Source organism: Vipera berus (assembly GCF_964194415.1).
Source record: "Vipera berus genome assembly, chromosome: Z".
Taxonomy (NCBI): domain Eukaryota; kingdom Metazoa; phylum Chordata; class Lepidosauria; order Squamata; family Viperidae; genus Vipera; species Vipera berus.
The window spans coordinates 35,772,546-35,895,736 of NC_138205.1; the positions used below are offsets into that span (position 1 = coordinate 35,772,546).

The following is a 123,191-nucleotide window of genomic DNA, read 5'->3' on the forward strand; positions in this document are numbered from 1 at the left end:
TTACTCTCTAGCTAAGAAAAATGGTTTTACAATGACTGATGAAAATTTGATAAAGCAAGTTAGAAATCAGGGACCAGCACATATTAAACGGATATATCTTGCATTGATAGAGATTGACTCAGAGACAGAGCTTGTTAAGGATTGTATGATAAAATGGGCCCAAAACATTCAGGAAGTTATCACAATGGACATGTGGGAAAAGATTTGGGTGAGGAACGTAAAATTTACTCAAGCTCAAAATCTAAGAGAGAACTTTTACAAAATGTTTTATAGATGGCATTTAGATCCTAAAAAGCTTGCAAGTATGTATCCTTTGGTGGCCAGGCCTAGACAAGGACATTGAGGCACAGGTACATGGATGTTATACATGCCAGCAATCAAGGCCTGGAATGCCACACGCTCCAGTTCACAGGTGGGAGGAGATGCACACTCCCTGGTCTAGAATTCACATAGACTATGCTGGGCCCTTTCAGGGGCAGCTCTTCCTCATAGCTGGCCTGGCCTGATGGGATGGGGTTGGGTTTTTATTACTTTTAAATGTGTTTTAACCTATTGTAAGAGTTGTGGGCATTTTGTTTAATCTTTTTAAATTTTTTTATTCTGTCTTTTTAACATGTATTAATTATCCTGTTCATCGCCCTGAGTCCTTCGGGAGAAGGGCGGTATACAAATAAAATTAATATAAATATAATATATAGTAGTAGACAGCCACTCCAATTGGCTTGAAGTAATCCCAGTTGCAAACATGACTACTGCTAGGACCATCCAGGTGCTGAGAAAACTCTTTGCCACACATGGGTTGCCAGATGTCATAGTTTCAGACAATGGGGCACAATTCACTGCTGCTGAATTTCAGGCCTTCCTTAGAGCAAATCTCATCAGACATGCAACATCTGCACCCTTTCATCTGTCTTCTAATGGTCAAGCTGAACGCATGGTGAGGACAACGAAGGAATCACTCAAGCGCATTGTCACAGGTGACTGGCATCACAGATTGGCAGATTTTCTACTCTGCCAGTATTCTACACCCTGCACTTCTACAGGCAAAAGTCCTGCAGAACTTCATTGGGGGAGGTGACTGACCACTAAACTGAACAGGTTGCATCCAGACAGAGTGGCAGCAGAAGCCTTTCGACCAAAACCCCCAAGGGGCTGCAAGTGGGCGATTGGGTATGGGCCAGAAACTATAGACATGGGAATCTGTGGGTTCCTGGTAAAATTATCAAATCATCTGGTCCCCTCTCATCAGACGCCACATTGATCAACTCAGAAAATGGTTTCCAGAACCGCCACTAAGCGAGGACTGCGTCATAAGTCCCTCCCAAAGTTCCCAAACTTGCAGCCAAGCCAGCCCACACATGGACTATCAAGACTCTTCCTTCATAAGCAATGAGGAATTGGGCGTAGAGGAGGGGAGTCCAGAAGTGCAACATGGATCCCCTGACGGAGCAAGCCAACCAAATTTTAACAACTGCTGTGCTAACTCTGCTGAACAATCTGACTGTGGGGTGGGCATCTAATTCCTTTGACTCAAGTGCATCAAGTAACATTGGTCTGCCTGGCCCGATGGGTAAGCTGGTAGACCAGAAAGTGACTGGAACCCTGAGGCATTCCACAAGGGCATGTAAGCCTCCTACTTATCTAGCAGATTATGTTGTAAAATAAAGGAACTATAATGTTGTCTGTACTATTGACTTGTTCCTGTACTGAAACAATAATGGAACTATGATGTTGTTAACTGTCTAGTGTGCTGTTAATGGAAGCCTATTCATTCTGGAGTTAAAATTGTGTAACTTGCCTAACTGTTGCTATGATGTTAAATCATGTAACTTGTATTGTTTTGCTAATTGTTGCTATGATGTTGTCTGTTCTAAGAGGGGAGGTGTGTTATGTATTGGTTTCAATTGTAACACCATGTGGTAAGCTGGAGCTAGCTAACTGCTCTCCAGCAACTCAGACTCCCCGTCTCCAGTGCTGCTATTGGCTGCCCCTAGGCAGCAATGGGTTGCTTTAAACCTATTGGCTGCCGCCTAGGGACCAGGCTATAAATTGCTGCAGGCTGCAGCCCAGTTCTCAGTTCAGATCCTGCAAGCAAATAAACATGACCATTGCTGAACTCACTTGCCTCGTCTCCATTCCTGTGCAACGAACTCACTACACAACAATAACCTTAGTTTTCTTTGCCATTTTAAATTATTTTGTTTTGAGAAAAGTGGAGTTTATGGAAAATAAATATATAAATACAGAGAGCATGCTAGGTAAACTTTAAACTACGTGAGGTGTGATTGCATTCATAGCAGACATTTGAATCTACAAACACGTTCAGGGAAATAAAAAATACTGCTGAGTTAAACTGAGCTCTACCTACAAGGTGAGCATATGAGAAGACATGTGTATCTGCATATGAACATGTCTATGGATCCTAACAAACCACACTATTAAAAAGCAGAATTTTCATGCTTAATGAAATTTCACATACATTTCAATTTAGAAATTTTATCATAAATATAATTGATTCGTAAACAAGTCTTGCTGTGGGTTCTATCCTCTTTTCAAAATTTGGAATCAGTTTCTGTCAAGGCCTCTTAGCCACAACCTCTTCAAAAGCTGGGTTATCTCTTTCACACCATCTGGCCAAAGTTTTGTGGAGGTATTGTTTTGTTTTGTTTTTGCTCTACATACCACAAAAGTTCTTCAGAATCAGGTTTTGCAAAGGAACTCTTATAGGACAAAATAAGCTGTTAAATAAGTTTGGAAAGTTTTCAGATTGAATGGCATATAAACCAGAATAAATTAAAAGTTGTATAGTGTTCTGTATGTTCTTTATGAATTTATGAGTCTTTACCAAATTCCCAACTGATTTGGCAAATGCTACTATAGAAGAGACACAAGAAGACAAACTACGTATTACATTTAGAGGCAGCTAATAAACTTTTAATGGATACCACCAGCAGCAGCAGCGGCGGCGGCAGTGGCGGTGGTGGGGACATGAAAGTCACTCTTCAGACTGAAATGTGGTACTCATCTCAGTTTTGATGATCAAAACTACACATTGCCACACCTAACCTTCTTCAATATAGCCTTGATAACATGTCCCGATATATGAAGGCTGCAAGGATCAGAATGGGAGCAAAATAGGCTGAAATTGAAACCAAAATGAGAAGGCCTAAGATTTGGGACGCGGTGGCTCAGTGGGCTAGGACGCTGAGCTTGTCGATCAGAAGGTCGGCAGTTTGGCGGGTTGAATCCCGAGTGCTGCATAACAGAGTGAGCGCCTGTTACTCGTCCCAGCTTCTGCCAACCTAGCAGTTCGAAAGCACATAAAAATGCAAGTAGAAAAATAGGGACCACTACGGTAGGAAGGTAACAGTATTCCGTGCGCCTTTGGCGTCTAGTCATTCCAGCCACATGACCACAGAGACGTCCTCAGACAAGCACTGGCTCTTCGACTTTGAAACGGAGATGAGCACTGGCCCCTAGAGTCAGAAACGACTAGCACGCATGTGTGGGGGAACCTTTACCTTTACATTTTAAGATTTGGAGGTATTTCTTCATGGCAACTTCTGCTATATGGAACCACATTCTGGCTAACATTAGATCTGTGATCTTTATTCAGGGGATACTGAACAAAGAGATCTTTTGAACCACATTCATTGATCAAGTAGATGCCAGATATTAAATGCTAGATATTAAACTTTGTTGTTTAAAATTGCTGGTATCATTATTATTTCCTACATACCTTATCATGGAAGTTTTATTTTGTTATTTTTTCTTCCTGTGGATATTTTAATCCTCTGTAATTTGTTGTTGATCATTTTAAATCCTTGCAGGGTATGGTGGAATCCAATCTTGAATGATATTTAAATAAAGACAAATTTTTATTCTGTCTCAATAGTCACTCTGTCTAGGAATAAAGCAGGATTCACTGATTCAATTCAGTTAAATAAATGGCTCTGGGTTTTTTTTTCCAGGAGGAGACACAAATGTAAAGTAAAACATTGCAAAATAAATGGAGCTGTATGCAGGTTTCATTTTTGTGAAGTAAATGTATTAGTAGTTGTAGAGCGCAATTCACTGTTTACTAAGGAAAAATAGAAAAGGCTAAATATGCAATACTGGAGAAGAAAACAACAAAGAGGGATGTCTGATTTCTCTTATTTTTTTCTACATAGAAGGATGGGAGTTGTTGAATGACAAATCCCTCTTTCTAAGGATCTGAGAGGGAATAATAGGGATTCTCAGAGCCTCAACAAACTACACTTCCCAAGATTCTCTAGTGGAAGCCATGCAAGTAATTGTAAGATGATAAGCTTGGAGCCCAAAGAGACAACATAGGAATGCTGATCTAGATACTCCCCAGCTTTAAAAATAACTTTAGGGGGCAAATTCCATCTCTAATGCAGTGCTACCCTACTATTTTGTAAATCCATTGTAGGTGTAAAATCAGTTCTTAAATAACAAATGAATACTTTGCCTAAGTCACCTTGAGAAGCTCTCTTGTTTAACTCAAAGTGGGTCAGTTACACTAAGCAGTAATAAGCAAAGTTGAACAGCAGAGCTTTTGTGAAGGGAAAGCAAGGAAGAGGTGTTACCTTCTCTACCTCAAAGAAGGAAGAGCTTATTAACACCTTCCCCACATTCCTAATAATGAAACAGGCCTCTGTATTGTGTGGGTTAGGGTGGTATGTTTCTCCCCCACAATGCACATGAAGCATCAGCCTCCAATTAAGATCTAATTATCTGAGGCAAGTTGATTTCCATTAACACATCTGATTCAGAAGCAGGTGTATGATGCCTTAGCCTTAAAGCCGACTTCATTAGCACTACTCCACATCTGTTTTTGGAAGATAGGGGAAGTTAGGGGAAGTCATCTTGTGAACCATCACAGATGGAAGTTTAAACAGCCAAGTGCTTTTATACCTAGCCCCCAGACTAAAAGGGTAATCTATGAAGGGGTGGTTTATTGCAGATGTTTGTAAGAAAGAGAGGACGACTTTTTAATTGTTCAGGAGAGGATTAAAAGCACTACAGGTGGTCCTCAACTTATGACCATTCATTTAGTGACCATTTGAAGTCACAGCAGAGAAGAAGTGATTTACAATCAGTTCTTACCCTTATAACCATCCCACCATCCCCATGGTCACAGAATCAAAAATTTGAGCATTGTCAACTAGCATTTATTTATCATGATTGCAATGTCCCAAAGTCATGTGAGTACCATTTATGACTTTCCCATCCAGCTTCTGACAAGCAAAGTCAATGGAAAAAGCCAAATTTGCTTTAACAACCACATGATTCATTTAACAACTGCAATGATTCACTTATCAACCATGGCAGAAAATGTAACATTGGGTGCAAATCATTTAACAATTTAGCAACAGATATTCTGGTCCCCATTATGCTTGTAAATCAAGGACTATCTGTAATGTGGATGTTGTCTCTTCAAATATTGTGTATTGGCTTGCTAGACTATATATATTTAACAGCACAACTGATTGCTGCATCAAATGCAGAAACTATTTGGAAAGTTAGTAAAGATCTATCCAGAGTAATTAAACCGATAGTCTAGTGTTCTATGTTGTTCTGAATTACTTTTGTTCTTTTTGTGGGCAGGTAAGAACAGGTCTCATAAAGTACAGCCGTTCACTATTTTTATTTTCTAAGAAATGCATTGGAGCGTATTAAAATAAACACATACCAGAGGCTAATGCTCTATACTGAAGCATGCCAACTTTTTAATTTTTTCAATTATTTTTTCCTGAAGACACAAATGTAGCGTGTTAAAGGATCTTTATAGATGCCAGTGGAGGTGGTTTCATGCTCAATTTGAAATTGTTATTTTGCATTTGAAACAGTTATTTTTGCTGCTTGAGAAGTGTTTTAGGTAGTATGTACTTTAAAATTTATCAAAAGAGGCTGTTTCAAATGCAAAACTGCCGTTTCAAAAATAAAGCAACTGTTTCATATATAAAGGGATGCAGTGGCTCAGTGGGTTAGGATGCTGAGCTTGTCGATCAGAAGGTCAGCAGTTTGGCGGGTCGAATTCCGAGTGCCGCGTAACAGAGCACCTGTTACTCGTCCCAGCTTCTGCCAACCTAGCAGTTTGAAAGCACGTAAAAATGCAAGTAGAAAAATAGGGACCACTACAGTGGGAATGTAACAGCGTTCCATGCATCTAGTCATGCCGGCCACATGACCACGGAGACGTCCTTGGACAAGCGCTGGCTCTTCGGCTTTGAAACGGAGATGAGCACCGGCCCCTAGAGTCGGAAACGACTAGCATGCATGTGCGGGGGAACCTTTACCTTTACCTTTTACCTTCATATATAAAATGGAGCATTTCAAATTTGAAAATTATCATATGAGTGCGAATGCTTTTATAATCTATGATCATAAGATTAATCTATGTAAAGTGTGAGCATTTATAAAACATTATACATATTTTAAAAACTGTTTCTTTGTGTATTTATCTGGAAATATGTCTTAAGAACCACAGCAGACCTGTTTTTAACATTTCTAAACAATAATGGTCATGCTGGTGTGGTATCAAACTCAAGAAATTATGCTTTGTTTCATATAATAAAATAATATACTCTGCTTTTGAATCTTTACTACTGACATATTGAGTTATAATTAGTATTTGAGGGGCTGTCACAAAGAAGAGGGGGTCAACTTATTTTCCAAAGCACCAAAAGGCAAAAGAAGAAATAATGGATGGAAACTAATCCAGGAGAGAAGCAACCTGGAATTAAGGAGAAGCTTCTAACAGTGAGGATACTGGAACAGCTTACTTTCAGAAGTTGTAGATCATGGGTGTCAAACTGCGAGCCCGTGGGCTGGTTTCATCATACTGAAACTGCGCCTACCCCATTGCTAGCAATGCAAAAAGTCATGATAAGTCATGGTACATCACTTGACGTGGCGAGTTTGACACCCATGTTGTAGGTGCTTCGTCACTGGAGATTTTTAAGAAAAGACTGGACAGCCAACTGTCTGAAATAATGGTATAGAATCTTCTGCTTGACCAGGGGGTTGGACTTTTAGACCTCTAAGATCGCTTCCAGCTCTATTCTGATTGATTGCATAATCTCAGTATTTTTGTTCTTTATAGATATCTTTTTTGTAAATGTATCTGTTTTAAGTACTGTTGATACACTTCTGTAAAGAAGGACTGAATATATGTTTCTGTTTAGCCACACTTGTATATCTGTTCACATTGTATTTCATGAACATCATTTATTTATTTATTTTAATTCCATTTATACCCCGCCCTTCTCCGAAGACTCAGGGCGGCTTACAAGCTTAGCAGTAGCCTTCATTCTATGTATATGCCTGCTTATTAGGGCTTTCACACACACCCCTAAGCGGCATTATTACAAAGTCAGCTTAATTGCCCCCAACAATCTGGGTCCTCATTTTACCTACCTTGGAAGGATGGAAGGCTGAGTCAACCTTGAGCCTGGTGGGATGCGAACCTGCACTAATTGCAGGCAGCTGGTGTTACTTAAGGAGGCATTAGCCCACTGCTCCACCAAGGCTCTTGTGGAGAAACCTACATATGTGATCACTAGAGGTCAAAAAGGATTCAAAGGCACACTGCATTATTATTAAATAACTTTTTAAAGTTATGGTGGAAAATATATATATTGCTACTGCCTGTAGATGGCCTTGGGCTAAGCTAAAACAGGAAATAAGATTTGTCCCGTGTCTGGGACTAAGTCGCTTCATTCTTTCTGGCGCTACTAGTACTAGCCCTCTGCTCTTCCCCAGTAGCATATTGGATGCCTTCTGACCTGAGGGGCTCATCTCCCAGTGTCATATCGTATATATATATATATATATATATATATATATATATATATATATATATATATATATATATATATATATATATATATATATATATATATATATATATATATAGCTGGGACGAGTAACAGGCACTCACTCTGTTACGCGGCACTCGGGATTCAACCCACCAAACTGCCGACCTTCTGATCGACAAGCTCAGCATCCTAACCCACTGAGCCACCGCGCATATATATATATATATGTTGTTGTTGTTAGCTGCGAAGTCGTGTCCGACCCATCGCGACCCTATGGACAACATTCCTCCAGGCCTTCCTGTCCTCTACCATCTTCTGGAGTCCATTTAAGCTCACGCCTACTGCTTCAGTGACTCCATCCAGCCACCTCATTCTCTGTCGTCCCCTTCTTCTATTGCCCTCGATCTTTCCCAGCATTAGGCTCTTCTCCAGTGAGTCCTTCCTTCTCATTAGGTGGCCAAAGTACTTGAGTTTTAGCTTCAGGATCTGGCCTTCTAAAGAGCAGTCAGGATTGATCTCCTCTAGGACTGACCGGTTTGATCGCCTTGCGGTCCAAGGGACTCGCAGGAGTCTTCTCCAGCACCACAGTTCAAAGGCCTCAATTCTTTGGCGCTCAGCCTTTCTTATGGTCCAACTTTCACTGCCATACGTTGCAACTGGGAAGACCATAGCCTTGACTATACGCACTTTTGTTGACAGGGTGATGTCTCTGCTTTTTAGTGTGCTGTCTAGATTTGCCATGGCTTTCCTCCCGAGGAGCAAGCATCTTTTAATTTCTTGGCTACAGTCCCCATCTGCAGTGATCTTGGAGCCCAGGAAAATAAAATCTGTCACTACCTCCATTTCTTCCCCATCTATTTGCCAGGAATTGAGAGGGCCAGATGCCATGATCTTGGTTTTCTTAATGTTAAGTTTCAACCCAAGTTTTGCACTCTCCTTCTTCACCTGCAACAAGAGGCTCTTTAGTTCTTCTTCACACATATATATATATGCGTGTGTGTGTGTGCTTAGATGATTAGGCTGCAGTCCTATATTTTATGTGAGATTAAGCTATTTTAATTCCATTGGATCTAATTTCCAATAATGTGTAGGATTACAGCATTAGTTTATTAACTAGCATATTTCTGAATGGCATGTAAAAGAAAATAAGGGTTTATAGTATACATTATAAAAAGGAGGATATTTTGGGCTAATTTGCATAAAGTATTTCTTATTTTTTAACTGTGTAAAAACCATGATTATATAATTTGAATATTGTATTTTTAATACCTATTTAAGTCTTTGAAGTGGTAACATTCCTATGGTTAAATCTATTTGTTTTACGGTATAATTTGACATATCCTGACACATTTGCAAAATATACCATCTTGTTGTTAAATGTTCCTCCACCAGTAAATGTAAAAATAGAACACAAATTTTACAAAACCACACTGGGGAAAAAAACCTGTACCTTCTTAGCAGCTGTGTGACAGGCAAAAGCATAAAAGTAAATCTCTTCTTGCATGAATTAAGTCTACTTCTATTGATTTCTGTCTGCATAAAGATAACGGACCTTCATCGGGAAAACATTTTTCTTAGATAGCACTTTTAATGTTTGTATATAAAAAACTTGATTTCATGCCTATTTATTAAAAAATGGAACAAGCTTATTGTTTACTAACATTTTAACTCATTCTGGAAACATTTGAAATACCCCAAAGAACAACTTTACATACTGTAGCTTTGGATCATTTGCACTATAGTTGTTGAAACAATAGTAAATTATTTTAATAGCCCAACATTCTAGGGCAGCGGTGTCAAACTGCTGGCCCATGGGGCAGTTGCATCGTATGGAGGCTGCCCACCCCAGCTCAGGCAATGCGAAAAAGGTCGTGATACGTCGCAACATGTCATGTGATGTGGCAAGTTTTACACCTGTGTTCTAGGGCTATGTTGAAAGCTACAGCTTCATAAACCAGTCACACTGCAGCATTGTTGGATACTTTCAACGCAGGTTCCAGACTATCCCCAGGCTTCTTCCAAATTACGTAGCAGCCTAGTCGCAATCCTCCTATTGTTTCCTAAAAGTAAATATGACTTAAATGACCATAACTGAAATCCAAATGTCTTATTGCTGAGCAAGGCAATTTTTAAGTAAGTCATGCACAATTAAACAACCTTTTTTATGGTTATTAAGTGAATCACTGCAGTTGGTAAGTAAATCATGTGGTGGTTAAATAAATCTAGCTTTCCCCATTGACTTTGCTTGTTGGAAGCTGGCTGGAAAAGTCTCAAATGGCAATCAGTGATCCTGGGACGCTGCATTATAAATATATGTTGGTTGCCAAATACCCAGGTTTTGATCATGGAGATCTGCAATGGTCATAAGTGCATGGGTTGTTCATACCTTTTTTCAGTGTTGTTGTATTTTGAAATTGTCACTAAATGAATGGTTGTAAGTCAAGAACTACATATATCCTCCACCCCCTGCCAAATTCAGGGAAGGGTATTGCAAAAGTTGGTGTCAAGAGAAATTGTATTCCAATTGATACTGGGAAAAGAATGTTTCAGCAGCAGTATTGTTGTTTTCCTTGAGTAATGTATTGGCTACCACTTCCTACAAGCATGGAACATGTTTCCATGACACAGACAATCCTTGCTTTCTCCAAGACTGACAAGTGTAGTTTTTGAGGATACATAGGTTTTAAATTTACAAAATTATTCAAAATATAAGTAGAAGACAGAAGTGCTTTTTCTCTTAAAACACTAGAATTCAGGATTATCCAGTTACTATGCATTGTGAGAAACTTTGCCAATGGCAAAAGGAAATACTTCTTTATACAATACATAATTAATTACAGTGCATAATTATCTGGAATCTACTACTCTAAAATATGAAGATGGTAGTAGCTTAAGTGGTTTTTAATCATGTAAGTGAGATTATGTACAATCATGGAAGAATGCTTGGGCATTTCCTCTGTGCACTGAAATTCTGTTGGCCCATCTGGTTAACCATGTGAGAAACAGGATGCTACACTATTTAGGGTTTTGGTCAGACCATCAGGTCAAAACTGCTGAGGTATCCCGGTAAACTGGTGACTGTAATGCCGGAATCAGCTCAAGCTTAGCATTGTTTCAGATTTAGTAAACTAATTTTCATGTGAAAATTAATCTTAGAACTTGTAGTTCAGAGTGTTGTGTGGGGAAGGAAATGAGGATAAAAATACAGGACAGCAAAAAAGGGAAGCAAAACTTGCAGAAGAACCTCGGAAATTCAGTAGGTAGGAAAGAAGAAAAAGGTCTTGGTTTCTCTAGCCCAGTGTTTCTGGGCTGGGGAATTCTGGGAGTTAAAGTCCACACATCTGAAAGCTTCGAAGTTTGAGAAATGCTGCTCTAGCTAGTAATATATCTCCACCATTACTGACAAAAGTTGAGTGTCCAGGATAATGTCTCATTGATCTCATTGGATCAGCATGATCCAGTTTGAAATGCATTTAATTTCCAAGCAACATCTTCCCCCAAACTCCTGACTGCAGTCATCACACACACACACACACACACACACACACACACACACACACACTCTATACAATATTATATATTATAAAGTTTACTGGTTATAGATTTGAAATTAATATTTTCTTTTTCTATAGAATACACATAATTTATTATCTGGCAAAGTGGTACACAGAAAACAAGAAATTCCACATGATTGCATCATTCCTCCCTCCAATATAAATTGAGTAAAATGTAGTCCTTGTTATATTTTATAGTTAAGAAGCAGCTGTAAGAAGTAACTCTCAACTATGGAACTTTGGATATTCAGTGGTGCCCCTATCTCACTGCCTTTCTTTTCAAAGAATGGAAAGAACTTCACTGATGATAAATCTTGCTCATATCTGGGATTTTGTTCCCATATGTTGCTCAGACATCTCCAGGTGCTGTCAAGTAAATTGTAAAGCAGTTTTTCCCTGCTACCTGGTTCTACTACTAGGATTCACTATACCTAAACATGGAGGCTTCAGTTGTAGTATCTCTTTGTCTCTTGGTACAGCTCTTTGCTTTCAAGAGTCTTTAAATCTTTTAAACTCAGCTTCTGAATAATATGAATAGGATTGTAAGGGATTTTTGTTTTTTAAAAAGTAGTCCTCTAAGTTAATAATCCATATTCCCTAACATACAAATAGTTGTGACTTTAAAGTTGAACTTACTTTGCATGATCTTTCCATGCTTACATATCAATAAGAAAATTCATCTTTTTGCAAGGGCAATAATTTTATGAAATTTCATTAGTTAATTCTTATTATGTGAAATTCTTTTTAAGTTGATCTTGAAGCTGAGGCCGGTAGTTTCCATGGCAGTATATATTGCTGCTAAGAATTCTAACTCCCAAGTCTCTACCCCATTCATCTCATTTCCAACAACTTTATTTATGTATTTATTTATTTTACAAAGTTTGAAACTAACAAGGAAGTTTGTGGGTGTACTTATTAATTTGCTAAACCTCAGAACTGCTTTTAATAAGGCTCTATTTTAGTTTTAAAACACTTTTGCCTCAGAAATCAAAAGTCAATCCTGTTTCATTATAGTATTGATGCCATTGCTTTAAATACCACTGCGTCTTAGAATGAGTTGGATTTTTTAAGGTGATTTTACTGGGCCATTCAGGGTAGCACAGTTGGCTACAAATGAATCACATTCATGTAGACCCAATCCATCTTCCTGTACTTTCTGCCAAAAATCAAGCTGCCTAAAAATTTTACAACTTGCTGTTCCAATGTATCTGAAATGTGCCAGGTGAGATAAACAAAAAGGACACACATATATTAATCCGTTACTCTCCTTAGTGTAAAGGGTGCAGAAGAATGCTTGCAAGGAACTCTGTTTAGTGGAAAGATGCCATTTGGATTACCTACTTTGAACAAATATTCATTTAGACTTGAAGGTCCCCTCTTGTTGATCAGTTACCACTTCACAGGAAAATAGTCCTTTAAATGTCACATTTTACTAAATGAGTCATTTTGTTCTTCATAAAATGACCGCTCCACCTGTTGGTTCTGCTATCTGAAGTTAGGCATATGGTAACCAAAGCATGAAGTCCTTTCTAATAATTGCTTCTTTGATATATGTGTAAAAAAGTAAATTTTCCCTCTTTGGGATTTTCTGAATTTTTGCATACTTTTCACCTCTATATCAGTGTATTTTAAAAAATTATGAAGGTCCCTGAAAGAGCTTTTGTTTCCATGATCAAATTTTACTGCATTAAAAATTAAAATGTATGCATTTATAGAATATTTGTTGAGTCACATGAAAATAGCAACATACAATATTTTCATGAAAAAACAATCTGTTTAAGAAATTTAAAAAAAATTAATAAAAGTATCTGTTTTAAACTTTTGTATTTTCAATATCTGGCTTAACAGAAGACAATTGGACTCTCATGTCTGATTCTGTATTTATTGTGTTATGTTGTTTTAGTTGAAGTATATGGAGAAAATCCAGTTTTGTGCAGATATGGATTAAAAATGAAAGAAAAAAGTATTTTGACAGTCTTTTCACATAGTGTATCTTTGATACTACACAAGAATTTTACAAGTAATTTCTCAAAGGTGCTGTGTGAAATTTGGTATCAATTAACTTTTCACGTTCAGCTATATTAAAATCTAGTGGTCAACCTTGAACTTTAAATGGATCTTTTACCCATACATGATTTTGTAATATCATGCTTTGAAAAATATTAGTTCACTAAATATTTGAAATGTTGACACAAAACAGTCCATCCAATCCTGAGCCACACATAGATGGAAGAAGCCATCAAGATAGCAGCTGGGCCACATGGATGACCAATTGGCAACCACTAAGTGCACCTGTTCCCATCATCCACTTGGGCATCTGAGTCCTCCAGTCAGTCAGGATGCCTACTCCCAGGGCCCAAGCTACAGCCACCTTGCCACAGAGAGTTGCAGTTCTATTTCTAGATTGAACCACAGAATGGAGGATAGATAGTATCCTGCAATTCACTCAACTTCTGCCTTGCCTCGTTGCTGCATCTTCAGGGATTGGCTAAACAATGCTGTACCAGAAACAGGTGATTCATAGCCTACCAGGCACCACCGGTATCCCATTGCCTCATTCCACACTATTCTATGCTCCTGATACTGAGACGTACTGTCTGCAGTCAGCTTGCTAATCCACCCCAGCTGCAACATGCATAGGTCCACGTAAAGCTATTTGTCTATTCCTCTGCCACTGTTGCTGCCATTGACACTTCTCAAGGTTGTTTGATTTGATTTTAATATTGTAATCTTTTTCAACACAGCTGGCAAGTAGTTTTGATTTTGCAGACCTTTGGACCACATTTTAAGAAACACTGCTCTAAATGATATCAAATTTTGTATGGGTCTTGCTGATACATAAAGTAAATGTATCAGCAAGACCCATATAAACAATGTCCATGTTTAGTGCTGGTTTCATTTATTCTATGAGCATTCAGGATACCATGCAGTATGAAAAATATAATTTCTTCTCAGATTCAGCAACTGGTTGGACTCCCTCTGGCTATAATAACCACAACCAAACATTTTCTGCAAAATAGAATCTGCCAGAATTAGTGTAAGAAACAAATCACAATCTATTTCTTACATGAATCCTAGTAGATTCTACTTTAACATTCAGTTTAGAAACCTTTTAGTATTTCCCAACAAGAACTGTTTGTTTCAGATCCTACCATATTTTTATGAAGCTTAAATCTTTACTTTGACTTCATTATTCTAGGGCTTTGAATAGGAGAAACTCACTGAAATCCGGAGCCCTCTCAGAATCTGATAATACTGTGTCTTGATGCATTGAGTATCATATCATGTTCCAGTTGTCTTTTCCATGTGGCAGCCAGTTTATCTAGCCATCTAAGTGTCAATGCTGCAAACATTGACATGTTTTTGCACCATGACACTAAGGCTGTTTACATGCAAAAGCCCCGCTCCTTATACTTCCCTTCAAATTTGCTTGTGGACATCTGAGATTACAACCCACAGGTGAAAACTTCTGAAGTGGGCTATTGTGAGCATTTACATTTAATAATTATTAAGATCAGGGCCCAGATAAACATAAAGGCTTTCAAAAATAAGCCCTGGGTACTGTAGATACCGTGTTTCCCTGAAAATAAGACCCACTCTGAAAATAAGCCCTAGCTTGATTTTTACACATGCGCCCAATATAAGCCCTAGCTCTAAAATAAGCCCTAGGACCCTGCCTACTCCATTGCACCTGGTTGCACAAGGTGGGGTGAGATGCATGGATAAAAATCAAGCTAGGGCGGGGATGGGGGATGGAGATGGAGCTGCCCCACGTGACCCACCCCCACTTACCTTAGGATAGTTGTAGCCAGGCCTCCCATACCCCGACACCTGTCTCATCTCACCGGCCCATTTCTTCTGTGTCCACTCAATGCCACTCATGCACGTCGCCCTGGCCTTCATTTTGCTGGCAGAGGGCTTCAGGAAAGGCCTCTGCAGCTGAGAAACAAGCTTCGAACTGATCCGCCCAGTGCCCCCTCAGCCTCTGTTTTGTCGTCATAGGCCTTTACAAAGTGGATGCCAGTGGGTGCTGCACACATCAATCCAGAACTTGTTTCTCAGCTGCAGAGGCCTTTTTCTGAAGGCCTCTGCTGTCGAAACGGAGGCTGGGGGCAACAGCAAGGCACGGGAAGTCTGCCTGCAGCTGTCCTAAGGTAAGCGGGTAAAACATCCCCTGAAAATAACACCTCTTTTAGAGGCAAAAGAAATATAAGACCGGGTCTTCTTTTCAGGGAAACATAGTAGGTTTTGCTACTTGGACAAAGTGTTTCTTAGTGAAGTGTGATTTTTCCAAGCATTATAACATAAACAGATGCCACTGGCCAAAAAAACATCCTAAGCCATGATAAAATCTATTAGTTGGCAACTTTTATTTGAGTTATTCTGTTTCACACAGTACAGAAAGAAAAGGACAACACAGACAGATCATCTCTCTCCCAAATATTTTACTCAAAGTGCTAAGAAAAGGTCCCCCTTGCTTCTTTATATTTAGGTTAAGAAAGCTAGAGAAGAGGGTTAATTTCTGAGAAACAAATAACTAAAAAAAAACCCCTTTCTATTTTCAAAGTGTCCCGGATATCTTCCCATGAATTTTTATGAAACTCTTTGCAAAACTACACAGACTTTCATGAAATTGAGTGAATTTAAAGAATTTTCAGAATACCTTAATCTTTTAATTATATGACTAATAGTAGTGGGTTTTCATTTGCACTAATTTAAACAGTTGCATTCCTGCTCCCAATAGATGAATTCTTTATATTAAACTTGATAATTCTTTAAATTCATCAGCATAAGTATTATCTTTAGGTGTATTTTCCTCCTGATAGTAAGAAAATTTGGCTTACAAATAATTGAAACCAATATTAAATAGCTAAGAAAAAAAATACTAGTCAGAAGACAAGTTCTAATGAAAAATTATAATTGCTTACAAGAGCACAACACAAATTCTTAATATATCTTTCCATCTTTATTTGTTACATAAGCAGCAGTAAAAATGGCAAATGTTGGATAATCTGAACTTTTGAAAATACATTGGAATGGAGTCTACATTAATGTTTGTGAAAATCCTCTGATAGTTAATTAAAAAAAAGATCAGCAGGGAACATAAAGAAAAATATTTTAAACATGCATTTTGAGAAAATGAAATAAGCTATCTGATACTTACCATGCTGGCTGACAATAAGAAAGTTAAGGATTAACTTCATGGCTGAATTCGCCTATTATGCCAAACCAAGATATTTTTATGACGACTTGTTGAATAAGATATAGCCTAGCTCACACATAGTACTAAGCCACAATTGGCAGGTTCATATTGCCCTTACTCAAAAGCAAACCACACTATAGTATGAGATATAAACTTAACATTACATTAATTTATTAGTGTGTCATGACATTAGTTTAGGAACATGTGAGCTGGCCTGCTTCTTCAGAATAAAAATTATATTTATCCAGCACTCTCTTAACTGAGCGAATCATCTGAGGTTTTGGGGAAAAAATCATCGCAATAATTTTGTCGTGACAATAGCTTCTTGTACCAAAAATTGGTATTTAGCAGCATCTTGCCTTTAAAAACATTTCACTTAAGTACTACAGCCAATAGCCATCAATCAACCTAACAATTACCGTACAAATAGTTTTAACTTCCAGCTGACGTCAGAACAGAATTGGTAATTTGTTCAATATATCAGAGTAAAATACTCTAGAATGTACAACTATGGATATGTGGAAACCACATCCCATCTAACTTAAAATTATATGTAGAATCTAATTTATTGTAAATTCCATAGATTCTATGTCAGATATATACACTGAAAAAGTATTAATTTTGCCTAACATAGAAGGAGTATTCTCTCAATCCCATGATTATAGTGGTGAGACTTTTTCCCCAAGGGATTTAGGAGAAATGTCGCCAAGAGAATGGTTATTCATTGAGTTTGTCTAAGCAATATATTGTCATCATGACAAATATAAAATTTAAACTAGGGACTTTGTGCATTACAGGTCACTTGCATTTTATACCAGCTGAAACAAGTGTGAAGAACCTTTGTGGAAACTATGTTTACACCTCCATTTCATGGCTCTCATGCGTCCCTAACATTGCTGACTGCTCCTTGAAATCTTTAAAAAACATTATGAAGCTTCAAAGCAAGGGAAACAATCTATTTGAGCCCTTAGTAGATTATCAACTTTTTAAAAAATAAATTATAAAAACATTCCCATAATTCAAGGCCCACCCTCCCCCCATTCTTGGTTAGTTGATTGGTTGGTTGATTTTTTTTTGCTTGTAATCATTCCTGTTTCTCGTAAACATCGAGGTAGATTTCATGTAATAAAATGGAAGAGAGGCGAAAAGTTGCAAGATACATTTTCAAATGTATACCACTTATGTGGCTCTTTTCCTATTTAAAGAAAACCAAATAGTTGTAGAAATCATGTGATTTATGCAGAAGAAAATTTTCTATTGATAATTTCAGGAGTTACATGATAGAGAATATCATTGCCAATGGAAGGCCTCTTTAAATTGCTTCATTTGATGATATAAACATGGGTTCAAGTTCTGACTGCCTTCCTCAGGAGGGCTTCTTCCATTTTCTTGTAACTTTTGCAGAGATTTAGGAAAACTGTTCAACCCTTGGACTGAGCTACAGCACACCAAGAAAAATTTAAAGTGGACAATTATGTATGGCAGCTATGAGAGGTATAGCAACCATTTGTTATAAAATGTATGAGACCAAGATAGGCTTCAGCAGAAACAGGTCTATCGTGAAGGATAATTAATGGTTCAAGGCTGATATAGGTCCTCATTAAGGGGTGGCAGGCCGGGACAGAGAGAAAGTGGACACAACTGGATGTTCTCCTATGTAAGCCTATATAAATAAAGTTATATAAATCTATAACTTCCATCTATGAGTTCTACCCAGTGGTGAGATTCAGCCAGTTCGCACCACTTCCACAGAACTGATAGCTAATTGTTTTGTTGTCCAGGCCCAGAACGGACTTCCAGAAGTGGAATCCACACAGAGAACCAGTTGTTCACATATCTGAATCCCACCACTGGTTCTACCACATCATACAATACTGGATTTTAAAGGTTTTTCAATAGAGGATGAATTTTCTCCATGGCATCTCAGGAAGCTCTTTGAGCAATCATTAAAAGATTGGATATATTCATCAATTTACCCTGTGAAAGAGATATCATAGCAGTCTCAGATGTCCGAAGGGTTGTTTCTTAAAAGGAGTGGAATTATTATTTTTTATTGTTCAGAGTGAGGACCAGAACCAGTAGGTTAAAACTAAATAAATGGGCTTGTACCATGCATCCAGAAGAATTTCTCATTGTATAGGTTGCTAACCATTGGAATAGATTGGCAAATGAAGTATTGAGTTCATCAAACATGTCCTAGATACCATTTGTCACATATATTCTAGTGCACGGGTCATAAACGTGCCACGTCACGTGACATGTCGCAACGTATCGTGACTCTTTTTGCATTGCTGACAGTGGGGTGGGCGTGGCTTTGGTATGATGAATCCAGCCCACGGGCCGGCGGTTTGACACCCCTGTTCTAGTGGAACAACTATGGAAAAGGGGGTCACATTAGATGTATTCTAAGGCAGAGGTCCCCAACCTTTTGGGCACCAGGGACTGGTTCCATGGAGTTTTTTTGCAGACCGGAGGGGGCTGCCTACATCCTGCAAATGGAGCTTTGCTTGTTTGCATGGACCGGTTTCTGGCATGCCACGGGCTGGTGCCAATCCATGGACCAGGGGTTGGGGACCCTTGTTCTAAGGTCTTTTCCAACTTTATAAAAGGCAGTTTGTAGAATGCTTCCAGGTTTCACTGGGAGGCAGGAAGCATTGTGAACTCAACTTTCCCAATCCCAAAACAAAGGTCAGAGGATATGCTTCCTTGTGCATTTCTCCTGACCACAGGTAAAAAAACCAAAAAAAAAAACCATTTCCTATAGTTGCAGAACAGCTAGAATTTTTGGATACTTGCAGTATTCTATCTCCAAATCTCAGCTGATGAAGAACTGTTATCGCTTAATCTATTTTCTATCCTGCATTAAAGGGCAATATGGATTCAGCATTTTGAGATCATCCCTGCAGCTTGTTCTAGTCACAAGGACAGAAGCATGTCTGTGCACCATCTTAAATACTGGCCTAAAATACATTTCATTTGGTCCTCTTTTAATTTTAGAATTTTTATCCCACCTTTTTATTTTATTTTTCTTTTTATAATCCTGTAGCTGAGCATTTACTGGCTGGATGTCCTTCCTGATGCCTACATGGAATTCACAGCAGATATTTTTTTCTTAGCACCCTAGGAAAGAAGCATCTGCCACTACCTAGGATGGAACTCTCAACCTTCCAAGTGAGAGGCAAGTGTCTTTACCACTAGGCCACCACACCGCTCTTATCCTCTCTTTATTATTTTTATAATAACTTAAGACAACAAACATACCTAATATTCTTTCTTCCTGCTATTGTACCACAACATCGGACCTGTAAGGTGAATTGGACTGAGAAAGCGTGATTGGTCCTAAGTCATCCAACTGGTTAATGCTGGACTAGAACTTTCACTTGGTGTGCAGCTTACTCAAATTAGAGAAAATCAGCTCCAAGTACAGTAAGGACCAATATGGCAATATAAAAAGGGTCATAGGAACTGTTCAGCACTTTATATAAGGGGTCCCCAACTATGGGCCATTCACACCCACTCGTGCTAGCAGCTGCGGACCTGTTTGCGCCTGCGCACCTGAACAAACAGGGCCGCTAGCGCCATGCAGGTTGTGTAGCCCATTTGCGCTTGTGTGCGGGTGATAGCAGCAGCGGCACCTAGCACTTGTATGTGCAGATGGGCTGCTAGCGCCATGTGGGTGTGCGTGGACCTGTACATGTGCAGCCCTGTTTGCACACACACACGCCCACACACACAAATTTCCCAGCTGCTCCCTTTCCCTCCAGGCCACCAGCATGAAAAGGTTGGTGATCTCTGCTTTAGATTTCTGCTGCCAGACATATAAAGAGGTTTCTTTTTATATATGCAAAGTCCTTTCCAAATTACTTTTCTGAAATTTGGATCTTGAACCAAATTAGTCTGAACATAATGTAAGTATTGGAAGCTTCTTTCTGCGTATATATAAATGTTGAATCCACTTGATTTTTTGTATAATATGTGGCCTATTTTTGTTGCTAGAAAGGTATGTTCCACCTCACAGTTGTATTTCTACGGCGTCTGAGATTGAAAAAACAGGTTAGATTAAAAATACCCGACCAAGCATGGTAACTGATGTTTGCAGGAGTTCAGCACCTTTTCTGCTGCCAGCTTTTTTTTATGTAATCCCTGACAGTGGTTTCACAGCAGGGAAGGTTTGAAGACCTGATTCTCCTGCTGTTTAGTTTCTCCCTCAGCATGGGAAGAATTTAAATAAAGGATGGGCATAATATTGACACATATAGAACAGAGAGTTAAAATCTGATTAAAGACAAGGGACAGGGGAATGTGGTGATTTGCAATCTTGACCAGACAAAGACGGGAAGAAAAAAAAGTTAAATTACTGTTGGTCTCCCTTAACCCAGTGCCTCCCCCAGATGCACTGGATTAGTCATTCCTCAGCATCATGGACATTAGGATGATCAGAATGAAATTCAGCACAGATGGAGGTATCTGGCTGGGGGAGGCTGCTTATGTCTTAGAAACACTGATCCCAACTAGTTTTATGTGCCCAAAAAGATGGAGACAGAGACATGCCTATTGCCCATTGGCAGTCTGAGATCTTGGGATAAGGCAAATCTTAAACATATACATTTGTTAATAGAACCTGGAGATAGGAAGAGTTGCCTCAAGAAGAAGGAAAAGAAAATCATGCAACTCTTCTCTCCCTCTCCACTTTTTTTAAAGTAAAGGCCGATGTACAGATAGGCTGTTTCAAGGAGACCATCCTCACAATACAGAGGTACTATATATGTGGAAGCAAGACACCAATCAGTACATGATCCTTATCTTAGATTAGTATAACAAAATATATGTTCAGTAAGGAGAGAGAGAGAGAGAGAGGGAGAGAGAGAGAGAGAGAGAGAGAGAGAGAAATATATAGTGGTGTCAAATATGGGAAGTTGTTTACATTTACACTGTTATCCCAATAATGTTAACATGCTGCCATTGCAAGAGAGTAATGAGGCAAAATGTGCAGCTACAGTTATTATATAAGAGCTATCTAAAGCAAGATGTGAAGTGGTTGTGAAAAATGTGTAAAACAGTCGCCAAAATATGGGAATGCTTTCTGGGCTTCTAGCTAAGTGTGCAGTTTACAAGTCCTCCAGAACGACTCACAAGAAGCCAACACAGACAAAAAGAGGAGTTTCTTTTGTGGAAAAAAAAGCTTATTATTCAGTGCAATAACATAAGAACGTCCATGCTACACTTTTGGAAGTTGGCTCTATTTCTCAGCAGCATTGCTAAAAGTGGACTTTTAATGTAAAAGACCAACACAAAGACACTTGAACCAGCAATTGGAGGCCAAGGCTTTTTACATTTGTTAAACAACCAACCTCCAAATACCCTTTGTAGTAGCATAAGAGGCAGAGAAATCTGACCCACTTGGATATCCCTGTGTAAAACAGGCACAAACAAAACCTCTGTGATTTGTTGTGCCTTCAGTGGGTTGGAGTTCATTAATCTGTTCTCCTACCCCATCCCAAAACACGCAAACTTGGGTTATTTTTTACCCATCCTACCCTGAGATCTTTCAGAGACATCAAAACTGAACCATGTAGATAGAGTCTCGCCATCACCAGAAGCAACCTCAGTTCTGAGCAATCAGATACTGAAGGTGACTGTGCCCTGCTAAGCTTAATTCCAGCATATTTCTCATTCGTTTCCCCACCTTTGTGGCTGGTTGAAGCACTGGAGAAATATTGCAGGTCCTGCCCGTAAAGAGCAGTAAAAGGAGAGGCAACCCACTTTAAAAACCAAGGCAAAGAAGACAAGGGAGAGGCAAAAATGTTCACACTTCAGTCTAATGGAAATTTGGAGGTATTTTAGAGAGAAAGAGCCCCTTGTGGTGCCTCCACTTTTCATGCAGCATCCAAGAAAGGTGCAGTGGGTATGAGGTGGGCAATCTCTTTAAGGAAGCCAGAAGAGGAAGGACGGTGGAACAGACCTCAGATCTTACTGTTCTCCAGGTGTGAATCAATGTGTTTTATCAAAGCATCGTCTGGATAACCGATGGGAAAGGCCACCTGGCAGAGAGGGCAGCTCCGGATGTCAGAATCGACTGTTTCCATCAGCAACTAAGGGATACAGGGAAGGAATGCAGAGTAGAGAAAGGTATCATAAAAGTGAAATTATTAAATCTTTATTTTGTGTTAATTACATTATTTACCAAGTTTCTGAAAGATGGATCTTTTAGATATACTCCCTTAATGGAATGGTGCATAGCCTGTGACTCACTGGGATACATATTAACTACAACTTCCCAGAGATTGCAAAGCCAATGGTGAAGGTTGCTAAGAACTGCAACTCAGCAACACTGGGAGAGCCACAGGTTCTCATTCTTAATGCAATGCTTTAGCTGGTAACAGCTGAAGTTAAAAGGTAAAACCTAATCATATTTAAATAAATTTGGGGCTAAAATGAGAAGTGCCTGTCATAGAAAAATGACCATAGTCATATACAAAGCATATAACTAGATGTGGAAAACTCCAGAGACTCTCTCTCTCTCTCTCTCTCTCTCTCTCTCTCTCTCTCTCTCTCTCTCTCTCTCTCTCTCTCTCTCTCTCTCTCTCTCTCTCTCTCTATATATATATATATATATATATATATATATATATATATATATATATATATATATATATATATATATATATATATATATATATATATATATATACACACACACACACACACACATACATACATACATACATACATACATACATACATACATACATACATACATACATATATATATATATATATATATATATATATATATATATATATATATATATATATATATATATATATATATATATATATATATATTCTGTGAATTATACTTTTTAGGAACCTCATGCTAATACCTGGGCATGAAACAATATAATTAAATAGCATCATCCTATATTTGACATCAACTGTTAGAATAAATAACTTAAGTGATTTTTACATACTACCAAATGTAGCAACTAGAAGGTTTTAGATCTTCCCTATCGCTTTGTCGCACCTAGTGTTCCAAGGGATCCTTGGTGGTCTGCGAATGTGCTTGTTTTCTTGCAGAAGCTTTGTTACCCAAACTAGGCAACATCATCAGTACTAGTGATAATGGACTGGTGATGTTATCTAACTTGGGTAATGAAATGTCTGCAATAAAACAAGCAAGCTCAGAGAGCACCAAGGACCCCTCATTTCAACCCTGAGATACAAATATTCTCCTTCATACAGTGTTCTGTTGTGATCTGACACTAATGTTATCTGCATTTCATTCATCAATGTACTATTACTCTTAACTTCATGAAACATTTATATAAATTACAATTTATCTGTAAGATGCAACTACTTAGCTAGTCTCTCTTTATTTTGGGGAGTGGGGGGTAAATCTTGAAAAATATGCATGCAAACTACATATGTGTATTTAAGAACAGTGATTGGGAGTATTACTGACCAATTTCCAAAAGTAGCTAAACCGGGTCTTCCTGCAACTGATGCCATTCAGATGGGTACAATTTCCTGAATCCAAACCATCATGGCTGGCTGTTCCAAGTGCTAAGTACTCCCAAAAGAACTGGAAGGCATCATATTGGGGCTCAAAGCCAAAGGTTCCTGTTTTTCTCAGGCAATTCTTAATTGTACATAATCTTGATTCCCCTTTTTTTATTTAAGGTATTCTGCAAAATAGGGTCCTCAACCGCCACTGGTCTGCAGAGCTGGAAAAGTTGGGGACTGCTGCTGCAGAAGATATTTTAGGCTCCCTCCCTTAAGCAGCCTTGATATGTCACCTCTTTTAATTTATTTTTAAGCTGATCTTGTTAACATCACCCCCATTCTTAGAAAAAGCCTTTTGTAAAAGGTAAATGAGACCCCTTAACTGATAGCTTTCTTTTAATTGAGGTACATTTTATAGTTTTAATTGATCATTAACATTTTGGGGCCACAGTTAAATTGTCTTCTATTGCCATTCTAGTTAATTCTATTTTATATAAAACTGTAAAAAAATTGGTATGGTACTTTATTGTAAACGCCAGCATGAGAATGCCATTTAAAATAAGCAGTAAAATGAATAACATGGGAAAATAATAATAACTCTCATGAGAATGCCTACAAACATGATACCAGAATATCATTTACATCTTTACTGAAAATAACTGGGCAACTTTAGAATGCAAACTCTAATCAGATGTGGGGAAAATGTTGCAACCCTGTCAAAGGGTTAGGGTTAGCATTTTCTAAAACATCATCAGGAACTACTTGGGTTGGATGTTAATTGCTGAGGTTAGGTACACGATTTGAACAGATTTAAAATTTTTAAAGTTAAATAATCTGCTTGATTTGTACTATTGATCACTGGATCACTGAGGCCTTGTCAATGTATAATTAAAACACTATTATCTTGGGAACATCAGGTGTCACAAATTTTGTCCCTTACTCAAAATATTAAATGTTTGGTCTGTAGTATTAAAATATACACATAAACACTTGGCAGTCTTATAAAATCTTTGTAAGTAAAATAAATTGGGCAATGAAGGGCCATTTACTTAATTGATTCTGAACTGAGTTCAAACTGAAGTGAGGAAAAGGCATAGAATACACATGGCATTGGATGTTGCTTACATTGATTGAGGGCCAGGACTGAGCATGCTCAGCCCTAGAATACGATGCATCAATCCGGTGCATGGAGGTGTCGGGAATGGGGAACCCTGCACAGAAGGAGGCGCAGCGGATACCCCCTACTTCAGGGCTGGGGGGGCTTGGGAGGGCCCAGTCGTCTTCATCCGAGGACTGCTTCTCAAAGCGCAAGTGCTCTTCAAAGGTGTCTCTGCCATAAACCTCGCAGTAGGGACGATGCTTTGGTAAGGTGGATATATCTGGCTGCAGCCAGAGAGAACGGTTCTGTTGATACAGAGCAGCGTCGCTCACCTCCGAATAGCTTCGACGGCCTTGGAAGCTTGCTTTGATGTGGCGACTGGAAGGCTTAGAATATCCTAGATCTATAATGTTTCTGTCAGCCCCTGGAGATCTATGTTGTGAAGTCATGGCAGGCGATGAACAGTTTTGGACTGGTGAGCAGCGCTGCTGGGCAGGAGATTGGCTGGGTGGTGGAGCTGGTGAACGACGCTGGCTAACAGGAGACTGGCAAGGAGGGGGAGCTGGGGAATGACGCTGATGTGCAGGGGACTGACCAGGTGGGCCTGGGGAACGCCTTTGTAGGGCTGGAGATTGGTTTTGAGGAGCAGAAGGCCTTCCTTGTTGAGCTGGAGATGTGCACTGAGGAGCTGGAGAGCCACGTTGCTGGGCAGGAGAATGGCGCTGGGAATGGGGAGAATGCCGCTGACCTGGAACAAGGGAGAAATAATAGATCCTCTGAGGATGCTGAAGGCACCCACAGCAATGGTTGACTAACTTCCAAAAGATGCCTAGACAATTTTGAAAGTTTACATGATCTATATCAGTCAAAGTTTTGGTGCTCATTATATACCTAGCTGGTTCTGCTTGATTCTTAATAGAAAAAAATGTTTTATTTTAAAATATGTTTTATAAGTAAAGGCTAAAGAGGTTTGCAAACTTTCTTTCTTGACTGAAATTTAATTAATTAATTAATTAAAATTAAAATAATCATATTTATCAAAGCAGGTAGGAAGGGGTAAAGTACCATCTGTCTCTGCAACATATAACATCCTTTTCTTTGCTCTTTTACAAGGTAGGTACTCTAAAATCCCATTAAGCTAAGTACCCCTGCTCTGAGCATCTGGGCATATGGAAATAATTCATTATGTGTTATTATAAAGATATTCGGAATAATTGTATCTTAACCATGTATCATCAATAACTAAGAACACTTTAAGTGAATCTATTTCTCTCAGATATGAAACTTTCACCGATACAATAGAGCAGCTAAAATTGGTAATGAGAATGAGTTGACAACTGATGCAAGTCTGAACATTGTTGCTTTCCCTGTTTAATTAATGTGTTTATGTTATTTATTGATTGTTAATCAAAATATTTTTCCCTTTTCTGTCTCTGAGATATGTAAGTCTTTATTGTTGCAAGAAAAAGAGGTGAAGGTGGAAGAGGAGGAAGTTGGAGGAAGGAGAAAGGAAGAGGAGGAGGAAGAGGAGACCATTAACCACCTGTGACCATAGTTTAAGCCTAGTTTGCTGCAGGCTATCTATACATTCTTTTATGCCGAAATTCCACTCACCATTCATGACCTGCTCCTGCATAAGAGTCCGGAGAATCTGACTTTGAAGAGAAGTCAGGTTTCTGAGGCGGCATAGCTCTTCAGTCAGTTCTGTGTAGGCCAAGGCTAGGTTTACTCTAACAAAAGACAAAAATAGGCAAAGCCTGAAAATATGTAAGCAATGAATATTTTGAATACAGAAAGCAATTTCTCCCAGCAATTCTTGTCCTTTTGCTGCAACTTTTCTGGGCCATTGTTGGTGGAAAAAGCTATAACATCTTCCTTTGGAGCTAATTTCTGAAGACTCCAGTCTGTATCATAAGCAAACTACCTTTTCCTCACTAGGTTAGTACACTAAAATCTGAGTCACAGACAAAACTCTTGGCATTATCTCATCCTTTCACTGTACAGATAAGGAAGAAAAAGATCAACCATACAGGTAGAACACTATCTGACCTTGGCATACTTCATACTTTAGGCAGTGAAAATTTCTTAATTCCTTCACAAGAGATTCTGTGCAAGTGGATCTCTAAAAGATTTCTATGCCAAAACAGTTGTGGATGCATAATTTCTTAGATTTTGCCCAATCCTACATAATATGCAGGTAATAAGTTTAAGTTGCAAGTTCAAAGATGCCATGAATTTTAGGGTTTTATATCTAGTGCCACAATATAGCAATAGCAGCACCAGCAATGCTCTGGGCAGCAACGGGTGATGATTTCAGCACTTATATGTGACAAGTGTCAACAGCATTACTAGAAATTAAATAGTTCCAGCTCCAACATTAGAAATAAATTAGAGAGTTCTGGGGCATGTCAATGGAGGCGATTTTCCAAGGATGCTTTATGCCACTAACGTTCCATCACAAAATCAATTGCTCTTATATGCTGATATAGAAACCAGCTTAGTTACATCATTTCAGTAATGCAAAATTAGGAAATTGGCAAGTTTACAATTATATTGTGGCGCTCTGCCTAATTTCATATGCACTCTGCAAAGAAAATGCCCCTCCCAGACAACATCTCTTAGGAAAGAGATAAGAGATGAAAGAAAATGATCTGTCAGGAAAACCTGATATGAGCTTGTGAATTCCCTTTGTAATTTAATTTATCAGGAGTGCTTCACAGTATAAAGTGACTACAGTGATTACTTCCAGTAATCCATTACTTCCATTACTTCTCAAATATCAAATAAAGCAGAAAACTTAGGTGAGGGGGAGATCAGCATAGAGCAGTGGATTTAATTGGCCTAAACCAGGGGTAGGCAACCTCAGCTCTTTTATGACTCATGGACTTCAACTCCCAGAATTCCTGAGCCAGCATGCTGGCTCAGGATTTCTGGGAGTTGAAGTCCATGAATCATAAAAGAGCCAAGGTTGCCTACCTCTGGCCTAAAGTGTATATCTTTCCTTTCCTCAGAGGCCCTAGGAATCACAATGAAATCGAGCAGTAACCCAGTTTGTCATTTATATTCTTCAAATAAAGAATATAAAAATATGGCTCAGATTTTATTTTGCAGGTGTATGGGGCTTCTTCTTCTCAATTGTTGAGAATAAAGCCAGGGATAATCCAAATCTGGTTTATGTCCAAATATATCAGGGCTGTAACTTCCAGAATTGTGGGTCAGTAGGGGAAGCAGGAATTGGTTCTTGGCTCTCAAGATTATTTTAGCACTTCTAAAATGAATCTCAGCAATAGGGATAATTCTCATATCTGGCCTGCTTACTTAATGCTAGAGAGGGAAACAAAAGACTGAAATTTCACTTCAGAAGAGTAACTTTAGCAAGCATAATCAAGGTAAAACCTTATGCCCTTCTACTTAATTTTTACAAGAACAAGACCTTTCATGGGAAAATGGGTGTCTCCCAAGAAATCTATTATGTATCCATTACCTACTTTTAGCAATTATAATAGTATTTATCAGACCAAATGAGTTGCCTACCATTGAGATAAAGGCAAGAACAGCTCTTGATGATCATACATTTTTAATAAATAAATAAATAAATAAATAAATAAATGGATTCTAAAAGAGCACTGCAGGGGTGCCCTTGTCACAATATTCTTAGACAGTTTGCTATTAGGGGTAAGACATTCTAATAACGTTTTGTGTAACCCGGTCAAGACTGAGTGTCTTTACGTACCGTCATCTCGTTTAGTCCAAGAGGTTCCATCTTGGTTATGGGAGGAGAGGTGTTACCTCCCGTTGATAGGGCATGCAAGTTAGGCGTCCTCCTGGATTCACGGCTCAGTTTTGAAGATCATATAGGAGTCGTGGCCAGGGGGGCATTTGCCCAGGTTTGCCTGGTGCGCCAGTTGCGCCCCTATCTGGACCGAGATGCCTTACGTACGGTCACTCACACACTCGTTACCTCCCGTATAGACTACTGCAATGCTCTCTACATGGGGCTGCCCTTGAAGACCACCCAGAGGCTCCAGCTGGTGCAGAATGCAGCCGCGTGGGTAGTGATGGAGCATCCCGATACTCCCATATTACACCCCTTCTGCGTGAGCTGCATTGGTTACCGGTTGTCCTCCGGGTGAGATTTAAGGTGCTGGTACTTACCTTTAAAGCCTTACATGGCCTAGGCCCAGGATATTTGCAGGACCGCCTGCTGCCGGGAACGACATCCCATTGCCCAGTGCGCTCACACAGAGAGGGCCTCCTCAGGGTGCCGTTGGCTAGACAATGTCAGCTGGAGACCCCCAAGGGGAGGGCCTTCTCTGTGGGAGCGCCAGCCCTGTGGAACCAACTTTCCCTTGAGCTTCGGACGGCCCCAGATCTCCAGTCCTTTCACTGCAGCCTTAAAACATTCCTTTTCCATCAGGCTGACCTGGACTGACGATAGGGATTTTAAAAATGTTTTTAAATTTTAATTTATTAATTTTAATTATTTTATTGGGGCTGTTAGTTTAATTCTTTTTAACTTTTGCATTGCTGTATTTTTATTGTTGTTAGCTTCCCTGAGTCCTTCGGGAGATAGGGCGGCATATAAGTCTCAAAAATAAAATAAATAATAAATAAATAAAATGCAGGGTTAGATCCAAAGTTCCCTGTGTGCAAAGAAAGCAGGGCATAGAATCATAGTGTTTGGGGGGAAAAATCTATCTCTTATATAGTTCTCCAATGCTTTTCCATTTGAACATGGATAACATTTTGGGCATCTCAACAGCCATCTTATCAGTGTAGTGGAGGGTTTAAAGAAAGGATTTACTCAATTATGCCAAATTGTTTTTGCTGTTGAAAATATATTGCTCATGAATACCTTCAAACTATAATGGTTTGTCCGATATTCAGTTTTATCTAAAGTTTAAGATGAATGGTAAAATTAAACAGTTGCAAATATTTCATTAAGAATTGAATAACTATTATAGAATGATAAGCAGTGTGTCAGGCCCATAAAACAAAAAATAAATTCCCAATTGGGCTTGACGATGGATCTTATTTCCAAAACTAACACTTTGATTTCTAAGATAGCCCCAAGTCCCAACTAACTTTTGTCCTTATAACAGTTTTTATTAGTCTCATTTTAAATCTGATACTCCTCTTCTTTTATCAGTCCTGAACTCAAGCTCTATTTCTGAATTTAGAACCATTTAACAAAACACCATGTGTGTTAAGCAAACAAGGGTCTACCAATGTACTCATCACTGAAAAGGGGATTTCTTTTATTTACTTGTGTGAAGGCACAGGAACTGGGAAGCCCCCATTCTTTCCAAACTTATAATAAACTGGGGATTTTCCCCCCCTACATCCAAATCATCTTATATGGTGTAATGTATTGGGTTTTGTCTTGTTAAGGGAACACCACGTGGTTTAATCGCTGGAAGGTTGCCTAAGCAGGGAAGCTGGCTAACGGCTCCCAGCTCCTCAGACAACCCGTCTCCAGCACCGCCATTGGCTGCCTCTAGGGCAGTAACAGGTTGCTTTAAACTTATTGGCCGCTGCCTAGAGGCCAGGGTATAAATTGCTGCATTCGCAGCCCTGTTTCTCAGTTCAGATCCTGCAAGCAATAAACAATGATCTTTGCTGAACTCACTCGCCTCGCCTCATCATTGAAGTGACGAACCCAGTATCTAACATATGGTATGAGGGAGGATATTAGTATGGGGGAAATCAGAGATTTCGCAGGATGAGAGAGACTTTTTGGAGCCTGCAAAAAGGAAGATAAATTTCCATCCTGTAGTCCATTTTGGAATGCTAAGAAACAACTTTGGGAGAAGGATTTTTAAATTAGGTCTGCTCCAAAGAAGCAAAATGTTAATCTCTCTTCCCCTACCCTACCTGTTGCAACCTCAGTAATTAGGCTCTCCCTAATCCAGAAAAATGTATAGTACTAGGACTAGGTGAATCTTCCAAGTGGGAGGGGGAGGAGTGAGAAATCTTCAATTTGTTTTTGGGGTCCAGGTGCCCAGAGCAGCCTCAAGGTACTTCTGGTCAATTCTGAGTTTTGCTATAACAAAACGTTGTCCAGCCATGACTTGGTAATGGTCAGACAGATCTGGCATGTATAACCAAGATCAAGCTGGGCAAGGGCAATGAAATCTCCCTATCTACTGTCATCCAGCAGTTTTGTTTAGAGCCCCTAATCCTAACTCCGGCTGCTCTGAACACTTTGCACAGCTCTTCGCCAACAGAGTTACTCAACTTACTTGATTTTTTCAGGAAAATCAGCTCATGGTCCCCCATTTTTAGGCAATGAAAGGTGCTGAGGCTAGAAGGAACTTCTTCTCAATGTTAGCACTAGCCCTTTGGAATGGTCACCCAGCTGAAACAACACGAACTCCCTCCTTAACTGCTTTCCATAGAGAGTTTCAACCACAACTATTTCACAGAAAGATTTTGCTGTCACTCCCTGGCAAACTTTTTGCCTAGTTTATTTGCTGTGGATTTCTTTTTGTTTCAGTTTTGACTACTGCAGCCAACAGTCTGTTTTGACTGTTGACTATTGCAAGATACCTAGTTAACTTCAGCTTGAGTTTTAATTTCTTTAATAATGGCAATTTATTCTGTTTATTTTGTGCATTTATATTTCCTTATTGAAGCAGAAGGTACAGAGAAGTAAGAGGATTAAACACTCTGAGAATTTTGTGGTGCTTGTTAACAACTGATAGTTTGATAAGGGAAATGACAGATAAAACCCAGGTTACAATTTTCTTCACCAAGACATTGTAGCTGATTGTACTATGCAGTCACTTCAGAACCAGGAAACCTATTTAAGAGAAAAGTTATATATATGCAACACACACACACACATATATATATATCATGCAAGTCTGCTGAAATATGGATCCTTTTTCTCCTTCCTCTTTTAATCTCTCTCATTCATCTGCTGTACCCACTTGATATTTTTAAAGATGAGATTTTTTAAAATACACAAATAAGAAGAAAATAAGTTCCTGGTTCTCATGATTACATAGGAAAAATAAACCTTAAATACTTATGCCAAACGTAGAGAGTAGAACTGTTAACAATTGTGGTTTTGTGTCCTCAACTGCAACCACTAGCACAGCTATGTGGTTTAGTTAACATGCTTGGTTAAGTTAAATTTTACCTAAAGACAGATGAAACCACTAAGTTTGCATTTCAAGGCCCCAATCCAGAATATCATTGACATAAAATAGACCATGTGTATGCTATACCAGATCTCTTATAGTCTTTACCAACAGCCCTTTAACAGTATTAATCTTCCCACATTACAGATATGAAAGAAAGATTATGAAGAAACAATTCCCCCAAAGCATTCTTCCACAACCTTCGAATCTGCCAGAGATATGACTTTCTAGTCCTAGAATTCCACAGCCAGCATGCAATTGCAAGGAATTGAAAGTTATATATATGGAGGTCACCCAGTTTGGAAAAAACTATCAAAGTGTGGAATGTGATTTGTAATACACCTAGCTCTTACAGTAATACATTTTCACAAATTATTCAAATAGCAATGGAATAGAGAAAAATATGTAAGCATTTTGTGATTGTACATATTTGAATCCTTGGTGAATGATCTCTGGCGGGCTCGGGACAGGGGTTGCTCCTCTGTCCTAGTCCTACTAGACCTCTCAGCGGCTTTTGATACCATCGACCATGGGGGTTGGGAGTGGGAGGCACGGTCTTGCAGTGGTTCTCCTACCTCCTGGGACGTTCGCAGTCGGTGTTGGCAGGAGGGCAGAGGTTGGCCTCGAGGCCTCTCGTTTGTGGAGTTCCTCAGGGGTCGGTCCTCTCGCCTCTCCTGTTCAACATCTATATGAAGCCATTGGGCGAGATCATTCGTGGTTTTGGGGTTGGGTATCATCAATATGCTGATGATACCCAGCTTTTCATCTCTACCCCAAACCACCCCAGTGATGCCCTCGATGTGATGTCCCGTTGCCTGGAGGCGGTTTGGGCCTGGATGGGGAGGAACAGGCTTCAGCTCAACCCCAACAAGACTGAGTGGTTGTACGTGCCAGCATCTCGGGAAATTCAGATTACTCGATCTCTAATTATGGGGGGTGAGTTATTACCCCCCGTAGATAGGGCTCGCAACTTGGGTGTCCTCCTAGATTCGCAACTCTCCTTGGAAGATCATATAGGAGCTGTGACTAGGGGGGCCTTCATCCAGGTTCGCCTGGTGCGCCAGTTGCTGCCCTATCTGGACCGGGAAGCCTTGCGTACAGTCACTCATGCGCTTGTGACCTCTCGTTTAGACTACTGCAATGCTCTCTACATGGGGCTGCCCTTGAGGACTACTCGGAGGCTTCAGCTGGTGCAGAATGCAGCTGCGCGAGTGGTGGTGGGGGTTTCCCAATACTCCCATGTAACACCTCTACTCCGCGAGCTGCATTGGCTTCCGGTTGCCCTCCGGGTGAGATTCAAGGTGCTGGTGATGGCCTATAAAGCCCTAAATGGCATGGGTCCGGATTACTTACGGGAGCACCTGCTGCCGGCATCAACTTCCCTTTGTCTAGTGTGCTCCCACAGAGAGGGCCTCCTCAGGGTGCCGTCGGTCAGAGAGTGTTGACTGGCGGCCCCCAGGGGGAGGGCGTTCTCTGTGGGCGCGCCAGACCTTTGGAACTGTTTACCAGTTGAGCTCTGGATGGCTCCTGACCTTCGCTCCTTCTGCCGTGACCTAAAAACTTATTTATTTGAACAAGCCGGCCTGGTCTGATGGGTTTGGGGTGTTTTAATATTAATTTTATTAATTTTATTATTTTTACTGTAATTGGGCTACAATGTTTAATTCTTTTTTAACTTTTGTACATTGTATTTCTATTGTATTTATTGCCCTGTACACCGCCCTGAGTCCTTCAGGAGAAGGGCGGCATAGAAATTATATTATTATTATTATTATTATTATTATTATTATTATTATTATTATTATTATTATTATTATTATTATTATTATTATTATTATTATTATTATTATTATTATTAATTATTAATTATTATTATTATTAATGTATATTTGATTTGATGCAGCAGAACTAGTTTTGCTATATTTGTTTTGTAGCTTGGGCATACGTATTCTGGCAAACTCATCAACAAAGAAACATGATAAATAAATAAACTGGAAAAGGGGCTTTACATGGTTTCAAAAAGGTTTATGTGGGGCTCTAAGAGCTGCAACAAATATTGCCCCATAACTGTTAATTTTATTGGGGCAAAAGGAACAATCATTTAACACAGGGAGAAGAGTCAAATAGTTGCATTTAATTTATTTAAATTTCATATACTAATATGAAATGTATAATGTTATATTAATTTAATTTTAATTCTATTTAAAATACTATAAAATGTTTTGTTTAACTCTAGATCTTTTCCCACTCCATATAAATTTTACTGAGTTTATTCCCATTATCTCTGATATTCTGATTGGTGCCATTTGAAATGAATAATTTATTTTGGATAATAAATTATGCTCACCTAAACTATTCCTTGGTGGAGCAGTGGGCTAATGCCTCCTTACGTTACACCAGCTGCCTGCAATTAGTGCAGGTTCGCATCCCACCAGGCTCAAGGTTGACTCAGCCTTCCATCATTCCGAGGTAGGTAAAATGAGGACCCAGATTCTTGGGGGCAATTAAAGCTGACTTTGTAATAATGCCGCTTGGGGTGTGTGTGAAAGCCCTAATAAGCAGGCATATACATAGAATGAAGGCTACTGCTAAGCTTGTAAGCCGCCCTGAGTCTTCGGAGAAGGGCGGGATATAAATGGAATTAAAGAAATAAAAAAAATAAATCAGCAGCCCCCAATCTTTTGGCCACTTGGGACTGGCTCCTTGGAGAGAGGTTTTTCTGCAGCCCAAAGGGGGCGTGGTTTCACGTGCTGCCTGCATCCTGTGGATGGGGCTTCGTTTGTTTGCATGGACTGGTTTCTGGTGCTGGTCCACAGGACCGAGGATTGGGGACTCCTGCTTTAAATAATCTACAGAAATATTTAAAAAATGGTCTCCCATACTCCACTCAAAACTGAAATGCTGGTTTTAATTTGATTTTAACTTTTATTTTATTTTATTATTCATTTATTATTTATTACTATTTTATTTCCCTTGTACTGATTATTGCTAAATTTTATATTTGTATTTTTTAATTGTCATAAGCCATGCCAAGTGTTACTGCAAACAGAAACAGGGGATTATAAATTCAATAAATAAAGAAACAAGCAAGCAGCCTACAACCAAAACAAGTTATAAAAAATCTTACCATAACACAATTAAAAAAAATTTCCCTTGTAAAAAAAATGTGACAATCAATTCCCTTTTAAAACCTAGCCTATGGTCTTTATTAAAATTCCTTCTTATGTTAAATAGTTAAAATAGCAGATGAACTGGATTCTTGTGAAGAGAGGTTATGACAAAATAAACTATTTCATGCAACTGCTTGCTAACCAATTCACAATCCTGTCTGTAAAGATATATTTTAGATTGCCACATTAACTTCCTTTTGCAATACTTCACCATATTGCTTTCAATTAAGAGAAAATCACCCTATTTGAATTTTTAATCCAAAATAGCTCAAAAGGCACATCTTTTAGTTCTTTATCATCAAACCATACCTACTGATATATCTCAAAAATCTACTCATTTGTTTTTTTAATAATGTTATAGTATATTCTCTAGATTCTTTTTTTTTAAATACAAACTCAACAGAGTACAATAAGAATCCATATAAAATATGGAACTTTTAAATTATATTAAAACTTTACACAGCTCAATGATTAATATATTTAACTCCATAATAAAAGTAATTGTCTTTGTTCACACAAAATGTTTAAAGGCAACAGTCGTACTTGCATAGCACACTAAGCCTACTTGATGTTACTCATAGTTAGCATTATGTAGTGAATCCAGTTGAAAAATTGAATTGAACAAGGCTTACTTTGAATGTAAACACAACTGAAGCCTTACTTAACACATATGAACACCTAAGACTTTTTCTTGAATAAATGTACAATGTGTACATATGTTGTGTACAAATATTGTTTCTCTCACTCATAAAAAAGAAAAAAAATGAAAACTACTATGTAGGAATCATCTCTGATCTTCCTTGTCCCTTTTAAACTTCAGCCTGGAGGAACTTTTCTATAATTAAACTAATTAATTGAATAGCCCTTAAGCAATGGTTTTTCAGTGCTTAGTTCATCTATTTATTCTGAACATTTTTCACAAAGATTGACATTATAATCATTATTTTCATTACCCTAATCTCAAGAATTAACAACCTTATGAGGAAATACACATAAAGATCATAATTCAAACAAGAAATGAACATTATCTCTATTTGTATACAAATGAAACCTCAGAATGTAATCAGAAACAAATGTACATTTCATTTTTTTAAAAGTTTCTATCCTTCATGGCCCTAGATAATATATATGAGAGGTTTAGTTCATTAAAAAGGTCTTTGTTGGGTTTTGGTTCATACTCACTGTAGATTAAGGATTGGCATAATTTATGCAATATAGAATGAATGGATGAACACTTTACATGGATTTCTGTATTTAGTAAAGATGGAAAAGGTTCAATGGGTATGATGTATATGAAGTAGAAAATGTATTCCTCATCAAAATATTCATATTGCCTTACTCTGTGGTCCACAGTGAAAAATAAATACAATAAAGCAATATAATATAAACATAAAATATTTAAATCAGTAGCTGCCTTCATTGTTGCCCCATTTGTTTATAGCCAATTTTCGGGACACTTGTGAGATCATTTTCCTTTTACTTAAGGAAGAGTGCTTGAAATAAATAAATCAAAACAAACTAGGATTTGATCCACATAAAATTTACTTATGCCAGCTTCTGTTTATACTTTAATATAGCAATATTGCAAATAACAAATATTAAATAAAAATATTATGCAGTCATCCACATGAGCCAACATTTTCATCAAAACAATGAAAGGAGCTGTATGTACATTATAACACAGTACACATATAAAGGAAGCAGAGTTTGTAGTGTGGTATTGTGCCATGGCATTTTTCATTTGGCCTGCCTTGTCCCCTTCCTGAAGTCACCTCAGATACTAGCTGATTTGTAGTCCTTTTCAGTTTACTATTCAGATCTAATTTACTATCCATTTCAAAACCTTCATTGCCTCTTGACTTTGAATTTGACAGTCTTCAAAGAAAGGTCATTCTTGGCCAACACACTTCTATAATTTTGCCTCTCTTTCTTTTCCTTTATATCCCATATTTTCTACCGAGGACTATCTGTATTCAGTATGAATACTAGATCAAGAGAGGGATAAAAGGAAGCTTTATACCCTGTTCTCTAAATGCATATCACCATGCTTATAGGTAAAAGCTATCCCCTTGTACTCCAATAAATGTCACATAGCCTGATGGAAGGATCATCAAAATAAAATGAACTATCCTGTTTTTAAGCAGGGTACAAAAACAACTATTATCCATCACCATTCCTCCTACTGCAGCTTTCAGGATCAAAACTCACCAAAATATCTTATCAATCACATCATTATTCATTCATTATTCATTGTTCATAAATAATAATAAAAACAATATGTTCCTAGATCAGAAAGAGTAGCTGCCCTTATCCCTTGGGGACCTGATGCCAGAGGAAGAGACATGGAAGCTGTTGCCTGACTTCCATTCTCTTCTTCAGGGCCTTTTCCTCAGAGTTGTTGGTGAAAATGGTACTAGGCACAAAGGAAGGAGAATCACTTCTCTATTGGTTTTCTCCTGCCTTCCTCCCTTTTGGTTCAGGAATCCACTCATTCACCTGAGCAGATGATCATGATGATGATGAGCAAGTCCTGTATGAAGAAGGTGGGGGATATAGCTGGAACAGATTTCAAGAACTGCCTCTCTCTCCTTCTGAGGAAAAACAATCTTCAATAAATACTTTGGAACAACTAGTCAACCACCTTTCCTCCAATGTAGTACCCTCTCAATGCACTAGACTATAATTCCATTTTTTCTTACAATGGTCAAGAAATTGTACTCCAGCACATTTGAGGAACACCAGAATGAGAAAGACTATCTGAAGTTAACTATTTTTCATGTATGTAATTAATTGCTAATAATTACTTGCTTAATGGCCAGTTGGCATCAACAAGAACCTGGAACTTGTCCATTGGATCAGGGATATCTTAATCCAGTATTTTGTTTCTCACAGACATGCCTCCAAGGTGTTCATAAGTAGGAGATGGAGATTTGTTTGTTTCTGTCACTGTGGTTCCTCTGAAACTCATATTTAAAGATACGATGCCCCCACTTTGGAGACAACATGAGTCTCCAACATTAACAGCTCTTGATAGATTTGTCTTCCATGACTTTATCCATTTCCATTTTTAAAAAGTAGCAACATAGTAAAAAATCTTCTTCCAATATTGTTGGATGTCTCCAGGTTCTGCCATTTTGAGAAAAGGGGGAAAAAACCTCCTCTCCATTTTCTCCATGACATGCATGACATAATATAACTCAATCATATCATATCCCCCACCGCTTGGATGATATTGGCCATTCAGGTTAGGGGTACATATATAATTCTGTCTATGGACCATAGAATTCCAGATGACTTGGCAGAAGAGATATTTAAAAGAATACTAACATATAACAGTCAGTATTTAAAGATCCAAGAAAATATAACCAGCAATATTATCAGCAATACATAAATAGGCAATCATTAATAGCAGCAATAAAATGCAAACAGGAAAATGCCACTGAATATTGCCTCTCTTTTTTCTGTGTTCTAAGAACCATAATTGATATCAATCATAGAAAAATCCCCCACACAGAATATGTCAGAACTTAAGAAAGTTCAACATATTGTGTCCATAGGTGAGAAAAAGGCCAGAATTTTGTAACTGGTGAAACAACCAGCTTGGAAATAGGAGTAATCAGTAGAAGTCCTATGGCTCAGAAGTGGAATAGGTTACCTTTTATGTCTAGTAGGCATCTTTGGCGTTACTGCTGCTTCTCAAATGGTTGCCATAGAAACTATGGCAAGCTAAATAACATCTTTAATACAAGGTTGCTCTATGCCATTCACACATATATATAAACATATGTGCACCCAACACAGACACATACTTTTTTCAGCCCAGACTGATGTTTACCTTTTTTTTCTGGACATAGAGCACACTGTCATTTTTATTTTCTAAGCATGCAACTGGAATCCCTATGGGCCTGAGGAAAGACCAAACAATCTATGATACCCCCTTCCCCCAATTTTATATCTCTCTTTCCTAAATCTCCTCCATTCTCCCCAGTTGTGCAGTGGAGCACAAGGGTCTCTTTGTGGCTTCTAGGTGGCTAGAAAAAGTCTCAGTCCTCAGCCACTGCGGAAGGAAAAAAATATACCTCATAAACAAGATCAGGCTATACACAACCAAACAAAAGAGCAGAAACCACAGTGTTATCTGCCAACTCAGGGCGGCTGAATGGGCAGAATATTGTGAGAGAGGAAACAGCAAGGCAGAACTGAAGTACCACCCTTTAAAAAAGAGCCGAGAATGAATGGAGCCACAAAACCTTTATTTATCACATATATTTGGAGTGCTATTTTTAAGCTTTCACACATGTGATATGTTTACCAGGTAATGTTGTCAGTGGGACAATGACCACTGAGATTATATGCGTTCTTATTTTAGAAATGAGGACTACTAAGGACTTTGTTGTATGCTCTTGAAAAACCATGACCAGCAGTACAAGAAAATTTGAAGAATCAGCTTCAAAGCTGTATCTAAATTTCTGTAATTTGAAAGCTTACTGTAGATAACCAACAGAAATATATTAACTCAATCCAAGAAACATGTGTCCAAATCACTTTCAAAAGAAAGTGCTGTGAACAAGAACTACTCTCTCAGTATTCACTTGCAGCCTTGGACATTTTGCACCTTCTAAATTGCGCAATCAAAGAAAGACTCATGTATGATGTCCAGTTGTTTTCAACCATAAATTTGGTTCATCTTATTTCCGTATCAATTTGAAATTTTTTAAAAATGTACTCAAAAATTCTTACATTGAAATTTAGATTACAATTTAAATATTTCAATATTCAACCAAAAAGTATGCATTTTAAATAAATAATATCTCACAAGAGGCATTTATATAACCCTACACCTTTTATTGGACAAATATATTGGGGAAAAATGGGAAAAGACAGATCTTAAGTGTTCATATTAGTTTTATGTAACAAAACCAGGCAAATCTATATAAAATGTGATCAGAATAAAAATTCTCTGTATAATCCCAGATCTCAGCTGCTGCTTCAGAAAGATTACTTTGAGTTCTCCGCTTATGTTATGAGCTCTGTTTTCCTTGACCTTCCTTTCCTGATGCTATCCCTAGACATAGCTGAGTACTCTGAACCTAAAAATGTATGTTTAAAAGCCAGGTAACATAATAAGCCACTGTACTTTAGGAATGAAACCAAAACTTGATATTGAAATGGTGTAGAAAACAGGGCAGAAAAAAAATACCCATCCAAAAAATATTGTGCCTCTTTTCTTTTCAAAGGAGCACATTTATGTTGGTGAACTAGACCCTTGGTGGAGCAGTGGGCTAATGCCTCCCTAAGTAACACCAGCTGCCTGCAATTAGTGCAGGTTCGAGTCCCACCAGGCTCAAGGTTGACTCAGCCTTCCATCCTTCTGAGGTAGGTAAAATGAGGACCCAGATTGTTGGGGGCAATAAGCTGACTTTGTAAAAATGCCGCTTGGGGGGCCCGAAATCCCTAATAAGCAGGCATATACATAAAACGAAGGCTATTGCTAAGCACATTGATTTGTACTTCTTAGATTGTAAGCCGCCCTGAGTCTTCGGAGAAGGGCGGGATATAAATGGGATTAAAAAAACAACAACTCATAACAGAAAAAGAGAATTGCAAAATGAAAACAAGTTTTGGTGAAAAAAAATCCCAGAGATGCAATCATGTGTGTGTTACAATCAACACACATATACCATGTGCATTACAATAAACACACATATAACATGGAACCATAAGCTTGATATACTGGAACACATTTTTTGTATAATATATATATATATACTCTATTAAAACCAAAGCTTACCATTATTTCTTTGCCATAGCTGTGATATTATATGCCATGCAGAAACATTTCATGATGAAAAACACTTTACTCGAGGGAATTAGCAAATATTTTGCTAATCTTTAAAATTATTTTTTTCTTGTTAGTTTTGTTCAGCAAAGTAACAAAATAACTTGAGTTCAACCAATCTGTACAGAATAGACTGAAGAAAGATAGGAGGAAAAATATTTCTGCAAAGCAGATATGCTATAATTTGCAGAGCACAATTCAACAGGCCGATCCTGGAAACAATGTAAATCCTATGTCCTGTGCCACTTTCAAAAGACCAGTTCTTCCTCAAAGTAGTTTATCTTGGAATTGTATGTGATTTTGCAAGTACCTTGCAAAATTCTTCTTGCACACTGTGGAAATTGAATTCAGGGTTTGACATATCTTTTAGAACATAAATGAGAAATCTGCAGTTTTCCAGAAGTTGTTAGCTATACTTGTCATTAAATGGTTTTTTACAGCTACCTAGAGTGAGGAACCTGTGGCTACCAAAAGCAGGAAAAAAAATACTTCCTTGAATTTACATCTCTGCATCAGGACAGGATTGCAACTGAGTGCAAGATGAAAACTCCCCCAGATGTTTTCACCAATGGATTCGTACTTTCCTTGGGCCCAAAGCCCAAAAGAAAATGAAAGAGGAAATATTTGTGAGTCAAGTCTCCTTTTATTGCATTTCTGTGGGTTGCAAAGCCCCAGGAAATTTTTTAGACAAAAACCCCGTAAAAATGAACAATGTTTCTTTGTACAGTCTCCATTTATTTTAAAGAAAATTCTGCAGATTTCTTTTTCTGACTATCATGTCCCATAGTGATTAGAAGGAGGAGGAAGAGGAGGTGGTAGAAAAAAAATGTCATTTGGGCTTTCAGGTATCAAACCAATCTTCGAAATCTGGTGCTCTTCAAATGTATTGGGGCTGCATAGGCATTCCATATTTGGGCTGCAAATATCCAGATAATCACTAAGGAGTAGTCATACAGTGGTCACCTATTATTCATTTATGGAATGCCTCAGTGTAATTTCCAGAAGTTTAGATATGTGTAATTGCATACTGCAAACATTATTACTTTTATTTATTTCTATTCCATGTTTTAGCGCAGCCTCCTTTACAGGATGACTTAAAAATATATTGAACATAAATTAAAATGAACATTTATAAAACTTGTACACTGCCCACCCACTCTGCTCCAAAAGAGGAAAATTGTAATTTCTGTGTTGCTTGATAATGTGCTAAATTGATTGGTATATCTTTCAAATTTATGGACCTTTCAAGAGGTGATCTTACAATACTTTTGTTTTTAAATATGCATAGACAAATCAATTAAATGCCACTACAGAGGATAACTAGGTTTCATTTTTATTTTTTTTTAAATTGTAAGTTTTTGTTTAATGTGTTCCTATTTATCGTAAGGTAATATAATCAGTGGTGGGATTCAGCCAGTTCACACCACTTCAGCAGAACCGGTAGCTAATTTTTTTGTTGCCCAGGCCCAGAACGGACTTCCAGAAGTGGCATCCACACAGAGAACCGATTGTTCACATATTTAAATCCCACCACTGAATATAATAAATAAATATAGATATAAAATCAAATCTCTATTGTAGTTTAACATTGCTAGAGCTCTAAAAAGAGAGCTTGTATATTGCTGGGTTTTATTCATAGAAATAGCCCTATTGCTTTACTATATCAATCTCTTACAGCAGTGTTGCCAAGTATTACAGTAAATTTTTAGAGAGATTAGAATTGGAAGTCTTCAGTTAAATTATAGTCTCAGTTCTAATGGAATATCAAAAGCTGTCTTACATTTCTGTTACTCCACCAACATATTTCTTATGCTTTTAGTTATTATGCTTTATGCTTTGGAGTTGTTTGCCATTTTCTACAATTTAAAAACGGTTTTAAAAGCTACATACTTTACTTGTATTTCAGTTATTTCTTTTCTTAAATTATTGCCCTTTCAGTATAATGTCCAAACTTCAACGTAAATAAATATATAGATTTTTATGCCACACTCAGCCATTTTGGATTAAACCTGCTGCCACATGCACAGATGCATGCTAAATGGCATCAACATATTAAGAACAGGTATAAATTAAGGTCCTTTAAGTTACCAAACATCCAAGATTTCTAGAATTGCACTTCACACTGTAAAGGCTAATTGAAGTCAACTTCAGTTTTTGATGACTATGGATGCATCTATGGACCTTTTGTGGCAAGAGCATAAAAGTTATTTGCCTTCTTATGGAATGGATTTTCAATTTTCTAAGTCAGCATGAAAGCCTGACTTTTTCTGGTGCTGCCCCCTCCAAATATTAACAAGTTCTGAACTTGCTCAGACTTTCTTCTATATCGGCCAAGGATTTAACATAAGTATGATTTTCTCCTTCACCTTGCTTCATTTTACATGTTTAGTTTATGGAATTCATTGCATATTGGGGGTTTTTGCTATAGAATTTGGCAAATGCAGATTTAAAACTAATCCCTTTTTCTTGTTGAAAGATCTTGGAAACTTTTGCACTCACTCAGTCTTGATATATCAAATGGGAGTAATAATGAATCTGCAGTAACCTTTTGAATAGTTACTTCTGAAAAATCTATGAAAAATTATATTTAGATTTAAATTATATTTAAAAGCTAACAATTTAACCATGGCATAAGGCTTATCTTCCCTATACAAAAACTATTTCATCAAGTTACAGAGCAAACAAACAGCACAAGATCCAATATATAAAGCCCAGAAATTATTATTTCTTGTGCTTCAATTAGCAAAAAAAGGGAGATTTATCTAGATTTCTATCAGTAATAAACTCAATGCTACAACATACATCTCATTTATTTGGAATATCCAAATAATGGAAATGCAATCCATATGGGATCTGTCCAGTTTTCTCCTTCCATTCATGCTACTGTCAAATAAGAACTTAGGTTTTGGAAAGTATTTCAAATCACTGATGATATTTTCATTCACTAACTTTGTTTCTCTTTTTTTCTTTTTAATACAATATTTTAAGAGCATTTTTATGCTCACTTACTTGAAAATAAGATGAGTGTGATCAATAGAATTTACTTTTACTTACAGAATTGCAATCTTTATGTGCACAATTTAATGATAGTTTGACATTCTATACTGTTTTAGAATAGTAATTGTATTAAAAATAGCCTAAATAAAACTAAATGGAAATTTAATATTTCCACTCACATGTAAAGAACCAGAACGGATGTATTTGTTTCAAGCTGGCACTTGCAGCATCATCAGTTCACCCCCAGTATGCTCAGTAAGAGTTCCTCCCTCCCTCCCAACTTTGCATTTTTATTTTCCAAAAGAGAAATGAAAGGAAGAAAAAGAAAATGAATAAGGAGAACATGATTAAAACCAATAATTCTCTCCGCCTCTTTGTGGTAAGATTTGGGAGTGAAGTGACTAGTTCAAGAAGTTCAAAAGACCAAAATGAAAGAAATTGGCACCTAAAAAAAATAATACATTCTACTGCCAAGCAATGAAAAAACATAATTGACAAGAAACGGAACTGCAGTTACAAGAACACCGATTACAAGAAAGCCAAAAAGGCTGTTTCTTCTTCTCAAGGACTGGCATAGTTTAGTGTGTGTGTTTTTGTTCTTTCCCACTTCACCCTCTTGAGTTCAGAAAATTTATTCAGAATTAAACCTTTTTATTTCATCAAGGTCTATTTGTACATTTATATTAGGTGACCAAATTAATTCAGAACATGCTAATATCACAGGACAACACTATCAACTTTTCACTGCCATGTATGAATGAGCTATCATGACACTTTTACAGATACAATTTCATAGCACCCTGCGCTACCAGGCTGTCAGCAAATTTAACAGAGAGAAATTCAGACAGAACAAAGTATTTCTGAACAGACAACACCCTTCTTCATCCCTTTTGGCTACAGCTTTTGGTGGGAGGTCAATGGCTGCCTTAAAGAATTGCCAACATGTATTCTATGTATGTCTCTCTGTGCTCTGAAGCAGTTTTTAAAAATCAAATCTGATAAACAATCATAGATATAGGAAAGCTGAGACAATTATATTTGTTGACAATATATCTGTTATGTACTGGGCTCATGAGTAATACCACGTGGGTTGCTGGAGCAGCTAATGGCTCTCCAGCAACCCAGACTACAAGTCTCCAGCGCTATAATTGGCTATCCCTAGGTGGCAATGGTTGCTTCAAACCTATTGGCTGCCGCCTAGGGGCTAGACTATATATTGCGGCTAGTTGCAGCCATTTGCCAGTACAGATTCTGCACGAAATAAAATATGAGTTCCCCTGTAATCAGCTACCTCGTCTTCATTCCTGCGCCAAAGAACCCGCTATTTAACATTGGCGACGAGGATGGGATCCTGCTTCACTGAAAAAAAGAGTTGAAGTCTATGAGGGGAAGGCAGCACACGCCGGAGGGAAAAGGCATTTTCTCCCCCCCTCTCTCAAGGTCGGCTAGCAAACTACGCTAGCGAGCCCGTGCTCAGTGGACTCATTCCCTGAGCCTGGAAGCAGGATTCGGAAGGAAACGCAGGAACCAGCAAAGAAAGAATGCCAAAGGTTGGGAAACTTCGAGAATTCGATGTGAAGCACCCGGAAGAATAGACATCCTATCTGTCCCAAGTAGAGAACTACTTCAGGGCAAATCAGATCGCGGAAGAAGGGAAAGTGTAGTATTGGGGTTCCTTCAACAGAATTCTTGGGATTCAGAATTGATGCTAACGGCATTCACCCTGCTGAATCTAAAGTGAAGGCCATTAAAATGGCTCCTAGGCTGAGAGCTACAAGCATTCTTGGGCCTCCTAAACTTCTACCACATACAGTACTTCCACCTCATAAGGCCGCACTAGCAGAGCCCCTCCACAGGCTTCTAGATAAGAAAGCTCCATGGAAATGGACTAACTTACATGAAAAAAGTTTCCAGGTATTAAAAGCACTATTGTCAGAAAAGTCCACTGTAACTCACTACAAAACCAGTATGTATTGCATGTGATGCATCTCCCTATGGGGTGGGGGCAGTTCTAAGCCACATAGAAAAAAATGGAACACAGGTTCCTATAGCATTTTACTCAAGGACATTTTATTTATTTATTTTATTTTATTAAATTTATATATCACCCTATTTCCGGAGGACTCAGGGCGGTGTACAGGGAGGATTAAAACAAACATACAAAAATTAAAATCAGATTAAGACAATTAATTAAATGAAGTCCTCGAAATTTAAAACTAAAACCCAATAAAAATTAAAACCCCTCAGCCTGGGCCAGACAGCTCAAAGAGCCAAGTTTTCAGGTCCCTGCGGAATGAGCGAAGGTCAGGGGCAGTCCTAAGTTCCATGGGGAGTTGGTTCTATAGGGCTGGCGCGCCCACAGAGAACGCTCTTCCCCTGGGAATAACCCGCCAGCATTCTTTAACTGGCGGTATCCTGAGAAGGCCCTCCCTGTGGGACCGCACGGGACGAAGGGAGCTTGATGCCGGCAGCAGGTGTTCCCTCAGACAACCCGGACCCAAGCCATTTAGGGCTTTATAGGTCATCACCAGCACCTTGAATCTCACCCGGGATTGTCCTCTGCTGAGCGCAACTATGCTCAGATTGACCAAGAGGCCCTAGCCATCGTTGCTGGAATAAAAAAATTCCATGACTATATGGCAGGGACTTCACGGTCTTTACAGACCACAAACCTCTGTTGCGCCTTTTCACAACAGACAAACAAACCCCCCACATACTTTCTCCAAGAATGCTGAAATGGTCTATTTTTCTATCTGCATACACTTTTAAATTGATTCACAAACCGGGCAAAGAAATGGGCCATGCTGATGGCCTCAGCAGACTATCACTGCCACTAATGGAACCAGATCCGGCTCCAGCTGCTAGAATACTGTCCATACAGGACATATCTGAATTTTCCCTCCATGCGGGGGACATTGCTGCTGAAGCTGCCACAGATAAAATACTTAGTAGAGTATTGTCATGGGTATACATGGGCTGGTTGGATAAAAGCCCAGATTCTGAATTTCAAAACTATTTTGTCAGAAGGCATGAGTTATCTGCCCACAAGGGGTGCATTCTATGGGGAAACAGTCATAATTCCCACTTCCCTAAGAGACAGGGTTTTACAGTCATTACATGAAGGCCATCCAGGCATTGTCAGAATGAAAGCTTTAGCTAGAAGCTACCTTTGGTGGCCTGGCCTTGATAAGGACATTGAGGCACAAGTCCATGGTTGTTATACATGCCAGCAATCTAAGCCTGAAATGCCACAGGCTCCAATTCACAGGTGGGAGGAAACGCACACTCCCTGGTCTAGGATTCACATAGACTATGCTGGGCCCTTTCAGGGACAGCTCTTCCTTATAGTAGGAATGGCTGGAAGTAATTCCAGTTCCTAACATGACTACTGCTAGGACCATCCAGGTGCTGAGAAAACTCTTTGCCACACATGGGTTGCCAGATGTCTTAGTTTCAGACAATGGGGCACAATTCACTGCTGCTGAATTTCAGGCCTTCCTTAGAGCTAATCTCCTCAGACATGCAACGTCTGCGCCTTTTCATCCATCTTCTAATGGTCAAGCTGAATGCATGGTGAGGACAACGAAGAATCACTCAAGTGCATTGTCACAGGTGACTGGCATCACAGATTGGCAGATTTTCTACTCTGCCAGCATTCTACGTCCTGCACTGCTACAGGCAAAAGTCCTGCAGAACTACATTGGGGGAGGCGATTGATCACTAAACTGGACAGGTTGCATCCAGATAGAGTGGCAGCAGAAGCCTCTGGACCAAAACCCCCGAGGGGGCTGCACATGGGCGATTGGGTTTGGGCCAGGAACTATGATCATGGGAATTTGTGGGTTCCTGGTCAAATTACCAAAGCATTTGGACCCCAATCTTATGAAGTGGGGTTGGAGGAAGGGAAAGTTGTCAGATGACACATTGATCAGCTCAGGAAATAGTTTCTAGAACAGCCACTAAGTGAGGACTGCATCATAAGTCCCTCCCAAGGTCCTCAAACTTGTGGCCAAGCCAGCCCTCACATGGACTCTCTAGACTTTTCCGTCATAACTGAGGTGGAACCAGAGGGAGAAGTGGAGAGTCCTGGAATGCAATATGGATCCCCTGAAGGAGCAAGCCATCCGAACCTCAGCAACCGCTGCGCCTATGCTGCTGATCAATCTGACTCTGGGGTGGGCCAACCTGGAGAGGCCAGCCAGCCAGCATCTAATCCCCTTGACTCAGGAGCACAAAGGGACACAAGTCTACCCAGCCCACTGGGTAAGCTGGTAGACCACAAAGTGAGTGGAACTCCGAGACATTCCACTAGGGCACACAAGCCTCCTTCATATCTCGCTGATTACGTTGTAAAATAAAGAGCTATAATATTGTTGTATTGCTGTATGCCACTATACTACAGAAACTAGTGCTATAACTGTCTAAATGTGCTATCTTTGAAGCCTATCCATTCAGACATTGTTTAATAACGTTGTAACCTATATGGGTTGTTGTTTTTTATTACTTTTATTTAGTGTGTTTTGATAATGAGTCTTGATAATTGCATCGAGACTAATTGTGTTAATATTGTCTAAGAGAAGGAGGGGTGTTATGTACTGGGCTCATAAGTAATACCATGTGGGTTGCTGGAGCAGCTAACGGCTCTCCAGCAACCCAGACTACAAGTCTCCAGTGCTATAATTGGCTATCCCTAGGTGGCAATGGTTGCTTCAAACCTATTGGCTGCCGCCTAGGGGCTAGACTATATATTCCGGCTAGTTGCAGCCATTTGCCAGTACAGATTCTGCACAAAATAAAATATGAGTTCCCCTGTACTCAGCTACCTCGTCTTTATTCCTGCGCCAAAGAACCCACTATTTAACAATATCCATCATAGTAAATAAAACCCTTCATTTCTCAGGGAATCTTCAATCTCTATATATGACATATCACTACGAAATAAGGGACCTAACCATCAATTATGATCTGATAGTGTTTATCTATTGACCTATCTTCATAAGCCACTTGTCACAGTGCTACTGCAACCAGAATGCTAGGCTAAATAGACCTCTAGAATTCTGAACTGGCTCTGTAATTTTTATTTTGTCATTGCTTTGTTTGACTCATCATACCAATATTCAATAAAGTGAAATTAAATATGTGCAAATTATAGGCAACCAATATTTAAAATTGTCCCTCTGGTTACTGATTTGGTTTTTTAATATCAGAAACAGTCCTTTTTTCTTGGTTTGGAGTAAACCAGTCTTTTATTGTTTATTGAATAAACTATGGCTAGTAATCACGGTTTAGAATAATGAACCCAATCACCATAGAATGAGTCAGTGGTGGCTGGTGATGAAAGGCACATTGTGATTTCCACTCCATACAGCATGCATTATGACCTTCTACATGCCTGGGTCAGTCTGACATCCAAAATAAACTTAGAGATACATTATCTTTCAGCTATATCTCTGAAATAACCATTGCACTGGCTGAGTGTTGCTGGAATATAAAGTGCAGTTCTGGAAGTGATTGATTTAATCCTTACCACAGTAATCCTCAACCCCTTTGTGTGTGTGTGTGTGTGTGTGTGTGTGTGTGTGTGTGTGTGTGTGTGTGTGTGTGTGTGTATTAGGCTATAATAACCGTTATTTCCAGCAAGCATGACTATTGGGCCAAATTGGGAAAATTGACTAGGGTTGTAAGCAGTTAAAAGCACTATGGAAAAGTCATCTTGAAATAATACAAACATTAGGAAAATGGTCCACTTCAATCTGAACATACAAGAACCTACATGTGTTTTCCTTTTATAATCTTACATTACACCACTGGATCTCTGTTTGGAAAACAGAGACAAAGGGAAACAAAAATCCTTTCATCCATCTGCAAGCCAACACTTCTTCATTAACTGCTCCCCAGAACCTCATTATCAACCCACCCTTTGTCTCCTTGATTTTTGTTTTGGTACACAGTTGATCCAGCTCGTTTGAACACTGCCTAATGTCAAGGGATGCCTGTTCACACTTCATGAGATATGGGAAAATTATATTTTACATGTTGGCATTAGTAAACAAAATAGAAATCCCAGGCACAGTAATATAAAATGCAGGTTAGTTTGAGTTTAGTTCAGTGAGAAGAATTGGAAAAGAAAGATATTCCTAACTCTTAACATAAATCAATTTAATAAGTTTCTGTTAACTAGGACTGAAACTGCTAAGCAAAGACTGTGTCAAACTGGCACTTATCTGTTTCAAGATCAAGCAATAGTTCTTTCAGTAACTGTCAAATCATAGTCCACAGAATTTATATATTTTTATCTTTCCTTTATTTTTCTTATGAATAACTCAAGGCAGTGAACCTAATATTTCTTCCTCCCCCTATTTTTTCCACAATAACTCTTTGAGGTGATTTGGGCTGACTGAGAATGGCCCAAAGTCATTTTGGGACAAAAACTCACAATTTCCTGGTTCCTAGCCTGGTGTCTCAACCACCTGACTCTTGCCTGAAAAGGAACTAGAACTCATAGTCTCCTGGCTTCTAACTTGGTGCCCTTTTTCTAGTGTTTCTAAAATGACTTTTTTTTTCCTGTGCAACCATACTAAACATTAAGTGAATGGTGAATGTATTACCAGAGAGACTTTTTAAAACAAACCAACAGGTTAAAAAGTTGCGCCTTGTCATTAATCCCAGTACCATAGAAAATACAAAGCAGTATCTGTTTGCTTTTTGGCAAGGCCTCTTCACCAGGGAATACTATAGAATGGAGGAAATTGGATTTTTAATCAAGCTCCTTGCAAAATATTTTGTCAAGCAATAGCAGCAGGGCTTTTTTTGTCATAGAACGCTCAGAATGGAGTTCCGGCACCTTTTTTGGGATGGAACCTTGTAGGGTTGGCAAGGCGGGTTGTATGACATGTGTGAGTTCCGGCAACTTTTTCTTTTACAAAAAAAGCACTGAATAGCAGTAAGAGTTGAAAAGAACAAACAGACCAGCCACTTAAAACAGAACAAAGTGTGCCCTTCCTGAATATATATAGATTGCTTTAGATTATAAATTAGATTTCTATAAACTCAGGTATCCTGAAGAATTTGCCACAGCTGCTCAAAATTAGTCTGCCACAGCCTCAGACACCAAAGGACCTGTAACCTATTTATAAGGTAGCTAAAATGTTTAGATGTTACTTTTTTTGCTAAATATGGGGATGAAAATTGTTATAACAAACTGTTGAATAACTGACACTTTTCCACCTTGTGAAAGACATTTCTATCTAATATTATGCAAATAAATAAATAAATAAATTTGAGAGAACAGAATACATGAAGGCCAGTAAGATAAGAATATGTCCATATGCTTTTTTTAGAACTCAAATATATACAGTTAAATAAGTATGTTTCGAGTTGAAAGTCCCCAATTCAAATCTTCCCCAAGAATTTATTGGGTGTTATAGTACTCCCATTTTCTTTGTTTTTTTTTTCCCCTCTGGCACACTTTGATCGTAAGCGGTAGCAGCTCAATTATTTTGGGGAGAGTGTCAAGGGTAAAATAGGGAATCACTTGAGTATTTACAAAATAGTTATAGAAAGATTAAAATTACTGCATCAAGTTCTGTGAATTTTATATTTACTCGAAAAGAATGAATACGAGCTAAAGGCACCAGTTCACTCTGCTCATCCTTTTACTTCATTTTCTTTCATACTTCCCTGTCCTTTGGTTTTCTTCATGGTTGCCCCATGAAGCTTTGCTTTTTTTTCTGGCTTTCTTATACATATGCAAACACACTTCTACACCCGCATCCATTCTCATTAATTATGTGTGCCTTTCCATCCAACTTCAAGGCCATAGATACCACCTTAAAGAAAACAGCCATTCCAGTTGTTGCTTGGTTTTGAGGGAGGAAGCAAGTCATAGCAGGAACCAAACACCACTGAACAAATGCTCAGGGGGGTTTAGAATTCACGGATTTTTTTTATCTCTAATTGGTGGGCAAAAGTTATCAGTGATGGGCTGGGCTTTAATTGGTAAATGGATTTTGGATATCAAATTGAAACAGCAAGAAAATTATGCATTAACACACTTTTTAATAAGCCAGAGGTTTATCTGTATGAATGTGCCAAGGGTGCCGTATGAATTACTAAGCCTAGATCCAACAAAAGGAAAAAAGTAAAGAGGAAAGGACAGCATGAGTATTTTCAGATCCTAAGTTAATCTCTGAACTAGATTTCAGCTGAGTCAGGCAGATGACTAAGCTATTCTTTTTTATAGGGCTGTGGAAGAACAGAGCCAATCTACTTACAGTTCATTCAAAACTATGGACCTCTGTTCTTCCTTCATGCTTCCAAGCAGAGTTCAGAAATCTATGGCTCAGAGGCCTTTCTTCTCACTCAGCACAAATAAAGAGCAAGGTAGGTGTTACAGCAGCTCTCTTTGACACATTTTAAATTCACACTTCACACCCCTTTTCTGTAATCTTTCCCTCGTCAGACCTTGATTAATTAAAAAGAACATGCAAATCAAGATCTAGATTTTTTTTAAAAAAAGCAAAAGCCTAAAACTCATTTCCCCCAAAGCCTTTACCAAGTTCAACATACTAACAAGTAAAGCAAATCTCAAGATAATACTGACAACAATAGATAGTTAAACATCTTATAACTTTACATGGGAGAGTAATAACTATTAATGATAATAATTACATAATAATCCACATCTGCCTATCTGAGATCCCTGGGAAGGATTTGATAGGTGGACAAAAAAATGCCAAATCCAGTCTGAACATCTGGCTGGTTGTGTGACGAATCATAATTCCATATAGATTTGCAAGACTTTCTAATGAATGTTAATTCAAATTAACATATACCCTTGGAAAGAATCATATTTTAATACCTGTCACATACTTTTAAACACATTGATAAGATACTGAGAAAGCTTCTGTGGGATTTTTCTTGATTCTCAACTGTTAATTGGCTAATATTTTGACCTCTATTTTCTAGTGGAAATTAAGGGATTTAAGTGATTGCCAGTTAAAAAGTTATTATTTGAACCCTGTAATGTATTGGGCCTTTTACTTGAACTTGTTTTCACGTGTCTTTTGAATGCTGCTTGAGATTGCTTAATTAGGGTGTCTGTGTAACGGTCGCTGACTGCCCAGACATGCAGTCTCCAGGATGATCATTGGTTGGCTCTGGGGCAGGAATAGGTTCCTTTAAACCTATTGGCCGCCACCTAGTGGTCAACCATATAAGTAGATGCACAGAAGCCTCTGATTCAGTTCTGTTCCTGTTACTACAATAAAGCAATGTTCCTGTTTGAACCCTCTCGTCTCGCCTCCTGCTTTCCAAGAACCCACTACACAACGCTGGTGATGAGGATGGGATCCTGCTTCTTCGGAAGAGCTGAACGTCACTAGGGGGTGAGTCCAGCAAAGTGCCTGGCAGGGAATGCATTTCCTCCCCTCGGGCGGCCTAGTAAGCCACCCTAGCGACCATCCGCCCTGCGGACCAGTCCCAGAGCCTACAGAAGAAGCAGGAAGAGGCAACGAGAGGCCCAAGCCACGAAGACTTCCCAAAGATGGCGAAAGTTGGAAGACTTGAGGAGTTTGATGTTACTCACCCAGAGAGATGGGCATCCTACATCTCGAGGGTTGAAAACTACCTCCACGCCAACCAAGTCACCGAAGATGGCCTGAAGGCCGCAACACTCCTCTGTGTCTGTGGGCCTGCAACCTTCAATATTGCGGAGAACTTAGTCACACCGGCACAGCTGGAGTCCGTTACTTATGCAGACCTGAAGAAACGGTTCGGCAAACTTTTTCAGCCCAAATTGTCAGTGATAGCATGGAGACACACCTTTGAACAATGAGTTCAACAACCCGGAGAGACAGCAATGGAATTCATTGCAGTGTTGAGACAAGCTTCGCGCCTATGCCAATTTTCGGACTTAGAAGAAAGGCTTCAAGACTGACTCGTATGTAGGCTTTGGAGCCAAGAGCTACAACAGAAACTCTTTTCAAAAGAGACTCTCTCACTCAAGGAAACCTTAAAAGAAATCATGGTGGAGAAAGCAGCCGGCGGAGCCATGAAAGCCATGCAGCCTGCCAAAAGCACTCAGCACGAGGAAGCCATCCACCACGAGGATGCTGAACTTCCAGAAGATGTTGACTTCAACCATGAAGTTGACAAGATCCAACGGCGTCACGACAAGGAACCAAAGACTCCTTACAAGGCAGTTCTTTTCCCTTAGTGTCCAGGCTGTGGTGGCTGCCACCAATGAGCAGACTGAAGATTCTGTACAACCACGTGTCGGGCCTTCAGGAAGACCAGCCACATCACATCAGTCTGTAGAGGTCATCAGAAGGACCGCCAATTGGACGTTCCGATCAGGAGAGGTACTGGGGCCCTGGGGCAGTTTAGTGTAGGGTTTTGCTCCAGCTGTCAAAGTGTTTGCCACACAGGAGCTCGCCGTCCCCTTAAGCCCAAACTGAGACATCAAGTCGAGCTGCAAGGTGTTCCTTGCAGGATGGAACTGGACAGTGGTTCAGCTGTTGTCAATCATTTCCCTCAACACCTTCCATTTCATCTGCAACTGCAGCAAGAGGTGGGCCAAGCTTAGGCCATCCAACATCATCCTGACTAACTTCCAAAACTCCCGAGTTGCTGTCAAAGGCAAGGCCGCTTTGGCCATCAAGTTCAAGGGATTTTCGGGGGCCCTGGATGTGATTGTGGTGGAGGGCCAGAGGACGAGCTTAATAGGGCTTGATTGGTTTGATTCTCTGGGCATCCAAATCACCAGAATCCACTGGACACAAGCGGCAAACTTGGTGTCAGTATGTGAGGAGTTTGCGACTTTTTGTCACAAGCCTGGGAGAGTACAAGGGCCCTCCGATAGCCTTTAAACTATGTGCTTAAACATAAAATTGATGTAGAGCTGGACAAGCTACTTAACCAGGGGGTATTACAGCCCACAGATGGGGGTGAATGGGAAACCCCAATTGTCATGCCACTTAAGGCCAATGGGGAGGTCAGAATTTGTGCTGATTACAAGTGCACCTTAAATAGGGCACTTAAGCAGCATGCATACCCAGTGCCAGTCATTAGTTACATCTTGGCATCGCTGCAAGCGGTACTGTATTTGCAAAATTAGCTTTGGCACAGGCCTATCAGCAGTTACCTGTGGACGAGGCCACAGTGGCTGCACAAACCATTGTTACACACAGGGGGCTTTTAAAGTCAAACATCTCCAATTTGGGGTTAGCATAGCCCCTGGGATTTTTCAAGGAGTCATGGAGCATACACTCAAGGGCATTCTGGGGGTTTGCCCTTATTTTGATGATGTGCTCATCGCCAGGGAGTCCACTGAGGTGCTTGCAAGGAGACTCAAAGCTGTCCTTCAATGGTTCTGCGAAGCGGGCCTTAAACTCAAAAGAAATAAATGTAACACTGGGGTTCCTTCTACTGAGTTCCTGGGATTCTGTATTTATGCTAAAGGCATCCATCCTTTCGATTCCAAGCTGAAGGCCATTCAGCTGGCACCTAGCCCCAGGTCAAATGGAGAACTTCAGGCATTCCTGGGTCTCCTTAATTTTTACAAGGCTTCAGTGGCAGAGCCGTTACACCGGCTCTTAGATAAAAACACCCCATGGAAGGGTCATGAAAACAGCTTTAAGGCAGTAAAGTCACTACTGTCCTCCAATTCAGTGCTTACACACTTTAAAGAATCTATTCCTGTATGCCTTGCGTGTGATGCATCCCCTTATGGGGTGGGGGCTGTTTTAAGCCATTTGGAAAGTGATGGGACTCAAGTCCCAATTGCCTATTATTCAAGGACATTGTCCTCAGCTGAGCGCAATTACGCTCAAATTGACAAGAAGGCCTTGGCCATTGTGGCCAGGGTGAAAAAAATCCATGATTACTTGTACGGCAGGGAATTCATGGACTCTACACTGACCATAAGCCATTGTTGGGGTTATTTACTACAGATAGGCAGACGCCTCAAATACTGTCCCCTAGGATGTTAAGATGGTCCATTTTCATGTCAGCCTACAGCTACAGGCTGGTTCACAAACCCAGCAAAGACACGGGCCACGCAGACAGCCTTAGCAGGTTGCCATTGCCACAGGTAGAGCCAGATCCGGCTCCAGCAGCTCGCATTTTGTCAATTCAGGATTTGCCTGAATTTCCCCTACATGCTGGGGATGTGGCTACAGAAACTGCTGCAAACAAGGTTTTAAGTAGAGTTTTGGCATGGATTCACACTAGGTGACTTGAACATAGCCCTGGACCTGATTTCCAGAGCTACTTCACATGTAGACATGAGCTTTCAGCTCACAAAGGCTGCATTTTATGGGGAAACAGGGTTATTGTCCCCAGTTCACTAAAGAACCGTGTACTTCAGTCTCTGCATGAGGGACATCCAGGCATAGTCCGGATGAAGGCATTGGCACGTAGCTACCTATGGTGGCCAGGGTTAAATAAGGCTATCGAGGCCCAAGTACACAGGTGTTACCTGTGTCAACAGTCCAGACCAGAAATGCCACATGCTCCTGTTCACAGATGGGAGGAAACTCATACACTGTGGCCAAAGATTCACACTGACTTTGCTGGGCCCTTTCGGGGACAGCTCTTTTTGATAGTGGTCAACAGCCACTCTAAATGGCTGGAAGTAATTCCTATTTCAACTATGACTACTGCCAGGACCATCCGGGTGCTTAGAAAGCTTTTTGTAACACACGGGCTACCAGACGTCGTAGTCTCGGACAATGGGGCCCAGTTCACAGTGGCAGAGTTCCAAGCCTTCTTGAGGACTAACCTCATAAGGCATGCAACATCAGCTCCCTTCCACCCTTCGACTAACGGGCAGGCCGAACGCACGGTGCACACAACAAAGGAGTCACTCAAGCACACAGTGACCAGAGATTGGCACCATAGGCTGGCTGATTTCTTGCTTTGCCAGCACACTACGCCTTGTACAGCAACAGGCAAGAGCCTAGCAGAGCTTCGCTGGGGGAGAAGGCTTATCATGAAGCTGGACAGGTTGCACCCTGACTGGGTGGCAGCAAACAACTTACACCCAAAGGCTCCAAGGTGGTTACAAGTGGGTGATGGGGTATGAGCCCGAAACTATGGGCATGGGAACTTGTGGGAGCCGGGTAAAATTGTCCTTAATTTCAGGACCTCTTTCCTACGAGGTGGCTCTGGATGGGGGGGGTGAGTCATTCACCACCATATTGATCAGCTGCAGAAGCGTTTTGCAGAACGGCCACTAAGCGAGGACCTCATGGCAGGTCCGCAAATATAGCATGAAGGGCAGGGCAGTTCACATACTCTGAGGACTCAACAAGTCAGAACAATGGGGAGGTGGTCGTAGATGGACAAAGCCCGGGAGTGCAACATGAGCCCTCTGACGGGGAAAGTCACCTGATCAAGACAGCTGCTGTGCTAACTCTTGCTTCTCCATTGGACTTTGGTCTGGGCCGACCTGGAATGGCCAGCCAAAGGGACTCAAGTCAATCCGACTCTCGTGAACTCATGAGTCCTGGTCTACCCAGCCCGGTGGGCAAGCTGGTAGACTGGGAGTTGCCTGGATCCCCCAAGCAGTCTACAAGGTCGTGTAGACTTTATTCTTAAATAATATTCATAATGTATGTACATTCTAAGGGGGAGGGGTGTAATGTATTGGGCCTTTTACTTGAACTGTTTTCATGTGTCTTTTGAATGCTGCTTGAGATTGCTTAATTAGGGTGTCTGTGTAACAGTCGCTGACTGCCCAGACATGCAGTCTCCAGGATGATCATTGGTTGGCTCTGGGGCAGGAATAGGTTCCTTTAAACCTATTTGCCGCCGCCTAGTGGCCAACCGTATAAGTAGCTGCGCAGAAGCCTCTGATTCAGTCCTGTTCCTGTTACTACAATAAAGCAATGTTCCTGTTTGAACCCTCTCGTCTCGCCTCCTGCTTCCCAAGAACCCACTACACAACAAACCCCTTAGTTTTCTGGCCAGTTTTCTAGTTTGACTAACAGTGAGCTACTTTTTCAGAATTAATGGTTGCAAAGCATAATTGTATGAGATCGGGAAGGTAATTTAAATGTGATTGTTATTTCTATGGGAAATTGCCACAGAATACAACTCTGCAATGGGATATATTAGCATCGTTAGAAATTCATAGATTTTTATTATCTTGATATAGAACATTGCGTAATTCCAGATTCATAATTTTTTATAAACAAATGATGAGTATCACTTTCACATACACATATAACGTAATGTATAGTTTACAGATTTAAGTCAATTGCGAGAAGCTTGAAATAATACTTTGAATAGTCTGTTTTTAACAAATTAGTGGGCTATTTAAAGACTATGAACTTGTGTTGCATTAAGATACAATTCAGCAAAAATTTCCTTCTGCACATTCCAAAAGGCCTGGCTATCATCTTTAGTATCTTCAGAAATGCAATAGCTGTTAAGCGGCCTGCTTGGATGCGAGTAACCGGCGGCACCCCACGGCAGCCTGTAAAGCGGCCGATGATGGGCGGGCTGCAACGCGCAGTTTGCAGCCTTTTCTGGCTCGTTCAGACCGGCAGAGAGCATATACTAGCCGGCAGCTGCCGGTGGGATCTTGCGGCGGCCTCCGAATCAGATGTTAAGCGGCCTGCTTGGATGCGCGGCATGTGGAAGCCTGCAACAGACCTACAACGACCTGATCGATCTCCCTTCGACAGACAAACGGTCCGGTCCTACAGCCACCTGCGGAGGAGCTGTAACGACCTAGGGCTGCCTAGAAAGGTAGCCCGGACGGTGAGGCTCCAGAATTGGTGGCTGCTGCCCCCCATCTGCCCATCTATAAGATCACCGAGCTTCCCCCCCGACGGAGATCTGTGGGATGATGGCCACCGTCTGTAGGCTAGAGCGCCATTTAAAACCCTCCTGTATCTGGTCTGGAGGGCGGAATTCACCAGGGACCACCTGAAGCTTTATTTGGAGGTGGGATGTGCCGAAAGGCCCCCGAGATAGCAGTTATCCTCTCGGGATCATACTTTAAATCCAGATAATCCCTCCTTCATTTTCTCACCGGAGACTGACTACAGCCCCTCGGTCGCGATGACATCTTAGGCATGGAGATAGATGAACTACCACCGATCATCACCGGAGCTACGAAGTTATCCACCAACAGACTATGCTAGCATTCACCGGACTCTCTCTCCTCCTGCGACCTACCCAGGGCTGGATGGTGGCCCCCTGAGATCCTGATCACTGTGAGAGGGTGACCATGTTCTCAGGAGCCACTACTTCAGCTCTGTGGTCTTGATATGCAGTTGTTCCAACCAGCTCGTCCTTTACTCCTATTTCCACCTCTGATGGCTTACACCAAGAAGTGAGCTACTTGCCCTGAGAGCTTCCCCCCTCTCTCAGAGATGGCCATCAGACCTACGCCGCCGTTTCCTTAATGACGGGTCCTGGGACCCCGAGAGGTGGCATGGCGCCAAGAAGAGGCTCTTGGGTTTTCTTTTAAAAATTTTTGAAGGGTTAGGGAGGGGGGAGGGTCAGGCCCAGCAGAATGAGGGGAAGATCCTACCGGACCTGTCTCAGCCTAGGTTGGCCAATGGTCGCGGCAATATGAGGGCCGAGGAGAGTCTTGTAAACCAGGGGGATGGGACAGGGATACCGATCCCCACAGTAATTGGGAATGGCAGCAGATGGAGGAGCAGAGGGCCATATCATAATCTGAGATCACGCCCATGCTATCTTCTTGCTGTGGCGCGCTCTGACCCTCTGGCTCTCGCCTGCTGCCCTGGGGAAGAGGGAGGACTGACTCCTGAGCTCAGGCTGATCTATTTTAATGCCAGGTCTGTTGTGAATAAAGCTCCCCTCATCCATGACTTGATCGAGGAGGAAGACGCAGACCTGGCATGCATCACGGAAACCTGGCTGGGCCCAGAGGGAGGGGTCCCTCTGACTGATTTATCCCCTCCAGGTTTCCGTGTGCTGCATCAACCTCGAGCTCAGGGTAGGGGAGGTGGTGTGGCGGTCGTTATCACAGAGACCCTCCATCCACGGGAGGCCACTGCCCCTCAGATAGACGGATGTGAATCCCTCCTCTTAAGATGGGGTCCTGGTGGTCAGTTGGGCCTACTTCTGGTATACCTCTCTCCAAGCTGCACAGCAACGGTTCTACCCAAGCTACCTGACGCCATCTCAGGATTGGCGGTCGAATTTCCAAAACTTATGGTACTGGGAGACTTTAATCTACCTTCCCTGGGCAGTGCATCAGAAGTGGCCCGAGAGTTCATGGCCTCCATGACGGCCATGGACCTGACTCAAATTTTTACTCAGGACCCAACTCACGAGGGAGGAAACATGCCTGATCTTATTTTTGTCTCTGGGCAGTGGCTAAATGGACTGGGTGGGGTTACTCCAACATCACAACCCCTTTCATGGACAGACCACTACCTCCTGCGGGTGGGCCTCCGTCACGTCACCCCCCCGCTGTCAGGAGGCGGAACCGACCAGGTGGTTCCGCCCCAGGCGCCTGATGGACCCAGATAAATTCCAGATGGCGCTTGGACCGATTCCCACCTCCCTCTCCCACAACCCGGTCGAGTCCTTAGTTAATGCCTGGCAACAGGCTGCTTCGGAGGCACTCGACCGCGTTGTCCCTTTGCGGCCTCTGACCCGGCGCAAGTCCCGACTCGCTCCTTGGTTCTCCAAGGACCTGCAGGAGATGAAGCGCCAGAGAAGGGGCCTAGAGAGCATTTGGAGAACCAGTCGGTCTGAGTCTGACCGAACACAGTTAAGATCCTTTTCTAGATCCTATCTTGTGGCAATGAGGGTGGCAAAGCGCGCCTACTTCACCACCCTCATTGTGTCCGCAGATAATTGCCTGGCCGCCCTATTTAGAGTGGTCCGCTCCCTTTTAAGTCAAGAAATGGGAGAGGACCCCCTACATAGACGGGCTGAGGAATTTAGTAAATATCTGGTGGACAAAATTGCTCAGATTCGGGCTGGTCTGGACTCTGACTGGGCAGTATCTAACGAGAGGAAAACGATGAAGTTGGCCGAGTACATTTGGGAAGAGTTCGATCCTGTGACTCCGGATGAAGTGGACAAGATCATGGGGAAACTAAGTGCCGCCACATGTTTGTTGGACCCGTGTCCCTCCTGGCTAGTCTATGCATCTCGGGAGGTTACATGAGGCTGGCTCCTAGCAGTTATCAATGCCTCACTGAGTGAAGGGTACTTCCCTGCTGCCTTGAAAGAGGCGGTGGTAAGGCCCCTCCTCAAGAAACCGGCACTGGACCCAGCTGTTTTAAACAACTTCCGTCCTGTCTCCAAACTTCACTTCCTTGCGAAGGTCGTTGAGAGCGTGGTGGCACGACAGCTCCCTTTGAACCTGGAGGAAGCTGAATATCTAGATCCGTACCAATCGGGTTTCAGACCAGGGCACAGCACGGAGACGGCATTGGTCGCGCTGGTGAATGATCTCTGGCGGGCCCGAGATAGAGGTTATTCCTCTGTCCTGGTCCTATTAGATCTATCAGCGGCTTTCGATACCATCGACCATGGTATGTTACTGCGTCGTCTTGAGGGGCTGGGAGTGGGAGGCACCGTTCTGCGGTGGTTCTCCTCCTACCTCTCGGACCGTTCGCAGACGGTGTTGGCAGGAGGGCAGAGGTCGAGCCCTAGGCCTCTTAATTGTGGAGTCCCTCAGGGTTCGGTGCTCTCGCCCCTCCTGTTCAACATCTATATGAAGCCGCTGGGAGAGATCATCCGTAGCTTCGGGGTGAAATATCATTAATATGCTGATGATACCCAGCTATTCATCTCCACCCCGAACCAACCCAGTGATGCCCTCGATATGATGTCCCGTTGTCTGGAAGCGGTACAGATTTGGATGGGAGAAAACAGGCTTTGACTCAACCCGGCCAAGACTGAGTGGCTGTACATACCGTCATCTCGTTTAGTCCAAGAGGTTCCATCTCTGACTATAGGAGGAGAGATGTTACCTCCCATTGATAGAGCACGCAATCTGGGCGTCCTCCTAGATTCACGACTCAGTTTTGAAGATCACATTGGAGCCGTGGCTAGGGGGGCATTTGCACAGATTCGTCTTATATACCAATTGCGCCCCTTTTTGGACCGAGATGCCCTACGTACAGTCACCCACGCACTCGTTACCTCCCGTATTGATTACTGTAATGCTCTCTACATGGGGCTGCCCTTGAAGACCACCCGGAGGCTTCAGCTGGTGCAGAATGCAGCTGCACGGGTTGTGATGGGAGCTCCCCGATACTCCCATATTACACCCCTCCTGCGTGAGCTGCATTGGCTACCAGTTGCCCTCCGGGTGAGATTTAAGGTGCTGGTACTTACCTTTAAAGCCCTACATGGCTTAGGTCCGGGATACTTGCAGGACCATCTGCTGCCGGGAACATTTTATTTATTTATTTATTTATTTATATTTATATACCGCCCTATTCCCTGAGGACTCAGGGCGGTTTACAGGGAATTAAAAATCCAAAATACAAAAATTAAGAACCAAATTAAAAAAAAATAAATTAACCCTGTAGTCAGTTAAAAAGAACCCCAAATTAAAAATTCCTCCTCAGTCTGGGCCCGAGAGCTCGAAGAGCCAGGTCTTCAGGCCCAGGCGGAATGATCGAAGGTCGGGGGCAGTTCTCAGCTCCACCGGCAGCTGGTTCCAGAGGGCAGGCGCTCCCACCGAGAAGGCCCTATCCCTGGGTGTCACCCGCCGGCAGTCTCTTACCGGCGGGACCCTGAGCAGACCCTCCCTGTGGGAGCGCACTGGGCGAAGGGCATTTGATGCCGGCAGCAGGTGTTCCCTCAGATATCCCGGACCCAGGCCATGTAGGGCTTTATAGGTGATAACCAGCACCTTGAATTTCACCCAGAGGGCAACCGGAAGCCAATGCAGCTCGCGGAGTAGAGGTGTTACATGGGAGTATCGGGAAACCCCCATTACAACTCGCGCGGCCGCATTCTGCACCAGTTGAAGCCTCCGAGTGGTCTTCAAGGGCAGCCCCATGTAGAGAGCGTTACAGTAGTCCAAACGGGAGGTCACAAGCGCATGAGTAACTGTGCGTAGGGCGTCTCGGTCCAGATAGGGACGCAACTGGCGCACCAGGCGAACCTGGGCAAAAGCCCCCCCTGGTCACAGCTCCTATATGGTCTTCGAAATTGAGCCGTGAATCCAGGAGGACGCCCAAGTTGCGAGCCCTATCGACGGGGGGTAACACCTCACCCCCCATCATTAAAGATGGAATAACTTGGTTAACCCGAGATGCCGATATGCACAGCCACTCAGTCTTGGCGGGATTGAGACGAAGCCTGTTTCTCCCCATCCAGACCTGAACCGCCTCCAGGCACCGGGACATCACGGAGAGGGCATCACTGGGTTGGTTCGGGGTGGAAAGAAAAAGTTGGGTATCATCAGCGTACTGATGATACCCCACCCCAAAACCACGAATGATCTCGCCCAGCGGCTTCATATAGATGTTGAACAGGAGAGGCGAGAGAACCGACCCCTGAGGGACTCCACAAATGAGAGACCTCGGGGCGGATCTCTGCCCTCCTGTCAACACTGACTGCGAGCGGCCCTGGAGGTAGGAGGAGAACCACCGTAAAACGGTGCCTCCCACTCCCAGCCCCCTGAGACGCCGCAGTAAGATACCATGGTCGATGGTATCGAACGCCGCTGAGAGATCTAATAGGACCAGGACAGAGGAGCAACCCCTGTCCCTAGCCCTCCAGAGATCATTCACCAGCGCGACCAATGCCGTCTCCGTGCTGTGTCCGGGCCTGAAGCCCGATTGGTACGGGTCCAGATAATCAGTTTCCTCCAGGAACAGAGGGAGCTGATGCGCCACCACACTCTCAACAACCTTCGCCAGAAAGCGAAGGTTGGAGACTGGACGGTAGTTGTTTAAAACAGCCGGGTCCAAAGCAGGCTTCTTGAGAAGGGGTCTCACCACCGCCTCCTTCAAGGCGGCAGGAAAGACACCCTCCTTCAAGGAAGCAGTTATTACTGCATGGAACCAGCCTCGTGTTCCTTCCCGAGCCGCATAAGCTAGCCAGGAGGGGCACGGATCCAACAAACAGGTGGTGGTGCTCAGTCTCCCCATGATCCTGTCCACATCATCAGGGGAAACAGGGTCGAACTCATTCCAGATAACGTGCTCAAGACCGCCTGATTCCTCCACATTAGACTCTGCCCAGTCAGAGTCCAAGCCGGTCCGGATCCGAGCGATTTTGTCCGCCAGATGATGACTAAACTCCTCGGCTCGTCCCTGCAAGGGATCCTCTCTCACCTCCTGATTAAGGAGGGAGCGAGTCACCCTAAACAGGGCGGCCGGGCGATTATCTGCGGACGCGATAAGGGCGGCAAAGTAGTTAGACTTCGCCGTCCTTATCGCCGCAAGATAAGACCTTATAAAGGTTCTTAACTGCAATCGGTCGGATTCGGATCGGCTGGATCTCCAACCGCTCTCTAGACCTCGTCTCCGCCGCTTCATCTCCCGGAGCTCCACAGAGAACCATGGGGCCCAACGGGATCTGCGTCGGGTCAGAGGTCACATGGGTACAACGCAGTCGAGTGCCCTGGTGGCTGCCGTTTCCCAGGTCTCCACCAGGGCATCGACTGGGCTGTGGGTAAGGGTGATAGGTATAGGCCCAAGCGCCCTCTGGAACCGATCTGGGTCCATTAGGCGCCTGGGGCGGAACCACCTGGTCGGCTCCGCCGCCCAGCGGCGGGGGATGGCATGACGGAAAACTAGCCTCAGGAGGTAATGGTCTGACCATGACAGAGGGGTGATGGACGGAGAACCCCCTCCCAGATCATCCAGCCACTGTCCAGACAGAAACACCAGGTCAAGAGTGTGACCCCCCTCATGAGTCGGGCCCTCAATAACCTGGGTCAGGCCCATGGCTGTCATGGAAGCCATGAACTCCCGAGCTAACTCCGACGACCCTCCCATCGTCCAGTACGCTCACACAGAGAAGGACTCCTCAGGGTACCGTCAGCTAGGCAATGTCGGCTGGCGACCCCCAGGGGGAGGGCCTTCTCTGTGGGAGCGCCAACCCTATGGAATCAGCTCCCCCCTGAGCTTCGGATGGCCCAAAACCTCCAATCCTTTCGCCGCGGCCTCAAAACACACCTGTTCCACCAGGCTGACCTAGACTGACAGGCATTTTAATTAATTTATATTTAGTATTTTTAATTCATTTTTTAAATTCTCTAATTTTAATTTACTGCACTGATGTTCTCAATTTCATTTTTATCTTGATTTCTGTACCTATTATATGTTTTGTTGTTAGCCGCCCTGAGTCCTTCGGGAGATAGGGCGGGATATAAATCCCATCAATAAATAAATAAATAAATAAATAGGGGACAGTGACACAAAAGTGCTGAATTTGTTTCTTAGTTTTCCCATTTTGGCTTAATATACTAAGAGGAAAAAAGATTGAAGATCAAGCACTTTACTAAAGTGCGCTGTACACCAAAAAGTTGATTACATATTGGTTCATGAAAATCTCTGGATTAATCATGTATGAAGTGTAGGCAAAAATATCAGTTTACTTAGATGTAAAGTATCTGCTACCCCAGATTTAAAATCCTAAATTGAAGATAAGTGTTTACTCTCCACATACAGTAGTTGTGCTTTATACTTTCTTTTGTACGTTCAAACAATGTCATTTTTAAGAAATGTGTGCCTGGTTAAAAAAATACAATACAAGGTGCTGGTCTTTTACTGATTAAACATACATCTCTTTTTTCCATTTTACATGAAAATTACTATTGGAAGACATGAAAGATAGCATCAAATGAAACATGATGTAACTAACTGAAATCAGTCAAAATATCTTCAAACTTTCAAACGGTTTGTTGTTGGCTTGCAATAGCAAAACCGTTCAGCCTGTTGCCCCTTAAAGAAACTTATTACAGCATAAGTTTTAATGGAATAAAGTTTGCTTTTCCAGAAAACATTTACCCCACAAAGGATAGTTTATCAGTTAAGGGCATAAGGAGATCTAGTTTTGGTAAATACAGGATGCTGTTTCAACTCTATGAATCTCCAAAGCCAAGAAACTTGCTGTGTTGTTGCTACAACAAAAAGTACAGGTTTTTATGGCCATTTAAAAGATAACACAGTTATTGTGACATTTTTCACCCGCTGCAATTTCATGAAATCCTTGGTATATTATCCCAATCCTGTTAACATTCCCCAAGACACTAACATCTTGGCCATTTTCTAGGTATTTGGGTCTGGGGTTAGGTGAGTTCAGCTACTATTGACAGTGCAATGATTTAACAGTTCATCCTTAGGTGGCAGAGTTTTTGGTGGGTAGATTCGTTTTAATCTTGTAAACAGCCCAGAATCATTTATGTGAAATGGATGACTATATAAATCAAATAGATACATAAATAGAAGAAATAGAATAAATGGGAAGAGGAACTGTTAAAATGATAGGAAAAATGATAGGAAATAATTACTTATGATTTTTTATAACACAGTTGTTGATGATGACACTGATATTCTCACTGATGTGTTGATTAATAGCATATGGAGCATGATAAGAGATTTGGTATCCATTAAATCTATCTAAATCTTAAAATGCCTAAAATTTCAAATCTGCTCTTCTGTTATGAAACTGACCTTTGAATTCCTTAGTTCAAGAGTGATTACCTTGAAGTCCACATCAAAATACTGTGGAAACGTTCCTTGCTGGTTTTCAGATACAGCTTTTTTAAAGTCAGATTTAGACATTGTTCTGCTTAGGGACTACAAAATAATTTATTTAGTATACAGTACAACACTTAGATTGCTCTCAGCTAGCTAGTGAGTGAGATACTGAAAGGATAGATTTCCAAGGACATGAAAGTTCAAATAAGTTGGTTTGTTGCAGAAAAACTAAAGAAGCCATTATGAAAGAATCTTGTCAATTCTTCAAAGATCTATTTATAGAGAAATCAAGAGTTCACATTTTCATAGCTCTTTCTTTACAAAACCATTACAGCATTTTTGAATGAGTTGGTTATCCCATTATGATAAGAATCTCTGTACTTCACCTGTAATAAGAATTTTGTTTTTAAAAGATAATAAAAATCATTTTATTTTTGCTGTGCTGCATTATCTCAATTATCCAGATATTGGGATGAGTTACACCCTTAAGGATCAAAGCAGCTAAAAGCTGCTTTGCTTTGATTGATAACTAGGACATCTTTTGAAAAGCAGTATTTGATGAATTGGCATTTTATAGACCTGTCATTATGTTTGAAGCCTTCATATAGATGTCCAGGGGAATGGAATGGAATTCTTCATTGGCCAACCATGAATGGACACACGAAGAATTTATTTTTTTTTATTATGAGCAATGCTGGAGAGATATTATCAGGTAGAAAGGCAAGATCTAAATGTAAATGCCTTGAATAATTATGTGCACCCACCACCTATACTCACATAAATAACTTTTTGGAATCTTTGTGGCACTTCCAACTCCTGTGATAAGTAACAGAACTATTAACCTCTTAGAATTGGAGCTTTATCACAGTGGACAAGATTATCTTGGTCAATCAAATCTCAATACATCTGATTTCACAAGTTGATAGTTTGGCACTTGAACATGAAGGTAATTCCATCCCACTAAACATGATTATCTACTAATAAGAATGGCACTCACTGGTCATCTCCAACCTTCTTCACCCATGCCATGTCCCTTTGCGACTGACTAGCTGCGAGATCCTAAGAAAAATTAGAGCAAACTTTGTTATAAATATATCCTCATGGTTACACAATCCCCAGTACAACAAGCCAGGGGAACACAGCTAGAGGGAAGCTCTATTTTGTAAATGGAACAAATGAGGTCTTATTTGCACTATTTCAATTTGATTTTTATCCATGTGGTTTCCATTAAAGTTCTTCATTAAAATTTTAATTTGAGTCTGGAATCATTGCAAAAAACATGTCTCACGAATTGCTATTGCCTAGGCATGCTTGTGCAATTTTCTGGGCAACATTTTTAAAAGTGATTCGCCACTGCCTTCTTCCTAGAACTGAAAGACTGATTAACCCAAAGTTGCCCACTTGGGTCTATGTCTAAGGGAGGAGTAGAACTCACAGTATCTGTTTCTAGCCTGGTGAATCATAGTATATATAACATAGAATAACAGAGTTGGAAGGGACCTTCAAGGTCTTCTAGTCTGACCTCCTGCTTAAGCCAGAGACCCTATACCATTTCAGACAAGTGGCTGTCCAGTCTCTTCTGAAAAGCCTCCAGTGATGGGGCACCACAACTTCTGAAGGCAAGGTATTCCACGGGTTAATTGTTCTCACCATTAGAAACTTCTCCTTAGTTCCAGGTTTCCTTGATTAGCTTCCATCCATTGCTTCTCATCTTGCCTTCTGGTGCTTTGGAAAACAGGTTGACCCCCTTATATTTGTGGTCATCCCTCAAATATTATTAGTTGATATACTGATCAATATATTATTAGGAAAGTTAGAGAATTAAATCCTAGCGATCTTATATAAAATAAGAAATATCTATATATTAAAAAAGGGAAACTTATTTAACAAATACAATAAGTATGAGTGATTTTCTGATTTTTAATCAGTAATTCAGTAACTGAGTGCCACAACCTGAAAATGGGACTTAATTTGTTTGACTAAAATAAACGTCCTGCTCTTGTAGGAGAGACAGTGGCAGAACCTGGGGTGGAGTTAAAATAGAGATCAGCATATAATCCCTATGTTGCCACAAATGAACTAAGTTTAACCCTCCTTGAATTCTGTTGACCCTTATCTAATCCCTTTACTATTAGATGAGAAGATTCAGGGCCATAGACATGATTAGCAATAAACTAGTTTAATTGGACTTCCATAATCTTTCATGTCTGAAGCTTTTGCCTATAGTCCTCTGAATTGTCTCTACTATGCTTCCCAAGCCAGCATGGTCAGGACTGAAGAATGCTGGTGGTTGTAAAGTTAACAATATAAGAAAAGGTGAACAACATCCACAGGGGAATACAATTTTCCTTGGAATGAGAAACAAGGTTACATCACAAGTTGCTCTCTTCTGGAGAAAAGTAGACAAGTGATGGGGGTTGTGTTCTGATGCTGCTGGTGTTAGACTGACTCCTCTCGCCCTGTCTGATGTCACTGCTTGGAAAGACTACAGCATCTTCTCTACTTCTTTCTGCTTTAGATGTACAACATTCATTCCAACCAGGACACTAGAAAAATTAAAGCTGTCAAGTAAGATATTACAAATATAGAACAGGAACTTTATATTTCTTAATTTGTACCTGTGAGCTCTGCTACTACATGTTTTTAGAAAAAAAATACACCTTTATTTTATATAAGCAATGTGTTTAACTAATGATTGTGGATTAAATGAGTAGGTGGAAAATATCTGAAGAACTTCAGGCAGATTTTTCAGAAAATCAGGGAATGGTTGAAGAGTTTGGATACAAAAGTCAATAGGCAAAGCTGGCTGGGGAATTCTGGCAAGGCCACATATCTTAAAGTTGCTAAGATTGAGAATGACTGATGCAGGATATTCCCATAGAGTAGGACAAGAGTTTTTGTTTGTTGTATAATGTGGTCTAGTTTCACTGGCTTGAATACAGATGGCCAGGGATGGATATTCCTCATTGAAACCTCTGGGATTATAGCAAATAATAGGAAATTCCTATCTCAGTTACATTTATTTTTTAATTAGCGGGATGAGAATAATTCAATTGCATAGTCTCATACAGCAAACATCTTTACATATAACATATCTAGCTGCAATTATCAGCTAAGACCATGTCTTATCACATTAAATTCTGAAGGTGGGAGGTATGCTAACAGGATTCAGATATTTTCATACCCAGAAGTCACAGAAACCTCAGAAAAATACAACCCTCAGGATTTTCCAAGAGTATTTTAAGTAACCTTCGACACCAAACAGTTTGCACCATGGACATCCCCCAAAATGTTATACTGTTAAAAACTACAGACAGAAAATTCTTTCCAAATTACAGGTTCTCCTCAACTTATGACCACAATTGGGACCAGAATTTAATTGCTAAGCAAGGTGGTTGTTAAGTAAGTCACACCAAATTTTACAACTTTTTCAACATAGCACTGCAATTGTTAAGTGAATCACATAGCCACTAAGCGAATTCAGCTTCCCTCATTGGTTTTGCTTGTTGGAAGCCAGCTTAAAGTTTGCAAACAAATGATCCCAGGATAACGCAACCATTGTAAATACCCATGCTGATTGCCAAGCGCCCAAATTATAATCACATGACTGTGGGAATACTGAGATGGTCATGGGGCAGCCGGTTGTAAGTCACTTTTTCAGTGTCATTGTAACTTTGGCTGATCACTAAACAAATGGTTGTAAGCTGAGGACTACTTGTATTTGCTATTTCTACCAGTTTCATGTTTTGAGAACTCAACTAGAGTTTTTTTTTTACAAATAACATTTTAAACTGCCTTGATTTTTTAATAAAAGTGATTAAATGTCTCAAACAAGATCTCTAAGATATTAAGTAACAGTACAGGGAAATCCTGTTAGAAGTACCTGAGCCCTGGTCTCGTGCAGCTGCTTCACCTCTGCCTGCAACCTTTCACATTCAGCCTTCAATTGTTCTTCCCGGTGCTGACAGTTCTGGACTTCCTGCCTTGACTTCTCAAGCTCCACTTCCAGCCTTTGAACCTCCAAGGCTTCTGCTTGTTCCAGGCTCCGTGGACTTGGCCAGTTTATTGAGCGATCCAGTACTAGGGATGGGGAGGAGTAAAAAAGGTGGGAAGAGAGAGAGAAAATCATTATCAAAGATCGCAGGATGGAAGACAGACTGGCAGGGTTAATTGTTTCTCAAAATGATGAAGGACAGTTATGTTGAGTTCCTCAGAACTGGAATTGCATAGAAATAAGACTCTTTGTACTTTTTTAAAGGACCAATAATTTGTACCAACAATACTGAGGAATAGCTTCCGAAAATAACCCCTGTGTGATAACAATCTTTGTTAGCCACTGTAAACTAGGAGAAGGATCTCCTGACCAGACTTCAAAATATGAAAGCAGACTTGTGGTTAATCTCTAAATCGTAGGGCAGAATTAATGACAGAACACTCACCTTACTGACTTCAATTACTGATTTTAAATATTCATAATGATGAAATTAGGAAGAAAAGGCAGAGAATAAAGAATTATTAATAAGGAGGCATGATCTGTTGCAGATCGTACAATTTGGAAAGTTCTGGACAGTACTGGCTCCCAGATTGAGATGGGCCTAGCAAAAGGCTCTGTTGGAGCCTTTTCTCCATTAGTGAGTCCACCTGGCTGTGCTGGCAGCCTTGAAATTATCACAAGAATGGTACAGCTAACCATCCGGTTAATTTCTACATTGTCTAAGACGATGCCAAAAAAAAAAAGCGGGGGGGGGGAATCAAAAAGAATATATGTGGCACTACTAGGTGCTGGAACCAAAGAAAGAAAGTGATAGAAGGCAAATCTTGAAGTGGGACTATCATACACGAATGAGCTTTCAAGTTTGCTTTCCCTTATCTTTAAATTGGCTTCAGCCAAATTATAACTGTATTCTTACTAAAACAGATCTCAGACCCTAAAGCTTACATAGAGCTTCCTATTCTAAACTGTAAATTTATGGGGTAGTTTATTTTTATTTGAATTTAATTTAAAGATCTTTAATTTTTATCTTTGCCCTACTTGTGGTGAGCATGCCTGCAGCATACATCTCAAAGACCAGTTATGGTCCTTGGTCTGAAATAGATTGGCTATCTCCATTACAGGGATTGACTATGCAATTGCGAAGATCTGTTTGTAATGCAGCACCTATAAATTGAGAAGCTAAGCCTCCATTCTGATATGCCTCTAATAACATAACGCTATATTGTCAGGATCAACAAGCATTTCAGATCTTCTCAGAGATAGACAGCTGCCCTCTATGAAAAAGCAGGAAATCTGCTCCCAAAAATGAGTAGGTAATAGGTAAAACCATCCAGAAAACTGGTCTGTATTTACCGATTAACCATTTTGTCCCTTTCCTGTATTCCTTATGCTTCTCTGATGAATTCAAAGCAAGTAAAGGTCAAAGGGAAGGCACTATTTTGGAAATTACTATCCTGCACACAGCCAAGTTTCAAGGAATCATAGCACCACCTACTGGCTGACAAATATGTGTACCATAATGTGAATAACCTGCATTTACACGTGGGAAACAAATTGGGCTATGCCAGCCTAATATATTAAGTTTTGAATTATCAATATACTTGCTCCATTTTTCCAAGACTTTAAAAACTTAACTGTGGAACTCTTGCTGGTACACGGCATGTTTCATCCTCACAGGATCCCAGAATGAAGAATGTTTTATATTGATAATCAGGTAGAAATCTGGTATCAGGTCCTGGATTGACATGGCCCCAACTACAATTACTGAATTCAATAGAGGAAATACTCGTATAGAAGTCATTGGCCTCATAACTGTGATTTCATAATTCCTCTTCAGTCTGCAACATTTTTATCTGCATACAACATCTCCATTATATTTACAATTTAGTGTAGCTATTCACAAAGCTCTTTGAATAATTGGCATTGCTCTATATTTTTAACTGGATATTAATACTATAGTACACTGGCAGATTTTAAAGCATTTATGTTATATGTTATTAGCTGTGTTGTATGTCTGTAAATTATATTACATTTTTTACTGGATACTTAAGTATTATGGTTTTTAATTCCATTTTAATTGTTTTTTTATTTTAAATGTCAAGATTGTTGCACAATAAAAACGGAAGATACTAATATTATAATTTATTATATATTTTACTTCTATTTATGCATAAATGAACAAATAAATATTGTTGTGAATGTACTATTGGAAGTCTCTAGGTACAGCTTCTGAATAGTAACCTGACCTCACAGTCTGAAAACTACTATCTGACTTCAAAAGACATATTTCACCACAAATCCCTTAATTTATCCAACTTCATCTTCTGCCTCTCTGGAATCTGAGCACTGACCTATTTCTGCTCATATCTCCTTTCACTGACCCTTTGGACATTCAGCTGTTTTTCATGAACTAAGATTACTGCCTACATTTGATGCAACTCAACCATCTGCATTCCTCTTAACCCTGATTAATGCAGCATTCTCCAAACAAGTATCTTCAGATGTGCTGCAACTACAGTTCCCAATATTTCCACCCAGGGTATCTAATTCTGGGATTGGTAGTTCCAAACTTTGGAGGAAATCAATTGAGTAAAGCTGGTTTCAAACCTAACAGTCAATACCTTGTTCTCTGGACTAGAAATTTAAAAAAAAAATCACCATGAGTGCCATGAAGTGATCGGAACTGAACTTCTTGATTTTGAAGTTGAGAGTTGAGTTTTTGGAAAGTGTTGCCATCTCTTTGCCTTAACTGCTGTTCCAGGCTCCGAATGCGATTCAAATGTGTATCAACAAGTGCTCTCTGCAGAAAAGACCAAGATAGAAATAGATGTTGGGATAGAAAGGCTAGTTAATCACCATTAAATCAACAAGCAGAGAAGCCTTCAAATCCAAAGCTGTCCTCCACTTTCCCTCGCCTCCAATCTAAGGCCAACCCTCACTCTCCTGCTCTGAAGTCTTCATGCTGAGTTCACACTGATCCTGATCAACTTTTCCTTCGTTTCAGTTTTCTTTTTTGGTTTCAATTATTTTATTAACTTGCCAAAATATAAAATACCAAAATACAAAGAAAAAAATGAAAAAAATGGAAAATAGGGGAAAGGAAGGGAAAGAGGAAAAAGCATGGGGCAAAGGGGGAAAGAAAGAGAAAAGCACTGACTTTTTGGCACAGTAGAATGGTGTAATAACATACAGCCTTAACTTATACATAATAATATATACTAGCCATTGCTTATAACAACAAACCTATCTAGTCAGCAAAATCCCAAATCAAAATTTCATTTCATTTCATTTGTTTTCATCTCAAGCACAAAGTCCAATAGTGGTTTCTAAGCAGAAACAAAATTCTGATTAAAGCAATCAGTCAATTTCGCCATCTCTGTAACTTTGCAGCCATTTGTTCATGGTGAGTGTTAAAGTATCCTTCCATTCTTGTGCATAGAGTAATTAATAACTCTCCCATTAAAGATTTTATGTTGTACTTAGCTAAAAATCAAATCTATTCAACAATAGCATCTTAATTTTATACAGGGTTCATATATTAAGCAAGAATATAGCTATAACAACAGCAATTTCTGATAATGCTCCAATTGTATTAGGTCTTTTCAATCCATGATCTCAATTTTGCCTCCTTTTAAATGGAGATTAAATATGTCATTATTACATAATGTTTGGCTCAAAGGCAGCATTGCTAAAGGATTATAAAATTTCTCCAAGGAAATAATACAGTTGAATGAAGAACATATGAAGAAAGGTTGCAGGAATTGGGTATGTCTAGTTGAATGAAAGGAAGGATTAGAGGTAACATGACAGCAGTGTTCCAATATCTCAGGGGCTGCCACAATGAAAAGGTGGGTCAACCTATTCTCCAAAGCACCCGAAGGCAGGACAAGAAGCAATGGATAGAAATAATCAAGGAGAAATTTCCTGACAGTGAAAACAATTCATCAGTGGAATGACTTGACTCCAGAAGTGTGGATGTTCTATCACTGGAGGTTTTTAAGAAGAGACTGGACAATCATTTGTCTGAAATAGTATAGGGCTTCCCCTAGTACAGGGGATTATACTAGAAGACCTCCAAGGTCCCTTCCATATCTATTCCTATTCTATTCCTATTCCTATTCTATTCATAGTGGTAAATAGCTAGTAGATAGGAAGGAAAATCGAGTTTCATTAAGTAAACAAAAGAACATACAAAATAATTATAGCATTTTATTCTATTTATATATGTAATAATTCTAAAAATATTCAGTTCACAAATTGCAGGATAAACTCTAAATTAATAGATGATCAGTCAATTAAGAGAAGCTGAAATAGTACATTTTAAACTGGTAAGCTGCATTGAACTCTTTAAAAGTTTTAAAAATTGAATGCATACCAAATAAATATTTATATAAAAAGTTACATATAATTTCCTGCCTTGTGGAACTAAAGTAGGTGTGTTTTGTTATTCTTTAACCATATAAGGATGTCCATAAAAGGTCAGCACATAAGCCTATTACATTGTTAAATCAAATGAAAAAAATATTCACCAAGTTGTTAACCTATAAGCTAAAAATGATTATAAATAATTGTTTCCTAATAAATCTGGATTTATTCCTAAAAGAAACCTAGACAATTAAATTACAGACATGTATTATAGGGTGTTAGTGTGTTATGCAAAACATAATGAAACATTTTATTTCCAAGAGCCATAGTGGCGGAGTGGTTAAAATGCAGTATTGCAAACTAATTCTGCTGACTGCCAATTCCCAGCAGTTTGGCAGTTCCATTCTCAGTGGCTCAAGGTTGACTCAGCTTTCCATCCTTCCAAAGTCAGTAAAATGAGGACCAGATTATTGGGGGCAATATGCTGACTCTGTAAACTGCTTTAGAGAGGGCTATAAAGCACTGTGAAGCAGTATATAAGTGTTACTGTATTGCTACTGCTATTTGCTTTGCTCTGCTTGGATATCTTCCAACTGAAAGGCATACAATATTTCTCCAAACATTATTAGAAATAAAATAGAGATTATCTGCAAGTTACAATGGCAGTTGGGACTGGGATTGCCATTGCTAAGTAATGCATTTATAAAGCATTACATCATTCTTTTTTTTCCTCTACAGTCACATGGAGGACTGAACATTTTGGCTGAACATTTTGTATTCTTGATCGCTGGCTTCTGCAGAGTCACATAGGGGGATGGAATAATGAAAGGAATGATACAGACCGATCCTATTTTGTACAAGTACTGTGATATTGCATGCACATTCAAAAGAGTTGGAGCTTGTGTCACACCGCTCCTTTCATCATTCTAAGAAAAGCAAAAAAAATATCTTATATTCCTGGCTTAAGTCAGGGCAATATTTTTCTTTGTCATTGCTGAGTAGAAAAACTGCAATTTGAATTGCTATTCTTCCTTAATTTGTATTCCTGTTTCAATGTTTCCAGTTCACATTAATTAACTGATTTGTACATGGCATGGAAATCTTTATTTATATAAAATAGTTGTTAAAGGCTTAGACAAAGCATAGAAACAGATTTAGGTACAGCAACCTGAGATATCAGAATTATTATTTTATGCCTTTTTATATGTATATCAAGACAGTGAACGTACCTAATACTCCTGCCTCCTGTTGTTGTTTTCTCTACAACAACCCTGTGAGGTGAACTGGACTGAGTGAGAATGATGGGTCCAAAGTCACCCAACCAGGTTGCATCCCTGGGGGTGGGTTAGGACTCACTGTTCTGTTTCTAGTCAGCACCTTTCCCACTACATCAAACTTTAAAGATAGTAATAAAAAAATTATACTAATTTTATTATTACTTTAATTTAAGATGAGCAACACATATTATTCAGACCTTAAAGCAGGTTTACTGAGTTAGTGCTAGATATTCGGCTTGTAAAGCAATTTCATTTCTCCCTGATATTAAAAGTACTATTCTTTACTATTTTCCCGTAAAACTGTATTATAATACTTATTGTCATCATGCTGAAGGAGTGTAATCAAATCATTATGTATAGCCATTTCTAGTGACAATGTCCATGCAGTTATACATTTGGGTTGGAAGATTTTCAAATAAAATGAAAATATATATATAATATCTTTAATAATTCATTTGATTTGATTTGATTAATTTTTCATCATTTTTTATGACTTGTGGACTTCAACTCCCAGAAATCCTGAGCCAGCCCTGCTGAGGGAAAAGGGAGAGGTTTCCAAGCTGAGCCATGCTGGCTCAGGAATTGTGGGAGTTGAAGTCCACGAGTCATAAAAGAGCCTGCACTAGAGGAGGATATTAAAATTATTTACAGGATTACTTCTTTAGGAACTAAACTTTTAAAATCTAAAACAGCTAATTCAGAAAACCCAACAGGAAAGAACCTCACATTTTTCATCTGCTTCTGTCTTTGGGAAGGTAAAATTAGATAACAAAATAATCTATTTCTTATGTTAACATCTCTGCAATGAAATCAAAGGTAACAGGAAAGAAATGAGAAACATTTTTCTCAATGTAATATGTCTAATTTAGCTGATTCTAGGAAAAAATAGTATCTTTTGTACACTCTTGAAAACTATTTTGAACCTAAACAATTCTTAAGAATGAAATATTCTTAATTTGGACTTTACTTTTACTGTTTGGACTGTTTCCTGTTTTGAAAAATAGATTATTTAGAATCTAGTTATGTTGCACTTCAGTCTTTAAATAATTATCCTAGTATATACATAACAATATATGATGTTTTCCCTGGTGAGCTTAACATCAATAACAACATTTATTAAAAAGGCTAAAATAATTTCTGGGGTATTATCTGTATAGTAAAATTTTGGACAAGCAGTGATCATGTTACATATGTGCATAAGCGTTGTCAGTAGCATATGCCTTTTTAAAAATATCAAACATGCAAAGAAACAAAAATAAGTCCAAAATATCTGTATTACATCCAGAAATGCCAACTTTGCAACCAATATTTCTCATCCATAACTATGGCACCCTAAGGATACCTGCATACATGCAAATGTTTCTCTGGGATCAGTAACGCAACAGGGATTGCTTTTTCCTTCCAGTAACATATACCTAAAACCAGTTTATTGCATTTGGCAATTGTACTAAAAAAATCTCATTCATTTAATTTGAAATCAAGTGAAAAATTGATTAAAATTATTTTATTAAAACAAATTAATGGCAGTTCTTTTATAAAAAGTTGCCTCAAACAAAATGATTTTGACATGCCTGCTCTAGATAGTTGAATGCTCCAAAATAAATTCTAGACCAGGCCTGTACATGCAGCCTACCAAGCACCCTTGGACAGAGCACAGACTTTTTTTTAAAGTAATAAAATCACCACCACTGCCCTGAAAGTCATGTTGCCTAGTGCCTCCATGGCTTACCATGACCACAAGCTCCAACACTGTAGATGCTCCTCTAGTCACCAAATCATTGATTAGCCCACCAGCATTCCTTTGCAGACCACAAAGATTTTTAATTTATCAGTGTGGGCCTTTCCTTTCTACAAGATAATAATAATAATAATAATAATAATAATAATAATAATAATAATAATAATAATAATAATAATAATAATAAGAAGAAGAAGAAGAAGAAGAAGAAGAAGAAGAAGAAGAAGAAGAAGAAGAAGAAGAAGAAGAAGAAGAAGAAGAAGAAGAAGAAGAAGAAGAAGTAGTTGGAAGGGACCTTGGAGGTCATCTAGTCCAACCCCCTGCTCAGGCAGGAAACCCTATACCATTTCAGACAAATGGCTGGCCAGTCTCTTCTTAAAAACTTCCAGTGTTGGAGCATTCACCACTTCTGGAGGCAGGTTGTTCCACTGGTTAGTTGTTCTAACTGTCAGGAAATTTCTCCTTAGTTCTAGGATGCTTCTCTCCTTGACTAGTTTCCATCCGTTGCTTCTTGTCCTGCTTTCAGGTGCTTTGGAGAATAGCTTGACTCCCTCTTCTTTCTGGCAGCCCCTGAGATATTGGAACACTGCTATCATGTCACCCCTCACCCTTCTCTTCATTAAACTACACATACCCAATTCCAGCAACCGTTCCCTATATGTTTTAGCCTCCAGTCCCCCAATCATCTTTGTTGCTCTTCTCTGTACTCTTTCTAGAGACTTGACATCTTTTTTACATCGTGGTGACCAAAACTGGATGCAATAGTCCAGGTGTGGCCTTACCAAGGCATTGTAAAGTGGTATTAGTACTTCACGTGATCTTGATTCTATCTCTGTTAATGCACCCTAGCACTGTGTTGGCTTTTTTGGCAGCTACAGCACACTGCTGGCTCATATTTAAGTGATTGTCCACTAGGACTCCGAGATCTCTCTCACAGTTACTACTATTGAGCAAGGTACCACCTATATTATACCTGTGCATTTTATTTTTCCTGCCTAAATGTAGAACCTTACATTTTTCACCATTGAATTTCATTTTGTTAGATAGTGCCCAGTGTTCGACTCTGTCCAGATCCTCCTGTATCTTAAGCCTATATTCTGGAGTATTGGCTATTCCTGCCAGCTTGGTGTCATCTGCAAATTTGATGAGTTCCCCATCTATCCCCTCATCCAAATCGTTGATGAAGATGTTGAAGAGCTGCACAGACCTCTTCTAGATTTTCCTCTTGCCTTTCTGAGTTAACTCCTTGGTCTGCCATTGAGGAAGAATTGACTTTGTAGGGAAGCATATTATCATTTGATATATATTTAACACATGTTCTACCTTTATTTACCAATTATACTGTATAATATTTGTATGCAATCCATATGGCGAGGTTTGGGGAAACTTACAATAGAAAAAATATATTTTTAAAATCATAAGATTAAAACATCGCCTGGCCCGCACCGCCTCCGCTGCCCACATAAGACTGGATAACAAGAATTGCAAGTTCTATATTATGTCCTAATCTATGCTTCGAGAGGAAGCAAAAGGGATCAGGCCTTGCCAACCTAGTTTTGACTGGCTAAATAATAACCTTATAAGTTTTTATAATTAGTAGGGCAGATTATTGTCGGTGGGGAATAAAAGAAAAGATATGCCATTAAATCCATTAGTCACTGAATTCATGAGAAGTTCTAATTCTGCCATTCAAAACCAACCCCACTGAATGAGACAAATTGCCTCTGTGTGATTCAAAAATGCTTTAAGGGGGGCTTTCCCCCCCCCAAAAAAAAGTCAGGGAAGCAAATGGCATTCCCTATTCACCTAAATTAAGATTAATGATGTTTATGGTCATCCAAGCTATTTTTAAAGATAAAGCAAAAAATCTAAGAAATACCCATACCATCTGAGGCAGAGTTGCAGTCTGTGGCAGCAAAACCTTATTGAAATCTTTAGTGGCAACTCCTAAGGTTGTCAAAAAAATTACTGGTAGACCTTGATTAATATAGGGATTGGAATTTTCTTTGCTAAATGTTGCAGTGCAATATCACCTAACAATTAGCAACAGCAGTCTCAGTATTCTCTATTGCTGTTGTTAAATGAGGATTGCAAATTGTTACATGAGTCCCAGCTGGCTTGCAAGAAACCCAGGAGGCAAATAAGTGTCTGCTGCCAAGTGGGTATCCACAGCAAGATGCAGCACCAGCATGGTTGTACTAGGGGTGGCTGCTGCTGGACAGGAAAGGGTTCCTGGGCAGCTGATGAGATAAAGGGCTATCACGGTGAAGCCAAACATGGCTGCTGCAGGGAGGGGGAGAATGCAAACAACCTACCCAAAGTGACTTGTGACCTTCCTTGTTGGCTTCCCTGTTGCTTTGCTTTGGGAAACCAGCAGGGCAGGTTGCAAATGGAAATCACATATCCATACAATGCTGCAACCATTATAAGTCAAGCCAGTTGCAAATATTGATATCATGTGACTGTGGGAGGTGCTTGAATGGCTGGAACTTCAAGGACCAGTCATAAATACCACTCATTCAGCACCACTGTAACTTTAAAAATCCCTGATTGAGTAGTTGTTAAACAGGATAACCTGTGTAATTTTTAATGTGATAGAAGTTAAAACAATATAGTAAATAGATGAGATATTAAAACTGTCATGTGTTCTATGTTTGGCTCATGTTGTTTTACCCTTTTTACTGATGTTATGTTATTTATGTCTGACATGTTTTTTATAATCTGTGTAATGAATGAATCAAAATTTATTTAAGATCCAAGACCAAACGCAATAAAAGACCCGTAACAACTACAAAAAAATTAAAAGGTGATAAAATCCTAACACAATTAGCAGCTAACAATTAATAGCATGAGGGAGGAACCAGATGGCTTCTACAGCAATAGCTATAAATAAGAATTTTACATCCTTCTTAGAAGAATGGTCACCAAGAAGAAGGGTAATAACTGCTTGGACACAATAGCAATTAGAGTTAACAATTGGAAGTATTCAACGTCACTCTTCCTCAGTGTACAATGGACATTTTAATAGCACATGTGAAATGGATTCTAATCAAGTCTTAACAGAAACAAATTTGGATTTTGGAGGACTTCCAGTTTTGTGCCATAGCACACAGCCAAGGGATTGCGGAGCTCCGCACCCCACAGCTAGTTTCGCCCTGCCAAGGGACTCTAAAGTCGCCCTGGAGAGGTGACGAAGAAAGAGGGGCACCCCGATGATTGCAGAATGACTGCAGTCATCCCGCTCAATCTGGGAGAAGCCCTCTAACCCAACAGGAGAAAGGCTGGGCACGCCTTGGTGACCAGCCCAAGCTACTTGCAGCCAAAGTCCAAAGGCACTAATCAGAACAACAGTGAACAGCGTGCTTGAAACTGGGTGAGGAATTTGATCTTCTCTCTCCTATTTTGTATACGATTTCCTGGAAAAGATTCCCAAGAAGCAAAAATCCTCCCAAAGTGAGAGGAGGATTCCATAGATGGAAGCGACAAATTAAACTCTTATGGGGAACAAAAATATATTGAAATGAGATTAAAAATACTACAGTCTGGATAAATTTGAAAACTAAAAAACTGTTAAAATTCCATATCTGAAAAAGTATTGATGAAATTATAAATAACAACAACAGCAACACTTTGCTTTAAAAGCTGGAAAATGAACAGCTACTGACACCTTGTGGAGGATTAGAGAAAACTATAGTTGCATTGACTCAGAATTTGGCAAGATGCCCAGAAATAGCAAAAAACAGCTGGGAACAAAGCATTGGGCTATCTATTACAGAGTGAAATTATATATGTTTAGAAACTGCTGGCCTTCTAGGATTATAAACAATCTGAGCTGCATTTTTAAGTTTAAGAACTTTTTGCAGAGAAAGAAAAACCTTGGCCTTTGGTTAATCTTCTAAAGGGGAAGTTACCGGAAAGCTTTCAGGTGGTTAAACATCTTGGATTGGAATCTTGGCTGGCTGATAATCATAAGACCCCTGAAAAGAAAAACTGTTACAAAATACTGTTTTCAGTGGTGCTTTGATAATTGGAAACATATTAGATTACAAAAGAACATATATAAAGATAAGAACTACACAAGATTTGGTTGTTTGGATTTTAAGATGGGCTGGTTTGATAAAGCTAATTAAAGATACTATGGCACGGGTGAAAAATTATGTAGAGGAGGGAAACAAAATGGATGTTGTATATTTATCTAAAAGTGACAGAAAACCACACCTAACATCTCCTGCTGAAGACCCCAGCATGGAACATCAGAGATCTGCAGGTGCAATGACTCAAGACAAAGCAAATTCATTCCAGGAGAAAATATATGCAATGCTGTGACAGATTCAAATGACAATTGTCTTAAATCAAGATGAGATTAAAAACAACCTTGATAACATAAATGAACATATTTCTAACCTAAACTTACAATTAAACAATGCTCAAAAATGATGATAAAGAATGAACAAATAAATTAGATAATGAAATACAAATCAGATGAAAATGACTTAAATGTGGAAGCTACAAATGAAGAGAACATCATCTTAATACAAACAAAAGAAAATCTGCAAAATTTTGCTACAACAAAGGGAAAAAAAAGATATTTTACCTTCCAGGACTTCAAAACAAACTTGAAGACAAAAAACAACTTAATAAAATGGATTAGAGAGCTGTCAGGAGAACCATTAAAATATTCTACTTAATTTGTCTTTTTTATCCCAAACAATATCTACAAAAATACAACCTGGCAAGCTAAACCTACTGATAAGGCTACTGCTAAGCTTGTAAGCCGCCCTGAGTCTTCGGAGAAGGGCGGGATATAAATGGAATTAAAATAAAAATAAATAAATAAAATATGGAAAGCAACCTGGCAAAAGAAGATTAGAATTAAATTTAAGAAATGTGATTCAACTTACCAGATGGAATACTATACGACTAAACATGTTTGAATATGGTTATAAAATATGAAGTTTGGATATAAAGGGGCCCTATAGTAAGGTTGCTAGATGGTGTATTATATGATTAAATACTTGTTTGAACATGGTTAAAAGAATAGATAAAGCTTGGACATAAAGGGACCCTATAGTAAGAGGGATAAGATATATAAGTAGTATAATATTTTTATAATATATGAAATGTAAAAATATTGAGATGGTGTATTTGAATGAAAAGTTTGGATATTCAAAACTAATGAATTTTGAGAAAATTGTGACTGATAAGAGTGGTTTCAATACTGAGGGGAAATTAAGCTTAAATAAGAATCTTGAAAACAGGACATAATGACTTAATGATGACTTCTATAAATACAACTGAAACATAAGCTGATTAGAAAAGATGTTATATGTTGATTGTGCTGTTACATCAGCCATAAAGTACTATGCAGTGCATATTGTGCTGCCACCATGAGGTTATTTGGGGAACTACAACATTATGCTAATTTGGGGAACTACAACATTATGTTAATTTGTTCAGCCAACCCCTCCCATTTGTAATGTACTTTCTCCTTCTCATTAAACTCCGTTCTATCACTTCCTGCCACCATCTCACATGCGGTGGTCTCTACATGCTCCTCTCTACATGCTAGGATCATTACTGTCTTTTGACCTTGAAATACCATCCATTTCGTCATCTACCACACCTTGTCTGCTGTAATCTTCTCTACATGCAAATAAAGGTCCTTCTGGATGATTAAAATGTAATTTCATGAGTTCTGCTATCTGGCAAAGGCTGTTAACAGTGATAGTATCCGCTTATACAGGCCAGGCACAGGGGTCTCATCAAGGGGATAAATCATTAAACAACAGTCAGGGTCAGAATAATCAAAAGACAGTAAAATTCCTACAGCCTGCAATCCATATGCATGTGTCATATCTGCAAGCAAGCTCAGTGCAATCTGCCATCTTGTGAGAGCACATGGTCGCACAAGCTTACTGAACATCTCCTGTGTATGCTGAAAACTGTTTCTGTATATTGGACTGTGTTATAAACCCTGTCTAAGCTAGAATTTACCTTCTTAAAGAGACCGTACCCATTTTTGGCAAAACTTAAAAAATGTCTAGACAAGGCTCTGAACATTCTTTTATCGCTGAATCAACGCAGATGCATCATGCTTCTGACCACACAGATGCACAGGCAGCTGATTCTGCTGTAAAATCCAAGTGCACAATAAGACCAACACAGAAACTCAGAGAAAACTATGAGACAATTAGAGATGAATTCTCCAGTAATCTGTCAGACCTATGGGACAGAACTGCACACTGCATGTCAGTTTTGCTGTGATTTAATAACAATCCTGCTGAATTAAGAGACTCTATAGATCGCCTATCTGCAGCCTATGAACGTTACCAGTGGCTGTCTGCAAAATACACAGCCTTCTTAAAGGACTCTAATATAGATGACTCCTCAGCAGAACTAACCAAGACTGATGCACTAAACCACCAAAGAGATCTCCTAGTGCAAGATGCAAGGGATTTAATTTAATTTAATTTAATTTAATTTAATTTAATTTATTAATATTTCTATACCGCCCTTCTCCCGAAGGACTCAGGGCGGTGTACAGGGCAAGAATAAAAACACAGAATTACAAAAGTTAAAAAGTAATTAAATACATGCCCACTAAAAAAACAATTAATACATAATAAAAACCCCACAGTAAAAACCCCACAAATCCCCCCTCAGGCCAGGCCAGCTTGTTCGAACAAGTATGTTTTTAGATCGCGGGGAAAGGAGCGAAGATCGGGCGCCGTCCGGAGCTCAACTGGTAACTGGTTCCATAGTTCCAGGGCGCCCACAGAGAAGGATCTCCCCCTGGGGGCCACCAATCTACATTCTCTGACCGGTGGCACCCTGAGGAGGCCCTCTCTGTGGGAACGCACAGGGCGGAGGGAAGTTGATGCCGGCAGCAGGTGTTCCCTAAGGTACTCCGGACCCCTGCCATGTAGGGCTTTAAACACCATTACTAGTACCTTGAATCTCACCCGGAAGACAACTGGTAACCAATGCAGCTCACGGAGCAGAGGTGTAACATGGGAGTATCAGGAGACTCCCAACACAACTCTCGCGGCTGCATTCTGTACCAGTTGGAGCCTCCGGGTGGTCCTCAAGGGAAGCCCCATGTAGAGAGCGTTGCAGTAGTCTAGACGAGAGGTCACGAGCGCATGAGTGACCGTGCATAAATCATCCCGACTTAGATAGGGCCGCAACTGGCGCACCAGGTGAACCTGGGCGAAAGCCCCCATAGTCACAGCCACTATGTGATCTTCCAAGGTGAGCCGTGAATCTAGGACTCCCATGTTGCGAGCCCTATCTACGGGGGGTAATAGTTCACCCCCCATAGAAAGAGATGGAATATCCGAGTAAACCCGGGATGAAGGTATGCAAAGCCACTCAGTCTTGTCGGGGTTGAGTTGAAGTCTGTTCCTCCCCATCCAGACCCAAACCGCCTCCAGGCAACGGGACATCACGTTGAGGGCATCACTAGGGTGGTTTGGGGTCGAAAGAAAAAGCTGGGTATCATCAGCGTACTGATGATACCCAACTCCAAAGCCACGAATGATCTCACTCAGCGGTTTCATATAGATGTTGAACAGGAGAGGCGAGAGGACCGACCCCTGAGGAACTCCACAAACGAGAGACCTCGCGGTCGACCTCTGCCCTCCTGTCAACACCGACTGCGAACGTCCCTGGAGATAGGAGGAGAACCACTGTAAGACCGTGCCTCCCACTCCCAATCCCCTGAGACGCCGCAGCAGGATACCATGGTCGATGGTATCGAAAGCCGCTGAGAGGTCAAATAGGACTAGAACAGAGGAATGTCCCCTGTCCCGAGCCCTCCAGAGATCATTCACCAGCGCGACCAATGCCGTCTCCGTGCTGTACCCGGGCCTGAAACCCGATTGGTACGGGTCTAGATAATCCGCTTCATCCAGGACCAGAGGGAGCTGATGCGCCACCACACTCTCAACAACCTTCGCAAGGAAGCGAAGGTTGGAGACCGGACGAAAGTTGTTCAATACAGCTGGGTCCAAGGCAGGCTTCTTGAGGAGAGGCCTCACCACCGCCTCTTTCAAGATGGCAGGGAAGCTACCCTCACTCAAAGAAGCCGATATAACTGCCTGGAACCAGCTGCGTGTCCTCTCCCGGGCTGCATAGACCAGCCAGGAAGGGCACGGGTCCAATAAACATGTGGTGGAGCTCAGCCTCCCCATAATCCTGTCCACTTCCTCTGGAGTCACAGAATCAAACTCCTCCCAGGTAATATCGACAAGACCGCCAGTGTCCTGATCGTCAGACTCTGCCCAGTCAGAGTCCAGACCGGTCCGAATCCGAGCGATTTTGTCCGACAGATGTTGGTTAAACTCCTTGGCACGACCCTGCAAGGGTTCCTCCCTCACCTCTTGATTAAGGAGGGAGCGAGTCACCCTAAACAGGGCGGCCGGGCGATTATCTGCGGACGTGATAAGGGTAGCGAAGTGATTAGACCTCGCCACCCTTATCGCAGCGAGATAAGACCTAATATAGGCTCTTAGTCGCAATCGGTCGGATTCGGATCGGCTGGATCTCCAACCGCTCTCTAGGCCCCGTCTCCGACGCTTCATCTCCCAGAGCTCCGCGGAGAACCATGGAGCTCGACGGGATCTGCGCCGGGTCAGGGGCCGCAAGGGTACAATTCGGTCAAGAGCCTCAGTGGCTGCCCTTTCCCAGGCTTCCACTAAGGCATCTGCCGAGCTGTGAGTGAGGGAGGCAGGTGGGGACCCCAGCGCTGCCTGGAACCTCTCGGGATCCATTAAGCGTCTGGGGCGGTACCATCTAATTGGTTCCACACACCCACGGTGGGGGGTAGCAAAACGGAAGACCAGCCGCAGGAGATGATGATCGGTCCATGACAGGGGCATAACAATTGGGGAGCCCCCACCAAGATCATCTAACCACCGTCCAGATAAGAAAACTAGGTCAAGGGTGTGGCCTCCCTCATGAGTCTGTCCTGAAATTACTTGCGTCAGGTCCATGGCCGTCATGGAAGCCATGAACTCCCGAGCCAACTCAGATGATCCTCCCAGAGATGGTAGATTGAAGTCCCCCAAAACTATAAGTTTCGGGAACTCAATCACCAACCCAGAGAGGACATCGAGAAGCTCAGGCAGGGCTGCTGCTGCGTGACTAGGCGAAAGGTACACCAGCAGCAAGCCCAACTGTGCACCAGGGCCGCATCTCAAAAAGAGAGACTCACACCCGACTATCTGAGGAACGGTGGCCTCCCGCGGGCACAAGGTCTCCCTCATAACAACAGCCACTCCCCCACCCCTACCCTGAGCCCGAGGCCGGTGTAGCACCCGGAAACCTGGTGGGCAAAGATCAACCAGAGGAATACCGCCCTCTGGGCCCAACCAAGTCTCCGTGATGCAAGCCAGGTCCGCCTGCTCACACTCGACCAAGTCACGGACGAGAGGAGCTTTGTTAGCAACAGACCTGGCATTCAAGTACACCAGCCGGAGCTCAGGAGGCTGCACATCCTCACTCCCGGGACCTCGGGGCGGAGCCAGAGGGTCGGAGTGCCTCACCGCTTGCAAGCAGCGGAGAGGCCTTCCCTGAGATCGATACGGCCCTCTGTTCCTACACCTGCTGCCATTCCCTAACGTCGTGGGAATGGGTAATCCCACGACTTGCCCTGGAGCCCCGAGGGCAACCGACCCCCGCTCCTCCCCCCCGCGATCAATCCCAGACCTGGCCTGAACAACGGTTGTTGGACTACCCCCCATATCCAAACAACCAAAAGAAGTTCCCACCCCCCTCCCTAACCCCCCAAAAAATTTAGCCAAAAAACTAACCAGGGGCCTCTTAATTGATTTATATCGGAGGCCCCTACCTGTGCCCAGCCATCTCTCAGGGTCCCAACAATCGGGCCCTTCATCAAGAGGAGGTGTAAAGAGTAAGGCAGGTCGCTCCCAGGATGGGGGGCCCCCTGAGGGCGAATAAAACCATGCTAGGATAAGTCAGACGCATGATGATTATTAAACAAGTCCGACAAAAAAGGCAGCAATGCAGACCAGATCGATACGGGAGGATCTCAAAATAAATCGAAGGCGAATGACCAGAGTGCCAGCCCAGCTCCACTGCCACTAGAGCTGGGAAACCCCGGAACAGATCGAATCCCGCCCTCTCACGGCGGTCAGGGCCGGGGGGCAGCCTGGTACATACAACCGGGGGAAGCAATACCGCCCAGAGCTCTCACCTCTGGGAGGCAGCAGATGTAAAATCTCAACCACTCTCCCACAGTGGTTGTAACCCGGACCTTCCAAAATTATAGGGGAGGGGAGGAGAGAGGAGGGAATTAGAGCAAAAGAGTCAGCGAAATACATCAGGGCTGATAAGCCTGTAGAGACACAGAATGGTAGGAGAGCTCCGGTTACACAGTTCAATTTCATGTTGTGGAAGGACCCGATGATAGTCAGCCAGGAAGGGAAACCGAGACCATGGTAGTTCAACAGAACCACAAAACATGGTCTAGTCAGTTTCTGGCGGTGCGGAGGATTAAATTGTGCCTCATTAACGTCCGAGGCATCAGCGTCCGCATTCCCCCACCAGGCCAGGTCACCATACCAGAGAGGCCGCGGTACTCCAACTCTCTTCGCCGCCAGCCATCTCAGACACCAACCAGGCAACATCTCTACCACTTCAACACTTCCACGCCAACGCTGCTCCAAGCCGCGATTCATAGTTAATCAGTCAACACGCGGCTCCCCCAAGCAGCTGAAAGGCGCTCCGGAACACTGCCAAACTCTAGAAAGTTGTCCCGGGCTCCGCAGGCTCCGGGAATGCCACCAGGCTCCGCAGACTCCATCAGGGGCCGACAGTCAGCTGGTCGGCGGAACGCAGGCCTCCGAGATCCTCTGCCCGGCTCCAACGAGTTGTTAATCAGGCTCTCAAAACTCCCCCGGCACCAACGGTCAGCTGGTCGGCGCCGCGTAGAGCAGAGCTCCGCAGAATGTATCTAGGTCTTCCAGGCACTCCAGCAGCCTCCGTTAGAGTTCGCTGAGTCCGCCGAGCCCCCTTGCTCTGACAAACAGCTGGTCGCGCAGCACGGGGCACTGCTCAGCTCCTCTGCATCCTCTAGAGCCTCCAAAAACTCTTCCGGGCTCAGATGGAAAACCTCGGAGACCTCGGAGAGTCCAGGGCTCGCGGGGCCAAAAGATAACAATACGGGCGTTGCCCACAACCACAAAAGCTCACCTCGTCCTCGTCCCCCATCCCAAGTCCTTCACAGAGAGAATATTCCTGTGAGGCTCCCAAGGGTCGCCACATTGCCGGAGCTCCGCACGGAGCTTAGCCGAGCACGTCCGCCATCTTGGGCATGCTCAGAACCAATAAGGCTAAGGCAGAACTCCATATTGCTGAACTGCAGGAGACAGCACGTTCTTCTAGATCCTCTTGCTCCAGGACTTCAGCATTAAGTGATAAGCTGGTAGAGGCCCATGCACGTCTAGAAGCAAAGAAAGTGCAAGTCCCCTTTGCTAGAAAGGAAGCTGAAATAGAGGCCCGCTAAGCAGAGGTGGAATCCCAAATAAAGATTCTGCAAATAGAAAAGGAAGAAGCAGCTGCCCTAGCAATGCTAAGGGTCTTTGAACAAGCAGTGAAGGAAAGCACTGATCCAGATTGTGCCATCCCAACAGAAGTGGAAGATCCAGTGGAATGCACCAGTAAATATGTGCTAAAGCATAATATTTGCAACGATGCAGAGCCATCTTCTGTACTTCCTATGAACAACACTGTCCTGACTCTCAACATAGAAACCCCAAACCTGCAAGGGCCTGAGCCTCTTCAACTCCACAACACAAGTGCATTAGCACTTCAAACTGCATCACCTCCTGCCAATGCCAGCAATAAACAACAGTTTAATCAACAGCCAGCACAAGCCTTAGAGACTAAACCACAGCTGAATCCTCTTGGAACGTCATTCTATCCTGGTACACCTCCCCCTTATTCACCAGAGAACTTTCACACTCAAGGGGTCCCACAAGTTTCTTTGGCACCAAGTGAGGGATCAGACCTCTCTGACTTCGCCAGATACATGATTCGCCGAGACCTCATCAACACTAGCCTCTCAAGGTTTGATGACTGTCCAGAGAACTACAGATCCTGGAGATCAACCTTCAAAGCTGCTATTGCTGATCTCAACCTTACCACCAAGGAGGAACTTGATCTACTCATAAAGTGGCTGGGGCCAGAATCTGCAGATCGTGTTAAAAGACTGAGAACAGTACATGTTGACTCTCCAGATGCAGGTCTTGCTGCTGCATGGGCAAGACTTGAACAAACCTATGGATAAAGCTCAGAAGCAATAGAGAATGCTCTATTCAAAAGACTGCAAAACTTTCCAAAGATAGGCAACAAAGATAATCACAAGCTTCAAGAACTAAGTGATCTCCTCATGGAGATAGAATTGGCAAAAACAGACCCACGTTTACCTGGTCTAAGCTACCTGGACACCTCCCATGGTGTCAATCCAGTGGTGTTAAAACTGCCATACAACCTGCAGGAGAAATGGACACAACAAGGCTCAGAATACAAAAGACGCTACGATGTATCTTTTCCCCCATTCTCATATTTTTGCAGGTTCATCAGCGAACAAGCCTGGACAAGAAATGATCTCAGCTTCAACTTCAGTGAATCCAGTGTGCCTGCTCCACCATCATCATCAAGGTATGATAACACAGCAGCTAAACACAGAGACTCACGTGAAGCTGTGTTTACAAAAAAGACGGACATCTTACCTCCTGTACCATCTCCTGCTCAACGAAGTGGTTCAGACGATGGAGATAAAGATCCTAATCGTCAGTGCCCTATCCACAAAAAACCTCACCCTCTTAGGAAATGTCGTGAGCTTAGAGCAAAGACTATACAAGAGCGGAAAAAAGTTCTCCAAAAACTTGGAATATGCTACAGGTGCTGTGCTTCTTATGACCATTTTGGTAAAGACTGTAAAGCCTTTGTCAAGTGCACAGAATGCAGTAGCGACAAACATGTTACAGCTATGCATCCTGCTCCACTTCCAGGCAATCCACAGCAACCACCTGTATCCAACCCTGCTTCAAATCATGGCAGGGAGCAGCAAAGTCATGCTCCAGTCACAAATGTCTCATCTTCATGTACTGAAGTGTGTGGGAAAGGTTTCAGTCACAAATGCTGTGCCAAGATATGTCTAGTCAAGATATATCCAGAGGGCCAGCCTGAAAAAGCTACCAGGATGTATGCCATAATAGATGAGCAGAGCAACAGATCCCTGGTCAAACCCAAATTCTTTGATATCTTTGGCATACAGGGACATGCAACACCATATACTCTCAACACCTCTTCTGGTCGTGTAGAGACCTCTGGCAGAAGAGCTGATGGGTTCATGATCTCTCATATCAAAGCAAAGAAGGGCATACCATTGCCATCATTGGTTGAGTGTGACCAAATACCAGACAACAGGGAAGAGATTCCCACTCCAGAAGCTGCATATCACCATCCCCACTTAAGGCACCTGGCTACTGAGATTCCTCCAATGGACATGGATGCTGACATCTTAGTCTTGCTGGGAAGAGACATTCTCAGAGTTCATAAAGTACGCCAGCATTGCAATGGACCTGATGATGCCCCATATGCACAAAGACTTGACCTAGGCTGGGTAATAGTGGGAGATATATGCGTAAATAGAACACGCACACCATCAGAGATCAACTCCTTCAAAACTCACGTGTTAAGGAATGGGAATGTATCTCACTTCAGACAATACCCTCACCACCATGAAGAAAAGGAGAAGCCTCTTAACATCATCCAGGTATCTGATGTTATCCCCATCACTTGTGATGATAACTTAGGCAGCACAGTGTCTCATACTACACGTGATGACAACAAAATAGCCATGTCAGTTGAAGACAGAGAATTCATCAACATGATGGACACTGAATTCTCCAAAGATATGTCTAACAGCTGGCTAGCACCACTACCTCTTCATGTCTCAGGAGAAAGCACAGCTGAGGTCTTCAATCTTCAAGATCCTGACAACAATCCAGAGATTCATCCTGAAGTCAAGACCCTTCTCACCAGATCTGAGCAGAGAGCCATCATGGACTGTCAATGCTCTGAACAGTTCTCCAACTGGACAAGGCTTGTACACATCATTGCAAGGTTAGTCCACATTGCACAATGCTATCACACCAAGTCTAGTGACACTGAATGTCAAGGCTGGCACTTATGCCAAAAACCTCTCTCTGCAAAAGACAACTGCTTCTGGAATCGATGGAAGATGGAGTATCTTTCTCTTTTGCAAGGACACAGAAAATGGCAACATCAGAACCCCAATCTCCAAGTTAGAGACCTTGTTCTGCTCAAGGAACAACAAGCCCAAAGAATTGAAAGGCACCATAAAGACTTTCACCAGACCCATCACAGAACTTGTCTTGCCTTTGCCCCTTGGAGACTGAACTCGTCGCCTTTCCTTGTTGGATCCTGACTTCAAGAAGAAAAGTGATTTAAACTTTAATCTAGACTTTGAGGCCTGAAATTGCAGTTGTTATTGTTGCAATATATGCATGTTCCTCCTTTATGTCTTTCAGGTCTTCAAGACAACAAGCAAATCACAAACATTTTTTTGTATTTGCATAACTACCGTTATAGGATTTATAGTGGTATTTAACAATACCAGACGGGGAGTGTGATGTTACATCAGCCATAAAGTACTATGCAGTGCATATTGTGCTGCCACCATGTGGTTATTTGGGGAACTACAACATTATGCTAATTTGGGGAACTACAACATTATGTTAATTTGTTCAGCCAACCCCTCCCATTTGTGATGTACTTTCTCCTTCTCATTAAACTCCGTTCTATCACTTCCTGCCACCATCTCACATGCGGTGGTCTCTACATGCTCCTCTCTACATGCTAGGATCATTACTGTCTTTTGACCTTGAAATACCGTCCATTTCGTCATCTACCACACCTTGTCTGCTGTAATCTTCTCTACATGCAAATAAAGGTCCTTCTGGATGATTAAAATGTAATTTCATGAGTTCTGCTATCTGGCAAAGGCTGTTAACAGTGATAGTATCTGCTTATACAGGCCAGGCACAGGGGTCTCATCAAGGGGATAAATCATTAAACAACAGTCAGGGTCAGAATATTGATGTTATTGTTATATGTACAAATACTAGAAAAATATTTATACCCAACTCTATATGTATTGAAAAGCTTTGCAAATAGCTGAAGAAACAATGGAAATGAAAGGCAAGGGAGAAAGAGAAAGATACACCCAACTGAATACAGAATCTCAGAGACTAGCTAGAAGAGATAAAAATGCCTTCTTAAATGAACAGTGCAAAGAAATAGAAGAAAACAATGGAAAAGGGAGGACCAGAGATCTCTTCAAGAAAATTGGAGATATGAAAGAAACATTTCATGCAAAGATGGGCATGATAAAGGACCAATATGGCAGGGACCTAACAGAGGCAGAAGAGATTAAGAAGAGGTGGCAAAACTACACAGAAGAACTATACAAGAACGAGCTTAACATCCCAGATAACCATGACTGGGTGGTCACTGACCCCAAGCCAAACATCCTAGAATGTGAAGTGAAATGGGTCTTAGGAAATCTGAGCAACAACAAAGCTAGTGGAGGTGACAGTATTCCAACTGAGCTATTCAAAATCTTGAAAGACGATGCAGTAAAAGTGCTACACTCAATTTACCAGCAAATTTGGAAAACTCAACAGTGGCCACAGGATTGGAAAAGATCAGTTTACATTCCAATTCCAAAGAAAGGCAATGCCAAAGAATGTTCAAACTATTGCACCATTGCACTCATTTCACATACTAGTAAAGTTATGCTTTTAATCCTACAAGCTAGACTTCAGCAGTATGTGGATTGAGAACTACCAGAACTACAGGAAGAATTTCGAAGAGGCAGAGGAACTAGAGATCAAATTGCCAATATACGCTGGCTCATGGAGAAAGCTAGGGAGTTCCAGAAAAACATCTACTTCTGCTTCATTGACTATGCTAAAGCCTTTGATTGTGTGGATCACAATAAATTGTGGCAAGTTCTTAAAGAGATGGGAGTACCAGACCATCTTATTTGTCTCTTGAGAAACCTATATGCGGGTCAAGAAACAACAGTGAGGACTGGACACGGAACCACTGATTAGTTCAAAATTGGGAAAGGAGTCCGGCAAGGCTGTATACTGTTGCCCTGCCTTTTTAACTTATTTGCAGAGCACATCATGAGAAAGGCAGGGCTAGATGAATCAAAAGTTGGAATTAAGATTGCCGGGAGAAATATCAACAACCTAAGATATGCAGATGATATCACTCTAATGGCAGAAAGTGAAGAGGAACAAAAGAGCCTCTTGATGCGGGTGAAGAAGGAGAGTGCAAAAGTGGGCTTGAAACTCAACATTAAGAAAACCAAGATCATCCAGCCCTCTCAATTCCTGGCAAATAGATGGGGAAGAAATGGAGGTAATGACAGATTTTATTTTCCTGGGTTCCAAGATCACCGCAGATGGGGACTTCAGCCAAGAAATTAAAAGATGCTTGCTCCTGGGGAGGAAAGCTATGGCAAATCTAGACAGCACACTAAAAAGCAGATACATCACCCTGCCAACAAAAGTGCGTATAGTTAAGGCCATGGTTTTCCCAGTTGCAATGTATGGCAGTGAAAGTTGGACCATAAGAAAGGCTGAGCACCAAAGAATTGAGGCCTTTAAACTATGGTGCTGGAGAAGACTCCTGCGAGTCCCTTGGATTGCAAGGAGATCAAACCAGTCAGTCCTAGAGATCAACCCTGTCTGCTCTTTAGAAGGCCAGATCCTGAAGTTGAAACTCAAATACTTTGGCCACCTAATGAGAAGGAAGAAGCCTAATGCTGGGAAATATTGAGGGCAATAGAAGAAGGGGACGAGAGAGAATGAGGTGGCTGGATAGAGTCACTGAAGCAGTGGGCGTGAGCTTGAATGGACTCCAGAGGATGGTAGAGGACAGGAAGGCCTGGAGGGGCATTGTCCATGGGGTCACGATGGGTCGGACACAACTTCGCAACTAACAACAACAACAAATATGTATTGAAAGTATTAAGAATTATATTTGTTTAATGTAGACAAAAGGAGATTACAGGAAGTAGAGAGGATAAAGGAAATAAATTATCAGCTAACATATTGATCACTTATAGAAATTAATTATTATTGTTTTTAAATATATGAACCCAGATAATACATTGTTCACTAAGCACTAAAGATTGTTATTGTAAAAAATTAATAAAATCTATTTCAAAAAGAAAGAAATTGGATTTCATATGGGTGGTATATAGATCTACTGGTTGTTGTCCTAATAATTAGCGCCCAATTCTGGCCAAAGTAAATGGTCTCTTACCTGAAGAATATAAAATGTGATAGAAATATTTATGGACAGATCTTGGAGGAGGAACAATTGTGCTATAAAGAGTTGGGAGAGTTTGGCTCTATCATAATCTCTGTAAATCACCAAGCCTCTGGATTTCAGCAGGATAGAAATTTGAAAACTAAACCAATACATATAAAAATATTAGTGACTCGGCAGCAAGACTTTTGATAGGTCAATATTGGAAGAAAGAGGAACTGCCGACTATACAAGAGTGGATTTTAAAGGTTTCCGACTTGGCAGAGATGGCGAAGATTTCGGCCTATTTGAAAGATTACTCGCAAGAACATTATATTATGGAATGGAGAAAATGGATTGAGTTTATCCAGAATAAGTATAGGGTCAAGAAGTTTTATCTAGCATTTGAATAAGTCTTCTTTCGTTTTCTTTTTTCTTTTTTTATTTTGTCTTCTATATATATTTAATAATGCTAAGTTTTGTTTGATCCTATATAAGTTAGAGAGTGATGGATTTTAGAATTTATAGTTGTTAGTATATGGTTGTTTATGATTGCCTTTTTATATATATATACCTTGTATTTAGCTCTGGGAAGTCCGGGGGGGGGAGGGGGGTTAGGGGGAGGTGGGGGGGGAGGAGGGAGGGGGGGAGGGGGGGGAAGGGGGGAGGTAGGGAGGGGAGGTAGGGAGGGGGAAGGGGGTTTTTTAAAGGAAAACTGTATTTTTAAAACTTTTCAATAAAAAAAAAAAAAATATTAGTGACTCTATTAAATATAGTATGCTGCCAGTTTAGACTGGTGGTTAAGGCAGTAGGCTAGAAAATAAACCAGGGCCTAGCAGTTACAGTTGCAAGAAAAAGTATGTGAACCCTTTCGGATTACGTGGAGTTTTGCATGAATTGGCCATAAAATACGCTCTAAATGTTATGTAAGTCACAACAATAGAAAAACACAGTCTGCTTAAAATAATACTACACAAACATTAGCTGTTGTCATGTTTTAATTGAACATAAGATGGAAACATTCACAGTGCAGGGTGGAAAAAGTATGTGAACCTTTGGACTTAATAACTGGTTGACCCTCCTTTGGCAGCAATAACCTCAACCAAACGTTTCCTGTAGTTGCAGATCAGACCTGCACAACGATCTTGAGTAATTTTGGACCACTCCTCTTCACAAAACTGTTTCAGTGTAGCAATATTCTTGGGATGTCTGGTGTGAATCGCTCTCTTAAGGTCATGCCACAGCATTTCAATCAGGTTGAGGTCAGGACTCTGACTGGGCCACTCCAGAAGGCGTATTCTGTTCTGTTGAAGCCATTGTTTTGTTGAATTACTTGTATGCTTTGGGTCATTGTCCTGTTGCATCACCCATCCTCTGCGGAGCTTCAGTTGGCGGCCCCAAACCATGATGCTCCCTCCGCCATGTTTTACAGTGGGGATGAGGTTTTGATGTTGGTGTGCTGTGCCTTTTTTTCTCCACACATAGTGTTGTGTGTTTTTCCCAAACAACTCAATTTTGGTTTCATCTGTCCACAGTATATTTTGCCAGTAGTGCTGTGGAACATCCAGGTGCTCTTTTGCAAACTTCAAACGTGCTGCAATATTTTTTTTTGACAGCAATGGCTTCCTCCGTGGTGTCCTCCCATGTCCTCCATTCTTGTTTAATGTTTTCCTTATTGTAGATGTGTCAACACAAATGTTAGCATGTGCCAGAGATTTCTGTAGGTCTTTAGCTGACACTCTAGGATTCTTCTTTACCTCATTAAGCATTATGCACTGTGCTCTTGCAGTCATTTTTACAGGACGACCACGCCTAGGGAGAGTAGCAACAGTGCTAAATTTTCTCCATTTGTAGACAGTCTGTCTTACCGTGGACACATGAACATCAAGGCTTTTGGAGATACTTTTGTAACCCTTTCCAGCTTCATGCAAGTCTGGTGTGTGTTTTTAAAGGGCAGGACAGCTGTCAGCAACACATCCAATATCATCACATTGATTGGAGTCAAGGTTGGCTCACTTCTGGCTCCAATTAGCTCTTGGAGAAGTCATTAGGCTAGGGGTTCACATACTTTTTCCACCCTGCACTGTGAATGTTTACATGTTATGTTCAATTAAAACATGACAACAGCTAATGTTTGTGTAGTATTATTTTAAGCAGACTTTTTTTCTATTGTTGTGACTTACATTTATGGCCAATTCATGCAAAACTCCACGTAATCCCAAAGGGTTCACATACTTTTTCTTGCAACTGTACTTCACTTTATTGTGGGGAACACAGGAGGAAGAAGGTATGTGGATATGTTCACTGCCCTGAGTTATTTGTAAACTAATATAAAGACAGGATATAAAGAAATAAAATAAAAAATAAAATTAGTCGTGTTAATTGTATTAGATTATATGTTAAATTAAATTTAGTTCTAGTCTTGTCTCCATCCATATTCTTGATTATATTTTTTGCGGTACCCCATAACAAAAAGGGATGATAATAGGAATATTGGTGGATGGGGCAGGGTGAGAATATAGGAAAAGTCAAGGGGATAGTCATAACTGTGCAATTGAAACCTTACCCCATTTTACAAGTATGATATTCATAAAAAGCGGAAGTCTTCAATCATATATTAGTGGCTGCCATCTTTAGTACTCCGATACAATGTCAGTACTCTTGCAGATTCCCTTGGCTGGCAGATGCCCTTGGCTGGCATCTTTACTCAGTGTCTTTACCCAGTGAAATAGTATTTCACTCAAGACAGCTGCAAACATGGCTACTTTCTCAGTCTAACAAACCACATGATCAAATATTCTATGGTGGGGGAGGCAATGCATGACCAGGAAAGTAGTTGAAACCCACCATTTGGCCCAGCTCTGACTCAAGGTCTGTTTTCTCCACACATATCTTCTCATAGGCTTGGATCATCTCCTCCAACTGTTCTTCCCTTTCCTTGCTTTTCTGCAGCTGGTTTAGAGAGAGAAAAAAACAGGAAACAAATGAGCAAAAATCACATTCAGCAGCCATTAATTATCTAAATTGGTGACTGTCAGTTTTAAAGGCTGGAGACAAGCAATTGCACATTCCCTACATTTTAGACCCTTACACCATCTTCTGCCCCAAATTAAACTCAGGAAAATCTGTTCTTTGTACTTGGTTCCTAAGTCAGATATGTTCAGCCAGTTTGCTAATCAGCAGATAATTTTGTTAGTTGCTGTAGTAAAACAGTTATCATTTCAGAAATGAAATGCGGAAGAATTCATTTTACAGCAAAATAATGCTCAAGCTGCATCTATTTTCACACAGAAAAGTACTGAAGATATCTTGAGAAAGTTTCCATTTACACAATTGTGTACCTGCAAAATCTATTTACAGGAGGCAAAAATGAGGAGAATATTAATTACTCCATAGTAATTAGTAGCTAATTATCTACATTCCTCCAAAAAAATCATGCAATCTATTTTCAATTAATATTTTTTCATGGACAAGTACCCTCTGGCACATACTATTCACCCAGCACTCTTTTTAGGTACCTTAAAAGTCAACAATTTGTGTCACCTTTTCTTTTTGGGAAGTATTATGAGGCAAAAGTAGGTGTTTTAGAAGTTCAAAACCATTTAAAAAAATTACTCACCCAGTCCCCTAAACTTTGGTTAGATTTTTCCTGTGGGGAGGGATGTTAATTGATGCAATGGCTGTCTTAAGTCTCTCATCCAAAATATCTATTCTAATTATCCCCCACCCAAATATTTTTAAATGCCCTAAAGTGAAGAATTTAGCACTTTCTACTCCAATATTGTCCCAATGTCACTGTAGAAATATTAATTCCATAGAAGAAAGGCAATGTGGCTGAATTTTGGATTGGATTGGTTTGTGCATTTGTTAATTCCACACATTGCTACAGCAAGTCATACTGGAGATGTAATTGAGATTGGCTTGACAAAATCATTTTGTGAAATCATTCTATCTTTCCTGAATCTTTAAGAAGAAGAAGCCATTAAGAACATGGTCAACATTATTATGAAGCAAGAGAAATAGTTGCAAGATCACTGCTGTCATTAATTGTTTTGATTTTATTTCCTCCAAGAGAGCATTTTTTCTGACTACACTGAAGTTTTTAACTGTATTCAAATGACCTGAGCAGAAATTCTCCCTCAGACCTCCTGGCTTAACATGGGAAGGATGGGATTAGGCATATTTCACTATTTTAGGACATTATGTGAGAAGTTGAATCCCTGTAGGAGGGTTCTATTTCACTCGTAATTCAACAAAAAAAATCATAATATAAAAAATGTAGAATATTCCACAAAATTTGTTTGGTAGAGATCATCTAGCAATATTAATTCCTGCAAATGAGCCATTGACCAGGATTCTTTACAAAGCCATATTAAGAAATACCAATACAATCAGCAAACCGCTTTGTCAAAAATGTGAATTCTGTGTCCTGAATAAGTCCTAGTAATGTCTGCATACATTTTGCTTTTTGGATCTAATTTTCTTTTCAATTTCCATCAACTTTAAGGATTCCCCGAAAGTGGTCCACAGTGTGAGAGCTGAATCTTGTGAAGTAGAAATCAGTTTTAAGACTAGAAAAAACCATCATGTAAAAACATCTTACGGTAACTGCCTTTTAAGGCCACCAAGAAACTAGCTAAATATCTATTAATTCAGAAGGGGGAAAGCAAAAAGGCAGAATTTAAATAATGGACCACGAAACATGTCTGCCCTTTCTTTCTTACTTACTTACTTAGTTATTGCACTGTCATGATCATTGCATTTGAAGCCTTCGTTTTGTCTACAATAAAAATTGTGAGCCAAGGAGTGCCTGGAAGTCTCCTGCCAAGTCTGGCCAAGAGCTGAATTTAGGGCAAAGTGTCTGGGTTTATTGCCTAGCCTGGGTGTGAAGTTTGACACAGAGCACTGATAATCAACCACTGGAATCTTTGCTTCATCCTTCTCTTCTAGTGTCAAGAGAACTGGAAATATTTTAAGAGAAGGAATGCAGATTTATCCATTACTAAATTAAGAATGGCACTGGAATAAGCAGGGCTTTTTTTGTCATAGAACGCTCAGAACGGAGTTCCGGCACCTTTTTTGGATGAAACCTTGTAGGGTAGGCAAGGCGGGTTGTATGACATGTGTGAGTTCCGGCACCTTTTTCTTTTACAAAAAAAGCACTGGGAATAAGATTTCAACTATAACAAAAATAGACCATTCCAAATTATTGAAGAACAGAAGGGGATGGTACCTTCACTCCCACCTCAATTCTTCCCTATCTTTCTCTCCTCCCCACCCCAACAATACTTAATCTATCGTTAGTTCAATCCTGCTAGTCCTGCCATAGGAAAAGTCTGCATACAAACTAAGTAAGATATTGAAGCCCAATTCTTGTTTCTATAGCTGCAATAATCCTTCCTTCTTTTATAAGGAACAAGATTTATAGTATGATTGATTTGGGATTGCCAAGCATTTGAAGCAAGGGAGCTGCCTCCACCTAGCCAAATTACTGAGTCTGTTTAGAGCTAGACATTGTGTTCTTCATCACAACCATAAATGGCTAAAAGCCAGTTTTAAGGTGTGGAACTGAAAATAGTAGATGCAGTATTTTTTACAGAATTTAGACCTTGGTCTGAAAATCAAATTCTGTACTTGCTTGATGAGTTCATATTAATGTAAAATTTAAATATAAAATGTTTTTCTTATAGAGTGTCCAATCAATATATATATGTATTCTGTATTTCTAGCTCTTGCTCCATCCATCCATCCATCCATCCATCCATCCGCTCGCCTGCCTGCCTGCCTGCCTGCCTGTCGGTCTATCTATCTATCTATCTATCTATCTATCTATCTATCTATCTATCTATCTATCTATCTATCTATCTATCTATCATCTATCTATCTATCTATCTATCTATCTATCTATCTATCTATCTATCTATCTATCTATCTATCTATCTGTCTGTCTGTCTACATATACACCAAATAATAATCCAAAGGTGATCTTAATATTAAATAGTTAGCTTCAGATACAAATACTACCATTACTTTGTAATGTTATAACATATGTCCCTTTTTATGTTATATTTGAGTTTGGATGAAAAGTTAATTGATTTTATCCTTACAATATTGACATTCTGAAATTCTGTTAACAATGATAAAAATTTGATTAAACACCTTATTTACAGATTAAATAAACTTATTCCAACTAAATAAAAAAAGAATTTTTATTTTTTTTATTTTCAATACTTTAAACTTCCTAAATAGTTGAATGCTCATAATTTATGTATATTACATATAATTGCACTACAATATTCATTGAAATAATCTAATGTGTCAAGATTTATAACATTATAATAAAAAAAGAATAATATATATAACTAAAAAAGGGCCCTGTATAAAGACTCTTTGTCCAAAAGAGTCCCTTAGTTGTGATTATTGGTGATTGATTGTATTTCTTACTTCTTATATAGTCACTTGAATGTTCACTGCATAAAATCTTGTATATTTAATGATTAAATAAAATATTTATACAATTAAAAAAAGAAAAAGAATGCATACACACACTCTCACAGTGGTTCTATCCCATTTTACCTATACACCCTTATGAAGTATGCAATGCTACGAGAAACAACAATTGACCCAAGATCGTCTTACGAATCTTCTAGGCTCAATATGTATTTGAAACTTTAGGTCTTCCTTTTCCACTGCATTACTTTGGTTATGATGAGTTAAAATAACAATTAAGACCCTATAGAATAATAAATAGTTTCACTTTAATATAAAGATAAATATGCTAGAATTCATAAAATTCTGCTAAGTACATGTCTGTTCAGGGCAAAAAAAATCTTTACAGAAAATATAATTAATGCATAACTAATTTAAACCTGACACATTATCCACTGTGGCCTATGGGCTCCCTACTCTAATGCAGAACACAGGTATTAGTATTTCATTTACTCAATTACCTATTTCTAGGAATAGAGACAACAGAGATAAAATTTCCCTTAAAGAATTTTATTCACAGTCCTCTCCCGTGTGTGTGTGATTGTACATACATGTGTCTATCTCCATGTGCACAATTTTGGATTGTTGTCATTTGAGAGCTTCCTGTGCAAACAGAACACTGGGATCCAAATGCACTTACCACTGGTCTCACCTAGTTGAAGGTGTGATTTGAGACATGTGAAACTCTATTTCTTTCTATGTCTTTGGTACTATTCGTTACTGTACTTAACTCACTATGCTTTCTGAGATTGAAACTGTACAGGACCCTTCCTCCAGATGTGTGAAGATTGAAATTCCAGAACACAACAACAGAGAATTGCACATGAAAATGAACATACCCCATTAAATTATCCTCAATGAAAATGGAGAGAGAGTCCTTCTTCAGGCAACCCCAGCTATTAGAAATGTTATTTTCTTATCAATTTTGTATACTATCATAGTCATGTATTACTAAAAGGTCTAATAAAGAAAAGATGCAAAAGAAACAAAACAAACCCTCAGCCTTGAACCACATTTCAGTTCATGAGGTAGTGGTAAAGGCCACCACATGACAGGCAAAATTCCATGAAAAGATCAGTAAGTTAAATGCACCCATTTTTTCAAAGATTACTGAGACAGTCCCCTCACCTCACGCTGGAACTGATTCAACTGCTGCTGGAGGTTGACTTTCTCACTCTTCAGAAGAGAAGTCTCCTTGGATTCATAAGCTGAGAACATATGTTCTTCTCCAAAGTCACTGATCAATGGAAACTGCAGGCCAGATGCAAAAAAACCGTGTGTGCATATATGAGAATAATGTGTATTTACGTATCTATATGTACACACGTACACACATATTTTACTAATATTTGCACAAAATGGGAAGTAATAGCAAGTAAATCTGCATGTAAGATTTAAATATCAGAGAGTCACTATTAGCTGCTACAATAAACAAAGAAAAATGATTCTGTGGACAAAATAGATTTTTTTAAAAATCAAATACTGGGTAGAATATAAATATATTCAGTGCTTCAACTGTTTTTCCGTGAAACGTCTAATTGGAGTTGACAGTAATCTGTGGGCCACAATATGAGAGCCATTAGTTTAAGGAGGCGGTTCTCTATTAATTTAATTATTTTCATTTTATTTTAAATGAAAAACCAATCAAAAGGAGGGAGGTGTTGTATAACCAAGAAAAACTTCTGAATAGACTTACAACATGTGAGCATTGGCAACAATATGACATTTTTCCTAGGGGAAAAAATAAAATAGACCAGCTGAAGCCTAGTCAGCACATTGGTCTATCTAGCAGCCACCTATCCTGGGCATGATAGGACATTGGTCCACAGCGGTGAAGAAAAAAGAGTACATGAAAATAAAAGGCTACTCTAGCCTTCTTTAACTTTGCATCCTCCAAAAGTATTAAAATAGCTTTGCTGGCTGGAAATTTCTGAAACTGCAGTCTCAACACAGGCAGCTGGAGAAGATTGCTCGAGCATATCAGGAACCAACACATTAAAAAGTAGGTGTGTGGGGTCAATGTTCTGTAGCAATAGGTAATTAGATATATCCCTGCCTATGATAGGAGCAACATTTTTTCCCCTGAATTGGGTACATGCTATTTTTCTGGCTGATCTTACTTTACACAGCTACCACTCACCTTGATCTCATACATATTTAGTTTCCGTTTGAGGTTAGTGTTCTCCTGCTCTAACCCTGTCAAGCGATTCTTGATGTCATCATATGCTGTGATGAAAGCAAAGTGAGAGGCAGAACACATCTCACTGGAGAGGTCAGTGTTCGGACTGTCCAACCATTCATCATCCTGCACCAAGGCATCTTGGGTAAGGATGCTGATGTCATCCTCAAACATGGAGTCCATGACATAGTCTGGAAGGGGTGAGCATTTAGCAGGAAATATCAATGCATGACCAAATCCAGCTGCAGGAGGTGACAAAAAACAAAAATAATATAACAGATAGCAAAATACTTTTTTCCAACATTCCATTTCTTTTAAGCATCTTCTTATCATTTCTGTTATAAGTTAAGCAAAAGATCTATATATTTGTAACTGGATTTTTAATTGCTGAAAGCTATTCTGAGGGACAATATCTGTTTGGAATCCAGGATAAGGTCTAATAAAGAAAAGATGCAAAAGAAATATCAACATTTTTTGTACACACTTTGTTACCATCTTATTAGTGCTTCCTATTGATAGCATATCATTACTGTTTTAAAGATTTACAGTACACTAGTGTGGTACTCCATTACATATTTGTGTTTCTAACCCTTTATTTGTAAGTATGCTAAAGAATTGGGGTGGATTGCTCTCCACCAGCTGCATCTATCAATTATGCTGTCTCACCCATCACATATTGCAGCAGTTTAGAAGTCCCTATTATGTTTATTGATTTGGGCTTGGAAGGACGTTAAGCACAAATTGACCCAACAGGACTTGCTTGGCATGACCGTATGTCCTTCCCACATGCTTTTAAGGAACACAAAGTTTGTCAGAAACACTCTTAGTATATCTTCCATTCACCTTCACAGGTCTTGTACTGCAGAATGTTTGGATCATTGTTCACCAAGGTTCCAGATCTGACTGTGTACCATTATATACTGTGTTGAATGACATATGGGGTCTAGTTCTCTTTATCTAAAGTGGATAAAGTCACTTTATCCCCATTAGCAGACTTTTCTAAGTCATCCCACAAGAATGAAATACCGTATATACTTGAGTATAAGCCGACTCGAGTATAAGCCGAGACCCCCAATTTCACCCCCCAAAACTGGAAAAAGTTATTGACTCGAGTATAAGCCGATCCGCCGTTCTGCAAGCCTCTGCCGCCAGCAGAGGCTCGATCCGCCATTTTGCAAGCCTGAATACACAGGAATACCCTGTGTGGCCGCGGCTCGTCGGCAGGTCTCCGTTCCTCCTGCCGACCTTTGGGGAGGTTTGGGCGCCTCCCCAAACCTCCCCAAGTCTCCGTTCCTCCTGCCGACCTTTGGGGAGGTTTGGGCGCCTCCCCAAACCTCCCCAAACCTCGGCAGGTCTCCGTTCCTCCTGCCGACCTTTGGGGAGGTTTGGGCGCCTCCCCAAACCTCGGCAGGTCTCCGTTCCTCCTGCCGACCTTTGGGGAGGTTTGGGCGCCTCCCCAAACCTCGGCAGGTCTCCGTTCCTCCTGCCGACCTTTGGGGAGGTTTGGGCGCCTCCCCAAACCTCCCCAAACCTCGGCAGGTCTCCGTTCCTCCTGCCGACCTTTGGGGAGGTTTGGGCGCCTCCCCAAACCTCGGCAGGTCTCCGTTCCTCCGCGCAGACCTGCCGACCTTTGGGGAGGTTTGGGCGCCTCCCCAAACGTCCCCAAACCTCGGCAGGTCTCCGTTCCTGTTTGGGGAGGTTTGGGCGCCTCCCCAAACCTCCCCAAACCTCGGCAGGTCTCCGTTCCTCCGCGCAGACCTGCCGACGTTTGGGGAGGTTTGGGCGCCTCCCCAAACCTCCCCAAACCTCGGCAGGTCTCCGTTCCTGTTTGGGGAGGTTTGGGCGCCTCCCCAAACCTCCCCAAACCTCGGCAGGTCTCCGTTCCTCCGCGCAGACCTGCCGACCTTTGGGGAGGTTTGGGCGCCTCCCCAAACGTCCCCAAACCTCGGCAGGTCTCCGTTCCTGTTTGGGGAGGTTTGGGCGCCTCCCCAAACCTCCCCAAACCTCGGCAGGTCTCCGTTCCTCCGCGCAGACCTGCCGACCTTTGGGGAGGTTTGGGCGCCTCCCCAAACGTCCCCAAACCTCGGCAGGTCTCCGTTCCTGTTTGGGGAGGTTTGGGCGCCTCCCCAAACGTCCCCAAACCTCGGCAGGTCTCCGTTCCTCCGCGCAGACCTGCCGACCTTTGGGGAGGTTTGGGCGCCTCCCCAAACGTCCCCAAACCTCGGCAGGTCTCCGTTCCTGTTTGGGGAGGTTTGGGCGCCTCCCCAAACCTCCCCAAACCTCGGCAGGTCTCCGTTCCTCCGCGCAGACCTGCCGACCTTTGGGGAGGTTTGGGCGCCTCCCCAAACGTCCCCAAACCTCGGCAGGTCTCCGTTCCTGTTTGGGGAGGTTTGGGCGCCTCCCCAAACCTCGGCAGGTCTCCGTTCCTCCGCGCAGACCTGCCGACCTTTGGGGAGGTTTGGGCGCCTCCCCAAACGTCCCCAAACCTCGGCAGGTCTCCGTTCCTGTTTGGGGAGGTTTGGGCGCCTCCCCAAACGTCCCCAAACCTCGGCAGGTCTCCGTTCCTCCGCGCAGACCTGCCGACGTTTGGGGAGGTTTGGGCGCCTCCCCAAACGTCCCCAAACCTCGGCAGGTCTCCGTTCCTGTTTGGGGAGGTTTGGGCGCCTCCCCAAACCTCCCCAAACCTCGGCAGGTCTCCGTTCCTCCGCGCAGACCTGCCGACCTTTGGGGAGGTTTGGGCGCCTCCCCAAACGTCCCCAAACCTCGGCAGGTCTCCGTTCCTGTTTGGGGAGGTTTGGGCGCCTCCCCAAACGTCCCCAAACCTCGGCAGGTCTCCGTTCCTCCGCGCAGACCTGCCGACGTTTGGGGAGGTTTGGGGAGGCGCCCAAACCTCCCCAAAGGTCGGCAGGTCTGCGCGGAGGAACGGAGACCTGCCGAGGTTTGGGGAGGTTTGGGGAGGCGCCCAAACCTCCCCAAACAGGAACGGAGACCTGCCGAGGTTTGGGGAGGTTTGGGGAGGCGCCCAAACCTCCCCAAACGTCGGCAGGTCTGCGCGGAGGAACGGAGACCTGCCGAGGTTTGGGGAGGTTTGGGGAGGCGCCCAAACCTCCCCAAACAGGAACGGAGACCTGCCGAGGTTTGGGGACGTTTGGGGAGGCGCCCAAACCTCCCCAAAGGTCGGCAGGTCTGCGCGGAGGAACGGAGACCTGCCGAGGTTTGGGGAGGTTTGGGGAGGCGCCCAAACCTCCCCAAACAGGAACGGAGACCTGCCGAGGTTTGGGGACGTTTGGGGAGGCGCCCAAACCTCCCCAAAGGTCGGCAGGTCTGCGCGGAGGAACGGAGACCTGCCGAGGTTTGGGGAGGTTTGGGGAGGCGCCCAAACCTCCCCAAACAGGAACGGAGACCTGCCGAGGTTTGGGGAGGTTTGGGGAGGCGCCCAAACCTCCCCAAACGTCGGCAGGTCTGCGCGGAGGAACGGAGACCTGCCGAGGTTTGGGGAGGTTTGGGGAGGCGCCCAAACCTCCCCAAACAGGAACGGAGACCTGCCGAGGTTTGGGGACGTTTGGGGAGGCGCCCAAACCTCCCCAAAGGTCGGCAGGTCTGCGCGGAGGAACGGAGACCTGCCGAGGTTTGGGGAGGTTTGGGGAGGCGCCCAAACCTCCCCAAACAGGAACGGAGACCTGCCGAGGTTTGGGGACGTTTGGGGAGGCGCCCAAACCTCCCCAAAGGTCGGCAGGTCTGCGCGGAGGAACGGAGACCTGCCGAGGTTTGGGGAGGTTTGGGGAGGCGCCCAAACCTCCCCAAACAGGAACGGAGACCTGCCGAGGTTTGGGGAGGTTTGGGGAGGCGCCCAAACCTCCCCAAACGTCGGCAGGTCTGCGCGGAGGAACGGAGACCTGCCGAGGTTTGGGGAGGTTTGGGGAGGCGCCCAAACCTCCCCAAACAGGAACGGAGACCTGCCGAGGTTTGGGGACGTTTGGGGAGGCGCCCAAACCTCCCCAAAGGTCGGCAGGTCTGCGCGGAGGAACGGAGACCTGCCGAGGTTTGGGGAGGTTTGGGGAGGCGCCCAAACCTCCCCAAACAGGAACGGAGACCTGCCGAGGTTTGGGGACGTTTGGGGAGGCGCCCAAACCTCCCCAAAGGTCGGCAGGTCTGCGCGGAGGAACGGAGACCTGCCGAGGTTTGGGGAGGCGCCCAAACCTCCCCAAACAGGAACGGAGACCTGCCGAGGTTTGGGGACGTTTGGGGAGGCGCCCAAACCTCCCCAAAGGTCGGCAGGTCTGCGCGGAGGAACGGAGACCTTCCGAGGTTTGGGGAGGTTTGGGGAGGCGCCCAAACCTCCCCAAACAGGAACGGAGACCTGCCGAGGTTTGGGGACGTTTGGGGAGGCGCCCAAACCTCCCCAAAGGTCGGCAGGTCTGCGCGGAGGAACGGAGACCTGCCGAGGTTTGGGGAGGTTTGGGGAGGCGCCCAAACCTCCCCAAAGGTCGGCAGGAGGAACGGAGACCTGCCGAGGTTTGGGGACGTTTGGGGAGGCGCCCAAACCTCCCCAAAGGTCGGCAGGAGGAACGGAGACCTGCCGAGGTTTGGGGAGGTTTGGGGAGGCGCCCAAACCTCCCCAAAGGTCGGCAGGAGGAACGGAGACCTGCCGAGGTTTGGGGACGTTTGGGGAGGCGCCCAAACCTCCCCAAAGGTCGGCAGGAGGAACGGAGACCTGGGGAGGTTTGGGGAGGCGCCCAAACCTCCCCAAAGGTCGGCAGGAGGAACGGAGACCTGCCGAGGTTTGGGGAGGCGCCCAAACCTCCCCAAACGTCGGCAGGTCTGCGCGGAGGAACGGAGACCTGCCGAGGTTTGGGGAGGCGCCCAAACCTCCCCAAACGTCGGCAAGTCTCCGTTCCTCCGCGCCCTGCCTGCCTGCTTCTTTCCGCTGCGGAAAGAAGCAGGCAGGCAAGGCGCGGAGTTTGGGGAGGTGCGCGCGCACCTCCCCAAACCTCCCCAAACTTCGGCAGGTCTCGGACGGCGGTGGCTTGGGAGAGGTGCGGGCGATCCCGGAAGCACCAAAGCCTCGGCCGCGCACAAGTCCTCGGTAAGTTTTTTTGTTGACTGGAGTATAAGCCGAAGTGGAATTTTTCAGCCCAAAAAGTGGGCTGAAAAATTCGGCTTATACTCAAGTATATACGGTAAAAATCTGCAACTCAAATGCTCAACTGGATTTCTCAGTATGAGTACTGGAAAGAAAAAATATGCTAGTCAAGCCCAACACAGAGATGGCCTGCTGAAAGAACTAAACAATTTCAGACATGGGCACAGAATATGACAAACCCCCCCCCCCCGAGAAGGAAAGGGGAAGGAGAACGGGAAGGAGAACAATAGTAAGATAAAATCAGGTACGGAGGAAAGGTGAGTGTCCAAACTGCTGCAGAAATTTGCAAACCACGGCAGAACTTTTGTAAATGGCTTATGTGGGCGTATTGAGTAAAGAAATGAGACTACAAAAATCATTCATTATTTTTAAAAAGCAGAATAATTTTTACAGTTCTGAATGGCTCATATATTCATAGATAGATAGATAGATAGATAGATAGATAGATAGATAGATAGATAGATAGATAGATAGATAGATAGATAGATAGATATAGATATAGTAAAAAGGTAAAGGTTCCCCCGCACATGCGTGCTAGTCATTTCTGACTCTAGGGGCTGGTGCTCATCTCCGTTTCAAAGCTGAAGAGCCAGCGCTTGTCTGAGGACATCTCCGTGGTCATGTGGCCGGCATGACTAGACGCCAAAGGCGCACGGAACACTGTTACCTTCCCACCATAGTGGTCCCTATTTTTCTACTTGCATTTTTATGTGCTTTCGAACTGCTAGGTTGGCAGAAGCTGGGACGAGTAACAGGTGCTCACTCTGTTACGCGGCACTCGGGATTCGACCTGCCACACTACAGCTCTCTAGATGATCTGCAATGCCCAAAACTCTGGTATGTCTTTGATCTGTTCATGCAGCCTAAATGGATGATACTGTAATTGCATTTTTCTTACTCCAAAATTAAAACAAAAATTTAAGGAGAGGCTACCAGTGAGATTGTTGGAATTATTATTATTTTCATAAGATTTCACACTTTTTATCAAACTTCACATTATGTTATTTTTAACATTTTTGTACTCTTTGGTGTCCTTGTACCATAAATATCTATAAAACCCATTAATTACACCAGCTCCATGAAATGTTGATGTTCTACTATTTGAGGATTTTATCATTTCTGTTAGGAATGACAGTTTGTCCTGTAATATTCAGCATTCAGAATAGAGTAGATCTGGAAGGGACCTTGAAGGTTTTCTAGTCCAGCCCGCTACTCAAGCAGGAGTCCCTATATTATTTCAGACAAGCTGCTGTCCAGTCTCTTCTTAAAAACCTTGAGTGATGAACCACCCACAACATCTGAAGGCAAGCTATTCCACAGGTTAATTGTCCTCACTGTTAGGAAGTTTCTCTTTAATTCCAGGTTGCTTTTCTCCTTTATTAGTTTCCATCCATTGTTTCTTGTCCTGCCCTCTAGCGCTTTGGAAAATAAATTGACCCCTTCCTCTTTGTGATCGACCACCTCTCAAATACTGGAATACTGCTATCGTATCCTGCCTAGTCCTTCTTTTCTCTAGACTTGCCAAACCCAAATCCAGCAACCATTCTTCATATGTTTTAGTCTCCAGGCCTTTAATCATCTTAGTTGCTCTTCTTTGCACTTTTTCCAAATATCTTTTTTGTAACGTGGTGACCAAAACTGGATGCAGTATTCCAAGTGTGGTCTTACTAAGACTTTATAAAGTGGTACTAATACTTCATGTGATTTTGATTCTATGCCTCTTTATACAACAAATGATTGTATTAGTTTTTTGGCTGCTGCCCACGCTGCTGACTCATGTTTAAGTGATCATTCACTGGGATTCCAAGGTCCCTTTCAGTTATTGTTTTTGAGCCAGGTTTCGCCTAATCTGTACTTGTACCTTTGGTTTTTCCTGCTCAGATGTAAAACCTTGCTTTCCTCCACACTGCATTTCATTTTGTTGTTCAAGTCGGTCAAGATCTTTTTGGATCCTGAGCTTGTCTTCTGGTGTGTTAGCTATTCCTGCCAACTTAGTGTCATCTGCAAATTCCCTTTCTGTTCCCTAATCTAAGTTATTAATGAAAATATTTAAGAGTACTGGGCCTAAGATAGAACTTTGTGGTACCCTACTGCTTACTTCCTGCCATATACATGTAGTATCATTAAGGACAATGTTAAATACAGTTTGTCAGTCAGTTATAAAACCTTCTGATGATGATACTGTCTATCCCACATTTTTCTAGCTTACCAAGAAGTAGGTTGTGGTCTACCTTGTCCAATGCCTAGCTGAAGTCTAAATATACTATGTCCACAGCATTTCACTGGTCTACTACTTTAGTTACTTTGTCAAAGAATGAAATAAGATTGGTTTGGCATAATCTGTTTTTAACAAACCTGTGCTGGCTGCTAGTTATAATTTTATTTGTTTCTAGAGTTCACAGATCTGTTTTTTAATTATTTCACCAGTATCTTCCCAGGTATTGATGTTAGGCTGATTGGTCTGTAGTTTCCCAGTTCTGGGTTGTTGTTTTTTCCTTTTTTGAAGATGGGAACCACATCAGCTCTTTTCCATCCGCCGGTAGTTTCCCAATGCTCCAAGATATGACAATGGTTCTGAGACAACAACTGCCAGCTCCTTCAAAACTCTGGGATGTAATCCATCAGGGACTGGTGATTTATATTCATCAAAGTCAGACAGGTGTTTTCTTACCATTTTCTTGTTTATTTTAATTTATATTTCTATTCTGTCTTTTAAATTATGTTTTTGATAGGTTGGGCTACAGTTTCTTTTTGTGTGAAGACTGATGCAAAGAATGAATTAAGCAACTCTGCTTTCTCTTTGCTGCCTGTTACTTCCTTGCCATCTTCTCCTTTAATGGATCAACTGTTTCCTTGACTTTTTTTGGTTATTTATATGTTGAAAGAAACTTTTTTTTTATTACCCTTGACTTTTGTTGCAAGTCTTTGTTCATTCTGAGACTTTGCTTTCTTGACTTCATCTTTGCAGATTTGGGCTATCTGCTGATATTCTGCCTTAGTTATGTGTCACTCTTTCCATTTTTTGTACTTATCCTTTTTGTCTTTCTGTTTATCAAAGAGATCTTTGTGCAACCATGCTGGTTTCTTCTTGGATTTCTTTCCCTCTATCACTTCTCTATTTGTAAGAATTATGTCTAGTATAGCTTTTCCTCTAGTTCCATCCTCTACCTTTTGGATGACAAAGTTGTCAGCCAAATTGGTTAGGAATCTGTTCAATCTCCCGCTTGCTGCAGAATTTGTCTCCCAGTTGATATCAGGGTAGTTAAAGTCTCTCATTACTACTGTGGTATGTTTCCTACATATATTTGTTAATTGATTAGCAAAGAGTTCATCTATTTCTTCTGCTTGGATGGGTGGCCTGTAGTATATGCCTATAGCAATGTCATTCCCCCCCCCATTTATATTGACCCATATGGATTCTAGGTAGTTTTCATCCTTGGTTTTGTGTATTTCTGTAGAGATGTAGTGATCTATTATATATAATGCATCTCCACCTCCTCTTTTGTTAGGTCTGTTTCTTTTGAATAGTTTGTATCCTTCGATCAGTGTTTCATCCCACCAAATTTCAGATGAAAACACCCCTTGTGCTCCCAATTATTTAATTTTCTTCCCTAGCTATTCATAATCTCTTGTTATTGTTTTCAGATTCATTGTTGTGTCATTGGTCTCCACATGTAGGAGAAGAAAGGGGTAGTAATCCATGGGGTCGATTATTTTAGTAAGGTACTTAGTTACATCTTTGATTTTTGCTCCAGGGAGACTATATACCTCTCTAAATTGACTGCCTCGTCTGCAGAGCATAGTTTCTGTTCCCCTAAGAATTGAATCTCCTATCACCAGTATTCACCCTTTTTTTCCTAGGGAAGTCTGGAATATTTTTCTTCCTGTCTCAGGAATGCTGGGTTGTGCCTCTTTTTAAGAAACTACTGATGAATGCTCTTTTGTGAGTGTCTTATATTTTTTTCTAGGCAGGGGTGTCAAACTGCCGGCCCACAGGCCAGATCTCTCACGGTGAAACCACACCCACCCCATTGCCAACAATGAAAAAAAAAAGACAATATATCACAACACTTCACGTGATGTTGCGAGTTTGACACCTCTGTTCTAGGGGGAGGCTATAAAAGAGACTGTTCAGTTCCAGAGGGTCTTCATTGGAGTGGGCTATGGTAGATAGTAGGGGCTTTGTCCTTGATTGCTTTCTTCTAAGAGTGACATGTTTCCATCAGTCTTGCTCTTTAGGTACATATATAGGCTCATTTTTTATGGAAGCTGTTTGTTCCCTATTGTGTTCAATTTGGGTGTACCAGTTTTCTTCTTTATGTTCATATATGAGGTCATCATTTTTTAAAGAAACTGTTTGCTCCCTATTGTGTTGTGGTCTTCTTGTTTAGGTTGGCATTTCTTGCTTTGCTCATTGAGTAGTTTAAATATAGCTTAAAGTTTTATAGTTTAAAACTTTAAATATAGTTTAAAGTTTGGAAGAGCAAGATGTACCTCTATCTTTTGATTCTTACAAAATGTTGAATTTGACTCGAGATTTCCCCCCCACACACACACTCCTTGTAAATTTATTAACAGCTTTTTTAAACCATTCTAATCAATTTATTATTATTAACTAAAGATCAGATGGTTGAATAGCCCATGCCTTATATTACTATTTATTGAGATTTATTATTACAACTTTAAAACAAATTAGGAGATGTAGTGGAACGTAATCAGGAGTCATAGGAGAGATGGGCCCATTCCTAGAAATCCAAAGACAGCAGAGCCTGGAATGTCTGGTAGGCAGGAAGACAGCAAGATTGGACCCTCCTTTATAAGTCACAGAGTATACCTTGTAGTTATTGCAGATAATTGCTTTAGTCTGGCAAGATTCTGCTTGTAGGAGAGAAACAATAAAAATACTCAGCCTAAGCAATGCCACCAAACGTGTGTGTTTGTTTGTGTGTGTGTGTGTGTGTGTGTGTGTGTGTGTGTGTGAGCTCAGGTAACTTGTCTAAAGCTACATCGTACAGAGATACCTTGGTTACATTGGCAAAATCTCACAGAGGGCAATAGAGGTGAGATAGTAAGGGAAGGGAACTTAAAGAGTTAATTCTAAAAACTGAAGCTATCCAAATTAAATCAACTGGCAGTCAACAGCTATCTAAATTTGCACACCCAACCAGCTAATTCAATATGCTACAGTTTCAAGGTCATACCAGGTAAGAAGAAAAGCTGTAGCTTCAATAAACAAAATACCAGCTAAAACTTATATTTTCTAGTATTCGCACAAATGCATGCACATGCACATGGACACGTGCTATTTTCTGCTGCAGGTAAATGTCATTTTCCTTTTCCATTCAATAATTTATTTTTTAAATTGTGCTTTGTAAACGAGTGTTGCAGTTACTATAGGGATCTGTATTTAAATACATTTAATTAAAGCAAAGCCAACCATACCTGCAAGGAACACATAAATGAGAATCAGAGAGATGGGGGGAGGGGAAATCCTTCCACCAATGTCTGGAGGATAAAGGATTTTTTAAAAAAGAATGGAAAAGTACAAATCTAAGCAAGACAATGGTTTATTTCAAACCTAGAAGAGACGATTTATATCCCGATAATACATGGATATTCATGTGTGTGTTGCATCTTCCAATATGAATAGCTTTGAACCTATTCCTCAGACTAATCTTTGGATTAGAATAACCTTACTTCCTTAGATTTCTTCTCTCCAACATTGAAACAGAAAAAATGGCAGCCATATACAAAAATGTATCCTGAGGAAAGCTGCATTTATAAAGGTATAAAGCAAAGCAAAATAAAAGTAATGAAGTAAAAATAAAAACACCTACTTCATCTTAAGGTAACATTCTTATTAAGCCAACTGAAGTTTCTAAAATACCGTAACATGCAAGCTAACAACGCTTCACCAGACAAGATGAAAAAGAGTAGGAGAGGAAAGGAAAACAGCTGGTGTTTAAGACATGACAACACCGGGTTACACACTTAGGTAGAATGTAGGAGGCTGGAGACATGCAAATGATGGGAGAATATCAGCTGTTAGAATACAGCAAAGCCTTGCTAGACGCATCTATACTATAATGTATATATCATAGATAGAGAGGGTACTATTGACCAAGAAGGGATTTACTTAAAAATCCATGTGATGGAAAAATCCAAATATCCAAAAATCCAAATAAAATCCAGGAATGCTTCCAAAGATTGTGTTCAAAGACCATTCCTTCCTTTATATATAAGAGCCTTGGTGGAGCAGTGGGCTAATGCCTCCTTAAGTAACACCAGCTGCCTGCAATTAGTGCAGGTTCGCATCCCACCAGGCTCAAGGTTGACTCAGCCTTCCATCCTTCCGAGGTAGGTAAAATGAGGACCCAGATTGTTGGGGGCAATTAAGCTGACTTTGTAATAATGCCGCTTGGGGTGTGTGTGAAAGCCCTAATAAGCAGGCATATACATAGAATGAAGGCTACTGCTAAGCTTGTAAGCCGCCCTGAGTCTTCGGAGAAGGGCGGGATATAAAGGGAATTAAAATAAAATAAATATATTAAATGTGGAAAAATAGGCATACAAGAAATGCACATTTGGCAATCTGAACCATATAGATTGGGAAGTCTAGGCTGGTAAAGTCTGCCCACTAAATCCACACAGCTGCCAATAGATGTTCTGAAACAACCCATTTTCCAACTGGAAATGATTCCTTTTCTCCATATCCAGCACATAAGTGACACAATCAAAAGGCTAACATTTGAGATTACCCTGGAACAGATGAGAGGATATGACACAAAAGCCTGAGTCATAGCTGGCTCCTTTCATGAATTTCTGCCAGCCCTCTTTAAACTTCATTGTCTTAGAACCATGACTCTTGCTTTGTTTCTTCCTCCTAATCTCCTACCTACACCAACAGCAATGGAAATCAGAAGATTATCAAAATAAAGGTAGAATTCTCAAATATTGCAGAAGTACATATAAGATTAAAACCAGAGGAAAAACTTTGGTCCAGAAGCCAGTGAGAGCTACAGTACAGATCACTTCTGAAGAAGCAATTTTGAACTGAAAACAGATTCTTTTCCAGAAAAAAGAAAAGACTTGAGATCTCCCACAAGTGCTCCAGACAGTTGCTCTTCAGAAGGAGATCACAAAACACTGATCTCTGGCAGGTTTTCTGGGAGACAAGGGAATGACATCTTCACTCAAACCACAGTCGGTCCTGGGTTCACCTATTTCCCTTTTCTAGTCAGTTTAGAAAAATTGCTCATTAACTGCTTTCAAGCTGTTGGGAACCTTGGAAATGACAGGTTTTACAGCACTGTGTAAATTTCCTTCAACACGGTGCAAAAATAAATAAAAGTTTAAAAAACTTTAAAACACTTGCTTTTTTTTAATAAACAAGAAATTGTGAGAACATTGATGTTTGAAGGGTCCAAATGGATTTGAAATAAGACTTTGAATTAAATTTTTAAAAAATCCTTCCTATGGGAAATCAGTTGTTTTGAATTGTTTAAAAAATGATAGGTTGGGATTCTGAAGATTGGATACTAGAGGGAAGGATAAGGATATTTGGGGACAATTGACTCAAAAGTTAATTTTATGAGTGTCTGCCTTTTATAGATAGACTATGTTTAAAAGATGTTGTGGAAGAGGAACAGATCTAAAATTGGATTTAAAAATGACAGGCTACAAGAATGATATAGAAAAAGATGCTAAACTGGATATACAAATGAAACTGGCTGATATTTTAATAATTAAAAGGGATATATAAATAACAAATCAAAAGAGCAACCTGGATAATTTTCTACACTGGATTTACAAAAAAGACTTGTTAAACTCTTGAAGGATTTTGTGAGAAAGGTCAAAGAAAAAAATGAAAATAAATCAAGTTTTAGGACATTATTTGAAGGGATTAAAGATTGGTAAAAGTAAAAGGAAGGAATATAAAGTCAGTTTATTTGATCAAGGGTAAAATAGATGTTATCTTTCTTACCTCCCTTAATGGACTGTGGCTGATTAGGACTGAACAAGGTTTTAAGGATATTTTTATAGATAAGAGTTGAGATATGGAAAGAAAAGATCATTTGCTGTATTTTAAAAAGAAGATAAGTTATTAAAAATGTTTATATTTGTTGTGATAAAGGGAAAGTCATTTGTTTATGCTGTTTTCTTCTTGTTTACTGTGTTTTTTATTATTTTATTTTTTCTTTTCTTGTATTAGTTTTATCTTTTTAATTATAATGTTGAACAAGTTTATTATTAAAAAAAGTTACAATAAAAAGATTTAGTGACCATAGATAGCTACAGAAGACCACGGATTACTGAAAGGAAAATATTAAAACAAAAGAAAGTGAGAATGTGAGAGAAAGAACTTGCTGCATAAGCTCATCTCATTGATGGAGAAAGGCATACCCAAGTAGCCATAATAGGAACACTTTTTTAAGATAAAATATCCTGCAGCACCTTCCTTCTCCAAGCACTAAATTGAAGAGTTCCACATTAAACTGCAACTGCCCATTTCTCCTATGATCATAAAGTTATACAACATGTTCACATGGAAGAACCATGCACATAACTGATGTTACTGCTCTACACTCCCATCCCTTGCTGCCAACCACATGTGCTGAAGAGGCAAGCTGATTTTCAATATAATAAAATATATTCTAACTAAGAAATGAATTAAGTATAATAGAAGAATCTTGTGTTCTTGTTTATTATTTTCTTGCTTGTACAGTGCTGCCTAACATGCTCCAGTTATCCTTCTGACCTCAAAACTCATCTGGAAAATCCAAAAAATGTTACTCACTTATAGGATGATATAGTTGTTAAGGTGTTGGACTAGAATGGAGGAGACTCAGCTATGAGTCCATCCTCAGCCACGAAAGTATACAGGATGCCTTTAGAGCAATTACTGTCTCTCAGGCCAATCTTCACAGAGTTGTTGTCAGGAAAAATAGAAGGACTGAATGCTATATATATATATTGCCCAGAAATATAACAGATAAATAAATGAAGATAAAGCCAGAACAAGTTTAATAAGGAAATCCATTCATAATGCTCCATAATTTCAGGTACATGGAAGCAATTCTGTCACTTCTGTAACTATGGTGCCTATTTGAGCACTCAAAATTGCAAAAATGTCCCACAATATTGTGTGAAATAATCCAAATTGAAAACAGAATCAGGAGATGCCCTTAAATAGGTGCCCCATTCATATCAACAGAACTTGTACAGGGGCTGTCCCACCAGATTAGACCCTAGAAATTAGATTTGCTGCTTGCCTTCTGCTATTTACAAAATCTAAAGTTGGCTTCCAGAAGCAACTGTTTCACCTTTGCCTCATAGGAAAGTCAACCATGTGGATAGCTTCAAGCTCAGAGAAAAAGATGAGCAAGAACTCAAAACAAACACCCATACTTTTCTTACATTGTCTTAGTCCCTCCTTACAAGTTCCCACCCATGAAATAAGTGGCCAGAGAAGCCTCTGGGGTATGGAATAGAAAGGTAGCCACACATTTATCTCCTCAGGATAAGCAAGAACAACTCTTAGCAAATTCTCAGCATCTTTTCAGAATCAAGTCTGGAGGCTGAACCCTAATAAGATAGAATTTGATTAGTTAGAATGGGGAATAGGTTTAAAACGTATGTAACAAGTGGAAAAGCAGAAGGAACTTGCTGGAAGTATTATGACAGGAATGGGAGAAATCAAACAATCCATTCTGTAGCTGCATATTATGGAATAGGGGGAAGAGCATCCCTGGAATTCAATGGGAGTGCAGCATAGCTGGCAACAAGAAGGTAGGTGTAGGTCAACGTATTCCTCCTTTAGTATGTTTTTCCATTATGGAACTCAAGGCAACTCATCTGAGTTCTCACTTAGTTTCACATCCTGACTTTGAGTAATTACAAGGGTAGGGAGGAACAAATCCAAGATTAAGTATCAAGATACAGACCAAAATAGTGTATGAGATGGAAGGAAGGTGCATTAATGCTTTAAGAAATATAGGGAAACTCACAAAAGCCAGGCATACTAGGAAAAGGGGAAGGAGGCAATGAAAGTGGGTGGGAGAGAAAGCACCAAGCCCAGATGGCATGCAGGGAAAGTACAGGAACAGCAGATGGAAAGGGCAATAAATATAGTAGGAATGTAGAAGCATAGTTCCTACCAACAGCATGGCAAGTAATGGGAAAAGTGGCCAGAAAATAGATTATATATCTCACTGATGTCTTAGTTGTGTTTTCCATTAAAAAACAACTACATCTTTAATGACATTGGCCCCTTAGTTGGGGGCTCCATCCCATACCGACTACCTTCTTCTTGCTTTATTTCCAACATTTCCAATCCTGGATGCTGCCAAATTATTGAGCTTTTTTAGAATAGAGTATAATTTAATACAGAAAATTAGATTAGGAGAGAGGTACACAGGTCCTAGGATGAGAAGGGTAAATAGAAAGGAAAAAGTTATGGATCAAGAAAGCAATTACCAGAGAACAACCCACGGTCTTATGGAGAGAGGATATGCAATTAAAAATTGGGAGAGAAAAAAACCCACAATATTAATTTAGACTAGGCAGCAGTGAGATCAAAGGGGGGATGGAATACCACAGATGCTTCTGAGGGGAAAAAAGGATGGAAGGCAGGAGCAACAACCTGATATAAAATGGAAACCAAAGTTGAAGCAGTAACATGAAATTGAGGAAGGGGTGAGAATTGAGGGACCATTGCTAGGGATAGTCAGTCAGCATAAATATTAGATGAGAGGTTTCAGCCTTCTAGCTTTGGGGGAAGGAGAAACGGGAGAGGGGGAGCTGATCCTAAAAGAAAGAAATCCAAGGAAGGGAATAATGGTGTTCAATATTATAGATGGGATAGGGAGGAGGAATGGTACAAACAACTATGAGGAAGCGCTTCTCTCCTGAACAATCGCGCATCATTCCCCCCCCCCCGCGCCTTTCTCCGGAGACTCGAGGCGCTGGGCCGAGGCTAGCGGGGCTCAATTTGCTATCCGGCGATGTCCCCCAGCCCCCCGGGGGGAGTCGTGTCATGTGGGTGGACCGTCCATTTCCCGGGAGATCAACGGCATCATCCTCGGCAGCAACCCAAGCGAGGGTATTCTCGGGGAGGCAGCACCCCCTCAAAAGCTCCCCTGCTCCGTTACGAAACCCCCTTCCCGTTCGCCCGGCTGATCCTGATTAGATGGAGGTTGGACTTACATCACTTCCCAGTTTGCTTGACAAAGAAAATCCATCGTTAGCAGCTGTACACCGTGGAAGTGGCTGTTTTGGGGAGGTGCTTGCAGGAGATGGGTGCGCAGGAGCGGGGGGGGGGCTTCTCCGGTGCTTTTCTTCCTCTATTGCTGTTCCTTCCTCGGGCTCTTATCCCTCCTCGATTGCCAGCGGTCCTCTCCTTTTCCCCTCCCCCAGTCTCACACCACAAAATGTGCCGCCGTCAGATTGGCAACACCATAACGCATCCCACGTGGTGGCTTCACCTTTTATGGCCTAAGGCAGCTTTGCCACACCTCCCCGTGGCCAAAAATAAAGGGGAAAGGGCGATCTCACTATTGCCAGAGGAGAAAAAAAATGATTTAAAATGGTCCCCTTCCGCCTCCGCCTTCCTTCGGTAGCCTGGAATAGCCTCTGTACTCGTTCGTTCTTCCAGCTCGTTTCCTGCTCCTGATAACATACACACGCGCGCGCGTACACAGACACGCGCGCGCACACACACACACACACACACACACGCAGGAAACAGTCACAGAGCAAGAGGTACCTACATTTTTTAAAAAGATATCCTGCAAAAAGCAGTACTTTTCCTTCTCCCGCCCATAAAATAAAACAAATCGCTGCATAAACCACATAACACTAAAAAGGAATCTTCCCAAAAAGGTTGCCTCAAGAGTTTTGGTCAGGATAAGAATCCAAATAGGTTTTCTTTCCCTCAGATAGTTTTTAGAAACCACACATAAACATGCTGATCTAGCTTCCGTGATTATTCAAGTTTTTTTTCCAAGCAAATGATTAGTTTGGCAGGATCTACTAGTACTCGGATTAATTATTATCTCAAGGGTTTTCTGGATCACAGTCCACTTTCTGATGCTCTGTATACCCAGAATAGTGTTTTGACTTGTCCACATCTTTACTTCCGTTTCCTATTCTACTCACAAAACTGGATATTGTTGAATATATATTGTTATTGGAGGGGGAAGTAATGCAGAAGCAATGAGTTGATTAGCATGATTTGAATATTGGATATGATGTATCCAATAAAGTGAACAATATTTTTGTGACATAATTTGTAGACATCCTCTATTAATATTTTCTCTAATTCATAGGTAGTATGTGTCAGTTTAAAACATGGTAATGAAAATTACTTAGGGGGAGCCTGGAACCCCCAAAGAGCGCGTTCCCAGGTGGCGGATTGGGGCGCCTTACCCATTATGGCTTTTATGTTATCAGACATGATATATGTCTTCAAAAGCGTATGGTTATTTTGCAAACCATAAATGCATCTTTTTATTTAAGCTTCTGAAACCATTCAAAATCATCTACTTGTTATAAAATTATCTACACAGCAACAATAATTAAAAGTTATAGAGTCAGCCTGTGTCAAATCTGACCCCCGCACAACTCATAATCCTTTATTCAAATAAACCAGATTTCCAAACTCATCATCTACCCCAGTGTTTATCATATTTTAAGTTGGGTGGACTTCAATTCCCAGAATTCCTTAGCCAACATGATAGCTGCAGCCAGTTCTAGGAGTTGAAGTTTATCCATCATTTTGAAGTAGCCAATTTAGATATAACATGTGACAGTGGGAATAACTTTGACTATTTGGTCAAGTATAACAAAACAAGAAATGAAAAAAAAAAGTTTGGGTTCACATAAACACACGATTTGTACAACTATAGCAGTGATGGTGAACCTTTTAGAGACCGAGTGCCCAAACCGCAACCCAAAACCCATTTATTTATCGCAAAGTGCCAAGGGTGCATCAGCATTGTGGTGCCCTCAGGGGGAGGCAGGGAGGCACCTCTGGCACGCAAGAACCAGGGGCACAAAAATGGGCCACCGTGCTGCAAGGCGCAAATACAGCTGCCGTGGCGCTGCAGGGTGCAGATACAAGGTGCTGAACCACGCAAGAATGAGGCAGGGCTAGTATCATGCAGGCACTAGCCGCGCCCCATTTGCAGCACGTGCATGCTCATAGCCTCGTGCACGCACGCACATAAAATGCTTCCCCCTCCCTTTTCTTCCAGTCTGCCAATCAGCAATGGTTGATGACCTCTGCTTTACTCGAGCTTGCTAGTTGGCCGCTTTGCCTCCTTTGTGCTGGGCAGGGCTCCTGCTCTGGGTGGCAGGGACGGCCTGATAGACCTGCTGCTGGCAGCAGCGTGCGTGCCAACAGAGGGCTCTGAGTGCCGCCTCTGGCACATGTGCCATAAATTCGCCACCACTGAGCTATAGTATATTGAATAGTTCACAACCATCTGGATTCCCACAACATGGTAAAACAAAAGCCAAACTATATTAGGGCATCAAACCCAGTACTTAGTCAGGATGGGATAATCTCACAATGATTTCTTGGAGGGCTGCTGCCTGTTATATAGTTGTGGACTGCTTTTTTAACAAA

At 41.1% G+C, this 123,191-nt stretch overlaps 1 protein-coding gene across 1 annotated transcript; it reads right to left on the bottom strand.

The window, feature by feature from the left end:
- Positions 1 to 21,740: 21,740 nt before the first annotated feature.
- TBKBP1 (TBK1 binding protein 1) lies at positions 21,741 to 121,134 on the bottom strand. The gene is made up of 10 exons (XM_081343811.1): positions 120,770 to 121,134; positions 104,383 to 104,663; positions 103,371 to 103,493; positions 98,601 to 98,705; positions 73,656 to 73,797; positions 70,887 to 71,083; positions 68,001 to 68,062; positions 26,800 to 26,915; positions 25,212 to 25,933; positions 21,741 to 22,675 (listed from the first exon to the last, which is right to left on the bottom strand). The coding sequence occupies exons 2-10, from the start codon at positions 104,602 to 104,604 to the stop codon at positions 22,547 to 22,549; spliced, it is 1,818 nt and encodes a 605-aa protein (XP_081199937.1). The 5' UTR covers positions 104,605 to 104,663; positions 120,770 to 121,134; the 3' UTR covers positions 21,741 to 22,546.
- Positions 121,135 to 123,191: the final 2,057 nt, after the last annotated feature.

Coding starts and splice junctions, on each gene's coding strand:
- TBKBP1 (XM_081343811.1), bottom strand. CDS start 104,604: ATGGACTCCATGTTTGAGGATGACATCAGCATCCTTACCCAAGATGCC. Junction 103,494..104,382: donor TAAATATGTATGAGATCAAG/GTGAGTGGTAGC, acceptor TCTGGCCTGCAG/TTTCCATTGATCAGTGACTT. Junction 73,798..98,600: donor AGTCAGAGCTGGGCCAAATG/GTGGGTTTCAAC, acceptor TCTTTTCTGCAG/AGAGCACTTGTTGATACACA.